Source organism: Aquarana catesbeiana, linkage group LG01, assembly GCF_042186555.1.
Source record: "Aquarana catesbeiana isolate 2022-GZ linkage group LG01, ASM4218655v1, whole genome shotgun sequence".
NCBI classification, from domain to species: Eukaryota; Metazoa; Chordata; class Amphibia; order Anura; family Ranidae; genus Aquarana; species Aquarana catesbeiana.
The window spans coordinates 259,735,695-259,879,873 of NC_133324.1; the positions used below are offsets into that span (position 1 = coordinate 259,735,695).

The 144,179-nt window shown below is 43.2% G+C and overlaps 1 long non-coding RNA gene across 1 annotated transcript; it reads right to left on the minus strand.

Annotated features, from left to right (window-relative positions):
- Positions 1 to 25,633: 25,633 nt before the first annotated feature.
- On the minus strand, positions 25,634 to 118,591 carry LOC141127804 (uncharacterized). The gene is made up of 3 exons (XR_012241595.1): positions 118,501 to 118,591; positions 26,314 to 26,461; positions 25,634 to 25,776 (listed from the first exon to the last, which is right to left on the minus strand). It is a non-coding gene; the product is annotated as an uncharacterized lncRNA (long non-coding RNA).
- Between the last annotated feature and the right edge of the window lie 25,588 nt (positions 118,592 to 144,179).

Sequence of the window (144,179 nt, forward strand, 5' to 3'; positions counted from 1 at the left end):
ACTATCACAGTCCCACTATAAGTACCTGATCACAGCCATTATTAGTATAAGAAAAAAAAATCAAGTATATGCACCCTCTACCAATAGGTAGGTGCTAGTAACAGGATTTTTACTAGGAGACTGTCAACACAGGCAAATTTAGGCAGGCTTATGTTGCAAGCTAGGCCTGTCTGTTTTGATCTGGGGGCTGGGAGGGGTTAGAGTAGCAGTAGGTGTGGCCACCTGTGCTCTAGTTCTGAGGCACCTCCCCTGATTCCAGGGAGAATGTTCTGGAAGAGGGGCAGGGCCTGGAACTGGAGTGGCAGGCAGCTCATGTGGGAGCCCTGACCAATCCCCAGCTGGTATTGGCAGGGGGAGGGCCTCTTATATAAGCTGAGGTAACATGGCACTGGGGGGAGTTGTCGACTGAGTGAAGTGGAGGATGGCATACTACACAGCTGCAGGAGGACACCCCCATCTGTGGGGGGTGCGCCGATCGCAGGAGGAGGCCCAGGGAGAGCTGTGAAGGAATTTTGCCATTACACAGTCATTGGCAATGTCTTTATCATTACATGGTCATTGGTAAAGAACTCCAGGAGCAGAGGGGCAGGTGAAGCCGGTCAAGTTCTCCATTAAGGACTCAGGGATGTGCCAGGAAGTCTGTGAGGGAACTTTGCTTTTACACGGTCATCAGCAAAGTCTTCATCATTACACGGTCAATGATGAGGAGTCCTGGATCAGAGGCGAGACTGTGGGGATATGTGCCAAGTTGATGTGACCTGAGGGCACAGGATTTGCAGCCTGGGCTGGCTGGGAACAGTAGTCCTTCATCTAACATGTGCTTTTAAACTACTAGGCCTCCAGGGCTAGCAGCGAGCAACCAGAGCCAGTTAAGAGGAACTATTCAGAGTGGGTCCTCCTAGCATACAGAAGAAGATGTGACATACTACTACTTTAGTAATTTCATGATAAGTTTGTGCAGGAGGAGAGACCCTTACACGGTCAAGAGTGATGTCCTCATTCTTTACACAGTAATAATGAGGAATTCCTGGAAGTAATGGTCTGCGGGAGTTGAGCAGAAGAGGAGCAATAGTCTGCATGGTGATGCAGGAGGAAGATCATAGCTACCAAATATGCATATATTTTCTTCAGGCTCAAATGTGTACTAAGGCTCCATGCACACTGGAGCTCATAAACGGCCCTTTTTTGGAGTTTGAGCGTTTTTTTTTAACAACCCATAAACTCCACTCTATGTTATCCTATGTGTCCATGCACACATGGACGTTTTTTAGCTTTTATCAGCAGTGGAGTTTATGGGCTGTTCTCTGAACGTCATAAAATCGAGTTCAAAGTGCTGTTTTTCTGACCACAAAAAAAGCTAAAAAAACACTAAACGCAGATAAACGCCCGTTAATTAGTGTTCAGCATTCTATTTTTCAATGCATTGTGGGAGTTTGGGAATGCATTATGGGATTTTTGGAGTGTCCTCTGTGTATTTTTATTAAAAAGGCCCATAAACGCTAACGCTAAAAAACATAAAAACATAAACGCGCATAAATGTAGTACAAAACGCTGTTAAAAGCGCGTTTTTCAGCCAGCGTTTTCTGCCAGCAATCTGGCGTCCATAAAAAGCTTTTTTGAGTTCCAGTATGCATGGAGCCTAAATATGATGGCAAAACAATCTGTTCTCTCTGCAGGTGATATATGGGAGTCTGCAGCAGCGGGGTGATTTGATGGATGTTTGTTACTAGTGGAAACTACACCACTACATATATACTGTATATACTTGTATATGTATATATATATATATATATATATATATATATATATATATATATCAATCATAGTTTGTAGACATAAATATTGTAAATATTGGTTATTGTGATTTTTTTATTTATTTGTAATATGTTTTATAACAGAAAGTAAAAAATATTGTTTGTTTATTTATTTATTTATTTGATTTTTTTGTTTATATAATAAAAACACAGTGGTGATCAAATACCACCAAAATAAAGCTCTATTTGTGTGAAAAAAATTATATAAATTTAATTTGGGTACAGCATTGCATGATTGTGCAATTACCAGTTAAAATTAGCACAGTGGTAGATAGCAAAAAATGGCCTGGTCATGAAAGGGGTAAAACGGTTAAAGCATTGATGACTTTTTTTCATATCCCCTCAAACTCACATTAAAAGGCCCTTCTTCCCACTATATGTTATTTTTCTTTCAAAACTATTTTAACATTTTGGTTGGTTGGTAAAGTAGTACAGCATAAATCCACAGACTGAAAACATAAATTACATTACCCATACACATCTTGTATGTACTAACAGAAAGGTAAAAGTACAATGACACATTAAAGAGGAGCTCCAGGCTCCATCAGAAAAAATTTAAAGTCAGCAGCTACAAATACTCTAGGTACTTACCAGGTACCTGATCCCCCTCCCCCAAAAGGTACCAAATGTGGCAGCGGAGGAAGAGAGGAAGGGCAAACAAGCAGAGTTTCCCCCTTTGGGTGGTGCTCCACTTTAAGGTTGCAGGTATAATGGCATTGCAGAAGCTCAGGAGAAACCGTCTATGGTAGTCATGCAACGCTGAGGCTTTTGCTTGTGGATTTTCGACATAAACATGGGTGGGACTGAACAGAGTAGGAGAATATATGTATAATGACTTACACAGAACAAGTTTGCATTTGGTAGAACAATCTTTTGTTCTCACAGGATGTCGAGGCCACCTTGGATTGCAATCCAGTATGGGTACAGACACTACCCATACTAGGCAGAACACCAGCAAGGATCCCTCATAGCCTAAGGCCCAGATACTGGTAAACCTCCTGACTGATGAAAAAAGCCCTTAGAGAGGCTGCCTTTGTAATTGAGCCTTTACTCAAAACTGGAGAGATGAAGGGAAGGGAAAACATTTAGGAAGGAAAGAAAGAGAGGGGGATTACAAAAAAGGGAGGAAGGGGGGTAGGATGAGGGTTTTATGGGGGGGGATAGGTGGATGGGGAAGGAAGAAGGTTATCCTCTCACCCCACCCCACATAAAGGGTCTTAAATTCTTCCAGGATATTATAGGGCCAGCTATCCAAAGAGATTGAACTTTTTAAAACTTGCTAGGAGAGTCCAAGAAGATAGCTAATATCTGTTAATTTTTCTAGGAACCTGTAATTCTTTGTAGAACTTCATTATAGTTCAGAGTAGGTGATTTCCATGCCCAAGTGATCTTTTTGTTTTGTAGCTACAAAAATTAAAGAAACAAGCTTGGGGCTAGAAAAGAACAGTCATGGGTTTAGGTAGCAGAACTTCCCTGGGATCTTTGTGTAGGTTCTGGTGTAGTATTGTTCTGATTAGGTGGTAAACCCATATCTACAGTCTCTGCACCCTTGGGCAGGACCATTAAATATGATACATATTGTGCCCCGATTGGCAAATTTCCCTAAAACATGTTGTGCTGTAATATAGGATGTTTTGAGCTATCTGTGTACATTGCATTGTATTTTTAATTTTGTTTTTGCATTGTTAAATGTCCTTCATGGCAGTGCCCAGCTGTTCATGCATCTTTTTTATTATACAGTTAGCCTATTAGCCTTAAAAACGGACAGAATTTAGTATCAAGATTCATCCCCATAGACTTCAGTGGGTCTTGCTGCTAAGTTTGGGTCTGGCAAATTGTAAGAAAGATTCAACAAACCCACCTGCGAATCTAACCAATGCAGATTTGCCCATCCCTAATTGTCACTTTACAAGCATTTATGAACAATATATCTTAACTGCTTCTGAACAGCTCCACGTACATTTATTGCGGCAGGGCGGCCCAGGTGTGCAATATCACTTACCTGTACGTGATTTTTTGCACGCGGTTTAGAGGACACAGCAGGAGCCAATCCGTATTTTGCTATTGTGGTATGGACCTTCATAGTTACATGGAGTTTTTGGGGAGTGGAAAAAACGATTATGGAAAAGCTCCTAGGATACATGATGTGGTTAATTTAGGAAAGGAGTAGAGCATGTTCACATTACAAAGTAAATTTTATCTTAGTTTAGTGAAACTTTTATTTTTATATTTCCTTGCACATGATTGGATATTGTTTCTAAATTAAATTCTCGCTAGTGGAAGTATACTTTTCAGTTCCTGAAAAAACAGACAAAATTCACTTAGTGAGTGGCCCTGTTGGCACCCTCCCATCTGACATCCTTCGATTAAAAAATCAGATGCAGCTGCTGTTCGGGTATTCTGACAGCTGCTGGTGACCGAATAAAATAGCTACAGCTAAAGATTCATCCATCCATGTGGCTGAATGAGAAAATCTGATAGTGTATGGCCAACTTAAAGAGGTTGTAAAGGTAAAAGTTTTTTCACCTTAATGCATCCTATGCATTAAGGTGAAAAAACATCCATCAATACCGCCCCCCCCAGCCCCCCCGTATTACTTAACTGACCCCTCGAAAGTCCCGCGCTCGCTCCCGACATCCTCTTCGCCAATCAGCGTGGTCATTGATTGGCTAGAGAGGATTGGCTCGCGCTGCTGTGAATCACATCCAATGACGCAGAGCGCCGGGGGTGGGGCAGAGTGATACAGTGAGCGGCTATAGCCACCGGCTGTATCACGGGAGCGCGCCCGTAAGCACTCAACAACATGCAAGGGGGCTCGCATGAAAGTGTTGAGTCCTTACAGGGGGGAGCCGAGACAGCCGCCGAGGGACTCCAGAAGACCAGGTTCGGGGCCACTCTGTGCAAAACGAGCTGCACAGTAGAGGTAAGTATAACATGTTTGTTATTTAATAAAAAAAAAAATAATAACTTTAGTGATCCTTTAAGGTTCACCTCATTCACTGAAGTACAGTAAATAGGTGAAAAACAGAAAATTTCCTATCAAATATTTATCATAATTTCTCTTTCCTGATGGACTCCATGGCAGCTTACGTTTGGGTAGCTTCGCCCTCACTCCTACACCATAGGACCCCACACACATAAATTTTAAGGCTGAGCCAGGGGCCGTGTTCTGTAAATAGCCAACGCATGACCATGGGTGGGTACCCATTTTGCAATGGAGTCCATCATGATAGGAAAAGTACAGTAAGTATCTGATGGGAAAGTTGCCATTTTCCTGAAAATATAAAAAAAAAATGGCAAAAATCAAGGGTGGGATACCAAAAAAGTAGAGTTTCAACAATAGCATTTAGGCAACAGAAACCTTACGAATAAAAATGAACAGTAGAATGAAGCTAGCTACACCCCACAGTGGGCCAGAATAGTCATAGTGGAAGACATGCCATCCCACAACAAACATTCCTGGCACTCTTTCACAGGGAGCCCACAAAGTCTACACACTCCTGGTTGAATGCATTGTTGCTGCTTCTGTAGGAACCAAGCCCTAGGCTCTATAAGCCTGTTGGCTAGCCAGAATAACCCATCAACTGATTATTCTGGATGACACTTCTGTCCTGCTGGTTCTGCTAGCGTGAGTGACAAAAAGATGTCTTTAAACTCTAAGTAAAGCTGTATCTTGTGAGCATACTTGAAGTATCCCAATATCTAGGGCATGGAACCAGTTATTCGTAGTGGTCCTGCATATGGGGGAAACAAATCTTTTGTTCTCACAGGATGTCGAAGCCACCTCGGATTGCAACCCAGTATGGGTATAGACACTACCCATACTAGGTAGGACACCAGCAAGGATCCCTCATTGGCCTAAGGCCCAGATACCGGAAAACCTCCTGACTGATGAAAAAAGCCCATATAGAGGCTGCCTTCATAATTGAGCTTTTACTCAAAACTGGAATGAAAATGATCCCCTCTGGAGCAACAAGCAGCCAAAGGCCCTGATTCTGGAAAACTTCCTGGCTTAGGATGTAGCCCTTATAGAGGCTGTTGTCATGGCTCAATCCTTACTCCAAATGGACTGAAAGTGATTCTCTTGGAGCCACCAGCCACCAAAGGACCCCTCCTATCCTAGCTCTTGGCACACTTCCTGCCTAATGTGATAGGCCGAAGAGGGGCTGTCTTCATGGCTTAATGTTCACCCAAGCTGGAGTGAAAGGAGATCTCATCTGGAGCTGGTAAGGAAGTCCAGAGCAAGTAGTAAATCCCACGTAGAGAGTCTTGACTCTCCCTCGAGTCTCCGATGCAGCCCCCCATCAAGGTATTGGATGAATAAGGGATAGTTCACCCATGAGACATTGAATATGACAGGGAGTGCAGAGATCTGCCCTCTAAGAGAGCTTAAGATTAGTTGAAGTCCAGAATGTACCTGACCTGGGGAATGTTGGGTCCTATGAGGAGAACAAAAAGGTACGTGGCTTCTGGCTCAGCCTCTAAATTTATGGGAGTGGGGTCTTATGAAGTAGAACTAAGGGTGGAGCTACCCAAATGTATGCTGCCATGGAGTCTGTTAAGAAATTTACTTTGCAAAGTGAACATGTTCTACTTCTTTAGAAAATTACCCTCAATGTTACCCATGATATTTTATGTTGTAATGAACCTCACTACATTTTATGAAATGTACTTCATTGTGGTACTAACAATTTACAGAAAAATTAGCTTTTGCCAGCTTTTCTGACTCACAGATTTGAATGCTTTGCATGTTAAAAAGCCATATGAAAAAACTGTGTTATGGAAAGTGTTATAGCAAGTTTTATCCAACATGTACAAACTCTTATCTTTCCTGCATTGCCAGAATTCCCTGCTGTGTATGATGTATAGCCAAATCAAAATGCATTGAAGAAAATACACATCAAATACACACTTTATTACCTACACCACATGATCTGAATGCCCTCAAGGTGGACACCCTCCGAGAGACCTTTTATTGTTATTTTTTGTAGTGATTTTTAAAGCGGAAGTAAACTCTCTGTTAAAAAAAAATGGTCCCCCTGCAGATTAATGTCATAATGTGCTAGTATGCACTGCATATTAGCACATTATCATGGACTTATCTGTAAAGCAGATCCCTCCAGTGATGCACTGTCACCGCTAACAGAGCTTTCATCTTCACCCTTGTCTTCCTTCTGGGTTCATGGCCTCCAGCCATTGGAATGGTTGAGCCACGAAGATGTCACTCCCACACATGCACACCAGAGTCACGATTCCGGCATAGCGTTCTGAATAGATGGCACCCTCAAGTGTGCTCTCCATTCAGACCGCAGTGCACATGCGCTCGTGATGTCACCGGCTGCTACAAATGTGAATATCTTCTAAACAGTGTATGTTTAGGAGATATTCATTGTATCTATGTATATGTGCACAGGGTGCAGCACGGTGCGCTGGCGCGCGGAGAGCACAGGGCCCGAGGTGGAGGAGAACAGTTTATTAAGAAAGTCTCAACAATGCATAATTAGGCCAGGTGGGTAGGCACAGCCTACTGGAGCCAAAGGCAAAACAGTAGCAGAGAAACGTTGTCTTTAACCGCTTGCCGACCAGCCTCTGTCATTATACTGTGGCAGGTCAGCACGTTCCCGCGAGCTGTCATAGCTGTACATCGGCCCTTTAAGCGGGGATAGCAGGTGTGCGTGCCCGCTGCACTGCGGGGGTGCTGATGCACGTGGCCGGCAGTCGCAATGACCGCCAGCCACGCGCGATCATGGGCATGAGAGCCAGAACAGGGACGTGTGTGTGTGTAAACACACACATCCCTGTTCTGTGAGGAGAGGAGAGATAGATCGTCTGCTCCTACTAGCTAGGAACAACAATCTGTCATCTCCTCTAGTCAGTTTCATCTCCCTACAGTTAGGACACACACAAGGGAACACAGTTAACCCCTTGATCGCCCCCCTAGTGTTAACCCCTTCCCTGCCAGTGACATTTACACAGTAATCAGTGCATTTTTATAGCACTGATCCTGTATAAATGTCAATGGTCCCAAAAAAGTGTCCAATCTGTCTGCCATAATGTCGCAGCCCCGATAAAATATGCAGATCACTGCAATTACTAGTAAAAAATAATAATAATAAAAATGCCATAAAAATGCCATAGATCTTTCCCATAGTTTGTAGACGCTATAACTTTTGCACAAACCAATCAATATACACTTATTGTGATTTATATTACCAAAAATATGTAGAAGAATACATATCGGCCTAAACTGAGGAAAAAATTTGCTTTTTTAAAAAAAAAAATTGGGGATATTTATTATAGCAAAAAGTACAAAATATTGGGGTTTTTTTTTCAATATTGTCGCTCTTTTTATGTTTATAGCGCAAAAAAATGCAGAGATAATCAAATTCCACTAAAAGAAAGCTCTATTTGTGAGAAAAAAGGACATCAATTTTGTTTGAATACAGCGTCGAACGACTGCGCAATTGTCAGTTAAAGCGACGCAGTGCTGTATCGCAAAAAATGGCCTGGTCATTAAGCAGCCAAATCTTCTGGGGCTGAAGTGGTTAAATGATGCCGGCAGCTTCTGCAGTGAGGAGCAGTAATGTGGCCTGGCTAATTTTCACCCAAATTCTCACCCAAATTGGAGACTTCCTAAGAGGAGCTCACATAGTCCCTGCACTTTCCCTATGCCTCTGAAACCTCTCTCTGCCTTTATGTACTGTCAATGGGGAACCTGTCCCTGCACTAACCACTCACACAATGCACGCCAAATCAGGGGACAAGGGCCTTGAATAAGCTATGTCCTATCCCAAGATGGCCACAGTGGTCACGAAAGGCACCAGTGTCCAATCAGACAGCTGTTCCTCTGGTGACCACAGGAAGTCATAGAGGCAACAAGTTCCTCACAACTTCCTTCCCCTTCTGCACTTCTGCTTCAAATCAAGTGCCACTTACAGAGGGGAGGACAGGCTGCACCTGCCAATAAACATGTGCGCCTTATTATAGGCTTATCTGTGGGTAAAGATGAAAAAGAGGACATTTCACTTTAATATTTCTTTGTGCAGCTCTTGTTAAAAAACACAAAATTTAGTAACAGCTATAGTATACAGTAACAATACCTTCTTACCATTTTTCATTTTGGTCTTTAGATGTATTACTTGGCATAAAAACTAACAATTCTCATCAAATCTTGGCTTACCATTACAGTTAATCACAGTGATCATGTGATCGGAAAGCAACCTCCTGGAGTTAACACACATGTAAGAATTTGCCTACGCATTTTGATGGTTAATTAACCACTTTAATAGCAGACACTTTCACCCCCTTCCTGTCCAGGCCAATATTCAGCTTTTGGTGCTGTCACACTTTCAATGACAATTGCGCGGTCATGCAGCACTGTACTCATATAAAATTTTTATATTTTTTTTTTTACACAAATAGAGCTTTCTTTTGGTGGTGTTTAACCTCCCTGGGGGTATGATGTCAGATTTTTGATGCTCAAAGCGGTACAATGTTTTGCATGGAAATTTGGCGTTTTATATTGCAGGCCTGTAATTCTTAGAAATAACACACTTAAATCTGTCCAAACAAGAGTCTAGTAGACATCACAGGTATGATAAGGTTTGAAACACGAAATCATAAATGATAATATAATAAATAACTATAAATAAGTATAACAAATAATAATATAATTATAATAATAAAAATGATTCAATAATGTAATCAAATCAAAAACACTGAAATTTGTTCAGTTGCAGAATTGTCACTGTCATTACTTTCAGTGTTTGATGACAGAGTTCCCCACGAATCACTATCGCTCAATTCTGCAAGTGATTCTAATTTATTATCACTGTTTTCTAGCTGGTCTAAAACCACTTTTGATGTAAAGGGACACTTTCTGGTTGCTATGGACAATCTCCAGTTTCCAGGCAGAAAGATCCGTATATATAATATAAAATTGCATGCAGGGCACTGGGCAGACCACTAGGGACAAAAGGGATGTGAAATAATTTGATACAGTTAAGATTACAGTGTAGTGTATGTATTGTGTGTTTTTAACTTTTTGAATTTGGCGCCGTTCTCTGTCCCCGTGCGTCACACCGCTCGCAGGGAACGGAGCTTGGCACTGTGATGAATCGAGTGGAAACACGGCTCACACACACAGCGGGGAGACATCGCAGGATCCTGGGAACAAGGAACTGTACCTGGATCCTGTGATGCGATCCCGAGTGTGGCTCAGGGTTACCGCTTTTGGTACTGGAAGTTCACCCCGAGCCACACTCGGGAATACCGCCAGGGGGGTTAATCACCACTGGGTTTTTCTTTTTTGCTAAATAAATGAAAAAAGACTGAACATTTTGAAAAAAAAAACTTGTTATTCTTAATTTCTGCTATAAAATGTTGCAAATAAATAATCGTTCTTTATAAATGTAGGCAAAACTGTATTCTGCTACATTTCTTTGGTGAAAATAACCCAAATCAATGTATATTATTTAATCCGTAGGAAAGTTATAGAGTTCACAAACGATGGTATTTACTGTACAGTATTTCACGAAAGTGAGTACACCCCTCACATTTTTGTAAATATTTTATTATATCTTTTTATGTGACAACACTGAAGAAATGACACTTTGCTACAATGTAAAGTAGTGATTGTACAGCTTGTATAACAGTGTAAATTTGCTGTCCCCTCAAAATAACTCAACACACAGCCATTAATGTCTAAACCGCTGGCAACAAAAGTGAGTACACCCCTATGTGAAAATGTCCAAATTGGGCCCAAAGTGTCATGATTTTGTGTGGCCACCATTATTTTCCAGCACTGCCTTGGGTATGGAGTTCACCAGAGCTTCACAGGTTGCCACTGGAGTCCTCTTCCACTCCTCCATGAAGACATCACAGAGCTGGTGGATGTTAGAGACCTTGTGCTCCTCCACCTTCCATTTGAGGATGCCCCACAGATGATCAATAGGGTTTAGGTCTGGAGACATGCTTGGCCAGTCCATCACCTTTACCCTCAGCTTCTTTAGCAAGGCAGTGGTCGTCTTGGAGGTGTGCTTGGGGTCGTTAATAGGTCGAAATACTGCCCTGCGGCCCTGTCTCTGAAGGTAAGGGATCATGCTCGGCTTCAGTATGTCACAGTACATGTTGGCATTCATGGTTCCCTCAATGAACTGTAGATCCCCAGTGGCGGCAGCAATCATGCAGCCCCAGACCATGACACTCCCACCACCATGCTTGACTGAAGGCAAGACACACTTGTCCCTGACTTGACCCTTTTTTGGGGAAAGTAGACAGTCTGAGGTATTTAGTAAGATGCATGGTGAGTTTTTTTAAGTTATAATATTTTGTCTCTTTTTTTGGAAAATTAAGAAATTCCAAACATTTTTTCTTCAGAGTTTTTTTTTACATACTGTCACCAGTGCTGTACAGCGTCGTCACATAATTGGTGTGGTGGTGATCAGGGACACTGACTGGTGACAGTATGTAAAAAAATGTTATAATTCTTTTTTGATTTTTAACACACTGTGACCAGATCGATATAGTGTTACCATAGTAACACTGTACTACTCTGGGGAAGTGATCAGGATTTTTTTTACACATTATGATTGCTTATACCAGTGAATTTCCCTGTGAATTTCATAAATGTTTACTGAATGAATTGGATTTATTCAGTGTTTACTATTGTGGTTAGCTGTGATTGGCCACAGCCAATCACATGATACAGATGGGCTGTGATCGGCCCTGTTTGTACCATGTGATCACTGTGACCAATCACAGAGAACAACACAATAGTACACAATGGATGGCATGAATGGAAGCCATCCATTGTGTACAATTGTCATGTGATCTGCTGTGATTGATCACAGCAATCACATGGTACCAGCAGTGGCCGGGACACCGATCAGTCATCTGCTGTGTCTGGTGGACACAGTGGGTGACAGATTGTGCCGCAGTGGCCCATGGGGGGGCGCATTCCGGGAGGACATCACATGACGTCCACCCAGAACGGTGAATGTCCTGCCCAGCTTTCATTTGACTATAGGCCGGCCAGGAACTGGTTAAAGATATTACACTTCTAGTTGTGTAGTGTGAAAATTCTATGATGTTTCTAGCTAACAAAAGATTTGTAATTCATTGCCACGTGATTGGTAAAACTGGTGTAGCACTGCCCCCTTGGGGACTGCTTAGATTTACCTGCTCATCTGCACCATCATGACCCTGGGTAAATTCCAACCCACCTGACACTCTGGGTTCAGACATCTTTGCACCACCTTAAGACCCCTTTCACACTGGGGCGTTTTTTAGGTGTTTTTCAGGCGCTTTAGCGTTAAAAAAAGTGCCTGTAAAGTGCCTGAAAGAAGCCTCATCTGCAATCCCAATGTGAAAGCCTGAGCCCTTTCACACTGCCAGCGCCCGATAAACGCTGGTAAAGCGCCGCTTAGGACCCTTTTCACACTGGGGCGTTTTTCAGGCGCTGGCAGTTTAAAAGGGCTCGGGCCATCGGCGCACCCAGCACGGTAGCAAAAACACGAAAGGGCTGCAAAGAAGCTGCTTGCAGGCTTTTTTGACGCCCTGCCAGCGCAGCGCCCCAGTGTGAAAACACTCGGGCTTTCACATTGGGATTGCAGATGAGGCTTCTTTCAGGCGCTTTTTTTAGCGCTAAAGAGCCTGAAAAACGCCCCATTGTGAAAGCACTCGGGTTTTCACATTGGGATTGCAGATGAGGCTTCTTTCAGGCGCTTTACAGGCGCTTTTTTTAACGCTAAAGCGATTGAAAAACACCTGAAAGCACCCCAGTGTGAAAGGGGTCTAAAGTAATAAATCAAACCACTCAATGAGTTTATATTCTATTAACGTTTACTGAATAACTCAAGGAAGATTTTGTTGCACAGGGAGGCACAGGGAGGTAATAGATCAACTGTAACTTTGGATAACAAGTCCTAGTTCAGAAGAAGAATTCCTCCGCAATAATACAAGTTAAGACAATATGGAGATAACAGTATCATGTATATATGTATGTACAATGTGGTACCACTTGAGCACAACCAGAAAAGGAAAAGCAAGAGTTAAGCATTAATTCTGGTAAGACTTCTAAAGGGGGAATCCCAGGCCGGCCTATTCAGCTTCTAATCCTAATGAGAGATCAATTTTGTAGTAATGACAGTAATGTCCCAGTTGCAGGCCTGATGGTCTTCACTAGCAGCCGGAGCTCTTTAACTATATTCAATAGGTTGCTGCAACAAGGTATTGATACTTCTTGGAAAAGGTTGATGCGACAGGTGTATATGTACGATGTTCAAATAGAGATGCAGTAAAGTGTTTCCCCGGGGTAAAGCTGTCTGTGCACAGTGTCCCAGTGAAGCAGCAAATAAAGGTTTGTAAAGGTGGCCAATTGCCCTCTCACCAATGTGATTCCTGTAGAGGCTCGCGACGATCATCCGATGATCAGCATACAGCGCGGGTTGTTGGACTATTAAGGTAATGCTGGATAGATGTCAGATGATCAGCAAGCAGGGATGGGCCCTTCTCGGAAGGGTTGGAATGTCGAACACCGTGTGGCAGGCCGCAATCTCACTCTCTTGATACGGAGACGTCCGTCACACCCCAGGCCCAGGAGGAAGAGAGCGTAGCGCGCACCTCTGGTCTCTTTTATGCTCTTCCCAGCATTCCCCCTGATGATAGCCAAGATCCCTGGGATATAAAGTCCAGGTGCGTAGTCATACAGAGTAATTGTAATTCTGAGGAACTACCAATCCCACAATCCCTTTGGGTCGATTCACAGATATGAGGTCAGCTAGTGATACTGGGCACTAGAGGGACAATACAGTACACAAAATGACAGGAATCGCTATACTTTGCAATTGTAGTCCACATTGCTACACTGGTAAATCCAGCCATACATGGATCGAAATTCATCTGTTTCAGCAGGGACCGCCTGAATTTTTGATTTATATATGGGCAGCCGATTGACTTCTATAAAACCGTCCTGTCTGATTTTCCCCGCTTGATCAGCGCTGCCAGCTATACCCAGCAGTACTAATCAGTGTATTATGACGGGTGGAAAGTCTCCACTGTTAAAATACAATAGCTAAGCAGGAAGAATTCCCCCATCCACACACTCAAATTGAGTTTTTTTTTTTTCCATTCTACCTGCTGGTTGAACAAAAATGAAATCCTCATCTATGGGCTACCTGACAAATCTTACTGTATTTCAACTGGATATTTTGCAATTTCCCTAGAGTCGCACTTTTAAGCTGAGCTAAAAGTCCTACCTTATAGGGGAGCTGCCTCCATACATCAAGGGGGTAAGTGCTCATTTAATCTAGGGGACAGGAAAAACATTTTTAACTACCTAATCACTCCACTCCACTGGCAAACGGCATCCCCTCCCTCAGTAGACTTGCTACAGCAATCAGTCTTGGCCATGTCAGAAGATTTTAGAATGCCGATTTGCAGCAGAGAAGAGGTTGCAGGGTTTGGTCTAGCAGCAGGAAGCCAGCGGGAGAAGAGGGTCAGGTAAGTAAACCTGCTGTACCTGGTCCCTCTAGACATAAACAAGCAGTTAACCCCTACACTACTACTACTGTACTGCAAATGAGGACTTCCCAGCGTTCAGCTTTAAACCCAGTACAGGGAAAATGTATACTCCATCAACAGAAACTATCACTAATAGTATAGGACAATGGGTGAGCAGTCATGGGGACAGCATTCTGTGTCTCCTCTCATAGCCATTAGCCAATATTGTTTGGTAAACAGCAATTTAAACCTGTTTGTCCCCCTAGTCCTATGTATAGGAAAGATCTTCAGATAAAAGCAGGCTTGTTACAGGATCAGATTGTTGTGACATGCTTGGACGTCGGAGAGCAGATGTTTGGTCTCTTTCTTCATGCAGGGTTTTCAATATTTTATTTGAAATACATGTATGGTTTGGAAAATATGTGAAATCCTACAGATACCAAATGTTTTCCAGTGTTTTAGACAGTATTTATTAACTCTGACAGCAGAGTGATAAATCACTCGTTGCTTTTAAATGGTGGGCATGTTGATTATCTGGTCTTGGTGCTTGCTTTGATCAGAAGTGACAAGCTTGTCAGCTCTTTGGCATGTTGCCTTGATTTCATTCTTCCCTCAGGGAAGATCAGCACCTGTTTGCATATGCAGGCTCTCTTACCTCTCTGCCCTCTAGCACATTACCTTCTTTTCTGCTGGCCAGAAAACAAGACTAGTGGTGCCTTAAATAAAAGACTTGCCTGTCTGTGGGCATCCTAAAAGAACCCGCCTCAAAGATGATTTCCAGGTATGGAATTGTTTACATTGATCCAGCTTCTACCTACACTATATTGTCAAAAGTATTGGGACACCTGCCTTTACATGCACATTAACTTTAATGGTATCCCAGTCTTAGTCCGTAGGGTTCAATATTAAATTGGCCCACCCTTTGCAGCTAGAACAGCTTCAACTCTTCTGGGAAGGCTGTCCACAAGGTTTAGGAGTATGTCTATGGGAATGTTTGACTATTCTTCCAGAAGCGCATTTGTGAGGTCAGGCACTGATGTGGACGAGAATTCCTGGCTTGCAGTCTCTGCTCTAATTCATCCCAAAGGTGTTTTATCGAGTTGAGGTCAGGACTCTGTGCAGGCCAGTCAAGTTCCTCCACCACAAACTCTCTCACCCATGCTTTGTGCACTGGTCCAAATCATTTGGTGGAGGGGGGTTTATGGCGTGGGGTTGTTTTTCAGGAGCTGGGCTCAGCTCCTTAGTTCCAGTGATTAGAACTCTTAAGGCATCAGAATACCAAGACATTTTGGGAGATTTCATGCTCCCAACTTTCTGGGAACAGTTTGGGGATGGCCCCTTCCTGTTTCAATATGACTGTGCATCAGTGCACAAAGCAAAGTCCATAAAGACATGGATGAGCGAGTTTGGGGTGGAGGAACTTGACTGGCCTGCACAGAGTCCCGATCTCAACTCGATAGAACACCTTTGGGATGAATTAGAGCAGAGACTGTGAGCCAGGCCTTCTCATCCAACATCAGTGCCTGACCTTACAAATGCACTTCTAGAAGAATGGTCAAACATTCCCATAGACACACTCCTAAACCTTGTGGACAGCCTTCTCAGAAGAGTTTAAGCTGTTATAGCTGCAAAGGGTGGGTCAGCTCAATATTGAACCCTACAGACTAAGACTGGGATACCATTAAAGTTCATGTGCGTGTAAAGGCAGGCATCCCAATACTTTTGACAACATAGTGTATGTACCTATGCATGTGCCATACCTGGTCGATCCACATGGAAGCTGGAAAGCAATGTAGTAGGCACTGTTACTATAGTGACTGGCTTTAGGGTCCCATGCCAAGCAGCTTCCCTACTGCTTAGTGAAGACAGGAGGTCACTCATTTGGCACGTGTGCTTTGCCTTTTCTCAATGGATGAAAAGCATTCTTTGATTGTAAGAAGTGGAGAGGCTGGACTGTGATTTCATAACTTTTACCTCATCCAATCAGAGTGCACTGATCATTGCGAAAATGCAAAGTGTTCTCTGAATGGCGCCTATGACAAGCAAGCAACTCATAGACATAAGGCTTGGCACAGGACCTAGAAGCCAGGGATAATCACTGTAGCACCAGTGCCTACTACAGTGATTTCCAGCTTCCATGGGGATCAGCGCATGCATAATTACATTGGTCCAAGCTTTACCAGTGTAACTGTGCAAAAATAGTGATACCTTAAAGAGGAATAAACCCTGGTGGGTTTTACTTCCTCTTTATCTCCCTGCAAAGGTAGCCCATTATGTGTCACTTACCTGAAACCGAAGCCTGCAATGTCTCCGTTGTCCCCACTAGCAGGGAGCGTCCATCTTCACCCCTCTTCCTTGCGGGACCATGAACTCCGGCTCTGTGACTGGTCGTGATGTCATTCCTGCGCATGCGAGCGGGAGCCGCCAGTCACGGCATGGCCCCTATTAGAAAGGGCATGATGTGCCCTTTCGTAGTCATTGGCGCTCGGCTTTTTAGTAAATATCTCCTAAACTGTGGAGGTTTAGGAGATATTTCAAGCACCTACAGGGTGTACAACCACTTTAAATTCAGTTTAAATAACATGGTGGTCAGATGAGAAATTGGGATCCAATGCACATCAGAACTTTGACAGCACAGTACTTCATTAACATGGATGGTTGGGTCATTCGAATATCTGTGTTGTTATTGTAATTGAAATTCAAGGTTCAGCATTGAGAGCTGATCAGCTGAGCCCAATCCAGTCAATAGGATATCTGCTATAACAGAAAACAGAACAGGCACCAATGTAATATAGGCTGTTCTAATTTAATGAGCAAGACTACAAATTACCTTGAAACTAGAATGGTGTATATGATATTTAGTACCATATGAAATGGAAGACCGAGGATAAAGAACTTTTAAATGGCTGAACTATTGTTAAAGTGGAGCTAAAGTCTACAAATTCCAATTTTAGATTGTAAGCTCTAAGAAGCAGAGCCCTCTAATTCCTCCTGTATTGAATTGTATTGTAACTGTACTGTTTGCCCTGGCGTTATAAAATGCTGTGCAAACTGTTGGTGCTGTATAAATCCTATATAATAACAATAATAATAATCCAAGCTACATAGCTGTGCTTACCTCACCCCAGTTGCAAACTGGCTTTGGGATTGGGGGGGATTGCTCCATTTGCTTTGTTTGTGCGAATGGAGGAAATAGTTTTACTAACCGTGTATGGTCCACTTTGCTCTTCTGCGTCTTGCTACACAAAAACACAAGCTAAAGTGATTGTCAACAGCTAGTTAACTTTATTGTGGACTATATAAAAAATAACAAGGCTCATGGTATGAAAGCTTCCTGTCTTGAATAAGCTTTGTATTGTGTGTTTAAGTATGCAAAAGAACAAGCGCAAAAGACGCTTTAAAGGTCCATAGAGCGTTTATGAAGCAAATCTACTGGCCCCCTTTGGCATGCATTCACACCTTTAACAATCATGCACACTTAGAATATTTTACAAGCTGTGTTGACGTGAAGGGGGAAAAAAATAGCATGAAGCGTCTTATGTAAACTCTTGTGAAGACAAATTATAATTTGAGGTATGTCTGGCCTGTCATCCTCAATGTGATGAATCCAGTGTAACCAGAAAAGTATTTTTCAGCTAAAACATTTATGTAAAGGCACAGTTACATTTTCCGTGTATGTGTTTTGTGACAAACCAAATTCCTGACAGCTGCTTCACACCATGTTTGTCAAAATGCACACATGTGAGCATATCGAGTGAGAGAGGTTAGAAAAGCAATCCAATAACTGCACATTAATGCCAGGAGCAGTTTGGTGAATTCACTGTACAAAGTTCAACAGTCAATCCAAGACAATGTGCAGGTATGTGTCATCTATCTATCTATCTATCTATCTATCTATCTATCTATCTATCTATCTATCTATCTATCTATCTATCTATCTATCTATCTATCTATCTATCTATCTATCTATCTATCTATCTATCTATCTATCTATCTATCTATCTATCTATTTCATTAAAGGTATGCATTACAAACCAAATTCAAATAATTGTTTTTGCTAAGAGGCATTACCGTATGAACAGTTCAAAAAGATAATATCTACTGTACATGGGATTGTAGGCTGCACATACCCCACCTTCTTTTCCCAAATCACAACCATAAAACATTGAATCTTTTTTTTTTTTTTTATATAAATACAGGACAAACCAATTGGCAGAAGAATGCTTGCAGAACGTATCGGTTTATTCAAATTACTCATGAACAATTGCTTATTAAATTCAAATGCACAATTTATTAAGGCTGGGTTCACACTACTGCGAATTGGATATGCGAATTGGATGTGGATTTTTCCACATCCAATTCGCTCAGCAAGAAATATGTGAGATATGTGAACCGGCTATTGAGCCAGTTCACATATCTCAGCAGCGGCTCCAGTGCAATTTGCACAGGAGCCCCGTGTCTCTTTTGGTCTGTTTCAGATCCAAATTCAGCCAAAAATTCGGGCTGAAATCGGACCTGAAACGGTAAGCGAGGACGCACCAGACTCCTGTTGTGAGCCGTTGTGTGCTCATATGTGAACTCAGCCTAAAGATACAGATCATTTAAATGCTTAGTCATAAGAACTCAAGCATATATTATTAACCTCCCTGGCGGTATAATTATTTCAGATTTTTGATGCTGAAAGTGGTACAATTCTTTTGCATGGAAATTTGGCGTTTTATATTGTAGGCCTGTAATTCTTAGGAATAAAGTCTGTCCAAACAAGAATCTAGTAGACATCCCGGGTATGATAAAGTTTGAAACACGAAATCATAAATTATAATATAATACATAACTATAAATAATTATAACAAATATTAATATAATAATAATAAAAATTATTCAATAATGTAATCAAATAAAAAAAACTAAAATTTGCTCAGTTACAGAATTGTCACTGTCATTACTTTTCAGTGTTTGATGACGGATCTCCCACAAATCACTATCACTCAATTCTGCGAGTGATTCTAATTTATTATCTCTGTTTTCTAGCTGGTCTAAAACCACTTTTGATGTAAAGGGACGGTTTTGGTTGCTATGAACAATTTCCAGTTTCCAGGCAGAAAGAACAGTATTTATAATATAAAACTGCATGCAGGACATTGGGCAGACCACTAGGGACAAAAGGGAGGTGAAATAAATTGATACAGTTATGTAATCTGTAAGATTACAGTGTACTGTATATGTATTGTGTGCTTTACTTTTTGAATTTGGGGCCGTTCTCCGTCCCCGTACGTCGCAACACTCGCAGGGAACGAAGCTCGGCTCTGTGATAGATCGAGCGGAGGACGAGCCGCTCACACTGCGGGGAGACATCGCAGGATCCTGAGGACAAAGTAAACTGTACCAGGATCCTGTGATACGATCCCGAGTGTGGCTCGGGGTCACCGCTTTTGGTACTGAAAATCCACCCCAAGCCAGACTCGGGATTACCATCAGGGAGGTTAATTTAACATAATAACAAAGCCCCCCCCCGATTCAAGGGTGCAATAACAATTCGATCGTGTGTGGGCTCCAGCAGACTTTTTTTCCCCAAAAGTTTGACGGACCTAGAAATGAAACATGTTTCAAATCTTTTCGACGGACTCGAGTCCGGTCGAAAAGTCAGCTCGTCTGTATGCTAGTTCGATGGACAAAAACCGACGCTAGGGCAGCTATTGGCTACAACTTCCTTGTTTTAGTCCGGTGTACGTCATCACGTACGAATCCTTCAGACTTTGGTTGATCGTGTGTAGGCAAGTCCGTTCATTCGTTCAAGTCCGTCGTAAAGTCCGTCGAAAAGTCCACAGGACAAAGTCTGCCGTAATGTCCACTCGTGTGTACGCGACAATACAGTCAGAACTTCTAAATAACTGAGACAGGGCACAGGGAAACAAATTAAGACAAGCACCTTTACCAAATTGATCTGTTTTGGATTTTAATAAATAAATATGGTGCCTTGAAAAAGTATTCATACCCCTTGAAATTTTCCACATTTTGGCATGTTACAACCAAGAACGTAAATGTATTTTATTGGGATTTTATGTGATAGACCAACACAAAGTGGTACATAATTGTGAAGTGGAAGGAACATGATAAATGGTTTTCAAAAATGTTTACAAATAAATATCTGAAAATTGTTCCATGCATTTGTATTCAGCCCCCCTGAGTCAATACTTTGTAGAACCACCTTTCACCGCAATTACAGCTGCAAGTCTTTTTGGCGATGTCTCTACCAGCTTTGCACATCTATAGAGTGACATTTTTGCCCAGTCTTTGCAAAATAGCTCAAGCTCTGTCAGATTGGATGGCGAGCATCTGTGAACAACAATTTTCAAGTCTTGCCACAGATTCTCAATTGAATTTAGGTCTGGACTTTGACTGAGCCATTTTAACAAATGAATATGCTTTGATCCAATTCATTGGATTGTAGCTCTGGCTGTTTGTTTAGGGTCGTTGTCCTGCTGGAAGGTGAACCTCCGCCCCAGACTCAAGTCTTTTTCAGGTTTTCTTTTAAGATTGCCCTGTATTTGGCTCCATCCATCTTTCCTTCAACTCTGACCAGCTTCCCTGTCCCTGCTGAAAAAAGCATCCTCTCAACATGATGCTGCCACCACAGTTTCACAGTGATTGTAACATGACAAAATGTGGAAAATTTCAAGAGGTATGAATACTTTTTCAAGGCACTGTAAAAAATGTTTTATTTTAAATAAACAAATTAACACCCAAGTCAGGAAAAGAGAACATAAGCCCTGACCCAACCTTTTTAGTCCTAGGTACCATTTCAGAAATGCACAAGGCACCAAAAAAGGCTAAAACAAAAGTTGTTTGAAAAAGTAGGGCTTCATACGGAGAAAGCCACACCAAAACAGTGACAGAACAAAGTTTCTTAAAGTAGCAATAGAAATCGTTTTTCTGTCATTATGAGCAAAATGAGACCTTTATAACCCTTAACAGCCTGTTTAACTAAGAAAAAAACTACAAAATGAAAAATTCATTACCCTAAAGAAAAGAGAAACTCCAGTCAGAATTTTCATTAAATGATTAGAAGAAACTTCCTGCTGATAAAAAATAAAATAGAAAACCAAACATGCCATTAAAAGAAACCAGTTTTTCCAATGCGGCCATATACCTGGTCCGTGTTTTAAAACCGTTTTCCACCTACTGTATTGTCAAATGATGGGCGGACAGGAGCATTCTCGTTCTGGGAGGATGTCATATGACGTCCTCTCACTCTCTCCGCGCTTGCGTGCCTGGGGAGGGGGGCGCACAGCAATCATTGGTTCTCTCTGTCCCTGGGACTCGGTGCATCACTGATTCTGGTAAAGAGCCGATGACGAGGCTCCTTACCCATGTGATCAGCTGAGTCCAATCACAGCTGATCATGTCATTCAAAGTACGACAGCACTGAAAGCTGAAAGTTGGCCTGGGCAGGAAAGGGGTAAAAGTGCTCAGTAGGCTAGGGGTAAAATCAATTCCCAAACATGATCTGGACATGAAAACCCATCCAGGTCTGCATTTGGAAGCAGGTTTCAGAAACTGGCCATCTGAAACCGAGATTAAGAAACTGTGAGATTATTATTTTGCCAGATAAAAATTGGGCTTTGAACCATGTTTTACATTTTAGACAAAGAAGAACAAAATAGCATAAAAGTTTAACCCTTTCATGACTAAGCCTATTTTTGAAATTTGGTGTTTACAAGTTAAAATCCGTATTTTTTGCTAGAAAATTACTTAGAACCCCCAAATATTATATATATTTTTTTAGCAGAGAATCTAGAGAATAAAATGGCGATTGCTGCAATATTTTATATCACACAGTATTTGTGCAGCAGTGTTTTAAACGCAAATTTTTGGGAAAAGGGACATTTTCATGAATTTTAAAAAATCCAAACAGTAAAGTTACCCCAATTTTTTTGTATAATGTGAAAGAGGATGTTATGCTGAGTAAATAGATACCAAACATGTCACGCTTTATAATTGCACGCACTCGTGGAATGGCGACAAACTACGGTACCTAAGAATTTCCATAGACGACGCTTTAATTTTTTTTTACGGTTACCAGGTTAGAGTTACAGAGGAGGTTTAGTGTTAGAATTATTGTTTTTGCTCTGACAATCACAGCGATACCTCACATTTTAAACACCGTTTACATATGCGGGCGCGATTTCCATATGCGTTTTCTTTGCTGCGCGAGCTCGCGGGGACGGGGCGCTTTAAAAAATGTTTTTTTTCTTATTTATTTTATTTAATTATATATTTATAAATTGTGTTAAAAAAAAAAATTTTGATGACTTTTATTGCTGTCACAAGGAATGTAAACATCCCTTGTGACAGTAATAGGTGGTGACAGGTACGCTTTATGGAGACCCCCGATCCCTCCTTTGCACTTCGAAGTATTCAGATCGCCGAAAACGGCGATTCTGAATACTGTGTATTTTTAAAAAATTGGCGCCATTGGCAGCCGAGTAAACGGGAAGTGACGTCATGACGTCGCTTCCGCGATTACAATTCGAAGGCTGGAACGACAGCCCACAGCCCACAGCTTCGTTCCAGCCCACCCCCAGCTGCCGGAGACAGCCGATTGGCCACTGGGCCTCCCGATCGAATGGGAAGCCCGGTAAGAGCGGCGGGAGGCGGCGGGAGGGGGGGATGTCCCCTCCCCCTCCTCCGGTATAACAGCCGAGCGGCTTTTAGCCTCATCGGTTATTATACTCAGATAGCCGATCGCCGGCTCTAAACAACGGTACCGGGATGATGCCTGCAGCTGCGGGCATCATCCCGGTATAACCCCAGAAAGCCGAGTACGCATATCTGCGTACACTCGCAGGGAAGGGGTAACCAAACTGGATTTTGAGTACAAGCAGTTAATAGCAAAAATTAATCATTTATTACAAGTTTGAATGATAATATGTTTAAAAACTGACCCCAGTTTTCGAAAGCCACAACTAACAGAAACAATTGGAGCAAAACAATGTTTTTTTCTTGGCAGTTTTCTTGGCAACACGAGTGGCTGCAAATCCTTTTAAACATGCTGAATCAGTAAATATTTCAAAATCAACAATAAAAATAAATTCATTCTGAAAAATTTACCTACCATTATACTCATCACAAAATTGGGACCAAATCAACAAATCCTCCTTAAGTTCACATGGGAAAAAGGGGGCTTAAAATCTGCAGTGGCTGGGGGCGTGGCCTGAAGACGCATGGAGTAGGACGCGGGTTAGCAGAGCTCTGTCATCGGTGCCTTTTGTCTGTTTATCCTGCTACCTATCCTGTGACCTTGAAATCAATGGGACAGCGCGGTTATACCGGCGGCAAAGTGATAGCGGCGCTTTACCGTCGACGCCACCCCCGCCCCAGTGTGAAAGGGCCCTTAGTGTTTTAGCGGGATTTTTTTTTAAGAAATTTTTTTTTTTTTTCAGTGGATCAAAAAGTTGAAAAACGCTTGTGAGCAGCAGCCTATGTGTGCATGGACACATAGCATAACATGATGGAGAGTTTCATGACTGTAGAAAAAAACGTCTACAGCCAAAAACAGCTGCTGTAAAAAATGTCAAAAAATGTCCAGTGTGCATGAGGCCTAAAAAGTACTTTTCAGTTGTACTTCTGGCATTGGCGGATGCAAATCTGCACTTCATATTTGTGGATGTGGGGGGCTACAGAAGTCAGGGGGATGCCCGAATATTCCAGGAGTCTGCACTGGGTCGTCGGCTGCGCGAAGGATGGCTAGGGATTCCTTCTTGTAGACCACTTCCGGGCACTACGGAGCCCAGTCTTCCACTGGTGATGATAGCCGAAGAAGCTTTTGGCTTAGCAGAACATCTTATGCGTCCATATAGTGGAATTGGGCTTACTTACCAGCAGAGAATTTATAACTATAGACCAGACGTGTTGTAGAGTGCGCCTTTGGAGTATGTACAGCAAAGTGGCGTGTACTTTCCGCCATTCAGCTTGATGTGAAGAACGCTATGAAAGTCGTCCTAGCATGCTGCGTGCTGCATAACTTTTTAATTGTGATCGAGAGAGTCTCCACAGAACCTGCACCCTGCACCCTCAAACCCAGGACATGATATGCAACTCATGGACTTGCGCAGCTCTGCTAGAATTATAAACATCCAAAATCAGTTTGCCAATTTTTTTTGTTTTCCCTGCTGCTAGTTTGGCCTGGCAAGACCAATATATTTAGTTTAGTTTTTCTTGATATTAGCCTTTTAGTTGCTTACCTTGAATGTTTTCACAGATTAAAAAAAATGCAGATTTTCTTTTTCATTTCAATAAAGTTAAGTAAATTTAAATAAAGTTCATTACATTACAATAAATTTCAGATCTTTTTGCTTCTTTTTTTTAATTTGGTAATGGAAAATAATACAACCAAACATGATTTTAACAAATTACTTCTTTAATATAGTGTAACTTTAAAAAAAAAAAAAAAAGGTCAAAACTGTTAGCCAATATAACAACTGACTATCAACTGGCCAATCTGAGGTCAATAAAATGGGTGACAACTTAAAAAAAAACACAAATTTAATAAAAATAAAATCATAATTGTTCATAAACAGGATATTCACTCTGTGATTCCTGGCATGGTGATTTGGAGGGATTAGTGGTGCCAAATCAATGTCCCTGGTGTTGAGGCGGGCAGAAAGGGAACCTTGACCAGTGTGAGGGCTGCTAGAAGACAGGCTTGGCACGTTGGTGGAGTGGTATACTGGTAGCCCAGGAGGAGCAGTGGAAGAGGGACCTGACACATTGGTGGAGTGGTACACTGGTGGCGCAGGAGGAGCAGTGGAAGAGGGACCAGGCACTATTTCAGAATAGGTTGAATAATATCTTTGAACAGAAGAAGCAGTGCTTGAGATGTTGCCAAAAAGAGAAACTATAATGGGTGGTGTTGGCATTCCACTCCTTTACGCCACCCTACAGGCCAACACATATGTGTACATGTTCTCCATGCACTGCTTCTCCCGTTCAGCATCAAAATCTGAAAGCAGCATGAATGGGCTGCAACAGAAAGTCACACAAGGATGACTGTGATCCATAAACACATCGCCTTTGGTTCTCTTATTCAAATCAGCAATCAGCTGTACAATGCTTTGTTTCGTTTGGTTGCTGTTGTTGTCTGGATCACTCTGCCGACGATTACCACATCCACGACCACCACTGGAAGAGCGTGCATTGCGAACTGTATTTTCCTATGAAGAAAAAAGCAGATAATTGATTTTTACAAAAGGGATAGATAGATGGATAGATATATAGATAGATATGATTATTAGATAATAATATGAAATATACCTCCTAATTTTCCTGATCCATACTCCCAACTTCTGACAGCGTGGTCAGTGTGCTAAGATTTGGGGAAACAGTCGCCTGTGCAACATTTCCTTCCTTCTGATCAGCCTCCTCATCTGCCTCTGTCTCAGCATTGCAGTTTGGTGTGGTTCTAATAAAGATAACAGAAATGTTATTAGTTATTTTTAAAAAATTTTAAAAATATTAATGTTCATTTTTTGGTAAAAAATTACATAATATTTTTTAAAATTTACAAAATAAAGCTCTAAAAAATGGAATAAATTGAAAATTGAATTTTTAAAAAAATGTTTACAATATTTATTATTTAAAAATATTTTTAAAATGTAATAACATTTTAATACACATTTTTAAAAAAATGTAATTAAAAAAAATGAATAATTCATTAATATTAGTTAAAAATATTTAAACATTCTAATTTTAAAAATTAAATTCTATTTTTATTTTTTAAAAATCCACAAAATTTAACACTAATTTTAACAAATATAAAAAATTAATATTTTCATTTTTTTTTAAATATTTGATTATTTTAAAAATAAATACAGTTATTAAAAAAAAAAATCTTATAAAAAAGTGTAATGTTTAACAAAAAAAAAGTTACATAAAAATATACTCAATACCAATGCTACATCACCCCCACTGGTCCCTCCCTGCAATAAAAATGACTTACGCGCTCGACTTCATGGAGTGTCTTAGGAAAAGAAGCTCTTCTGCTAAAGGGTGCGGCCTAATATTTGAAGGTGCTCCAAGCAGCTTATCTTTTACTTCCCTCCTTATTCGGTCAATTAGTGACTTCCATCGAGTCTGCAAAGCCACAACTGAAAAAAAAAGGGACTTTTTAAGCATTTTTGAAACTATATACAACATACACATAAAATCATTACATTCATGCACACATATGCACTTACTTCGAGCTTTCTTCATCCTATGGGTCATTTCATCCCAGTCCTCCATTAGACCCCTTTCACACCGAGGGCGTTTTGCAGGCACTATAGCGTTAAAAATAGCGCCTGCAATCCGCCCTCAAACAGCTGCTCCATTGTTTCCAGTGTGAAAGCCCGAGGGCTTTCACACCGGAGCGGTGCGCTGGCAGGACGTCAGGAAAAGTCCTGCCAGCAGCTTCTTTGGAGTGGTGAAGGAGCGCTGTGTTTACCGCTCCTCCACCGCTGCTCCCCATTGAAATTAATTGCAGGTTTGTCAGGATAGACAGACACTGACCAGTGATATTAACCACTTCCCTACCCGGCCATAGTAAAATGACGTCCACAGATGGGATCTCCCATCCTGGGTGGACATCATATGACGGCCTGGGCCTGCGCCCGCCTCGTTGCTCAGGACCCAGTGCGTGTGCCCGGCGGCCGCGATGTCCGCCGGGCACCCGCGATTGCCCGTTAACCGGGCCGGACCGTGGATCTGTGTGTGTAAACACACAGATCCACGTCCTGTCAGTTGAGAGGAGACGGATCTGTGTTCCCAGTACAGAGGAACACCGATCGGTCTCCTCCCCTTGTGCGTCCCCTCCCCCTACAGTTATAATCACTCCCCTAGGAAACATTTAACCCCTCCTCTCCCCCTAGTGGTAACCCCTTCCCTGCCTGTCACATTTATACAGTAATCAATGCAATTATATAGCATTGATTGCTGTATAAATGTGAATGGTCCCAAAAATGTGTCAAAAGTGTCCGATGTGTCCACCATAATGTCGCAGTCACGGAAAAAAATTTCGCTATTACTAGTAAAAAAAAATAAATAAATATTTTTTTTTTTTTAAATGCCATAAATCTATCTTGTATTTTGTAGACGCTATAACTTTTGCGCAAACCAATCAATATACGCTTATTGCGATTTTTTTTACCAAAAATATGTAGAAGAATACGTATCGGCCGAAACTGAGGAAAACATTTTTTTTTTTTAAATTGGGATATTTATTATAGCAAAAAAGTAAAAAATACTGTGTTTTTTTCAAAATTGTCGCTCTTCTTTTGTTTATAGCGCAAAAAATAAAAACCGCAGAGGTGATCAAATACCACCAAAAGAAAGCTCTATTTGTGGGGAAAAAAGGACGTCAATTTTGTTTGGGTACAACATTGCACGACCGGGCAATTGTCGTTTAAATTGCGACAGCGCTGAAAACTAAAAATTGGTCTGGGAAGGAAGGGGGTGAAAATGCCCTGTATTGATCCGGTTAAACTGGGTAAAAACATCCTCGTGGGAGAACATCCCCAATAGCGATAAAATGCTATATGGATGGGGGAATAAAGGGAATGCAACGATCGGAAGGGAAAGACCCTAATGCAGACATAGGCAAACTAAACGCGCAGAGGTGAGAAAACACATCTCTGAGCGTAAATACTTTGCATAATGTTAAAAATAAACATAAATATAAACATAAAACTAAATTAACGGTATAAACAGTAGGCTTAAAAACAATGCTCAGATGGATATACCTGATATACATAAAAACAATATAATACAAAGAACCAAATGTATAATGTTTCACATAAAAAAGTGGTCAGGTGCAGGGAAAGAGCCTTATTCAGTTATTGAAATGAAAAACCGCAAGGTATGTATCAAATAAATAGATAGGGGATCAGTTAAAAATCAAAAAAAAATTATAAAAAAATATAAAAATAGAAACCACATGAGATGTAAAGCAGATGTCAAGATATATGATGGCTAATACGGAACAAAATAAGAATAAAAAAATGTATAAAGAATGATAAAATTATTATTAAAAATATATTATTAAAAATCACTGAGGAAATAATTGAGGTCAAATTCAATATTTAAGCCCAGGGGCGAGAATGTATCTAAAGTAAAAATCCATTTGGATTCCATCTGGCTCAAGGTTCTCACCTTGTGTCCCCCCCGCCAGTGTCTAATGTATGGTTCAATGCCCCAGAACTTCAAATGAGTGGGATCTTTATTATGGCACAGCAAGAAGCAGTTGGATACGCTGTGCTTGTCATAACCTTTTAGAATATTTTGGCTCTTTAATTCGCACTTTAAGAGGTCTTTTGGTACGGCCAATATATTGGAGGCCGCAGCTACACTCCAGGGCATAAACTGCCCCTTCAGTGTTGCAGCAAATAAAGTTTTTTACCTCATAGGTATCCCCCGTACTTGTAGATGAAAATGTAAAAACCTTTTCATTTGGGCGTTTAGTTCTCAGGCATGAGAAGCATCTTTTGCACGGAAAAAATCAATTTCCCGTAAAAAAGGAAAAAGTCTTCTTAGGTGGGTCTATAACATTTTTCACCACTATATCTCGGATGGTGGGAGCCCTTTTATATATAAACCTAGGGTTCTCAGAAAGAGTATCCTGTAGCTGTCTGCCAGCAAGATGTGCCAGTGACGTCTAATAATCTTTTCAATTTTCTTATGTTGCACACTGAAATCTAACACTAACGGAACCCCCTCTGTTGAACGTTTATGTGTCACCTTCTCTCTGATTAGTTTTTTTCCGGTCCATCTCCGATACTTCTACTGTCTTAGTATTAATAAGTTGATGATTATAGCCTTTCGAGGTAAATCTCTCTCCCATCTTCTCAGCCTGTTCAAGAAAAGTCTCTAACTTGGTACAGTTTCTTTTAAGCCGCATAAGTTGGCCTTTTGGGATGTTGAAAAGCCAGTTTTTGTGGTGACAGCTTTCTATTGGCAGATAGCTATTCCTGTCGACATTCTTAAAGTGCATCTGTGTACTAAATATAGAGTTTTCCTGTCTAATCTCCAAGTCCAGGAAGTTTATTTTATTTTTACTAATGTCCCTAAAAATCATTGATCGCCGCCATTACTAGTAAATAATAAATTATTAATAAAAATGCCATAAAACTATCCCCTATTTTGTAGACGCTATAACTTTTGCGCAAACCAATCAATAAACGCTTATTGATTTATTGATGCGTTTTTTTTTCCAAAAATATGTAGAAGAATACGTATCGGCCTAAACTGAGGAAAAAAAAATGTTTTAATATATTTTTTGTTTATAGTGCAAAAAATAAAAAACGCAGAGGTGATCAAATACCACCAAAAGAAAGCTCTATTTGTGGGGAAAAAAAGGACATCAATTTTGTTTGGGAGCCACGTGGCACGACCTCACAATTGTCAGTTAAAGCGACGCAGTGCCGAATCACAAAAAGTGCCAAATGGTTCGGGGCTTAAGTGGTTAACAAGCGTCAGAAAACAGCCCATAAACTTCACTGCTGATTAAAGTTCAAAAACACCCATGTGTGCATGGACACATAGGATAACATAGAATGGAGTTTATTGGCTGTTAAAAAAAAACTCCCAAACTCCAAAAAATAAACGTTTATGAGCTCCATTGTGAATGAAGCCTAATAGTTTTTTAAATGATCGATGCTCCCCACTGAAACCACTGCCTGTGGAAGAGAATTCCACATTTTAACCACTCTTACAGTAAAGAACCCTCTACACAATTTAAGGTTAAACCTTTTTTCTTCTAATTTTAGTGAATGACCACGTCTTATTAAATTCCTTTTCACGGAAAAGCTTTATCCCTATTGTGGGATCACCAGTATGGTATTTGTACATTGAAATCATATCCCCTCTCAAGCGTCTCTTCTCCAGAGAGAATAAGTTCAATGCTTGTAACCTTTTCTCATAACTAAGGTCCTCTAGTCCCTTTATTAGTTTTGTTGCCCTTCTCTGGACTCTCTCCAGTTCCAGAACATCCTTCCCGAGGACTGGTGCCCAGAACTGGACAGATACTCCAGATGAGGCCGGACCAGAGTCTTGTAGAGTGGGGGAATTATCGTTTTATCTCTGGAGTTAATCCCCTTTTTAATGCATTCCAATATTCTGTTTGCTTTGCTTGAAGCAGCTTGGCTTTGCATGTCGTTGCTGAGCCTATCATCTACTAGGACCCCAGGTCCTTTTTCATCCTAGATTCCCCCAGAGGTTCTTCCCCCAGTGAGTAGATTGCATTCATAATTTTGTCACCCAAATGCATTCATTTACATTTCTACATTAAACCTCATTTGCCATGTAGTTGGCCACCCCATTCATTTGTTCAGATCTTCTTGCAAAGTTTCCACATCCTGCAGAGAAGTTATTGCCCTGCTTAGCTTAGTATCGTCCCCAAATATAGAGATTGAACTGTTTACCCCATCCTCCAGGTTGTTTATGAACAAATTAAATAGGATTGGTCCCAGCACAAAACCCTGGGGACCATTCAGAGTATTCCCCATTTATCGCCACCCTCTGAACTCGCCCCTGTAGGCAGTTTTCAATCCATGTACTCACCCTATGGTCCATGCCAAAAGACCTTACTTTGTACAGCAAACGTTTATGGGGAACTGTATCAAATGCTTTTGCAAAATCCAGATACACCACGTCTATGGGCCTTCCTTTATCTAGATGGCAACTCACCTCCTCATAGAATTTTAATAGATTGGTTTGGCAAAAACGGTTCTTCATGAATCCATACTGATTACTGCTCATGATACTGTTGTTATTACTTAAATCTTTTATATAGTCCCTTATCATTCCCTCCATGAGCTTGCACACTATTGATGTTAGGCTAACTGGTCTGTAATTGATGTATCTGGGCCCTTTTTTAAATATTGGTGCTACACTGGCTTTTCTCCAATCAGCTGGTACCATTCCAGTCAGTAGGGATGAGCCAGATGTTCGAGACGAACGTAAGTTCGACTTGAACATTGGGTGTTCGCTAAACACAGAACATTATGCGGTGTTCACGGCAAATTCGAAAGCCGCGGAACACCATTAAAATCTATGGAACACTAATATTTTTCGGGAGCAGTTATTTTAATAAGCCCCCTACCCGCAGACCCCCACAACCACCGGGAAAGCGTTGTGGGAATGAGGCCCTTGTCACCATCAACATGTCCAAAATAAAAATAAGATGGCCTAGGGGTCCCCCCAAAATCTATACCAGACCCTGGTCTGTGGGCGGGGGGCTTATCGGAATCTGGAAGCCCCCTTTAACAAGGGGACCCCCAGATTCCGGCCTACCCCCCCATGTGAATTGGTAACGGATACATTGTACCCCTACCATTTCACAAAAAAAGTGTCAAAAATAGTAAAAAATACAGGAGACACTTTGGGACAGGTCCTTTATTAAAAAGTAAAAAAATAAAAAGTCCCACGATGTAGAGGCTCCCGCTGAGTGATGCTTCTTCTCGATGACAGCTGTTATATAGCTGAGAGCAGGGCCACTCGGTGACGTAAACGGGCAACCCCGCCTTCCTCTGACGTCACGTGAGGTCCTGTCATGCTTTTTTTCTATTACAAGGGATGTTTACATTCATTGTAATAGGAATAAAAGTGACACACTCTTTTTTTTTAAAGAACAGTGTAAAAGTAAAAAAAAAAAGGTAAAATAAATAAGAAAAAAAAATATTGTTTTTTTAAACACGCCCCGTTCCGCCGAGCTCGCGTGCAGAAGCGAACGCATACGTGAAGAGCCCCCACATATGAAAACGGTGTTCAAACCACACATGTGAGGTATCGCCAAGATCGTTAGAGTGAGAGAAATAATTCTAGCCCTAGATCTCCTCTGTAACTTAAAACATGCAACCTGTAGAATTTTTTATTGGTCGCATATTGAGATTTTTAAGGGTAAAAGTTTGTTGCCATTCCATGAGCGGGCGCAACTTTAAAGCGTGACATGTTGGGTATCAATTTACTCAGCGTAACATCATCTTTCACAATATAAAAAAAATTGGGCTAACTTTAGTGTTGTCTTATTTTTTAATTAAAAAAAGTGAATTTTTTTTTTAAAAAGTGCGTTTGTAAGATCGCTGCGCAAATACGGTGTGACATAAAGTATTGCAACGACTGCCATTTTATTCTCTAGGGTGTTAGAAAACAATATATATAATGTTTGTAGGTTCTAAGTAATTTTCTAGCAAAAAAAACAGATCTTAAATCCTTAAGTAGTTAAGGACCCCCCCGGGTGCAAGCCATCTGGTCCCGGTGATTTATTAATGTTAAGTTTTTAAAGTCTATTTCTAATTCTGTCTTCTGTTAGCCATGAAGGTGCTTCTTGTGACATGTCATGAGGATAAACATTGCAGTTTTGGTTACTGAAGCCCCCCGATTCCCTCGTAAAGACTGAGCAGAAGAATACATTTAATACCTTCGCCATTTCTCCATCCTTAGTAACCAGATTTCCTTCATCATTCTTTATGGGACCAATATGATCTGACCTCCCTTTCTTACTATTTATGTATTTAAAGAATTTCTTGGGATTTTTTTTACTCTCTTCCGCTATGTGCCGTTCCTGTTCTATATTAGCTGCCCTGATTGCACCCTTACATTTCTTGTTGCATTCTTTGTAAAGTTGAAATGCTGATGATGATCCCTCAGCCTTGTATTATTTAAAATGTATTTCCCATTGGGATGCACTGGCTAATGCCCTTATTTAATATGCTCTCAAAGCAACCCATTTTTCCTCCGTGTTCTTTGCTCCTAAGATTTTATCCCAATTATTATCTTCTAGCAAGAATCGTAGTTTAGGGAAGTTGGCTCTTTTGAAATTCAGTCTCTTTATATTTCCCTTATGTTTCCTATTTGTGTGATTTATACTAAAATGAATTGACCTGTGATCGCTCTTTCCTAAATTGCCCCGTATTTCCACATCCGTGATCAGGTCTGCATTGTTGGTAATCAGAAGGTCTAGTAACGCTTTGTTTCTAGTTGGTGCATTTACCATCTGACCCATGAAATTGTCCTGCAAGACATTTAGGAACTGGCGAGCCTTAGATAAATGCGCAGTTCCTTCCACCTAGTCTATGTCTGGATAATTAAAATCCCCCATTATAATGACACTTCCCATTCTTGCCACTACTCCAAATTGTGACAGGAGGTCCGCCTCCGCCCCTCCTCCCTCAGGTTAGGGGGCCTATAGCATACTCCCAGTATTACTTTCCGCTTAGTTTCCGCTCTTTATGCCTCTACCCATAAGGATTCCACCTCCTCCCTTCCTCCCTTAGTGATGTCATCTCTCACATTCACTTGTACATCATTTTTGATATACAGGCATACCCCTCCCCCTTTTTTACCCTCTCTATCACTGCGATATAGGGAATACCCTTGAATGGTTGCCAGACAATTATGAGAGCTGTCGAACCAAGTCTCTGTAATTCCTACAAAATCTAAATCCTCATCACCACAGTCAAAAATGAATGTGAACCTGACTCCACTAACCATTAAAAAGTCGGATGAAATTCTACTGGTACATAGCCCAATTTAAATATGTTAAAATGTGCAAGTGTGTGTGTGTGTCTGGATGCACAAACAAATAAATGGTAGCATAACTGATACATAATACATAATTACTCATTCAGAAGGCTTCTACTGCCCCTATGCTGATGGTCTTCAGTTGCATGTTATGCTATGATTGTAGTTGCTCGCACTATACTCAGTAACCCTCCTCCCACTGCAACTTGTATACTATACAATGATCTAGTATTTTTCTGGTTTTGTAATAATGTATTTTTTTCCTTTTTTTCAATCTATAATGTCATAAAGCACCTGACTGAGTACACCACACTCAGCTCAGGTAAATGTTTCTTTCCTTTTTTTGGGGGCTAACTTGGTCTTACCAACAAAATAAGTAAAAGAGACGTGGCCAATGGTGAGGGCCAGTGTGTGAATACCTAGAGCATGTCGAATTGCAATTACCCAGTAGCTATTGTGTTGTAACTTGGAGAGAAATGAAGAGGCTTACATAGGAGTGGGATGGGACAGATGTTAGAGCACATTAATCTAACAGGGCCTTTCTGTGGCTATGACATTAGTGCTGTTTACCAAAAACTTTGGGCCTTTTCAGCTGAAAGAGCTTTGCAACAGAAGACAAAAAAAATGCTATTTTGTAGACCTCGAAGAACGAGTATAATTTGAGCTCTTGTAAACATGAACTTATATTGACCTCCAGCAGGTTCGATGACTTTTTTTTTTTAAATATAGAAGGCGGTGTTTCTCAGGATTAATTGTTAAAAGTTTCCCAATGATGCTTTGTACAGAAAGTGATTGTGCCTGCAAGGGGAAGTGTGGCTAGGGGTCATGACACTGTAACTAGAGCCAAGCATTTAGTAGATCACTATCAATCGCTGGATGAACTTTTCATGGCATCCATAAAATGTACATATATTCTAATATCCCAGATAGGTGCAATTTTTAATTATAGCTTAAAGTGATTGTAAGGGTTTGTTTTTATTTTATTTTAAAATAACAAACATGTCATACTTACCTCCACTGTGCAGCTCGTTTTGCACAGAGTGGCCCCGGACATTCCTCTTCTGGGGTCCCCCGGCGGCTCTCGCGGCTCCTCCCCACATCTGATAACCCCACAGAGAATCGCTTCCGAGGGGGTTATAGGGTTGCCACCTTTTCCTTGAGTGAAACCCGAACACTTTAGCGGTGCACAGCAATCTTTTTTATAGTATGAACTATACATATAATTTGAATTAAATAACATTTCTAATCAAATGAAGTTAATCACAAGAGTCCCCCTTTACATCAGAGTCCACAGAGTTCCCCTTTTACTTCTGAACTCACAGAGTTCCCTTACACTGTAAGGGGGGACTCTGCAGACTCTGATGTAAGAGAGAACTCTGGGGACTCTAACATAAGGGATGCTCTGGGAACCCTGATCTAAGGGGGAACATCGGGAACTCTGATGTACAGAGAGGACTCTGATGTAAGGGGGAACTCTGAGAACCCTGATTTACCTTAGTGTACTCACTCAGAGGCAGGAGAGAGAAGGGGGTAGACTTCAGTCACAGACAGGGATGGATGGTGAGCTCACTCACCCCTTTGTGATGTAGCTGAGGCTGTTGGAGTGTGGGTAGACACAAAGCGGTAGGGGCGGGAGGAAGAGGAGCAGATCAAGCCCTCTCTCCTCTCCCATCTGTGTGTGTGGGGGGGTTGTTAGTGCTGGCTTTGGGCAGTGTGAAAGAGAGTGTAACAGACATTCTCAGCTTACACAACTGCAACCCCATAGTCTGGTCTGAATAATATGTCCAGGTTTCAGAAGGTCTTAAACCCGAACCCATGATTCCGAACTGTCCGGGTGAATCCCGGACAGGTGGCAGCCCTAGGGGGTTACCTTGCGGGCGCACTCCTGAGTCCAGCATTCAGCGTCCATAGCTGCCGAATGTATGACTTAGCCCTGCCCCCGGCACCCGCGTCATTGGTTTTGATTGACAGCAGCGGAAGCCAATGGCTACGCTGCTATCAATCTATCCATTCAAGAGCCGAGAACCCCGGGCAGAGAGACAGCGCGTTCCCGGCGGGTCAAGTTTCAGGGCTCAGGTAAGTAAAGCGGGGGGCTGGGGGCTGGGGGCCGGTCACTGCCAGGTGTTTTTTCACCTTAATGCATAGGATGCATTAAGGTAAAAAAACACAAAGGTTTACAACCTCTTTAAGGTTTTGTATTTGTTGTTGAACTTTCAAACTGCAATCGTCAAATGCACTGTTATGTGTTTTCCAATTGCAAGCACAATTTGTGGACAAGGGAAAATACATTGGGGTTGATTTACTAAAGGTAGAGAGGCTGCTCACCTAGAAAATGTAACGTTCACTTATTAAATAAAGTGAACCTGTGTTCCCATTGATTATGCAATCATTGTGAGGGTAATTAGTAAAAAAGGATTTTTGCTATGTAATTTGGTATTCTAAGTAAACACAGTTTAACTTAAAGTGGAACTTCAGTTTCTCAGTCAACATTGACAATTTGTAATCTTTATGCTGCTAGCATTAGTAAATAGATAGGCCATTATATCATATTTACTTGTTTTAAACTTTTTTTTTTACAATTCTTCAGTTACTTCCTGGTTTCCATGCATAGGCAAATAAGGTTATAGATACTAGGAGTCTTCAGGAGGGGTTTCATTAGCTAAGCACACTTTCCTGCCTGCGTGCCTAAGCTAAAGACAGATGGATACCAGGAAGTAAATGCTACATTAATCATGTGCCCTTACTTAAGATGGTCATAGACAGAAACGCGAGGGGTGGTTTTCAAAGTTATTTCTCAGAAAAATAAAGCATGGAGACATAGATAGATGGGTAAGTTTACTTTGAATAATACAAATTATGCATTATTGATGTGTGGTGCTTAGATGCAGTGTCGTTCCACTTTAAGCTGGCTATACATGGATCAAAATTTCGATCCATGTGTGGCTGTTCCCATTTGAGAGGAGTTGATCACTAATCCACTCTTCCCAAGTGGGACCGTCTGTATATTTTTGCTTGATCAGTGCTTGCAGGCAATTAGTTGCAACACCAATCAGTGTACTGTGGCAGTGAAGCAGTTGCGCTGGCAGAACAATGCAATGCCTGTACGGCATTGGAAAAAGTCCCACATGCTGCATTTTTGGTGGGAATGGCATTTCCTTAAAACACGTATAAAAATATATAGCAGTCAGCACTGATTAAAAAAAACATTAATGCATGTATTTTCAAATGTATATTGTGAAATCAGGTCCTAAAGGGCCAGTAAAGGTGCCTATGGACAGGCTCAGTATGTCTCTGTATACATCAAGTGGCAGCCTGACGATGCATGAGGGGAACTTGATCCCAGCAGATATTCCTGATACACTGGGTTCTCAGTAAAGTTGCTACATTTCAGTTAGGCCGGCCATACACGGTTTGAATCTTGGCCGCTTCAGGAGAAACCGGTCGAGATTCACACTGTTTATGGGCACGCTAAATGTCCAAGTTGATCTATCGATCAACTTGGGTACAACCAGTCTGCTGGATTATTGCTAGCGGCTGCTATAGCCGCTAGCTGTAATCACTGTCTTCTCCCGGCAGGGACGGTTTCTAGTAGAAGACAACGGCCCAGTAGGAGGGATTCTCGCATCAACACTGTATTGGTGGGGGAATCAAGCTAACTTCTTTCCTGCAACCCATGGTTGCAGGAAAGGAATTCACTCTATGTATGGCCGTACTAAATTCTCCATTGTTCTTGGTTGATACAGCAGAGATAGTGATGTGTTGCATGTTACAGCCTATATCAGATCCACCAAACCTGTGCTGAACTTTGAATGTTCCTTCATGAGCTTAGAAACCACCATATGGACAAAATGCATTCACATAAATTGCAAAACATGAAAAAAATGCACCTATAATGCTATCAATACTTTTAAAAAACATATTTAAAAGGGCATAGGAAAAAATGGACCCTAAAATGTTGTCCTGTAGCTGCTCTCACAGAGTATGGCTTTGTAAAGCCAAAGAAAGCAATATTTGACGTTCTCTGCCAGCCAGAGTAACTGACTAAAGTATTTTGTATAGCAAACCTGCTCATTAGCATTGGAAGTAAAACTTGTCTAAGCAGTTCTCACACCTTTCAGAGGAACAAATGGAATATCTTAAGTGTATAGCCTGTTTAATGAGAACAGATACTAATACATACTGTACGATAGCATCCTTTCCCTTCAAATGATGGAAGCTGCAATAAAAGTGCCACAAGCAGGATTTTACAGGGAAAGTGTTGAGATAGAACTATAAGAGCTGCCATTGCTACATGACCATCTGCCATATTTAGTAAAATGAAGATTAGACTAGGGATGCTGATCTTGCACATCTCTGTAACACGTGTGACAAAATTCGTACCTCATTGGTAGTGCCAAACAGTGAGTTTACTCCACACCAGAAGTCAATTTCAGGACTTTATATACCCACTTTTATTTAAAACAAAGCAAAAAGCTCACACTTGAATAGTTTACCATGCAGGGAGTTTTCACTATCAACGCAACAAAACATAGAATTCAGCCTCATGGCTCTCTTTGCAGCTTCACTGCTCAGGCCTCCTGCCTTGGTCCTCCAGACCGTCAAACACACAACCTCAGTGCTCGTGTACAAAGCGCTGTGGCTTGAATGCTTCTCCTGCAGCTCCCAGCTGCTACATCCTCACATGCTCGGGCCCTTGTCTGTCCTGACCTGAACAGTATGGTGCGATGTGCACCTCACAGCTCCCATCACACACTGACCCTGTTGGCTCTGGCTCTAACATGAATGCAGCACACATCCGCATTATTAGTGTGCTTGAGTCCTGCAAAATCTGGCCTAGATCGCCATTTTAAGCACAGGCTCAACCTGCCACATACCCCCCCCTGTTCTGCACCTGTGAGGGAAACACACCCACTCTTCATACTAACACTTCTGCGCCTGCTACCACCCCCAGGGGTCCAAACCTGTCTGACCTTTCAAAAGGGGCACTCTACCCACATCTTTTTCCAGGTATACTTCCACAAGCATTTGTTCCTGACCCTTGGGGTCCCACTGATCTCTCTACCATCCCCAGGACTACTTTCCCGGAACTGAAGGGGGCCTAGTCCTATTGCATCTGTCAGGGGACCACTCCCCTCACTACCTGTATCAACTTTAACCAGCACCATCTGTTTTTCAGGTTCGCTAATACCTGTGTGGTTACCCTTGGCAACCAATTTTTCAGCAATCCAGAACTCATTATTGTTAATATCATCAGGAACTCTTGTCCCATTGTTTGCTAGGACAGTGTCTGAGGAGGGACCACATACAGGCAAGCAGTTATATACTTTCCTTGAGCTAATAATGGATATTGAAGTGAAAGCATACTACAGCTGCCCCTAAAAACTAATTTTATATAGTTAGCGCCAAGTTACATATGTATGTGCACAACTACAGACCTAGTTCATCACAGCAATGCTGAAGGACAGAGGTGAGTATGTATGTTTATTTCTTTGAAATCCCACACTTCTTCTTTAACATTTATCATATAACCTACCCTTATTGCTTTGACCCTAACATTTAACCAAATTCATAACCAGAGTCTTTAAACAATTGCCTCCCGCCCACCGTCAAATGACGGCAGAACGGTGTGGCTCTCGTTCTGGGACAACGTCATATGACGTGTTCCTGGGACAGGGGTCCCGCGACCGAAACCGAGAGACTCCGATCTCGGCCGTGGCTCTTTGCCCATGTGATCGGCTGTGTCCAATCACAGCCGATCACAAGTAAATAAGGACTTGCCGTTTATTGGCTCTCCTCATCTCACACTGCCAGAATGTGAGGTGAGGAGAGCCGATCAGTGGCATCTCCTCACAGGGAAGATGTGTAAAGCTTATAATACTAAACCTCAAAATGTGGAATTTTAAAGGCAATTGAAAAAAGATAATACATTGTTTAAAAAACATATATAGTTTTATTATAAATTGAACTGAATAAAAATTCCAAGAATGGAAGCAACAGATGTGTAAAGGTAATCAGGGCACCGATCATCAGTGCCCTGATTACAACACAGCCCCAGCAGTGTCCATTCATAATGCCACTATGTGCCCATCAGTGACACCAGTCTCTGCCTATCAGTGAGGCAAATTTGTGCACATTAGTTATGCCAATCAGTGCTGCCTTTCAGTGCCCATCAGTGCCTGCCCATCAGTGCTGCCCATCAGTTCCCATCAGTGCCGCCCATCAGCGCTGCCTATAAGTGCCCATCAGTGCCACCAGCTAGTACTGCATATTAGTGCCACCTATCAGTGCCCATAAGTGCTGCATATTAGTGCCTCCTCATCAGTGCCACCCCATCAGTGCCACCTCATCAGTGCCCATCAGTGCCTCCTCATCAGTGCCCATCAGTGCCTCCTCATCAGTGCCCATCAGTGCAGCCTATCAATGCCCATCAGTGTAGCCTCATCAGCGCACATCAGTGAAGGAGAAAAATTAATTGTCTGACAGACACTAAGAAAAACGTTTTTTTTCCCACACTTTTTGGTATTTTTTTAGCAAAAAAAAAAAAATTAAAAACCAGCGGTGATTAAATACCACCAAAAGAAAGCTCTATTTGTGAGAAGAAATGATAAAAAAATGAATTTGAGTATAGTGTTGCATGACCGCGCAATTGTCATTAAAAGTGCGACATCGCTGAAAGCTGAAAAATGGCCTGGGCAGAAATCGTCCAGTATTGAAGTAGTTTATGTAGTAATAAGTAGTATATGTCGTTTTTTGGATGTAAGGCATGGTTAAGACACCTGTCATTTTTTTTTTTTTTGCTCTGTATTTTTCTTCTCGGAGCTTTCTCCTTATTTCCTGTCCCAAAGAAACAGCAGTAAGTACGAGGTTACTGGACTGGAGGTTGGAGGAGGAGGAGAAGGGGGAGGGAGATTACCCATTTTGGGACCCCTGTCCCACATATGGTTGAACTGCGAGGAATATCTGGATACACATTATTGCAGTCCATGGGGAGGAATTAGGGTCATGATGTATGAAAATGCACTATTGTATGATTATTTAAAATCAATTTTGTTACTCTATTTAGATGGCAGTAATTCAAGTCTGTTAGCTCCTGATGAAGAGGACCATGTCCATGAAACGCGTTGAGCAGAAAGACTTGCTATAAATTACTGCAATGGTTTAAAATGACCGTTTTATAGTTGTATTTTATTATATGTTTACCATACTTCTTTATAAGAAATGAAATAAAATGTTACAAATTTCACTGAGACGTGCCTCAAAAGTCCCATATGTTACTACAGATACTTTTTTGATTTAGGGATGTGGCATGCAAATTGAACTATCTTTGATCGACTCAGTAAGTACGAGGAGCTTTCTAAAAAATGGGGGTTATTCCCTTTTAGATAGTGGTCATCTAACTCTGGGATCCTAGGAAAGCTGAGAATCTCAAAACTTGTGAGAAAATGCACCAGCATTTGCAGGAGTGCATTCTTGTGGGATATGAGATCTTCAGCTTTTTTAGAATCCTGTACGAAGACGCAGTGACATCAAAAGCTGATGTCTGGGATTAGTATTGGTGTAGTGACAAGTATAATTTAACATATGGAAATATTACCATTTAATTGAACAAATCCATCTCAACTTTATTCTTGGATTCATTTTAATAGGAAAGCACCTCTTTTCTATATTATTGTAGTTTTTATGACAGGTACTTATATAGTGTCGTTATTTTACACTTTTCTTTAACAAGCAGAAAGTTTTATTGATTATAAAACAGACAAATACAAACTGAGCAGCATGATAACTATACAGGAAACAAACAGGGAAAACATGAGTACAATCCACCATCATCTAATACAAAGTCGCTAGCGAAGGAGTTACATCTGAGAATGAATACAAAGGAGCCCCAAGCAAGCTAACATGGATAACCTACCGGCTGGCTTATCAAAAAAAGTCTAATAAGCAACTAATCAAAGAGTTTCCCTATGTTCATACCTATGCGTTTCTTAGTGCATTTTGCAGTTTGCAGAAACGCACTACAGTCCATTTAACATGGTTACCTACGGTACTAGTTCACATCTATGCGTGTTGCGGCTGGTGTGTTTTTGGAAAAGGTCGGGGACTTTTTTCCCGCGATTTACGGCTAATAGACTTCAATGGAGCTGCACCAGAAACGCAAGTGGTGCATTTTTTTATTTTACCACTGTATATAGCTGGTTGCTAAGCAGGGGACCAGGAAGCCGGCCACCGTGTCCTTAGCAACCGATGAGTCATCATCAGTCAGCGAGGATCCCCGCTGAAAGCTGAATGTAAAAAAAAATTTGCAGGCAAAAAAATCACACGTCACAAGGGGTGGGATCTCTGAGCGACGTCATTGGGTGGCCACGCCCCATGCCTATATAAAAGGCACCGAATGGGGAACATAACAACAGGGGAAGACAGCTTTGCGGCAAGACCAGCTTCTCTTTTGTTTTTAGCAGGTAACCGGCAGCGGCGAAGAAGAAGAAGACGGGGACACGAGGAGGGTGAGGAAGTGGAAGAAGAAGAAGAAGGCGGCGGTGGCGAGAAGGAGGAAGAAGACGATGATGAAACTGGGAGATGACAGCTCGGGGAGAAAATGGTGGTGGAAGAAGACGAGGGCACCGGGAGAGAAGACACCGGGAGAGACGACACCAGGAGAAACGGCGGCTCAGAGCTATTTTACTAATAAAAGAATTGTCAAAAACTGGCTCTTGGTTTTTTTTTACTTTTCACTGCTTTTTTGGTGAATGGCTAGGGGTACGATGTACCCGATACCCATTCACATAGGGTGGGGGACCGGGATCTGGGGATCCCCTTGTTAAAGGGGGCTTCCAGATTCTGATAAGCCCCCTGCCCGCAGACCCAGACAACCACCGGCTAGGGTTGTCGGGAAGAGGCCCTTATCCTCATCAACATGGGGGCAAGGTGCTTTGGGGTGAGGGGGCACAGAGCCCCCCCTGCCCCAAAGCACTCATCCCCCCCATGTTGAGGGCATGCAGCCTGGTATGGTTACAGGAGGGGGGCGCTCGCTTGTCTCCTCCCTTTCCTGACCTGCCGGGTGGCACACTCAGATAAGGGTCTGGTATGGATTTTGGCGGGGACCCCATGCCCTTTTTTTTATTTTAGCGTGGGGGGTCCTCTCCGAATCCATACTAGACCTGAGAGGCCTGGTATGGACCTGGAAGGGGGACCCCACACCATTTTTTTCATGAATTTTTTTGCCGGCAATTTTTTTTTTATATTCAGCTTTAAGTGGGGAATCCCACTGACAGATGATGACTCATCGGTTGCTAAGGACGCGCTGGCCGGCTTCCCAGCCTCCTCCTTAGCAACCGGCTTTATACAGTGTGTTTTACAGTGTGTTTAACCACTTCAATACCAGGCACTTTCTGCCCAGGACAATTTTCAGCTTTCAGCGCTGTCGCACTTTGAATGACAATTGCGCGATCATGCTACACTGTACTCAAACAAAAATTGTATTATTTTGTTCCCACAAATAGAGCTTTTTTTTGGTGGAATTTGATCACCTCTGCGGTTTTTATTTTTTGCTAAACAAACTAAAAAAGACCAAAATTTGTGAAAAAAAACGTTTTTCTTTGTTTGAGTTATAAAATGTTGTTTTCTCCTTCACTGACGGGCACTGATGAGGCGGCACTGATGGGCACTGATGAGGCTGCACTGATGGGCACTGATGAGTTGGCACTGATAAGGTGGCACTGATGAGGAGGCACTGATATGTAGAATCAATGGGCACTGATAGGTGGCACTGATATGCAGCACTGATGGGCACCGATAGGCGGCACTGATGGGCACTGATAGATGGCACTGATGGGCACTGACAGGCTGCTGTGATGGGCACTGACAGGCGGGTGTGATGGGCACTGACGGTCGGCACTGATTGGCACTGATAGATGGTACTGATTGGCACTGACAGGTGGCACTGATGGGCAGCACTGATGATGAGGTACTGACAGGTTTTACTGCTGGGCACTGATTGGCACTGTGATGGGCACTGACTGTCACTGTGGTGGGCACTGTCATCCGTTTTTTTTTATGGGGCACTAACTGGCAGCTTATGGGCATTTTTTAGCAGCTGTGGTGGCACATCTGATGGAGCTGTGCTGATAATCAATGTGCTGATTATCAGCACAGACCCTCCTGTTTACCGGCACTTCCTGGTTCTCGCGATTATCAACTGTTATTGGTCACAGCTCATTGCCAACGGGCATGTCATCCTGCTGGGCTTCATATGATGCCCAGTCAGGATAACTGAACCACTTCACGGCCGTCAATCTGAAAAAAAAACACAAAATGCATGAAAACTGCATGAAAAAAACACATAAAAAATGCTGGTTTATAAATGCAAAATGCACTGAAAAACACATTAAATGCAGCTGCATAGGTGTTAACCTAGACTTAAGTCAACGTGAAGGACTTTAAAATTATATAAGGTGGGGTCCCAGACAATCAGAGATTATGGGGCCACACAGTATACACACACACAGTATACAATCACACAGTATACACATACATGTGCACACAGTATACACAGACAGATGTAAAAAAAACACAGATTTATACATACTGTCCCTGGTTTTTCTGAGGCTGGCAACCCTAATGGGGCCCCCTAGTGGCCCAGGGCCCTCGGGCAGTGCCCGAGTGGCTTAATGGTCAGTCCGCCCCTGGTCTCAAACCTTTTGCAGACTCTAATGCCACGTACACACGAGCAGACTTTTCGACCGTGGGTGGGCTTCATCGGACCTGCAGCAGACTTTTTCGGTCGAAAATCTGACAGACTATAGATTTGGAACATGTTTCAAATCTTTACGTCGGAACTCCGCCGGACCCAGTTCCTATTGAAAAATCCGCTCGTCTGTATGCTAGTCCGACAGACGAAAACCGACAGTTGGGCAACTATTGGCTACTGACTATGAACTTCCTTATTTTAGTCCGGTCGTACGTCATCACGTACAAATCCATCGGACTCTGACCAGCTTCCCTGTCCCTGCTGAAGAAAAGCATCCCCACAACATGATGCTGTCACCACCATGTTTCATGGTGGGCATGGTGTGTTCAGGGTGATGTGCAGTTAGTTTTCCACCGCCATGCTGGACGCTCGCAGGTCACTCAGCTGTGTTAGAAAAGCGAATGACTATTCGCTTTCCTAACACTAAACCTCTTTCCACTAATCAGGTGCTCGGATCTGTTACCCGTCACTTGATTGGCTGAAACGAGAGGCGCTGTGATTGGATGCCAGGCTTCCAATCATAGCAGAGGATGGGAAGAGAGGAAGGAAGAAGACATCGAGGAGCTGTCCCACCGAGACAGGTAAGTGCAGACAGTGGGCCGGCGGGGGGCACAGTGGGAGCAATTGATGGGCACAGTGGCGGCAATTGATGGGCACAGTGGCTGCGTTTGATGGCACAGTGGCTGCGTTTGATGACAGTGGCGGCAATTGATGGGCATAGTGGCGGCAGTTGATGGGCACAGTGGCTGCGTTTGATGGCACAGTGGCTGCGTTTGATGGGCACAGTGGCGGCAATTGATTGGCACAGTGGCTGCGTTTGATGGCACAGTGGCAGCGTTTGATGGGCACAGTGGCTGCGTTTGATGGGCACAGTGGCTGTGTTTGATGGCACACCGGCTCCCGATCAGCGCTCTCAGCCAATGGCTGAGAGCGCTGACCGCAGTGTCCTGGCATGCAGGGGGGTTGCCTATTCCCCTGTCAGAACATGATAGCGCAGCAGTGGAGATCGCTGTACTAACATCGGATTGTTAGTCCGGAGCTCCAACCTGAGCCATCAGGGTTTTTTTCCTTCAAAGCACTATCAGATAGAGCTTTCTTTTGGTGGTATTTAATCACAACTGGGGCTTTTATTTTTTATTAAATAAACAAAATAATACCAAACATTTTGAAAAAAAAAACATTTTTATTAGTTTATGTTATAAAAATTTTGCAAATAAGTCATTTTTCTTTTTTGTGCTGATGAGGCTGCACTGATGGGCACTAAAAAGCTGCACTGATATCACCATGACAGCCAGGCACAGTGGCGACAATTGATGGGCACAGTGGCTGCGTTTGATGAGCACAGTGGCTGCGTTTGATGGCACAGTGGCTGCGTTTGATGGCACAATGGCTGCGTTTGATGACACAGTGCCTGCTTTTGATGGTACAGTGGTGGCAATTGATGGGCACAGTGGCTGCAATTGATGGTACGGTGAGGCTGCAATTGATGGGGTTTTTTTCAGAATTTTTCAGTTTGTTTGCGCCCCCCAAAAATTTTGAGCACCAGCTGCCACTGGTTAAAGTGAACCTGAGTCCAGACTATGAACATTAAACTATTTACATATTTTTAACGTGTAGTAAAATATAATAACAGCAAGCAATCCCTAACATCTCTAGCTACTGTTAAATTGAAGTTATTCAGTCTCAAAGATCCTCAAAGATCACAACAAAGACTAGGGCTCATTCACACCATATCAAAAGTTTTCTATGTGCCCTATGCACACTATAATGCTGTGATGAGATGTGGTGTTAAAAGTAAGAAAAAAAGTAAGCAATGCGCCCCTCACTGTGCTATACAGCATACACTAGTGCACATGTGCATTTTAGCGTGCAGGCTGGTGTGAGTGAAGCTCAAAATTGTACTTCAGTAATTTCTAACAACTTGAAACACCTACTGGTTGTTTACATTAGAAGATCTGCTTGCAGAAAAAGAAAAGATTTTTAGTGCTTCTGGCATGAATTTTGAAAGTTAATTTCTCTAAGGCCCCTTTTACACGGACGGATAGAATGGTGCTTTTAGCTGCGGATTTTCTAATTTTCTACCGCAGCTAAAAGCACACAATGCTTTCCTATGGCCCCATTCACACACTGTGTTTAGCTGCGAATTAGATACATGCGGTTCTGTGCGGATAGAAAAAATAGAATTGACTGCATCCAGGTGCGATTTAGCGCAGCTATCTGCACATAACCGCAGGTAATCGCAGTGCACTGTGTCAGCTGCGGATAACAGCGCCGAGCTGCTCATCAGGAAAGGAAAAATAATTTTTCCTTTCCCAATTAGCGACAAGCATGGGGATCCGACTCGGATCCCCGCCAATGCCCGGCACTGTTTGGTATGAATCTTGAGGGGGAACTCCACGCCAAATTTTAAATAAAAAAATGGCGTGGGTTCCCCCGCAGGGGCATACCAGGCCCTTCGGTCTGGTATGGATTTTAAGAGGAACCCCTACGCCGAAAAAACTGCGTGGAGTCCCCCCAAAATCCATACCAGACCCTTATCTGAGCACACAGCCCGGTCGGTCAGGAAAGGGGGTGGGGACGGGCGAGCGCCCCCCCTCCTGAGCTGTACCAGGCCGCATGCCCTCAACATGGGGGGTGGAGCTTTGGGGGAGGGGGGCGGCCCAGGGACTGTGATGGCATAAGGGGGCAGGGTCACCGCCTATATAAGTCAGAGCGGTGCGCCCAGAGTGCATTCCAGCCGGAGAGAGCGTCGTGTCAACATCAGAAGAAAAGAAGAGGGAAGAAGGCAGAAGGCAGCAGACCGGGCTCCTCCGCTGGCAAAAGAGCGGCAAAAGAGCAGAAGATAGCTAAGGAGCCTGGCAGAAGACCCGGAGAGCGCGAAGAAGAACCGGAGAGACCCCCGAAGTCGGAAGAAGACCCCCGAAGCCGGAAGAAGACCCTCGAAGCCGGAGGAAGACCCCCAAAGTCGGAAGAGGACCCCCGAAGCCGGAAGAAGACCCCCGGAGCTGTCTAATAAATTACTTTAAAAATCTGTGTAGTGTTTTTTTTTATTGACACTTTTTCCCTAGGTGAATGGGTAGGGGTACCATGTACCCCATACTCATTCACATAGGGTGGGGGGCCGGGATCTGGGGGCCCCCTTATTAAAGGGGGCTCCCGGATTCCGATAAGCCCTCCGCCCGCAGACCCCGACAACCAACGGCCAGGGTTGTCGGGAAGAGGTCCTTGTCCTCATCAACATGGGGACAAGGTGCTTTGGGGTGGGGGGGCTGCAGGGCGCCCCCCTCTCCCAAAGCTCCCACCCCACATGTTGAGGGCATGCGGCCTGGTACGGCTCAGGAGGGGGGGCGCTCGCCCGTCCCCACCCCCTTTCCTGACCGACCAGGCTGCGTGCTCGGATAAGGGTCTGGTATGGATGTTGGGGGGGACTCCACGCCGTTTTTTCAGCGTAGGGGTTCCTCTTAAAATCCATACCAAACCAAAGGGCCTGGTATGCCCCATGGAAATGGCAAACCGCAGACAAACGCAACCGCAGCTAATTGCACTGTGCAAATGCAGCTGATCGCAGTGCCTGGAGTCTTGAACTCCACAGGAAAAAAAACATGCTTTTAACCACTTGCCGACCGCCGCACGACTATATACGTTGGCAGAATGGCACGGGCAGGCAAAAGGACTTACAGGTACGTCCTTGCCTGCCCGCGGGTGGGGGGTCCGATCGGACCCCCCCCCGTGCCTGCGGCGGTCGGCAAATCTCCCCCGGCGATCGGTGGTGAGGGGGAGGCCATCCATTCGTGGCCCCCCCCTCGCGATCGCTCCCAGCCAATGGGATCATTTCCCTGCCTCTGTATTGTACACAGAGGCAGAGGAAATTATGTCATCTCTCCTCGGCTCGGTATTTTCCGTTCCGGGCCGAGGAGAGAAGACTGTAATGTGAGTGCACCAACACACTACACACACAGTAGAACATGCCAGGCACACAAAACACCCCGATCCCCCCCCGATCGCCCCCCGATCCCCCCCCAATCACCCCTCCCCCCTGTCACAAACTGACACCAAGCAGGTTTTTTTTTTTTTTTTTTTTTCTGATTACTGTATTGGTGTCAGTTTGTGACAGTTACAGTGTTAGGGCAGTGAGTGTTAGGCCCCCTTTAGGTCTAGGATACCCCCCTAACCCCCCCTAATAAAGTTTTAACCCCTTGATCACCCCCCGTCACCAGTGTCGCTAAGCGATCATTTTTCTGATCGCTGTATTAGTGTCGCTGGTGACGCTAGTTAGGGACGTAAATATTTAGGTTCGCCGTCAGCGTTTTATAGCGACAGGGACCCCCATATACTATCTAATAAATGTTTTAACCCCTTGATTGCCCCCTAGTTAACCCTTTCACCACTGATCACCGTATAACCGTTACGGGTGACGCTGGTTAGTTCGTTTATTTTTTATAGTGTCAGGGCACCCGCCGTTTATTACCGAATAAAGGTTTAGCCCCCTGATCGCCCGGCGGTGATATGCGTCGCCCCAGGCAGCGTCAAATTATCGCCAGTACCGCTAACACCCACGCACGCAGCATACGCCTCCCTCAGTGGTATAGTATCTGATCGGATCAATATCTGATCCGTTCAGATCTATACTAGCGTCCCCAGCAGTTTAGGGTTCCCAAAAACGCAGTGTTAGCGGGATCAGCCCAGATACCTGCTAGCACCAGCGTTTTGCCCCTCCGCCCGGCCCAGCCCAGCCCACCCAAGTGCAGTATCGATCGATCACTGTCACTTACAAAACACTAAACGCATAACTGCAGCGTTCGCAGAGTCAGGCCTGATCCCTGCGATCGCTAACAGTTTTTTTGGTAGCGTTTTGGTGAACTGGCAAGCACCAGCCCCAGGCAGCGTCAGGTTAGTGCCAGTAGCGCTAACACCCACGCACCGTACACCTCCCTTAGTGGTATAGTATCTGAACTGATCAATATCTGATCTGATCCGATCAGATCTATACTGGCGTCCCCAGCAGTTTAGGGTTCCCAAAAACGCAGTGTTAGTGGGATCAGCCCAGATACCTGCTAGCACCTGCGTTTTGCCCCTCCGCCCGGCCCAGCCCAGCCCACCCAAGTGCAGTATCGATCGATCACTGTCACTTACAAAACACTAAACGCATAACTGCAGCGTTCGCAGAGTCAGGCCTGATCCCTGCGATCGTTAACAGTTTTTTTGGTAGCGTTTTGGTGAACTGGCAAGCACCAGCGGCCTAGTACACCCCGGTCGTAGTCAAACCAGCACTGCAGTAACACTTGGTGACGTGGCGAGTCCCATAAGTGCAGTTCAAGCTGGTGAGGTGGCAAGCACAAATAGTGTCCCACTGCCACCAAAAAGACAAACACAGGCCCGTCGTGCCCATAATACCCTTCCTGCTGCATTCGCCAATCCTAATTGGGAACCTACCACTTCTGCAGCGCCCGTACTTCCCCCATTCACATCCCCAACCAAATGCAGTCGGCTGCATGAGAGGCATTTTTATGTCCTCCCGAGTACCCCTACCCAACGAACCCCCCAAAAAAGATGTTGTGTCTGCAGCAAACGCGGATATGGGCGTAACACCCGCTATTATTGTCCCTCCTGTCAATCCTGGTCTTTGCATTGGTGAATGTTTTGAACGCTACCATTCACTAGTTGAGTATTAGCGTAGGGTACAGCATTGCACAGACTAGGACACACTTTCACAGGGTCTCCCAAGATGCCATCGCATTTTGAGAGACCCGAACCTGGAACCGGTTACAGTTATAAAAGTTACAGTTACAAAAAAAGTGTAAAAAAAAAAAAAAAACACAAACAAAAATATAAAATAAAAAATAATAGTTGTCGTTTTATTGTTCTCTCTCTATTCTCTCTCTCTCTATTCTCTCTATTGTTCTGCTCTTTTTTACTGTATTCTATTCTGCAATGTTTTATTGTTATTATGTTTTATCATGTTTGCTTTTCAGGTATGCAATTTTTTATACTTTACCATTTACTGTGCTTTATTGTTAACCATTTTTTTGTCTTCAGGTACACCATTCACGACTTTGAGTGGTTATACCAGAATGATGCTTGCAGGTTTAGGTATCATCTTGGTATCATTCTTTTCAGCCAGTGGTCGGCTTTCATGTAAAAGCAATCCTAGCAGCTAATTAGCCTCTAGACTGCTTTTACAAGCAGTGGGAGAGAATGCCCCCCCCCCCCACCGTCTTCCGTGTTTTTCTCTGGCTCTCCTGTCTCAACAGGGAACCTGAGAATGCAGCCGGTGATTCAGCCAGCTGACCATAGAGCTGATCAGAGACCAGAGTGGCTCCAAACATCTCTATGGCCTAAGAAACCGTAAGCTACGAGCATTTTATGACTTAGATTTCGCCGGATGTAAATAGCGCCATTGGGAAATTGGGGAAGCATTTTATCACACCGATCTTGGTGTGGTCAGATGCTTTGAGGGCAGAGGAGAAATCTAGGGTCTAATAGACCCCAATTTTTTCAAAAAAGAGTACCTGTCACTACCTATTGCTATCATAGGGGATATTTACATTCCCTGAGATAACAATAAAAATGATTAAAAAAAAAAAAAAAAATGAAAGGAACAGTTTTAAAATAAGATAAAAAAGCAAAAAAATAATAAAGAAAAAAAAAAAAGCACCCCTGTCCCCCCTGCTCTCGCGCTAAGGCGAACGCAAGCGTCGGTCTGGCGTCAAATGTAAACAGCAATTGCACCATGCATGTGAGGTATCACCGCGACGGTCAGATCGAGGGCAGTAATTTTAGCAGTAGACCTCCTCTGTAAATCTAAAGTGGTAACCTGTAAAGGCTTTTAAAGGCTTTTAAAAATGTATTTATTTTGTTGCCACTGCACGTTTGTGCGCAATTGTAAAGCATGTCATGTTTGGTATCCATGTACTCGGCCTAAGATCATCTTTTTTATTTCATCAAACATTTGGGCAATATAGTGTGTTTTAGTGCATTAAAATGTAAAAAAGTGTGTTTTTTCCCCAAAAAATGCGTTTGAAAAATCGCTGCGCAAATACTGTGTGAAAAAAAAAAATTAAACACCCACCATTTTAATCTGTAGGGCATTTGCTTTAAAAAAATATATAATGTGTGGGGGTTCAAAGTAATTTTCTTGCAAAAAAAAATAATTTTTTCATGTAATCAAAAAGTGTCAGAAAGGGCTTTGTCTTCAAGTGGTTAGAAGAGTGGGTGATGTGTGACATAAGCTTCTAAATGTTGTGCATAAAATGCCAGGACAGTTCAAACCCCCCCCAAATGACCCCATTTTGGAAAGTAGACACCCCAAGCTATTTGCTGAGAGGCATGTCGAGTCCATGGAATATTTTATATTGTTACACAAGTTGCGGGAAAGAGACAAATTTTTTTTTTTTTTTTTTTTTTTGCACAAAGTTGTCACTAAATGATATATTGCTCAAACATGCCATGGGAATATGTGAAATTACACCCCAAAATACATTCTGTTGCTTCTCCTGAGTACGGGGATACCACATGTGTGAGACTTTTTGGGAGCCTAGCCGCGTATGGGACCCCGAAAACCAAGCACCGCCTTCAGGCTTTCTAAGGGCGTAAATTTTTGATTTCACTCTTCACTGCCTATCACAGTCTCGGAGGCCATGGAATGCCCAGGTGGCACAAAACCCCCCCAAATGACCCCATTTTGGAAAGTAGACACCCAAAGCTATTTGCTGAGCGGTATAGTGAGTATTTTGCAGACCTCACTTTTTGTCACAAAGTTTTGAAAATTAAAAAAAGAAAAAAAAAATTTTTTTTTTTGTCTTTCTTCATTTTCAAAAACAAATGAGAGCTGCAAAATACTCACCATGCCTCTCAGCAAATAGCTTGGGGTGTCTACTTTCCAAAATGGGGTAATTTGGGGGGGGTTTGTGCCACCTGGGCATTCCATGACCTCCGAAACTGTGATAGGCAGTGAAGAGTGAAATCAAAAATGTACACCCTTAGAAATCCTGAAGGCGGTGATTGGTTTTCGGGGTCCCGTACGCGGCTAGGCTCCTAAAAAGTCCCACACATGTGGTATCCCCGTACTCAAGAGAAGCAGCAGAATGTATTTTGGGGTGCAATTCCACATATGCCCATGACCTGTGTGAGCAATATATCATTTAGTGACAACTTTGTGCAAAAAATAAATAAATAAATAAATTGTCACTTTCCCGCAACTTGTGTCAAAATATAAAATATTCCATGGACTCAACATGCCTCTCAGCAAATAGCTTGGGGTGTCTACTTTCCAAAATGGGGTCATTTGGGGGGGGGGTTTGTGCCATCTGGGCATTTTATGGCCTTCAAAACTGTGATAGGTAGTGAGGAGTAAAATCAAAAATGTACGCCCTTAGAAATCCTGAAGGCAGTGATTGGTTTTCGGGGCCCCGTATGCGGCTAGGCTCCCAAAAAGTCCCACACATGTGGTATCCCCATACTCAGGAGAAGCAGCTAAATGTATTTTGGGGTGCAATTCCACATATGCCCATGGCCTGTGTGAGCAATATATCATTTAGTGACAACTTTTTGTAATTTTTTTTTTTTTTTGTCATTATTCAATCACTTGGGACAAAAAAAATGAATATTCAATGGGCTCAACATGCCTCTCAGCAATTTCCTTGGGGTGTCTACTTTCCAAAATGGGGTCATTTGTGGGGGTTTTGTACTGCCCTGCCATTTTAGCACCTCAGGAAACGACATAGGCAGTCATAAATTAAAGGCTGTGTAAATTCCAGAAAATGTACCCTAGTTTGTAGGCGCTATAACTTTTGCGCAAACCAATAAATATACACTTATTGACATTTTTTTTACCAAAGACATGTGGCCAAATACATTTTGGCCTAAATGTATGACTAAAATTGAGTTTATTGGATTTTTTTTAGAACAAAAAGTAGAAAATATCATTTTTTTTCAAAATTTTCGGTCTTTTTCAGTGTATAGCGCAAAAAATAAAAACGGCAGAGGTGATCAAATACCATCAAAAGAAAGCTCTATTTGTGGGAAGAAAAGGACGCAAATTTCGTTTGGTTACAGCATTGCATGACCGCGCAATTAGCAGTTAAAGCGACGCAGTGCCAAATTGTAAAAAGTGCTCTGGTCAGGAAGGGGGTAAATCCTTCCGGGGCTGAAGTGGTTAACTGTGGCAGAATAGCCTTCCGTGTGAAAGGCGCCTAAAATGCCTATAGATATAGCGGTGAATGAGGGTTTGTTTTAAAGGAGAAGGATAGCCAACACTCACTTGAGTGCAGCTCGTTCTGCATTCCTGTGACTCCTTTTAAGCAGATAGCAGGCTGAAGCACAGTCACAGAGTCGGTCCAAGCTCGAGCAAGATCGCAACAATGAAGTCGGGATCCGCAGACATGCCTGGACTGGTACCCAACTCAGCCTCTCAGCGAGCCGCTGAGAGCCCAAACTGGCCGCTCCCACCCCCTCCATAGCCCAGAGCTCCAGTAAAGGCAGGGGAGCAGAGCAGAGAGCGGGGACTGACAGTCGCCATCTCTCTGCTCAGGGAGCCCTGAGAACCGAGCGATTTGCGGTGCTTGATCGCTCGGTTCTCAATGTTAGAGCCGATGGGGGACATATGCAGCATCAGACCGATGATGCATCCACCTAGGTAAGTATGAATCTGCAAAAAAAAACATACTTCTCTTTTAAAGTGCTGTTACTGCTTTTTCAGAATATGTAAATGCTTTAGGGTGCAAGATTACTTTAAGCTGGCAAATGCAACAGTTGGTTTCTAATATGAAATATTGTACATTGAATATTTCAGTCTTACATTTACATTAAACTATTGGATACTTCTTACATGTTTACCTGTCTATTCTTAGCTGCTCTGCTGGTAAAACAGCTCAATAACTCAAGATCCAATTTACACAGACAACATAATGGGGTTGATTTACTAAAAGCGGAGAGTGCAAAATCTGGTGCAGCTGTGCATGGCAGCCAATCAGCTTCTAACTTCGGCTTGTTAACTTAAGCTTTGACAAAAAAAACTGGAAGCAGATTGGTTTCTATGCAGAGCTGCACCAGATTTTGCACTCCAACCACAATGAGTAAGAGGAAAGCCTCATCCTACCCCATACCTGATCTTTCCAGGGCCAAATTAAGTTGAAGTCAGAAAATTAGTCAGAAAGCAAAAAGCTTCTGTTAAGCAGTCATGCTGTGCACTAACTGTGAACTAGCTACAGAGAAAGAAATTGTATTTCAGCTTGAAATGCATTTTGATACCATCAAACCCATGGGTTTACTGCAGGAAAGCAAATCAGTTTGATTGGGCCTTTTATTAATTACAATGGATAGTTGGGCTATGCAGACATCCCAAGTCTCCCGCGAGGTGTGGGAATCTCCCGAGTTTCTGCTGCAGTTCCCAGACACCCGCAAGCACCTCCCAATATCCCAGGAATGATCAGTGCGGCGGGAAGGCCAGCTGTGAACAAACACCAACCTCCCTGTAAAGCTTTTTAGCCGACAGTCATTTCTCCTTCTCTCCCTCCCGTGGCTGTCAGATAAAAAGCTATACAGGGAGATCGGTGTTCACAGCTGTCCCTCCCGTCGTACAGATAATTCCCGGCTGTTCCCTCTGTCCTCCTCCAGCTGCTCCTCTGGTCCCCTGTTCTTCTCCAGCCCCCCTCCGTGTCCTCCTCTGCCCCCCATCTTCCTCCTCCACCCCCCTCGTCCCCCGCAGCCGGCTTCCCTCCTCTCTTCTCCCGCCAGCTGCGGGGAATGTGTCAGGATGGAGAGCAGAGGAAGGGACCAGTAAATCTGTCATTTACCGGCACCTTCCTTTTCTGAATTGGATGCAGTGAGCAGCGATCGCTCCTGTGTCCTGTGAAAACTGTGTGTTACTCTGCTTCAGTTTATGAATGGATAAGAGCCTTTGTCTCCTGATCATTCATCTTCAATGCTGAGAAAGAGACTGGGGAATCTGTGTCCTCAGTCCCTATCTCTTTCTCAAAGAGGAGATGTCAGGGGTCTGTTTAAACCCCTGATATCTCACAAAAGCCCACCAACAAGGCTGATAAAAAATAAATGAAATAAAAAATAAAATTGTAAAAAAAAAATAAAAAAACTACTGACACCACTCCCCCCTGCCCTACCACCACTGTCCACTGCCCCAACCCCTTCCCCCAAAAAGCACGTGAAAAAAACATTGTTATAAAAACAAATTAAATTGTAAAAAAATCAATACGTAAAAATAAAACACTACTGACACCGTCCACTACCACATACTCCCCACCCCCCACCCCCCACCCCCTTCCCCAGAATCACTGTGAAAAAATATTTTTTTAAATTTTGCATTTGGGGGTGGGGGCTGGGGATTGTGGGTGCAGAGTGCCACCTCCCTGAAATAAGTTTTTGCAGGTTGGAATGTCTGGGTTATGTTCATATGTGCAGATTTTAGATATGTTGTGGGTCCTGTTAGAAAAAGTCATGTAAGGCTTCATGTACACTGCACCTGCTAAACGGAAGTTTAGGAGCAGTCGGTATTTTTTTCAGCAGCCCCTGAACTCCTCCTCTATGTTATCTTATGTAAAATGTGCAATGGGCATAAAACATCCTGCACCGAAAACATTCAGTAGTGAACAGGGCCTTGACATTTTTACAAAGTATGAGCAGTTCACTGATTGATTTAACTTTTTGCCTGGAATTTTTCCTTAAATTATTTAGCTCTAGTACTTTTTTCTGCATGTGTGAACACTTTGCTACCGTAAATATCTGACTGTCCAGGGGTCATCATCAATACAGATGGTAAAATCAGACATTAAAGAGGACATTTTACTATTTTCGGTTCCATATGTTTCAGCAGCATCCAGTTTGATGAAACTAATCTGTATAGTTCCTAGTGAGTTCTAGTGACATTGAAACCTTTCATCTTCCGGCACTGATGTGTGATTTTTGTCAGATAAACACTGGAAAAACATGATTACATTTGAGCCAGGGTTGCCAGCTCCCTCTGAACTTCAGGAAAACTCGGGCAATCTTTAGGCCTCCTGCTTCCTCCTGGATGCAGCTTGAAAGGGACAGCAGAAGCAAAGACATGGTGACAAAGGAACGGAACCGTCACACTGAGAAGGAACTGGGAGCACACAGGCAGAGACATCAAAGACAGAGGATATACAGCTAGGAGAAAATACCATCAAATCCAATTACAGCTGCAGCTTCATTTCCTGGTCCACTCAGGCTGTAAACAGCAGTGGATACAGCATCAGACAGCCTGCGTTTGCAAATAATGATGCCCAAACACATAATAGATAAATTACATTAAAATGCATGTGTATGTATATAAGGATGATTGCTGACCGACCAAACTTGCCATACATGGTACAATCAAGTGAAAAGAAAATTGTACCATGTGTAAAGTAAAGATCCAGGTATTTTAAAAAATATCCATCTAAAAAAATCTATTTGTATATCTAGCTATCTATGAACAGGTGTCAATGAATCTACCAGCAATTCTTTGGGGTGTGGGAGGAAACCCATGAATCACAGGGAGAATATGCAAACTCCAAGCAAGTAGTGTCCTAGTTAGGATTGGAACTGAGGACCTCAGTGCTCCATGGCAGGACAGCATTGTTTAAAAGTTTGTTCACAACAGACATGTCACTATGAATTTTGCTGCATTTTTTTACATGCATGGACTGGAGAACATTTGCTGTTTTCAATTAGCGGTTGTTCTTGCCTTGTACAATAAAGTCTTCCAAGCTACATGATGGGTGCCCTGACTTGCATATTACTATGCAAGTCAATTGAAAAAAAGTAATGAAATGAACGTTGATGTACAGTGATGCAACATCAAAGTGAAACTAAAGGCATTTTTTTTTAATAAAAAAGAGGTTATATACTTACCTGCTAATACTGCACAGGAGGGTTGCTTATCAGTCAAACTCCTGTGGGTGTGGCTAACCAGCACTATGTTTTTTTCTATGGATGTACACAGCCCAGCTCAGGATGCCTGTTTAGCATCCGGATTGCTACAGGAAGCATCAAAGGAGTCTTTGATGCCTCCTGTAGCAATCCGGATGCTAAATAGGCACCTGTGTATGATCCTGAGCTGGGCTGTGTACATCCATAGAAAAACACAGCGCTGGTTAGCCACACCCACAGGAGTTTGACTGATTGCAACAGGAGCCTATGGCTCAGCTGCCCTCAGTTTCTCCCTTGAAAGCAAGAAATGAGGGGATGGATCAGGTGAGCATTTCGAGGAGTAGGACAGGTAGTGGGTGTTTTGTACCTCAATGCAGAGAACACATTAAGGTAAAAAAAAGTGTAGACTTTAGAACCACGTTAACACATGTATGTTTTTGGGGCAGGGGCAGCTAGCTGGGTTGTTTACAGAGTGCAGCACCCGACCTTGCATTCTTAGCAGGGCGGAACTGATAATCTAGCCACATGATAATTGCTTGTATGAGTGAATAGGAACATAGTAATTTGGTGTCGGTTGCCACTCACCATCACCACACCACAGTTTATCTAAAATTTTCCAGATTTATTGATTTGTTTATATGTATGGTCATAAATCAGAAGTTTGATACAGTGGCCCAACCAGTGCATTCATAGATAGAATTAAGTCTAGTACACACTGGTGGAATGTCTGGAGGCATCAGCCAGTTCAAAAGAAACCGGTCGACGTTCGGTCCGAGTGTATGGCAGCCAGTCCAGGCTGTTCAGCTTCTGTCATAGGGGTCATGACCAAAAAGGTCTCCCGACCGGCTCCCGATCAGCGGTCTCAGCCAATGGCTGAGAGCGCTGACCGGAGTGTCCTGGCGTGCGGGGGGGTTGCCTATTCCCCTGTCAGAACACGATAGCACAGCAGGGGAGATCGCTGTACTAACATTGGATTGTTAGTACAGTGGCTCCAACCTAAACCATCAGGGTTTTTTCCTTCAAAGCACTATCAGATAGAGCTTTCTTTTGGTGGTATTTAATCACCACTGGGGCTTTTATTTATTAATTATTATTTATTTTTTGTTTTTTGACCAAACATTTTGAAAAAAAAAAACATTTTTCTTAGTTTCTGTTATAAAAATTTTGCAAATAAGTAATTTTTCTTTTTCACTGATGTGTGCTGACGAGGCTGCACTGATGGGCACTGAAAAGCTGCACTGATATCACCATGACAGCCAGGCAATTAGTATTTTCAGCAGAAAAGGTCAACAATGAGCGCTTATAGTATGCTTCTCACAGTCCAGGTTTCCGTTACTAATTTGTATGCATATATAACCAGAATAAATGGTGCTTTTTATATCTGCCTGGGATTTAGTTTTAATATTTATGTTGGCTACAAGCAGACTGATTTTTCTCTTATCTAAAATCAATCTTTACATGTGTAGGTAAAAAAAAGACTATATTACAAATGAGAGATAAAAATCTGTAACATCAGTCAAATAAATCTCTCAGCAAGCTAAAAAATGTTTGATGTTGGAGAAACCGAGGCCACTGGAAAAGTGAGTCCCAGAAAGGTTTTTTTTTTTTTTTTTTCGTTTTAATTTTCCTACATTTCTCTTCCAATTAGAACCAACAGACAGTCCAAGCTTCTCTATATGAACTCGTAATTAAAGGAGAACTCCGGTCTCAGTTAAAACCACCACAGTATAATCTTATCAGGACGTGTCTATTTGGTGCTTCTGTTTCTTATCATGAGCTGCAGCAATATCTGTGCAATACGTGTAACAAATCCTGTCAAAGCACCTGAGAGCAACCTCTTTGGTTCAAAGGATGGGGATGGGGTAAGATTCAGGGTTGAATCACAGTGCATAGGGATAAGCATGCTTTTAAAAACCTGCTTAGCCGGCACTTCACCCTGTCTGCTTCTGCAATCCTGTTTGCAGGGTTTAAATCCATCAATCTCCTGTTGTTCTTCTTTTTTTAAACTTATATCAATAAGAGGAAAAAAAAGCAGGCCTATTTGCCTTTAGGCACACGGTCACATTTTGTGGGGCTGGCCTTTGCGCAGGAAGAACAGCCCAGTCATTAGAATGGGCTGCTGTACCTGTGGGAAAACACAGGGAAAAGGTCCTGCACCTTTTTAAAATTGCAGCTGCACATAAATGGCATGGTGCTTTTGCACCATGCAATTTCCTGCACCCGAAAACACATTACATTTTCAAATGCGTGGGGGTGCCATTAAGATTAAAGGGCATCCCTGCTTCTCTGCAAAAGAGCAGCACATTTTGGCTCCGGGTGCTTGCAGATGTGGGAACACATGCGTTTTACACACTGTCCTTCACCTGCAACCACCCACAACAGTTTGAACCTAGCCTTAAGCCGAATTCTAGTTTAGAGTCCCACCCAGTTTCCCCCACAGTAAATTTATAAAAAATACTTATCTTAAATCCAGGTGTCTTTTAGCAGGACACTTGATGGACAGGGTAGATCTTCTTCTTCAGTGTCAGTGTTAGGTGCTCTTCATAAGCTGCAAAAATTGTGACATAGAAACGCCATTCTATGCAACATTCCACTGTGAACTCAGGTTGTGTGATGATACAACCAAAGGGCATGAGTCATTGTCTGGGCCCACAGATAGTGTTTGAATGATGATGATGGGCATTATTCAACCTGGGCGTAGGGTGGTGACAAATGGTGGAGAAAGCAAAGGGCAGCACTTAAGCATAGAAAGGGTGAGAAGCACTTTTTTTTATATATATATAAAAAGGGGGTAGTTGGGGAGGAGCTTGAAAGTTGAAATTGGCCTTTAAAGAAAACTTGTGCTTTAGCTTTACAAGGCAATGCAACCTTACCCAACATATTAACCTTTCCTTCTATCCCACACCACTCTCTTTTGCTGCTGGGAGCAAAGAAAACCTCCACTACTTTTGGTTACTCCTTTCTCATGGCAGTGCTAGTGCTTGGTGACTACTCCAATGCTGTTATAATGGGTTTTAAATAAAGATATGTTTGTGGAGTTTCAGATCAGGATTTTGATAGGTATTTAGGTCTGTTGATATTTCAACTAAGCAGCACCAAGATCCAATGAGTCCAAGGAGGAGGTCAATAGATTGACAGTAGTAATTTTGGTAGAGTGAGGAGAGCGCCGGGAATATTGCTTAGGATCCAGTTCAATTTTTAATCGTCATGAGAGCAAAAACAATATCCAACACCTTTGGGGACTTAACTGACTGATCAGTTAAGCACCCGGAATGTTTTGGCTATCATTGTTACTACCATACATCAGGGGTTCTCTTTGTTCTACCCCACCTACTCCACTATGTGTAGGCTCCAACTGGAGTGAGCGCCAGATATAGGGCTGAGAGTCTAAGTCAATTTTTATTCATCATGAGAACAAAATTATTATCTAACATCTTTGGGGGACTTAACTGACTGACCAGTTAAGCCCATGGAATGTGTTGGCTATTGATTTTCCTACCATACATCTGGGGATATCTTTATTTTACTCCACTCTGTGTAGGCTCTGACTGGAGTGGCTTGGAGCATACACGTGACCCAAGAGGCCTGTATCATGTGCCACTCAGCCTCACTGATGGGATTGCTGGTCAGGAGGGAGCCCATTCCAGCTCCTAAGAGCTCAATATGAAGGATTGGTATGGGGGATGACTAAGCTCTGAGGAGCGGAGCGAAACAAGTTGGGGGCATGGCCTGGCCGGAAACCAGGCTGAGCTTGCCACTTACTATCATACCTTGGGATGACATGGATGTGCGGTCACAGGGACATCTTCCTTCATTGGCTCTTACATGGCAGCATTATAGTGAAACTGTTCCTTTGCCCTGTTTGGACATACCATTTTTTGTTTACCATAGCGATAAAACTGCTTTTGAACTCTGCTTATTATGACCTCTAGATCTACACTTGGTACATGTGGTACACATATTCTAAAGCTGGCCATACACTTGTATATATTGAAAATGAACATTCGTATGAAAATTCTCAGTACATTCGACAGCTTGATGAATGTAGTTCAAAACTGGGTATACACTAGTATAATTTCAAATGAAAATTCATATGAAAATCCTTAGGAAAATTTGTACAAAAATTCTCAGAACATGAATGCCGTTCAAAAGTAGTTTAAGATTTAATTTGCTCTTTTTTTTTTGTTTTGTTTGGGAATGAAAGGACTGAACAAAAAAACACATACAGATAATATTAGAAATGTGTTAATTCGAGAAAAAGTTTCCATCCCGCCCCTTTGAATTATCTCTTCACTGTGGTCTTAAACATTGATTTAACTATTTCTATTAGATTGTAAGCTCTTCTGAGCAGGGTCCTCTTAAACATCTTGTATTTTATTGTATTGTAACTGTATTGTCTCCTTTTATATTGTAAAGCGCTGCGTAAACTGTTGGCGCTATATAAATCCTTTATAATAATAATAATAATTTAACCTCACTAATGATTAGAAAATCGAATGAACGTTCTTAAGAAAATTTCAAATGAAATTCGAATCTTTCCAGATAAGACCAGTAACATATACTTTTAGCCTTCAGCGCAAAGCTCAGAGTCCTGCAGGATGCAGGGCTTGTAAATGGCATTCGCCAGAAATAGTCCTAAAGGGTCTGTAAACAGATGCTTTTCATAGTTAACTGTAATCCGGTCTAATTGTGTTTACAGACATGAATCCACTGCAGCAAATGCTTTGACGTTTAGATACCCTATTTAACATTTCTATTACTACAAAGGTAAAACAACCTGCAGTTTCAAGCAGTGCGAATGAACAGCAAGGACCTAGAGAATTTACTTCATTTACATACTTAAATGTTGCCTCTAGCTTGTAGCAAGTGCTTGTCTTTGAAATGCAGAATCCCTTTTGTCATAAGTAAACAAGCAATGCTCTTTTGTGAGAGAAGACAGGTCTAAGAGCCTCTGCCAGCTTGTAGCCTATGAATGTAATATGCAATGTCAGCAAATGCTTCATTCACTGCTCATATGTGTGGGTTGTCAGAGCTTGGGAACATAAGAACTCCTCCTCATTACATTATTACATCATATACTTCTCAGAACTTTGTTGTAGGAAGCATGACACTGAAAACAAATGTATGACCTTGTTTAAAGTTGGGGGGGTAGGACAATAAAAACACTCGGATGAGCCACAGTACTGCCTCCCACTAATACCCTCCCCCCCACACCCCCACTCCATTAATCTAACATGGCAGCTGGAGTTGTACACATGCTGCAACCACAAAGGCTTTTTTTGTGGCCACTGCAAAAATGATACCCTCTGGCGTGTTCACCTGCAGTACTATTTCAAGTGAATGGGGCCACACCACCAATACTCTGTAACCGTCTGCAATGATGTGGGCTTTACAGGGTTAAAACAGCAGATAATGAGGTGACGTATTGCCTCCCAGCCGACTGTCAAATGCCCTCTATTGAAAGAGCCCTAAATGAGCTTTAAGTAAAATGAATTAGTAAGGTTAAAGTGGAACTAAGGGAAAAAATACTTACCTTAGTTCCAACAGTCCGACACCTGCGAGGTCCCTCGCCGGCATCAACATCTTCATCCTGGCTTCCTCTGGGTGCCAGTCTTTGACCATCTTGATTGGCCAGCACGGGATGACATCACTCCTGTGCATGCGCAGGAGTGCAGCCATGCCAGCACACAGGTAGTGTGCCTGGAACGTACACTAAGCTGTGTATGCAGGTATGTGCATTTTATTGCAGAAGAGATATTGCATGTCTCTTCTGCAATTAAAGAGCCTGCCTGTTCGTAATATTTTTTTTCATCATTAGTTCCACTTTAAGTGAAGAACTGAACTACTGAAGCCTGAACATTTTAGTGTTAAAAGATATGTAAACCCTACAGTAAATTTCTCTTATTTGCTTCATTTTGGTCTGTTATATACCATTGAATGTATTTTATCATATCTGTCCAATAGGTCCAAAAAAAAGGTACTGTTCATTCAGCCAGCTGATAACTTCCTGTTCTCTTTGCCTCTGTTATCAGTTAGCATTGTTTCCTGTTATCTCAGGGTACTACAAAACCTCTTCTCCTACTATGGAGAAGAGAGGAAATTGTTATGTAGTTCTAACACACTCCCTGTCCTAAGGTGACAATGTTGCTCAGTGACTGTCACCCTAGGAAAGGAAGTGAGGTAAAGTATATGTTAAGCCAAAACTTTTCTCTTTGGTTTTAGATTGTTAGATAGTTGTAACCTCTGTAAATGTAACTTAAAGCGGGGTTCCACTCAAATTTTTAACTTAATCTTACCCCCTTCAGTTAATTGCATAGATGTTCAAATGCCGCACGAAAAATTTTTTTATCGCTGTAATTACCTTTATATTGTACTTTATTGTGGCACTTCCTGTCTCTCCTCCCATGGGAGTAGGCATGTTTATTGCCTTTCCCCGACGCCGCACTGTCTCCTGGGAGCTTAGTGTCGGGCTTCCCAAGATTCAGTGAGGAAACAATGATCATGCGTGTGAACAAGCTGTGAATGAACAGCATTCACCGCATCCCGGAAATCAATGCCCACAAGCAAGATGAAACAGCCAGCATCACATTTTTTAAGTTATTCTTCAGTACGAAAACAGACAGAGGCGGAAATATTACACCCAAACTGTGAGTATTATTTTGGGGTTAGCAAAGTGTCTCAATGACCTAAAAAAAAAAAAAAAAAAAAAGATTGGTCACCGGACTCCCGCTTTATGCTACCTACAGTATGTCCTGTTGGGGAGATTTCATTTAGCTTCCTGTCATAGGAACTGAAAAGAAATATCTATAAAGAAAGGGGTTCCTTTCCCAGACAGTTGTCTCCAGAACCGGTGTCCCTTTTAGATATGATCCCATCGCATGTTCTGGTAACATTTGTAACATTTTGGATTTCCCATCCGTTTTTGTTTTGGTGACAATGGTCAGCATGATAAATCAAGATGGTAAATCCGCTCAGTGGAGACACAGACAGCAAAAAAATCCTGACAGAGGGTCTAATCCTTTCCCACGCTATCTATAACAAAAAAAAGTTTTGGCTTTAATGACAGGATTACCAGGTTAAGATAAAGGAAAAAGTGTAATAAAACCTAATGCAGTCACCACATCCAAGAACCGGTGAACTGCAATACTATCAATTTTTGTCCTTGGGGTTAGCTGTGCCTTAAATTTTAACTTTTAACTTGATGGAGGAAAACTAATGGCAAGCTAGCAGAAAGTTAGGTTCCTCTTCTATAAAACGTCACTATAGACCAGACAATATCAAAAGACTATATAGACCATTAACGATTTGTACCTGGTTGTCACTTTAAAGACAGTTTCTAAAGTCAGCAACATTACTTAAACCACATACATTACAGTGTGTACATCATAAATGCTTTCAGTTGTTTTACAGACCATTCAAATTTAATATGGCACCTAAGCAACCCTTTACGATGCTACACATCTGTGGCCTTCAGAGAGGTTCCAGACTTCTGTAGTATAGTTTACAGAAATTATTACTTTAAAAGTGTAAGTCCAGGCAGATGTCAAAAACAGCGTTCAATGTAGAACATTCTGTTAATCAATTAAAAGTAATTGAATGTTTTTTATCAATAACTAATTTAAAGGATAACTGTTTAGAAAAGATACCATCATTATGGCCTCTGATGCGCTGTGACCCACTTGGCTCTAAAAGTTTCATCGCTGAGCTTTGCTTCTTCTGACTTATGTACACCACAATCTTCATTCATTCCTATGGAAGAGCCAAGGATTGTTGAGAGGAGTAGTAGAGCTCAGGGCTTGTTTGGAGCATGAATATACACTATATTGCCAAAAGTATTGGGATGCCTGCCTTTACACACACATGAACTTTAATAGCATCCCAGTCTTAGTCCGTAGGGTTCAATATTAAGTTGGCCCTCCCTTTGCAGCTACAACAGCTTCAACTCTTCTGGGAAGGCTGTCCACAAGGTTTAGGAGTGTGTCAATGGGAATGTTCTACCATTCTTCCAAAAGAGCATTTGTGAGGTCAGGCACTGATGTGCAGGCCAGTCAAGATCCTCCACCCCAAACTAGCTCATTCACACTATATTGCCAAAAGTATTGGGCCACCCCTCCAAATCATTTGGTGTAGGGGATATTATGATGTGGGGTTGTTTTTCAGGGGTTGGGCTTGGCCCATTAGTTCCTGTGAAGGGAATTCTTAAGGCGTCAGTATACCAAGACATTTTGAACAATTTCATGCTCCCAACTTTGTGGGAACAGTTTGGAGACGGCCCATTGCTGCTCACCAGTGCACAAAGCAAGGTCCATAAAGACATGAATGAACGAGTTTGGGGTGGAGGAACTTGACTGGCCTGCAGAGAGTCCTGACATCAACACCTTTGGAGTGAATTAGAGCGGAGACTGCAAGCCAGGCCTTCCCTTCAACATCAGTGCCTGACCTCACAAATTCGCTTCTGGAAGAATGGTCAAACATTCCCATTGACACACTCCTAAACCTTGTGGACAGCCTTCCCAGAAGAGTTGAAGCTGTTATAGCTGCAAAGGGTGGGCCAACTCAATATTGAACCCTACAGACTAATGCCCCGTACACACGGTCGGATTTTCCGATGGACATTGCCCGATCGGAGCGTGTTGTCGGAAATTCTGACCGTGTGTGGGCTCCATCGGACATTTTCCATCGGATTTTCCGACATACAAAGTTGGACAGCAGGAGATAAAATTTTCCGACAACAAAATCCGATCGCGTCAATTCCGACCGTGTGTGGCCTGTTCCGACGCACAAAGTGCCACGCATGCTCAGAAGAAATTCCGACATGGGACAGCTCGTTCTGATAAACTTAGCGTTCGCAATGGATACAGCACTTTCGTCACGCTGCAATGTTCAAAATGGTTTAATACAGCGCACTCTCTTCTTCTTTATAATGTGACAAGAATTAAGTCGTTTTGATGCTCATATTCACACACACTTATCACAAACTTCTTTCGTTACTATTTATCGGGATTCCCTCAATATATTTTGATTTCTCACATCTGACAACATAATTTTTTTTTTTTTTGTAGAATCTTTTTTTGTGTTTCTCTTTTTTAATTTTTTTTTTTTGGTGATTTTGATTTGTACTCCCGAAAATGTTTGTGTGTTTTTTGTGACAAGTTCCCACAACACCATTGATATGTTGTTCTATTTAATCTGTAGGAGATTGTTTGGTGTTGTTGTCCCTTGTTAATTTAACATTGTACTTTAGAAATGTACCTGAATCGTCACCAACAAACTGTCCTTTTTGGATGAAAACACACAAAGGAGAGAAGAATTTACCTAAAAAATTTTATTAAGGGCTCACAACTAAACAAAGAGGGAGGCAACGCTGGAAAAACTTCAGAAGTGGGCGAAGCCTTGGACCCCCAGGGCAGCCATCAATTATTTAAAAGCAAAATTGGTGGCCTGAGGAGTCCTTATCTAAGGGAGGGCAGTCTGGTCCAGAAGTCCCAGAGATCCGGAAAGCAGCAGATGACATCTGTGTCCCCAGGCTGTGGTCATACGAGAGACTGCAGCTTTTGTCAGACCAGACCGAACCCAGGGTCATCACTCTTTGGTCTTCCTTCCACGCTTCCTTCCAGCCTTTGGCTGTGGTGGTGGAGTTGTGGCAGCAGGAGGAGGAGGAGGAGGAGGATCGTTGATCTCAATGACATCCGTCTTGTGTGTCAGTTCCCCACTCTCCCCCTTACGTAGGACTTTATAAATCAGGTCCTCAGAGATCTTGCGTTGGCCCTCCTGCATGCCCAGCAATTTGGTGGCAGCCATGCAGGCAAAGGCCTCTTCAGGACTGGGAAAGGCTCTGAGGGACGCAGAAGCCTCCTGGATCAGCCTGTATGCTGAATCCTGCACAGGACTGGGAGTGGCCTTCCTGGCTCGTTTATGTGGCAGGCGGAGGGGAGGAACCTGAGACTCAGTCAGGCTGCAACTGGTCCCAGGCTTCTCTTGGCTGACACTTAGCCCTGCCTCCTCCTGGCTGCCACTAATCCCCGCCTCCTCCTGGCTGACACTAATAATCCCCGCCTCCTCCTGACTGCCACATTCCACAGCCTCCTCCTGGCTGAGGTCTTCCTGTGTATGAAAAAGGGACATAGTTTTAGTTTTTTTTTACATCAATCACACACAATTTTCACCTCCAGACTGCTGCAAATTCAATGTTAACAAATATAACAGACTATCCTTCTGAGCCCAGCATTTTGCATTCTTGTCCCAATTTTTGGTGCCCACTACTGTCTATTGATATGTAAAACACTTTTTTTAATCAGCAATTAATGATCAATAATAACATCTAGGAAACATCATTTATTTATTGCCCAGAAATCTGTAGAAGAATGCTATACCTGACTCCAGCTGGGCTCCTCCACTTCTTCCTGGCTGGAAGGCCCAGGTTGGACATCGGAAGCCTCAGCTGGGATGGAAGGAAGACTGGAAGGAAGAGTAGAGAGGGATTCCCTGACTTCAGTGTGGTCTGACAGAAATCGCAGTCTCTCGTAGTACCACAGCCTGGGGACATAAATGTCATCTGCTGCAGCTCCGGACCTCTGGGAATCTGTGACCTTCTTGCGCTCCCTAAGATAAGTGCTCCTCAGGCCACCAATTTTGGCTTTTAAATAAGGGATGGTTGCTGTGGGGACCACCGGCTTCACCAACTCCAGCAGTTTCTCCAGCGCTGCCTGCCTCTTCTGTTTGTGATTATAGTGGGGGTGTCTCACCTGCCACAGACAGGGCAGCTCCCTGTACTTGTCTATGAACAGGGGCAGGAAATTGTGGTCGTTGAACCCATCCATTTTCTCTGCAAGACACAACACAAGACAAACCCTAATGTCAGGCCAAACTCCCCTAATCTTGTTACAATATAGGCTTCCATTTTGAAGCAGTATAGGCCCAAGTTTAGATCCTACCTTCGTTAGCATGATCGGCGTCTCCGATGCTCCTTCCTCCGCTCACAGATCGTACGTAAGACGCGCGCGTTACGATTTATACACACTGCGCATGCGTATAACTCCGCCCACCCCTGACGTTCTTTCTATTCTATTCCCCGCCCCTTTTCGTCCGGCGCAGTGGAGGAAGAGCACATGGCGGAGAGACAGCAGGATCCTGATAATTGGAGCAACGAGGAGGAGGAGGAAAGGCCGGAGCCTGAAACGTCCCAATCCAGAAGGAGATTAAAGGACTCAAATATGTCCTTTGGGGAGATGTTGGAAATGGTGGACATCCTGAAGAAGGCCAACTATGATGGAAAGTATGGGCCTTACCCCAACCACAATGTCCGAAAGGCCAAGATCATGGCGAAAGTGGTCAGGAGTTTGCACCGGAAATTCAGGGCACGACGATCGAAAGATCAGCTCAGGAAGCGGTGGTCGGACCTGAAATTACGAGAACATGAGCAGTACAGAAAGATCCGGAGAGTGCTGCAAAAAAGTAAGTAGTTGTGCTGTGTTCCTATTGTTCTTGTGTTTATTACGTTTGTGCTGCTCCATGTGCTTTTAGGAACTGTTGTACAGTTTAAAATGGCAACTTTCATGTTCATGGGCACATTATTCGTTCAGATCACACATTTTATTTCGGACTATAAAATACCATTGTTTAGGCCATATGCATTTGGCCACCATTTTGAGGCCCTATACTTGTCTTCAAATAATTGGGTTGTGTAGATGGCTTGGTTACTAGAATGAAATGCAAACTAGATTCTGTGTAAGGAGAGGACACTCAGCAGCTGTTTTCACATCTGGACACTGGAGCACTAGTGTGGGACCCCAGAACACCTTTTTTATTAGGGGGGCCACACAGGTGCTCCAGTGTATACTATAGAGGGGGCTACATCTGTGAAGCTTGTACCAAACAGGTAAAGTATTGCAGCTTGACAAAGGACACTAAAAAAGCTACATCTTGGAACTCTGCTAAAATAGATCATTGTACCCCACTTCCAAGCAATGTTTCATCTTTCTAGTTCTGCCATCAAATATCTGTGTGCTAATTATGCCATTTTTGTTTTACATAGGGGAGAAAAGACTCGGAGGACACCCCTCATCTGAGGAGACCAGAGACCCCCCCCCTCTGGAAGAAGGGGAAATCCACCCAACACAAGATGAGCAGGAGGAAGAAGACGTGGTGGAAGTAGTCACCACAACACTTGAGTGTCTGCGACCACAGGCTCCGATAAGAGATGGATGGCGGCATTTTTTTTCGACCTAATTTATTTTGGGTTTTCTCTCTTTTTAGGTGATCGTGAGGTTGTGGATGAAGATCCTTTCACATCAGAAAGTGCCCAGATCGTGATCGGGGAGATCATGGGGTGTAATTTACAATTGGAAAACATCAAGCAAAACATCAATGATGTTATTCCAAAATATAAAAACATCATTGATGTTTTGGGGTGAGTTTAAAGCCCCTCCAAATCACTTTCTTCTTTTGTCTGCTACAATGTGTGAAATGTTTTTGTGATTTTTCCCAAAGCCAAATTTGGAGGATGCACACAATGTGTCAACATGTGCTATCTGCCATCACGGGAGATCAATGGACGCGTTTTGGGGGTGCAACCCCTTCGTCAATTATAAAGTCGCGTTGAGGAAGGGCTTTCTCCCCCAAAACACGTCCCTTGATCCCCTGTGATGGCAGGTCGCACATGTTGACATTGTGAAATTTGTGTGCATCTTCCAAATTTGGCTTTTCCAGGGGTGATTTCCCCCCATCTGAACGCAATATCAAACACAGTTCCTAAATACTCATGTCTGATATTGCCTTCAAGTTCTACCAAATGTGAACTTTGTAAGATCAAGATTTGTGTCTTTCTTGTGGGTTTTACACATGCCTGTTTTCTATAAAATGGACATTTTGATTTTGGATAATGACACCACAAAAATTGTTATACAACAAACATGTTGGTTTGTCAGAAAAACCTTTGGTAAATGCACATGTGATTGTGCAGGTATTAAAAAGATTGCTCATCAAGAATGTGTGGATTATTGTCTCAACACTACAACACTTTTGGGGTGATGTAATTGTTGTTTTATGAGAAAATGGGGGTAATTTCAGTTACAAGTGCAGTTTCAGTGCAGTTGCAAGTGCACTTGTAGTGAAAAGTGTCTTTGCATTTAGTAAATAACAGCCAACAGTGCTTTGTATAAGGTTACACAATCACGACATTTTCTGCACTCCACACATTTCTGTCAGGGTCAGCTAAAACAAACACAAGCAGTAAATGTCCACAAAGAAGAGCCTGGGGGGAGATGCCTGTCGAGAACTTGAGGTCCTGCAGGCTTCTCCCGGTCGCCAAATACCGCAGGGTAGCAACCAATCTCTGCTCCGGAGTGATGGCTTGCCTCATGCAGGTATCCTGCCTGCTGATATAGGAGGTCAGCGAAGCCAACAGACGGTGAAATACGGGGTCCGTCATCCTGAGAAAGTTCCTGAAATCATCAGGATTATTCTCACGGATCTCACGGAGCAAAGGCATATGAGAGAACTGGTCACGCTGAAGCAACCAATTCTTGGTCCATGAACTCCTCCCCACCCTGTTCATGGACTGGACTTGTGTCAAGGTCAGGACCCCAACACCAAGCCCCCGCACAGCACGAACTGTACGAGGAGTACGTATACGAAACATGGCTAGAAAACGGTCAGCTGCTCAGAACGAAGTAACAGAACGCACTGAAGAACAGCAAGGCCTGTGAAGAGCGACCTGAAAAACAGCAACGAGCAGGCAAGATCACACAGAAAACTCTGATACGAACTGACTGCACGCACTGAAGAGCAGATACAAACCCACAAGCACAAACTGAACGGCAGAAAACGATCTGAAAGCCACGAGTCTGAAAAAGCGCGAATCGTCTCTCACCAAACTTTTACTAACACGAGATTAGCAAAAGGAGCCCAAAGGGTGCCGCGCTTGGTTCTGAACCGGCCTTTTCTAGTCTCGTCGTACGTGGTGTACGTGACCGCGTGGTTGTCGATCGGAAATTCTGACAACTTTGTGCGACCGTGTGTAGGCAAAACAAGCGTGTAGGAGGACAATGACTTTCCTAAACTATGCTTGGAAAGTGCAATTAGACTGAGCAGTAGAGTGAGAGGGCTAATTGCAACATGATCATTGGAGCCATTTGAAGTATCGCAGCAGTAGCAGTCTTCCGTGCAGCACTACAGGCCTGAGGCCTGATACCCCTGCAGGGGTTCCGACATCTGGGCTAATTGCAACATGATCATTGGAGCCATTTGAAGTATCGCAGCAGTAGCAGTCTTCCGTGCAGCACTACAGGCCTGATACCCCTGCAGGGGTTCCGACATCTGGTGAGTGAGCAATCTGAGGGGGATCACAGAAGTCACCATCTTACCCTGTACACACCAAGTCACTTTGGGGAAAATACCAAGTCTGATTGCCGCATGAAATACATGAGACTATTACATATTTGTGCAACTGCTACAACATATGAACTATACGTGCACTGAGACATAGAGATACTGTTGCGATATTGTATATGGAATCCTTTTTCCCCATAGGAAATAATACAAGTGTATCCACGCATGTTTCATGCATTTTTGTCGCTATGAACAAGATGTCTTTATTTTGTACTAAGTGCTGAATGTGTGTTGTGATGGGTAAAACTACACAGTCCTATGAAGAGCATATGATATTTTAGCACATACAAAGTTTTTTCTGATTATCCCTGTATGCGATTATATACTGATCCACACTTATGTATTTTAGCTAATTGAGTGTGACTCTGCAGCATTTTTTGTTTTCCATTTAATTACGGCATCCTTTCACCCATATTGGTTTGAAATCTTGTGATATATATAAAATTACATTTATACAATGTTCCCTGTATAGGCTGAGCCAAACAGGTCTCTCGGGTAGCGCCGTTTTTCCCTATTTATCCCCTAAAAAACAAGTTTGAGCCAACATCCGTCGGAAAAAATCCTAGGATTTTGTTGTCGGAATGTCAACAAAGTCCGACCGTGTGTACGGGGCATAAGACTGGAATGCCATTAAAGTTCATGTACGTGTAAAGACAGGTGTCACAATACTTTTGGCAATGAAGTGTATCTATATACCGTAAGAAAATATCAGATCGTGTACTTTGGGTTAATACATGCCAACTATTTTTGTGCATTTTAATAAGCCAAGTAGGGTAAATGGTCAACCAGAGTTCTTCTAATAATAAGTGTTGTAGTTAAAGATGAACTCCATGAATTAAGTCACTATTTAAAATGTACAACAATGTGGACTTATCTCTTTTATTTACAATTTATATTTACAGCATAAAGTGCGGCTATCACTACACTTTATGGGGCTTAATACATTAAGCCACACACTTAATTCCTTACGTTGTAATGCTCAGTAAAACATGCATTTTTTTCATGTGCCACCACAACAAACACTAATTTGTAATATACAATGTTGTGCATTGGGGTGCCATTAAATTTGAAAGCCATCACAACACACCTTGGCAGAAAATTATAATGCATTGTAGCAAGATGTGGTAACTAAACTGCTGCAGATCTGATAAGACCAAATAAATGGCATTGGCCATAAATGGCACAGCATTCCATAAAAATGTATCCCATAGACTGATTTCATGCATCAGTGTGCTTTGCTGTAAGGCAACTCATTTATTTTAATGGCAATGTACTAACTTACCAGACCTGCAAAATTTTGCGTTGTGGTGTGCTGCTTAGGTGTGCTGTGATGTCATTTAAAATGAATAGCACCGCAATGCACAACACTGTGCATTACGAGTTAGTGTTCGTTGTTAAAGCAGGAAGTCAGTCTTTCAGATACATTATTAAAGTTCCGCCTAAAAAAAAATTATAAGTCTGCAGCTACAAATACTGCAGCGGCTGACTTTTAAAATAAGGACACTTACCTGTCCAGGGTGCCCATGATGTCCTCACCTGAAACTGACCCATCCCTCGGCTCCGGGTGAAGGTGCCAGAATCTTAAGTAAGGGAATCAGGAAGTGGCTTCACTCCTGGCTCCCTACTGCGTATGCGCAAGTCACAATGCACGTTCTGAGTAGTCCCTGCTGTCTTCTGGGACCTGTATGTCTCCCAGAGGACACTGGGGGGGTGGAGGAGGGGCCAGACATGGCGTAGATCTTTTGCCAAAAGTGGAAGCAAATACCTGTATTATGCCCCGTACACGCGGTCGACGGAAAATGTGTGATAGGACCCTGTTGTCGGAAATTCCGACCGTGTGTAGGCTCTATCACACATTTTCCATCGGAATTTCCGACACACAAAGTTTGAGAGCTTGCTATAAAATTTTCCGACAACAAAATCCGTTGTCGGAAATTCCGATCGTGTGTACACAAATCCGACGGACAAAGTGCCACGCATGCTCAGAATAAATTAAGAGACGAAAGCTATTGGCTACTGCCCCGTTTATAGTCCCGACGTACGCGTTTTACGTCACTGTGTTCAGAACGATCGGATTTTCCGACAACTTTGTGTGACCGTGTGTATGCAAGACAAGTTTGAACCAACATCCGTCGGAAAAAATCCATGGATTTTGTTGTCGGAATGTCCGATCAATGTCTGACCGTGTGTACAGGGCATTAGACAGGTATCTGCTTCCCCCTGAAAGGTGCCAAATGTGACACTGGGGTGGGGTGCGGAAGTTGGATTTTTGGGTGGAACTCCGCTTAATGGAAAACTGTGCCAGTGATGGCCAGTTTAAGGTACCTTTTTATTATTCATTACAGGTATTTATTTAGCGCTGACAAGTTACGCAGCATTTTACATACTGTATATTCACATCAATACCTGCCCTCAAGGAGTTTACAATCTGAGGTTTTATGGGTGTAGTTGCCTTTATAGTAAATATCAGAAACTGAAAAAAAAATCAAAGGATTCATGCTTAATAAAAACACAAATTGATTAATTTCATTTTATTTAGTTGAACTGAGACTTGCTGATTAAAGAATGAATAACTCAATCCTGTTAGGATAATCACATCTGTCATTTCCCACGCATACAGCTATCATGTGTGACCAGCTGTGCAGCTGACAGATTTTCCTGCTACAATAAGTTTTAGCCTCCGTGCATAGATTGTAATGTGCTTTTATCATATGGGACAGGCTGGATTTATATGTGACATATTGTGCACTTGCATATTGTTTACCACCGCAGGGAAATGACAACTTTATAGTATTAATTATTATGTTATCAAGCCAATAGCTCCACGACACAGAATATTCCATTGTGTAAAGCTAAATACAAACTGAATCACTAAATGAAATATTGTATTCACTAGCAGGTATGTTATCTGCGTCTAGTTTTCATTAAGCTTGTTCATATCCCAAGAACCTCTCAAAACCTTGGCTACTCCTAGATTCTCTGAATGCAAGTCAATGATATTGATTTTTAACATTCAGCATAAGCACTTATGGAGCTTGAATATGTCTATTGAACACATGCAACTTAATATTAACCTTTTCTCCACCATGTAACACATATATACAGCAGGAGGACAATCCACAATACATACAGTGGGGACAGAAAGTATTCAGAACCCCTTACATTTTTCACTCTTAGTTATATTGCAGCCATTTGCTAAAATCATTTAAGTTCATTTTTTTTCCTCATTAATGTACACACAGCACCCCATATTGACAGAAAAACACAGAATTGTTGACATTTTTGCAGATTTATTAAAAAAGAAAAACTGAAATATCACATGGTCCTAAGTATTCAGACCCTTTGCTGTGGCACTCATATATTTAACTCAGGTGCTGTCCATTTCTTCTGATCATCCTTGAGATGGTTCTACACCTTCATTTGAGTCCAACTGTGTTTGATTATACTGATTGGACTTGATTAGGAAAGCCACACACCTGTCTATATAAGACCTTACAGCTCACAAGTCAACCATCACTGCAGCCCTCCACCAGTCGGGGCTTTATGGCAGAGTGGCCCAACGGAAGCCTCTCCTCAGTGCAAGACACATGAAAGCCCTGAACGCAGCCAAGTACAGGGATATCCTGGACGAAAACCTTCTCCAGAGTGCTCAGGACCTTAGACTGGGCTGAAGGTTTACCTTCCAACAAGACAATGACCCCAAGCACACAGCTAAAATAACGAAGGAGTGGCTTCACAACAACTCCGTGACTGTTCTTGAATGGCCCAGCCAGAGCCCTGACTTAAACCCAATTGAGCATCTCTGGAGAGACCTAAAATGGCTGTCCACCAACGTTTACCATCCAACCTGACAGAACTGGAGAGGATCTGCAAGGAGGAATGGCAGAGAATCCCCAAATCCAAGTGTGAAAAACTTGTTGCATCTTTCCCAGAAAGACTCATGGCTGTATTAGATCAAATGGTGCTTCTACCAAATACTGAGCAAAGGGTCTGAATACTTAGGACCATGTGATATTTCAGTTTTTCTTTTTTAATAAACCTGCAAAAATGTCAACAATGTGTTTTTCTGTCAATATGGGGTGCTGTGTGTACATTAGTGAGGAAAAAAATGAACTAAAATGATTTTAGCAAATGGCTGCAATATAACAAAGAGTGAAAAATTTAAGGGGGTCTGAATACTTTCCGTCCCCACTGTATATATATAATGGCGGTCTGAGGTTGTATGCTGAGTGTGCTGCCAGCACATTGACTAAGCTGTCTCAGATGAAGGTGCCCACTGTTGGAACCAATCACAAAGGTCATGTGATCAGAAAGCTGGACCGTGTCCCAGCATTAACCACTTTAAGACCAGGCCTTTTTCTGACATTCATAGTTTACTAGTAAAAATCTGTATTTTTTGCTATAAAATTACTTAGAACACCCAAACATTATATATATATATATATATATATATATATATATATATATATATATATATATATATATATATATATTTTTTTTTTTTTTTTTTAGCAGAGACCCTAGAGAATAAAATGGCAGTCAGTCATTGCAATATTTTATTTCACACTGTATTTGTGCAGAATTTTTTTTTTGGAAAAAATACACAAAACAAAACAGTAAAGTTAGCCCAATTTTTTGTATAATGCGAAAGATGATGTTATGCAGAGTATAATAGATACCTAACTTGCTTTAAAATTGCGCACACTCGTGGAATGGCGACAAACTACGGGACTTAAAAATGTCCATAGGCAACGCTTTAAAAATAGTTTGACAGGTTACATGTTTAGAGTTACAGAGGAAGTCTTGCACCAGAATTACTGACTTAGCAGGACTTATGAGCAGGATATCATCAACAGGTGAGTCACTGTGGAGAGATAGGAGCTGGCAATTAGCCAACAGCAGCCAGCTTTGAGAAGGAAGGGCTGAGCCCAGCCCTGACACATAGAGCCGAGTGGGAGCTATATTGTCCTCACTCGGCTTCCTGCCTAGCCATCGGCCTCATCGGATCGGTTCCAAGCTTCCCAACAGCTCCGGTAAGCTTGGAATTGACCGGGAAGCGGCGGGGAGGTCTCCCACCACCTATAAAAGTGATCTCTCAGTGAATCCGCCGCTGGGACCACTTTTATCTGAAAGCTGGCCGCCTACATCTTATAAGATCCTATAAGATGGTAACATAAACTAACTACAAAGAACTGATGCCACCCTAAAAATACCTTGAATGGGCAATAGGACTGTGTGTTCTGAGCTCCCTCCAGCACCACCACCTTCTAGCAAGGTATACTCACCTATTTGCACTCACTCACTGCCTCCCCTCCATTCTTCTTCTTCTTTTTTTTTTTTTTTTAAAGGTATCTTTATTGTTTACAGAGAAACTGAGATGATACAAACTCAAATAAACAATGCTCTCCTGGAAATGGCGAGCAGCATAAGTTCAAAATGTCCATTTATTATACTTGTAACTGATGTAAGAGTATCGTGTATAGCTTGAAGACATAATAGAGAATACAGTACACAGAGGGTATAATGGTGAAAGGATAAGGGGGGCATAATCACAATAGTATCCATCAATCATAAATTACAAAAATAGGATATACAATGCAGGTAGCCAAGGTAAAGCAAAAATGTCTTGGTCTGGACATGTAACTTAACCATCAGAAGATGCTGTTTGCAGATTCTACCCAAGAGGACCAGATTTTGTGAAATTTTTTAGGGCGACCCCTGGCTCCATAAGTCAGATTATAAAGTGGGATTGCTTGATCAACTAAGGCTATCCACAAACTGAGTGTGGGAGAGGTCTGCGATTTCCATTGCAGTATTATAGATTTCTTGGCATAAGAATACACAAAGTGCAAAAAATGTTCATGTTACAAAGAAGGCTATCATCATCTATATAACCCAAGAGGCATCTCAATGGAATACAAATATTAGGCTGATGTGTAATCAAGCTAATGAAGGCCATAATCTCTGACCAAAAGGTACTAATAAGTGGGCACTCCCAAACCATATGAAAGAAAGTGCCATTCACCACCGAACACTTAGAGCAAGCAGCAGAGGGCAACCTACCAAGGCGGAAAAGAAGGTCTGCCTCCCCATTCTATTGGAGTCCTTACTTCATTGTTGTAACAGAGTGTGACTTCTGGGTATAAGGTAGCATATAACCCCCATGTGCTTAGGCCTAAGTGGGTTTATTCACCAGACCCAAACACTGTCACTTTGGGGAAGGGTGAGGGGCATTGATGTCATCCACCTGTGTAAATGCTGACACCATATCACATCAGAGCGTACTCTGGGTGTACCCCTGTCGTAGAGAGACAGCAAGGAAATATGGATCAGAGGGTATACTTTGCTGGGATGGGAGGGTCAGGCTATTAGGAGACACAGTCACTCTGCTCTGAATGGGCAGATTGTCTTTTAATATAAAGGGTTTGAAGCAATGTTTGCTATAGGTCAAAATAGTAGGACCTCACACATGCTCCAGTAGGTCCTTCTGAACTAGAGCTGAGTTTATAGGAGGCAAGTTCTTCCCCAAATTATGTGCATCCCTACATATACTTCATATGACATTTTCTATTATTTCTCCCACATTAAGGGTGCCCACCCATTAAACATACAATACCACCTCCACCCCCTTATTTAATTCTCTATTGCCAATCATGTTCCCCTCTTATTTTTTCTATGGAAGTGTAAGAGACTATAACCAATATATTCAGAGTCCTAACTATGGGCTGACACATGTGGGTCAAGATAACACAAACTCCTCAGATCATCTACTACATCTACTTGACAGTGAGCTGTGAGAGAAACTAATACAGTCTTCAAAAGTAAAACTTGCCCAGTGAGCTGATTAACTGTGTACACAATAAAGTTGACAGTAGGAAAACGTAAGCTACATATGCATCTATCAATGTCTCCCAGTGCCTGCCTTCACACTATGCATCCATCTGTTGCAGTCTGTGTTCATCCATCTGTCAATCTGTCAATGTCTGGACTTTTGTCTGTCAGTCAGTTGGTGACACAAAGTGACAAATGGCTGGAATTGATGATGATCTCATGTCTGTGGGTACATGCACATAGGAAAGAGAAAATACTGATAAAAAAGAGTATAAAATCTGTATCAAATGTTGTTGTTCCTTCCTGATACATCGGTGCCAATCTCTTCCACTTCATACCCATTCCCGCTCCAATGATATAAACAGAATTATCCTTATCAGTTTCGTCTAGTCTAGGAGCAGCTTTATTTTCCATATATTATAAGAAGCATTTTATATAGCAGTAAATGCTAGATATTGCACATTTATATGATCAGTGAACACTTATAACATTCCTAATATCTTTTTAATTGTCAGTAGATGGTACATAATCCCATACTTTGTGTGGAATTCATACATTGTGTGGCATTGGTTTATACACTATATTGTCAAAAGTATTGGGAGTTGCCTTTACACTCACATGAACTTTAATGGCATCCCAGTCTTAGTCCATAGGGTTCAATATTGAGTTGGCCCACCCTTTGCGGTTACAACAGCTTCAACTCTTCTAGGAAGACTGTCCACAAGGTTTAGGAGTGTGTTTATGGGAATGTTTGATTTGTGAGGTCAGGCACTGATGTTGGACGAGAAGGCCTGGCTCGCAGTCTCAGCTCTAATTCATCCCAAATGTGTTCTATCGGGTTGAGGTCAGGAATCTGTGCAGACCAGTCAAGTTCCTCCACCCCAAACTTGCTCATCCATGTTTTTATGGCCCTTGCTCTGTGCACTGTCCAAATCATTTGGAGGAGGGGGGGGGTTATGATGTGGGGTTGTTTTTCAGTGGTTGGGCTTTGCCCCTTAGTTCCAGTAGGAAACTCTTAAGGTGTCTGCATACCAAGACATCTTGGATAATTTCATGCTCCCAACTATGTGGGAACAGTTTGGGGATAGCCTCTTCCTGTTCCAACATGACTACGCACCTGTGCGCAATCAAGGTCCATAAAGACATGAATGAGCGAGTTTGGAGTGGAGAAACTTGACTGGCCTACACAGAGACCTGACTTAAACCTGATAGAACACCATGGAGATGAATTAGAGCGGAGACTGCGAGCCAGGCCTTCTCATCCACATCAGTGCCTGACCTCACAAATGTGCTTCTGGAAGAATGGTCAAACATTCCCATAGACACACTAAACCTTGTGGACATCCTTCCCAGAAGAGTTGAAGCTGTTATTGCTGCAAAGGGTGGGCCAACTCAATATTGAACCCTACGGACTAAGACTGGGGTACCATTAAAGTTCATGTGTGTGTAAAGGCAGATGTCCCAATACTTTTGGTAATATAATGTATATTGCACATCTATATGATTGGTGAACACCTATAAAAGTCCTAATATCTTTTTAATTGTCAGTAGGTGGTACATATTTCCATAATTTGTGTGAAATTTATACATTGTGTAGCATTTGTTTATATATTGAGTTATTAGTAATGAGCAGTAGAGCAGTAGAGGGTATATAATCTGATATACACCCACACAGACATAAGTTATTAGTATTGAGCACATTTTGCTTTGCGACAATTTAGCTAATTTTCAGGGCTCAATGAATAAAATGGAAACAATTATTGCAAGTTTCAATGGAATAGTGCCTTGAGGGTCCAGTATATCTTCACCTTCCCACCAACAGGATTGCAGCGATCAAACCTGGCTCTGAATATCAGTTTTTTTTCAACCTGGATACAGTGAGATAAGATAGCAGTATTGTGCACAATGATATCCGGAAGCTTTAACCTTTGCAACCGACTCCCTTTCACGACTGAGGCATATCAAAGAAACACAGAATTTCCAGTCAGCAGCAATTTAAATTGTTTTTCCTAAAGAGTATCAACTTGGCAAACAAAACACAAAAAACTAACTTGCATCCTTTAAAAATGAGCAATTGTTCAGATTACCGTTGACATTTCACTATAGAAAAAGTGAGGAAATTTCTCAGCATGAGTCTACTTCATGTTTAGTCTATTTCTGGCAAACACAAATATTAGAAATTTCTGTATGAGTCCAACTTCCCCAAGAAGACCTCACGGAAATGGTCAAAAATGATATATCCTGATAAACATCTCCTGATGTCTATAGGAAAAACACAACATTGTGTGATGTATAGATATATAATAATAACCCACAGTCACTGGCTATTTGCGTAAAGAAGAATTCCAGGTATAGATATTTTATAGATAGTTACATTGGTCCAATTTGGACCAATGTAACTATGCATAAACCATAGCTGGCTGATACACCAGTTGGAAATCACTGAAGTAGATACCATGTAATGTCACCACCCACCAAGCAGCCAAGCTCCTGTGTTCAAAATGCAGCAGAGTAGCTGCCTGAGGTAGGAAACAAGTGGAGATCACTGGAGTAATGATGTTTACTTCAGTGATTTCCATCTTCCAGGGGCATTGGGCAGGTAAAGTATTTGCATAGTTACATTGGAAACCCTGCATTGTGTTTGGAGGTTTGGTTACTATAGGAAACAGCTGTTGCTACGCAGGTACAGAACATTGGGTGCAGGCCAAAGGCCCTTTTCCTGTATTACTGTCTACCTGGCTGTTTTGTTTTTGGAGTCTGCTGATCTGCCTGCCTCCTGTCTTAGGGTGTCCTGTGCCCTAACCTTCTCTCCCGCATTTTTCTGTCGTGAGCAATAAACTCACTTTTGTTCATTCTAAAAGTGACGAGCGCTCATCTTTTCTGCAAATATCCACACTCACCATGCCTAAGAACTAGCACCCTGAGGTGAAATGTCAGCCCTCCCTGATGCCGGGGCTCAGGAGGGCCCTACACCATTATTTCCGAAGGCGGAAATACTTAGTTGGGAGAGCACATGAGAGATTTGGTGGTTGAAGTGCAATGAAAATATATTCAAGGTGCAGGTTAACGTCTATGGAGGAAACAGAGCAGCTAGACATTTTGGACTTCGTTACATGGACAAGGGCACTAAAAACAAACAGTTGAGTTGTGGTTTTACCACCCCCAACCACTGAGCCACAAGTTAACATGGCCAGTGGCAACTTGCACTTGCAGTGCAGCACAGTTTATACCACAGGTAGTGTGGTCGACAAATGCTACAAATTCCTTTGAATAAGGCCATGCCGCAGCTGCTCTGCAACTGAGTATAATCCACATGGTTGTGGTATGGTGCAGCAGCCTTCTAATGGATAATAGCTTTATCTGTGGGAAAAAAAACAGTGATTGGGGGAAATACTTCCATCCCTTGATTTCCAGAGAATGGTCATGCAGAGTTGACCATGCCACACCTCAGACCTCAGCCATAAAAATAGCAATGGGGAATATCTGTAGTATAGTTATGTTTTGTACAATTTCAATATAAAATTAAAATGCTATCTCCTTGGTCCCAAACTGATTAGTCCAATCTTATGATCCAAGCACCCCTGACAGACATTACAGGTAGGTCCTGGATCTGGTGGAAAATTACACTGCATATTGTCCAGGATCCACCCCAGCCACTGATTGTACATGGAAGGAGCAATATCATACTGATCGGGTCACTCCTGGGTTATTTACTGTGCATGTTCTTTAAAAGCAACAAACTCTAATTGGCACCCACCTTTATCCTATGTTGAGGTCCACTGTGTAAGGGATTATACAGTACAAGACTAACGTCAAGACAAATGTAGGTATAAATTCCATGTAGAAAAATGACTTTTCATGAATACATAATGGGATTAAATGTGTTTCATTAGATGAACCTGAAGTTTAACTCCACCCAATGGCAATGTAGGGTACAAATTATAATAAAAAGACATTCATTGTATCTTCAGGCTAAAAAGTAATCATGTGTCAATTTTAATTAAAATGGAGAATAAAGGAGCAGTGGCATATAAAGCAAGTGGAAAAATGATCTGGTGACTTGGGAAAAAAAAGAGAAAAAAACGTAAAATTTGATTTGGCCCAGATCTGTAGTTTGAAAACTTCAGTAACCCCCTCTCATTTTGCCCCTTTGAGTACTGACATGATCTGTACACCTTGATGATGTATGATCGGGTGCCAAACGGTCTCAGTATTTTATTTGCTTTGTACTTTCTAACTGCTTGTTCCTGTACAGTATAGCTATGTTGTATTGTTAAAAAATCTGTTTTATCTCAACTGTAAAAGAACTAAGGAGGATCACAGAGGAAATACTGTATTCATTACCACAGAAGGAGAATCTCTATCTGATGCGTGTAGGTATTTATAAAATTGAAGGTATAAAGCATTATACTCTTAAAAGCTTTTAACAGTGGATAAAACACTTTGAAACAAGGCACTGCACATTTATTAACAGGTCAGAAACCTTTGTTTGTACAAGAACACGAAAGCCACAGTTAAATCGCACAAGAATTCAACAGAATATTCGTAAACTGAAATCTGATCAGACAAGGCTAATGCACAGAGGAGCACAGCAGTAACTTGCCTTTTTTTGGAATCAGCCTAACCTGGCTATTGTATGTACATAGTTCTGGGCTACATATGTCCTGACATTTCCATGGATTTAAGATAAAACTATCATAATGATACTGCTTAGCAATTTACAACAGGGAGCGCTTGCTTTTCTAGGTCTAATTAAGCTAGTCATACACTGTATGAATTTCGGACGGTTTTAGATGAACCAACCTAAATTCACTTAATGGTTGACCCTGCCATCCCCCTAATACCTGAAAGGAGCTGGGCAGAAAGGTGGGAAATTAACAAAGACTACTTCCAATCAGATGAAACAGTGATTGCAGCTGATTGGATGCAGTCTATGTTCAGCCAAAAATGTTTCATATGGCTCCTTCAATTCTTTATTGAAAGGATTACAGGTGGGAGAGTGGCAGAAGGGCCACCCAAGGAGCGAATATCAGCTGGCTCATTGGGAACAGATTAACATTTGCATATATGACCATCTTAAAGCTTAAAGTAGCCCCCCCCCCCCAGCCCCCCGTAAAACTTACCTGAGCCCCATTGCGATCCAGCAATGTGCATGAGAGCCTCGGCTCTCCGGGGACTCTCCCTCCTCATTGGTTGAGGCAGCAGTACTGTCAATCACAGCCAGTGACCCATTAAGAAGAGAGAGGGGGCTGAGCCAAGCCACAGCTCTGTGTCTGAATAGACAGGTAGAGCAGCAGCTCTGCTCAGGTGCCCCCATAGCAAGCTGTTTGCTCTGGGGGCACAAGGGAGGGGCCAGAAGCGCCAGCAAGGGACCTGAGAAGAGGAGGATCTGGGCTGGTCTGTGCAAAACCACTGTAGAGAACAGGTAAGTATAACATGTTTGTTATTTTTTTTAAAGGAAAAACTTGCCTTTAATATCACAATAAGGAAACCAATGGACAATAGACATTGGTATGAAAAATCAAGTCAAGTCAAGCGTTTGTTCATCTAATTAAAATCATGGATTGATTATTCATATGAAAGAATAAAGAAATCAATCTGTGCAGTTGGAATTTTTGTTTTCTGCCAAACAAACAATCTTTTGCATGTCCATTTTTATGCTAAATAAACAGCCACTCAGTAAATATGTGCATTTCCTAAATCTGTAGGCATCATATTGCTAAATGTACATGTATATATTATAATATGATATATCATATTATCTTCTACAACTGTAAATGTATCTAGAGAACAAAAAATCTGTGCATCAGGAAAAGTTTCTATTGGCAAGTTTTTTGTACTTTAAGAGACTGGTATTTTGCCTACTCAGGCACATTGTTTCTGCACTTCTGCACTATTATTACTTTGAAAACAATTTATGGCAGCCCATGTTCACTCAAAAATATAATGTAATTGTAACTTTTTTCTAAGGTAACCAGTACCTACCCCTAATCTGCCTTCTAAAACATACACCGTTTGACAGGCCATGTTGACCAAATTGGTCTGACTGGTACGCACTGACCTACACTGATAAAGATGGAAATTCTGAGGTACCCTGACCTAAAGAGAGATGTACATTAGAAAGATAAACACAGATGGATGACCACATTAGTGTAGAGTAAATCCCACAGGTGTTATAAGGTGAGGCATATTACAAACACAAATCCAACACTAGAATAATAACTAGCATAGGCACAAGAGCCTACTGAAGATTACTCCTTATGATTAGGTCCTGCCCCAAAAGATGGACCACAGTGTTTTACCTAAAGTGGAATCCCAGGCTTTAACTAACTACACCTAAATAGGTTCCCACTCCCCTCCTAACTCTTATTTTAACTACACTGTATAAAGAAGATGCTTATTCTTACCTATTTTTAAGGTGCTCCAGTTCCCAGCATCACCAGCTTTAGGGGAAAGGAGGGACAGCTGACAACAGATGACAACAGATGTCCCATAGTAAGCCTAAGGGTGATGTCAACCCATTGTCAGCGCTCTCTCCTCTCCCCTGAAGCCATCTACTGGGGAAATTACGTAACCAGATTAGAGCACTCTGAGAATAGGTAGGTATAAGCATCTTTCTTCCACAGGGTAGCTAGTATAGGAGTTAGAAAGGGCTGTGAGCAGGTTTAAGCTTAGTTAAATCCCCAAATTCCACTTTAAACAGTTCACAGCACACACTTTCATTTTATAATAGTTATTTTTGACAATCCAATATAAGCTTAACATAAAACTCTTCTTGAACGTGTCATGATTGCTGCATGTCTGTTGGGCATCTCTTTCCACAACTTCCTGGATTCAGTGCATGCTTTACAGCTGCTCATCTGCTGTAGACTTTTACTTTTTAAGGACTACTTATACCATGGTACCTTGCTGCCTGCAAGCAGTGGTTCCTGTATTGATGCTGCCTCCCTAAACTCCTTCTCTTATCACATTTGAAGACAGGCTCTGTGAAAAGTGTGACATAGCAGTGCTTACTCACAGGGCATAGTGAAAGCATGTCACAGAATTAAAGGAAGTAACTGTGTTGGGATCTTCACAAAATAAATTTACACACTTCAAGATCATTCAAATTAATAGAGTCAGGCTATAAATAATTGAAACAGGTTGTGGAGAAGAAACTCCTGTCTTTGAAAGAAATGATTGACAGTACTGCATCTTGAACATTTAACAACATCAGTACGTCCAAAAGACAAGCTCTTGCAGGTTTTAAAAATCACAAAAAAGATGCGGCGCTAAGGACAAATATAGTGAATATGATACAATAACCAAAATATTAGTGCAAATTGAAAATTACATAATACAATGTCCCAAAACTAATGGGATAGATAGATAGAATCCAAGGCAAAACAAAGAGTCCGTGATAAATCAAGAAAGAGTGCAAAAAGGGGCCATAGCAGAGATGAGGGTGCAGTGGAGAGAATCTTCCGTAGTTCCTCACACCCGAGGTGAAATATCAAATATGCTCACCAGATCCCGTTGACCGCCATTACAGCGGTCAAAGACAGCACAGGGAATTTCGGGGCTCCCCACAACCTCAGCTCAATATTCCCGAAGAGCGACAGATGGTATCTCAGGATTCAAGAAGAGAAAGGAAAACCATCGCATAATATAGTCTGCACAGTCGTTTTATTAAAAGAATTGCACTTACAAATTCTCGTGGTAAAAACAGCATGTCACGTACGGCTGACAATCTGCGCCTCCGTCTGCTGCCTCCGCCTTCCTGGTTCGTGTAAGCCCTACACAGAGTACGGACGTGGTGACGTCATAGGCTCCTCCCTACGCGTTTCGTCACTAGCGGACGTCGTCTGGGGATTGGCCAAGCTCGAGCGTCACCGCGTGTGGGCATTAAATACACTATGGGCGCCATCTTAACTACTGGTAAGGTAATTTTGGCATTAAGGAACGGCCAGGCCGTGTTATATGCCGGCCAATAGTAATTAGGGAAGCGGAGGAAACACTTAAGGAAAAACGAAAGAAAAACGCCATCTTGTGGCCAAAAAGAATAACAGAGGAAAGACAAATTAAAAAGAGAAAAATAAATTCTCAAATGGCAGTAGCAAAACTCAGAAGGGGTGCAGCAGACAGGAGGCTAGATAAAACATTAGAAGAAACATATAAATTGTAATACATACTATAATCCAAAACCTCAATACATCAAATACTAGATATATAAAAGAGGCCGCATTGACAATATGAGAAACTAATCTCATAGAAATAAAACAGTAAAAACAATGTTTTTATTTAAAATAATCAAGAGTTGTTTAAAAAACAATTAATGTCCCAGTCAACGTTTAACCCATGTGGTACAAAAGATCTCATATGGAAGATCCACCTGGTCTCAAGCCTAGATAATGATCTGACTTTATTAGTCCCTCTCCAGTGTGGATTTAATTTATCAATTGCCATAAAAAGGGTCCCATCCGGTTTCTTATCATGATATTTGGCATAATGCCTAGATAGGTTGTGTTTTGGGTAACCCCGTTTAATATTGGCAATATGCTCCGATAGTCGCACATGTAACTCACGTTTGGTTCGACCAATGTACTGCTTGGAGCATGGGCACTGAATAAGATAGACAACAAATTTAGTGGTGCATGTAATAAAAGATTGGATATCATATATCCTATTCGTGACAGAGGATAGAAAAGTCTCACGTTTTCTACCAGTAAAGGAATTTATCTGACAGGTGTTACACTTGTGACAGGGATAGAAACCCTTCATAGTATGGAAAAAGGAGATAGTCCTTGGGGGATCTATCACATTTCTAGCGATACAGTGTCGCAAAGAGGGCGCACCCCTATATATCACTACAGGTTTATCTGGAATGACAGGTCCTAGAACCTTGTCATTCCTGAGTATATTCCAATGTTTTTGAAAAATTCTTTTAACAGAAAAATGTTGGTTGGAATAACCTGTAATCATAGACCAACCAAACCTATTATCATCTACGGGGCCATGGCCGACGTCCCTGTGCAACATGAGTGCCCTATCCATGCTGGCAACCTGAGAAATGGTGGCCTCAACTTCACCCTTAGAATAACCCTTTTCCAAAAATCGTTGTTTAAGCACCTGAGCTTGTTGATAATAATCAACAACCTCAGTGCAATTACGCCTAATCCGCTGGAATTGTCCCCGAGGGACAGCTCTCAACCAAGCTGGATGATGGCAGCTAGAAAGCGGAATATAGGCGTTTCTATCCGTCGTTTTGAAATAAGTATTAGTGACAAGGCGACCGTTCCTGATCAAGATATTAAGGTCAAGGAAATGGATTCCTATATCACTAATTTCAAACTGGAGTGAAATACCTCTATCATTCTGATTTAATGATGTAAGGAATTCTTCAAGTGAGGGCTGATCACCATCCCACACCAGCAAGACATCGTCTATGTACCTTTTCCATAAACGCAGTTGTGCCGGGGGATTCCTGTCAATAACCTCACTCTCCCACCTGGCCATAAATAAATTGGCCAGGCTGGGCGCAAATTTGGCGCCCATGGCCACACCACAAATCTGTAAATAAAAAACACCACCAAACCAAAAATAATTGTGACCTGCCGCAAATTTCAAAAGGGACAAAATGAAAAGTTTTTGAGACTGAGGCAGAAAAGATTCTTGGTTAAGATAATAACTGACGGCTTCTAATCCATGTTTGTGTGAGATATTGGTATACAGAGAAGCTACATCCGCCGTAGCCAGGATGTAGCTCTCCTTCCATTCTAGGTTTTCCAAAAGGTTAATGACCTGAGTAGTGTCTCTCAAATATGCCGGGGTAGCTGTCACTAGAGGTTGCAAAAAATTGTCCACGTATCTTCCTATCCTAGCCGTAACCGAATCAATGCCGCTGATGATCGGGCGGCCGGGAGGATTGGAAAGGTTTTTATGTATTTTAGGTAGAAAATACATGACTGGAATCCTTGGAGCTGAGGGAACCAGGTATGCCCTTTCTTTTTTATTTAGAATACCCCTTTCAAAACCTCCATCTATCAGGGTCTGGAGTTCCCTTTTGAATTTAATAGTAGGGTTAGCGGCCAAAGGCAAGTACGTGGCTCGATCAGAGAGGAGCCTATTCATTTCCTCTAAATACTGAACTTTATTGAGAATGACAACACCTCCCCCTTTGTCCGCTGGACGTATGACGATGTCATTTCTTTCACAGATTTTAGATAGATGGTGTTGGAAATCTCCTTGTTGGTTAGGGGGGCAATTGAATGCTAACAAATCCTTAATTACCATTTCTTTAAAAACCTGTATAGAGGGAGCAATGGGACCTGGGGGGTTGAATAGTGAGGCATTTGATAAGTTGGTGTGTCTAATAGGAGTCTCATTCGTCTGATTAAGTGAGCTGGACAGTGGGTCAGTTGTTCTATTCATAACGATGGAAGGTCTATTAACAAAAGATGAACCCTGGTTGTTAATCGGATTCAAAGCGAAATGTCTCTTGATGTTCAGTTTTCTTATGAACTTGTGAACATCAATGAACGTTTCAAATTTGTTCAATCTGTGGGGGGGGGCAAATTTTAAGCCCTGGCTTAAAACTCTTTGTTCACCCACAGAGAGTTGAACAGTACTTAAATTAAAAACCCCACTAACATTTATTGTCTTCTTCTCTTTGGCCCTGATCCTCCTCCCCCCTCTAAGGCCTCTCTTTCCTCGTGTCCTCTTTTTCCTCTGTAGTTGTTCCTGGGAAGGGACCGTTGATGGTTTTGACCTTCTCCTAAAAAATCCCGTGGGGAATTCTGGTAAGTATTCCTCCCAGGGTTAGAATAGTCATCATAGTAATTAGGGTGTCTGCTAATCACATGTTCATCACCCTCAAAGTTATCCTGATGATAGGAAAGAGGGGTAAACCTATTAGACAAAGGAATACCCCCACTCCTAGGGGTGTGAGCATGTGACATAGGTGCATAATCTCTAGGGTCCCTCTCAAAATCCCTGGATCTCTGGGGATGGCCTCTGGGTATATCCCTATATTCCCTCTCATTAGATTGTTGAAAATTCTTGTTTATGGGTTTAGAGGCATAATTCCCTCTATTATTTTCTCTCAAGGGGGGGCCACGTGAGGCCCCATATCTGGAGCCACCTTGTGAAATGGATTTTGCATTACCCTTGAAGGTTTTAGGTTTAGTACTAGAATGGCCCCTATTATTAGTTTGAGTCGCAGGGAGAGGTGCAACCCCACTAGGGAGATGGGCCTGGGCAGAGAGAGATGGGAGTTGGTGCTGAGTGTCCATTATCTCACTCTCAGTTGGTTCATCTATGGCAATCTGCCACTTGAAAACCATTTTATTGGAATAATCTGCTAAATCGCGATTATATTTTTTCTTCTTTTTGTTCCTCTGGTCAGAGTCTTCCTTTTCAAGAAACTGTCGCAGTTGATCAGATTTTGATTTATAAATTTCTTGATCCTTAAACTGCAACAGTTTGTCTCTGACCAGAGCAACCTCATCATTTAAATATTTCAGCTTATCTCGTTTCTTCCCCAGCAGAAAAACAAGGAATTTTACACCTGTGTCATTAAAATAAATGAACCAACCCTCCAAGTCCACTTCATCTTTCTGTGGGTTAACCTCCCATCTTAGGCTACGGGGTACCATTTTCTGAGAAATGTATTGCTCAAGATAAGCTACATCCCAACTGGTATGCAATTCTGATGTGAGAAGGTTTTTTAATCTAAGGAAGAGACCCCCCACCTCATCGGCCTGTTCGACCTCCCCATTGAAAACCCCTTCAGTGTTAATGGTATATTGAGATCTGAAATCAAAAATATCCATGAGGATCCTTTAGCTGCAACTTAAAAGTGAAACTCAATAAAAGTGCTAACAAAAACAAAAATAAAAGCTGCGCTTAAGGTGAACCAAAAATACAATGTGATGAAAACTAAGCAGCCTGCATCAAGATCTAGTCTCCAAATCCCACCATAAATAATAATACAAAAAAGATGCGGCGCTAAGGACAAATATAGTGAATATGATACAATAACCAAAATATTAGTGCAAATTGAAAATTACATAATACAATGTCCCAAAACTAATGGGATAGATAGATAGAATCCAAGGCAAAACAAAGAGTCCGTGATAAATCAAGAAAGAGTGCAAAAAGGGGCCATAGCAGAGATGAGGGTGCAGTGGAGAGAATCTTCCGTAGTTCCTCACACCCGAGGTGAAATATCAAATATGCTCACCAGATCCCGTTGACCGCCATTACAGCGGTCAAAGACAGCACAGGGAATTTCGGGGCTCCCCACAACCTCAGCTCAATATTCCCGAAGAGCGACAGATGGTATCTCAGGATTCAAGAAGAGAAAGGAAAACCATCGCATAATATAGTCTGCACAGTCGTTTTATTAAAAGAATTGCACTTACAAATTCTCGTGGTAAAAACAGCATGTCACGTACGGCTGACAATCTGCGCCTCCGTCTGCTGCCTCCGCCTTCCTGGTTCGTGTAAGCCCTACACAGAGTACGGACGTGGTGACGTCATAGGCTCCTCCCTACGCGTTTCGTCACTAGCGGACGTCGTCTGGGGATTGGCCAAGCTCGAGCGTCACCGCGTGTGGGCATTAAATACACTATGGGCGCCATCTTAACTACTGGTAAGGTAATTTTGGCATTAAGGAACGGCCAGGCCGTGTTATATGCCGGCCAATAGTAATTAGGGAAGCGGAGGAAACACTTAAGGAAAAACGAAAGAAAAACGCCATCTTGTGGCCAAAAAGAATAACAGAGGAAAGACAAATTAAAAAGAGAAAAATAAATTCTCAAATGGCAGTAGCAAAACTCAGAAGGGGTGCAGCAGACAGGAGGCTAGATAAAACATTAGAAGAAACATATAAATTGTAATACATACTATAATCCAAAACCTCAATACATCAAATACTAGATATATAAAAGAGGCCGCATTGACAATATGAGAAACTAATCTCATAGAAATAAAACAGTAAAAACAATGTTTTTATTTAAAATAATCAAGAGTTGTTTAAAAAACAATTAATGTCCCAGTCAACGTTTAACCCATGTGGTACAAAAGATCTCATATGGAAGATCCACCTGGTCTCAAGCCTAGATAATGATCTGACTTTATTAGTCCCTCTCCAGTGTGGATTTAATTTATCAATTGCCATAAAAAGGGTCCCATCCGGTTTCTTATCATGATATTTGGCATAATGCCTAGATAGGTTGTGTTTTGGGTAACCCCGTTTAATATTGGCAATATGCTCCGATAGTCGCACATGTAACTCACGTTTGGTTCGACCAATGTACTGCTTGGAGCATGGGCACTGAATAAGATAGACAACAAATTTAGTGGTGCATGTAATAAAAGATTGGATATCATATATCCTATTCGTGACAGAGGATAGAAAAGTCTCACGTTTTCTACCAGTAAAGGAATTTATCTGACAGGTGTTACACTTGTGACAGGGATAGAAACCCTTCATAGTATGGAAAAAGGAGATAGTCCTTGGGGGATCTATCACATTTCTAGCGATACAGTGTCGCAAAGAGGGCGCACCCCTATATATCACTACAGGTTTATCTGGAATGACAGGTCCTAGAACCTTGTCATTCCTGAGTATATTCCAATGTTTTTGAAAAATTCTTTTAACAGAAAAATGTTGGTTGGAATAACCTGTAATCATAGACCAACCAAACCTATTATCATCTACGGGGCCATGGCCGACGTCCCTGTGCAACATGAGTGCCCTATCCATGCTGGCAACCTGAGAAATGGTGGCCTCAACTTCACCCTTAGAATAACCCTTTTCCAAAAATCGTTGTTTAAGCACCTGAGCTTGTTGATAATAATCAACAACCTCAGTGCAATTACGCCTAATCCGCTGGAATTGTCCCCGAGGGACAGCTCTCAACCAAGCTGGATGATGGCAGCTAGAAAGCGGAATATAGGCGTTTCTATCCGTCGTTTTGAAATAAGTATTAGTGACAAGGCGACCGTTCCTGATCAAGATATTAAGGTCAAGGAAATGGATTCCTATATCACTAATTTCAAACTGGAGTGAAATACCTCTATCATTCTGATTTAATGATGTAAGGAATTCTTCAAGTGAGGGCTGATCACCATCCCACACCAGCAAGACATCGTCTATGTACCTTTTCCATAAACGCAGTTGTGCCGGGGGATTCCTGTCAATAACCTCACTCTCCCACCTGGCCATAAATAAATTGGCCAGGCTGGGCGCAAATTTGGCGCCCATGGCCACACCACAAATCTGTAAATAAAAAACACCACCAAACCAAAAATAATTGTGACCTGCCGCAAATTTCAAAAGGGACAAAATGAAAAGTTTTTGAGACTGAGGCAGAAAAGATTCTTGGTTAAGATAATAACTGACGGCTTCTAATCCATGTTTGTGTGAGATATTGGTATACAGAGAAGCTACATCCGCCGTAGCCAGGATGTAGCTCTCCTTCCATTCTAGGTTTTCCAAAAGGTTAATGACCTGAGTAGTGTCTCTCAAATATGCCGGGGTAGCTGTCACTAGAGGTTGCAAAAAATTGTCCACGTATCTTCCTATCCTAGCCGTAACCGAATCAATGCCGCTGATGATCGGGCGGCCGGGAGGATTGGAAAGGTTTTTATGTATTTTAGGTAGAAAATACATGACTGGAATCCTTGGAGCTGAGGGAACCAGGTATGCCCTTTCTTTTTTATTTAGAATACCCCTTTCAAAACCTCCATCTATCAGGGTCTGGAGTTCCCTTTTGAATTTAATAGTAGGGTTAGCGGCCAAAGGCAAGTACGTGGCTCGATCAGAGAGGAGCCTATTCATTTCCTCTAAATACTGAACTTTATTGAGAATGACAACACCTCCCCCTTTGTCCGCTGGACGTATGACGATGTCATTTCTTTCACAGATTTTAGATAGATGGTGTTGGAAATCTCCTTGTTGGTTAGGGGGGCAATTGAATGCTAACAAATCCTTAATTACCATTTCTTTAAAAACCTGTATAGAGGGAGCAATGGGACCTGGGGGGTTGAATAGTGAGGCATTTGATAAGTTGGTGTGTCTAATAGGAGTCTCATTCGTCTGATTAAGTGAGCTGGACAGTGGGTCAGTTGTTCTATTCATAACGATGGAAGGTCTATTAACAAAAGATGAACCCTGGTTGTTAATCGGATTCAAAGCGAAATGTCTCTTGATGTTCAGTTTTCTTATGAACTTGTGAACATCAATGAACGTTTCAAATTTGTTCAATCTGTGGGGGGGGGCAAATTTTAAGCCCTGGCTTAAAACTCTTTGTTCACCCACAGAGAGTTGAACAGTACTTAAATTAAAAACCCCACTAACATTTATTAGTTTTGGGACATTGTATTATGTAATTTTCAATTTGCACTAATATTTTGGTTATTGTATCATATTCACTATATTTGTCCTTAGCGCCGCATCTTTTTTGTATTATTATTTATGGTGGGATTTGGAGACTAGATCTTGATGCAGGCTGCTTAGTTTTCATCACATTGTATTTTTGGTTCACCTTAAGCGCAGCTTTTATTTTTGTTTTTGTTAGCACTTTTATTGAGTTTCACTTTTGAGTTTCACTTTTAAGTTGCAGCTAAAGGATCCTCATGGATATTTTTGATTTCAGATCTCAATATACCATTAACACTGAAGGGGTTTTCAATGGGGAGGTCGAACAGGCCGATGAGGTGGGGGGTCTCTTCCTTAGATTAAAAAACCTTCTCACATCAGAATTGCATACCAGTTGGGATGTAGCTTATCTTGAGCAATACATTTCTCAGAAAATGGTACCCCGTAGCCTAAGATGGGAGGTTAACCCACAGAAAGGTGAAGTGGACTTGGAGGGTTGGTTCATTTATTTTAATGACACAGGTGTAAAATTCCTTGTTTTTCTGCTGGGGAAGAAACGAGATAAGCTGAAATATTTAAATGATGAGGTTGCTCTGGTCAGAGACAAACTGTTGCAGTTTAAGGATCAAGAAATTTATAAATCAAAATCTGATCAACTGCGACAGTTTCTTGAAAAGGAAGACTCTGACCAGAGGAACAAAAAGAAGAAAAAATATAATCGCGATTTAGCAGATTATTCCAATAAAATGGTTTTCAAGTGGCAGATTGCCATAGATGAACCAACTGAGAGTGAGATAATGGACACTCAGCACCAACTCCCATCTCTCTCTGCCCAGGCCCATCTCCCTAGTGGGGTTGCACCTCTCCCTGCGACTCAAACTAATAATAGGGGCCATTCTAGTACTAAACCTAAAACCTTCAAGGGTAATGCAAAATCCATTTCACAAGGTGGCTCCAGATATGGGGCCTCACGTGGCCCCCCCTTGAGAGAAAATAATAGAGGGAATTATGCCTCTAAACCCATAAACAAGAATTTTCAACAATCTAATGAGAGGGAATATAGGGATATACCCAGAGGCCATCCCCAGAGATCCAGGGATTTTGAGAGGGACCCTAGAGATTATGCACCTATGTCACATGCTCACACCCCTAGGAGTGGGGGTATTCCTTTGTCTAATAGGTTTACCCCTCTTTCCTATCATCAGGATAACTTTGAGGGTGATGAACATGTGATTAGCAGACACCCTAATTACTATGATGACTATTCTAACCCTGGGAGGAATACTTACCAGAATTCCCCACGGGATTTTTTAGGAGAAGGTCAAAACCATCAACGGTCCCTTCCCAGGAACAACTACAGAGGAAAAAGAGGACACGAGGAAAGAGAGGCCTTAGAGGGGGGAGGAGGATCAGGGCCAAAGAGAAGAAGACAATAAATGTTAGTGGGGTTTTTAATTTAAGTACTGTTCAACTCTCTGTGGGTGAACAAAGAGTTTTAAGCCAGGGCTTAAAATTTGCCCCCCCCCACAGATTGAACAAATTTGAAACGTTCATTGATGTTCACAAGTTCATAAGAAAACTGAACATCAAGAGACATTTCGCTTTGAATCCGATTAACAACCAGGGTTCATCTTTTGTTAATAGACCTTCCATCGTTATGAATAGAACAACTGACCCACTGTCCAGCTCACTTAATCAGACGAATGAGACTCCTATTAGACACACCAACTTATCAAATGCCTCACTATTCAACCCCCCAGGTCCCATTGCTCCCTCTATACAGGTTTTTAAAGAAATGGTAATTAAGGATTTGTTAGCATTCAATTGCCCCCCTAACCAACAAGGAGATTTCCAACACCATCTATCTAAAATCTGTGAAAGAAATGACATCGTCATACGTCCAGCGGACAAAGGGGGAGGTGTTGTCATTCTCAATAAAGTTCAGTATTTAGAGGAAATGAATAGGCTCCTCTCTGATCGAGCCACGTACTTGCCTTTGGCCGCTAACCCTACTATTAAATTCAAAAGGGAACTCCAGACCCTGATAGATGGAGGTTTTGAAAGGGGTATTCTAAATAAAAAAGAAAGGGCATACCTGGTTCCCTCAGCTCCAAGGATTCCAGTCATGTATTTTCTACCTAAAATACATAAAAACCTTTCCAATCCTCCCGGCCGCCCGATCATCAGCGGCATTGATTCGGTTACGGCTAGGATAGGAAGATACGTGGACAATTTTTTGCAACCTCTAGTGACAGCTACCCCGGCATATTTGAGAGACACTACTCAGGTCATTAACCTTTTGGAAAACCTAGAATGGAAGGAGAGCTACATCCTGGCTACGGCGGATGTAGCTTCTCTGTATACCAATATCTCACACAAACATGGATTAGAAGCCGTCAGTTATTATCTTAACCAAGAATCTTTTCTGCCTCAGTCTCAAAAACTTTTCATTTTGTCCCTTTTGAAATTTGCGGCAGGTCACAATTATTTTTGGTTTGGTGGTGTTTTTTATTTACAGATTTGTGGTGTGGCCATGGGCGCCAAATTTGCGCCCAGCCTGGCCAATTTATTTATGGCCAGGTGGGAGAGTGAGGTTATTGACAGGAATCCCCCGGCACAACTGCGTTTATGGAAAAGGTACATAGACGATGTCTTGCTGGTGTGGGATGGTGATCAGCCCTCACTTGAAGAATTCCTTACATCATTAAATCAGAATGATAGAGGTATTTCACTCCAGTTTGAAATTAGTGATATAGGAATCCATTTCCTTGACCTTAATATCTTGATCAGGAACGGTCGCCTTGTCACTAATACTTATTTCAAAACGACGGATAGAAACGCCTATATTCCGCTTTCTAGCTGCCATCATCCAGCTTGGTTGAGAGCTGTCCCTCGGGGACAATTCCAGCGGATTAGGCGTAATTGCACTGAGGTTGTTGATTATTATCAACAAGCTCAGGTGCTTAAACAACGATTTTTGGAAAAGGGTTATTCTAAGGGTGAAGTTGAGGCCACCATTTCTCAGGTTGCCAGCATGGATAGGGCACTCATGTTGCACAGGGACGTCGGCCATGGCCCCGTAGATGATAATAGGTTTGGTTGGTCTATGATTACAGGTTATTCCAACCAACATTTTTCTGTTAAAAGAATTTTTCAAAAACATTGGAATATACTCAGGAATGACAAGGTTCTAGGACCTGTCATTCCAGATAAACCTGTAGTGATATATAGGGGTGCGCCCTCTTTGCGACACTGTATCGCTAGAAATGTGATAGATCCCCCAAGGACTATCTCCTTTTTCCATACTATGAAGGGTTTCTATCCCTGTCACAAGTGTAACACCTGTCAGATAAATTCCTTTACTGGTAGAAAACGTGAGACTTTTCTATCCTCTGTCACGAATAGGATATATGATATCCAATCTTTTATTACATGCACCACTAAATTTGTTGTCTATCTTATTCAGTGCCCATGCTCCAAGCAGTACATTGGTCGAACCAAACGTGAGTTACATGTGCGACTATCGGAGCATATTGCCAATATTAAACGGGGTTACCCAAAACACAACCTATCTAGGCATTATGCCAAATATCATGATAAGAAACCGGATGGGACCCTTTTTATGGCAATTGATAAATTAAATCCACACTGGAGAGGGACTAATAAAGTCAGATCATTATCTAGGCTTGAGACCAGGTGGATCTTCCATATGAGATCTTTTGTACCACATGGGTTAAACGTTGACTGGGACATTAATTGTTTTTTAAACAACTCTTGATTATTTTAAATAAAAACATTGTTTTTACTGTTTTATTTCTATGAGATTAGTTTCTCATATTGTCAATGCGGCCTCTTTTATATATCTAGTATTTGATGTATTGAGGTTTTGGATTATAGTATGTATTACAATTTATATGTTTCTTCTAATGTTTTATCTAGCCTCCTGTCTGCTGCACCCCTTCTGAGTTTTGCTACTGCCATTTGAGAATTTATTTTTCTCTTTTTAATTTGTCTTTCCTCTGTTATTCTTTTTGGCCACAAGATGGCGTTTTTCTTTCGTTTTTCCTTAAGTGTTTCCTCCGCTTCCCTAATTACTATTGGCCGGCATATAACACGGCCTGGCCGTTCCTTAATGCCAAAATTACCTTACCAGTAGTTAAGATGGCGCCCATAGTGTATTTAATGCCCACACGCGGTGACGCTCGAGCTTGGCCAATCCCCAGACGACGTCCGCTAGTGACGAAACGCGTAGGGAGGAGCCTATGACGTCACCACGTCCGTACTCTGTGTAGGGCTTACACGAACCAGGAAGGCGGAGGCAGCAGACGGAGGCGCAGATTGTCAGCCGTACGTGACATGCTGTTTTTACCACGAGAATTTGTAAGTGCAATTCTTTTAATAAAACGACTGTGCAGACTATATTATGCGATGGTTTTCCTTTCTCTTCTTGAATCCTGAGATACCATCTGTCGCTCTTCGGGAATATTGAGCTGAGGTTGTGGGGAGCCCCGAAATTCCCTGTGCTGTCTTTGACCGCTGTAATGGCGGTCAACGGGATCTGGTGAGCATATTTGATATTTCACCTCGGGTGTGAGGAACTACGGAAGATTCTCTCCACTGCACCCTCATCTCTGCTATGGCCCCTTTTTGCACTCTTTCTTGATTTATCACGGACTCTTTGTTTTGCCTTGGATTCTATCTATCTATCCCATTAGTTTTGGGACATTGTATTATGTAATTTTCAATTTGCACTAATATTTTGGTTATTGTATCATATTCACTATATTTGTCCTTAGCGCCGCATCTTTTTTGTATTATTATTTATGGTGGGATTTGGAGACTAGATCTTGATGCAGGCTGCTTAGTTTTCATCACATTGTATTTTTGGTTCACCTTAAGCGCAGCTTTTATTTTTGTTTTTGTTTAAAAATCACAAAGATATTGTTATTCGAGAGGCAGATAAGGGGGGCCCTATAGTGGTACTGAATGATAGTGATTACATAATTGAAGTCTTGCGGCTTAATGATTCTTCCATGTACCACCCCCTTAGATGTGATCCCACTCCATTTTTTAAGAGTAAACTCAAACACCTCTTGGACACAGGTGTGGAAATGGGAGGACTGAAAAAAAGGTTGCGGAGCACCTTTTAGTTGAACATTCAGTTGTCCCTGTGTTCCATCACCTCCCCAAGATACACAAACCTGAGAGACCTGTAAAAGGTCGTCCAATAGCAGAAGGTATTGGCTCACTCCTTGAGAGATTAGGTGAATGGGTAGACCAGTATCTGCAACCTTTAGTGACAAGACTGTCACTAAAAGACACAGCATCAAAAACATAAAAGACACAGCATCAATCTTAAAACACATAAATGAAGTACAATAGGCAGAGCATTTTTTGTGGTTTACTTTAGACATTAAGTCTCTCTATTCACTTGTCCAAATATAGCTTCTATTATCCCCAGCTCAAAGAATTCATCATCATGGCTGTCACTTTTTTATTACAACACAATTATTTCTTCTTTCATGATTCCTTCTATGTACAATGCTGTGGAGCCTCTATGGGAGCTAAATTTTCTCCATCATTAGCTAATTTATACATGGGATGGTGGGAAGAATGTTTTCTTTTTTCACATTTCAATCTTTATGCACCCCATATCTATTGGTATGGGCGTTACATAGACGACCTGATTTTAATCTGGGACCATACCGATTACTCTTTAATTTCTTTTGTCTCATACCTCAACAACAACAGCCTTAATCTTGAATTTTCTTATGTGAGCAATAAGACCACGATTGACTTTCTAGATGTAGCACCCTCCTGGGTCTACTGGGAGCAAAGAGGTACCTCCAGATACAGGGAGCGAGCTTATATTCACCCCAGGGCTGAGTCCATGGCTATAATGGGAAGTTGGAGCAGAATTTGGGCGCCAGTCACTTTAAGTATTTTTCAATGCTTTAATGAGAAGTAGTAGGAGAGAGGGTTAGGGGACGTTTCAGATACCCTTTTTGGCAGATCACGTACAGACTCCTTAAATCCAAAGGCGAAACAGCTTTCTTTCAGAAAATCATGGTTACTTGGATAGGTCTCTCACAGAGACTTAGCAGCCAGTAGAATGTCTGGACAAGCCTCTCTCACAGACGTAGCAGCCAGTAGAACTCCTGGATAAATCTCTCTCACAGACTTAGCAGCCAGGAGCTAGTTACCTTGTTTAGATTGTAGAACAGCTTGACAGTACCAGGACCTTTAAGCCAACCCTGCAATACTGTAAGGGTAATTTAGATATAGGTGCATCCTTCAAACGGGTCACCAGCCCCTCCTGAGGGACCAGCCTTTATCCTAGCTCTCTCCAGCAAGGTTCCTTCCCTGGATCTCCTCAGCCTAGCTCGGCTTCTTCCACACAGGCAAGACAGCTTAAGGACCACACACACAGGATTAGTAGGCCCCAGACAGGCTTCCTGGCCTACCTGCAGAACTTGCAGCAACACACCCTCGGGCCAGGAGGGCCCCGAGGTAACAAACTAACTAGAGCACATGGCCTCTGTCCAATAAATACCCCTTCCCAGCATGCACAGAAGCCAGGAACCTCCTACTGGGCTGTTTCCAGAAAAAGAATATTCATTACAGCTCAGCCTAGTTGTAATTCTCATACTGTCCTGTGGTACCAGTGACACCTGCTGACAACAGTGAGAAATGCACAACTCAGTCAAGTTTAGAACAGAACCAAATATACAATCAAATCTGAGCTGTTTACAGCTCAGCCAAACTAAATTTACACTATAGCCCCAATTTTAGGAACAGGGGTCTACACAGATATCACACAAGGATTAGCAAACATTATAGCAGAGCAGCATATAGTAATGAGAGAAGGTTGTCCAATGTATCAAAACGCTTCAAATTTATACATGAAGGTGACATGGATTCCTTCTCTTTCTCTGCAGTTCAAAAAAACAGAATGTCGGTACGTGAAGGAGACAAGCACAGAAGACTATTAGAACAGGAAGTTAAGTGGATTTTCCTGTTGGGGACATGCACCCCTACAGGCATGAACCACAAATGGGATGTGGATCTATTTATAAAATTACATCATCCTATCCCATCTTTAGTTTTATTGTTCACCTGCTTTAGATTTTGCCATTTTCTCTTAGTAGGTTCATTCTGTGCTTGTCTGCTGCCTTCTATTTTTTCCTACTGACATTTTTGACCAATCATTTGTGAATCTCCCCCCCCCCCTCCTTTTTTTTTTTTTTTTGATCCTGCTATAAATTTTTATTTTATTTTTTTGATCCTGCCATAATTTTATTTTATTTTTTCTTTTATTTTTTTCTGATCCTGCCATAAATCTTGACTTTACATTGTGTTACTACCACAAAGTATTTTACATGAATATTAGTCTACACTTTCACTTTCTTCTAAGGAATATTTTTTTCCCTTGGAATAATAAGGTCCTAACATCTCATGTAGCATTTTTACATACTTCTCTTTAGGCTCAACAATTTTTATATTGTCTTCCTTTTCTCTCCCCTTTCTCTTGCTGGCTGAAACCAGGTGTATTCACCAACCACTTGAATTATTGGTGGTATCAATTAAATATGCTAATTTTCTGTGACACTAACCTGATAGGCCAATTATGTAGAGGTGAAGCTTGTATATGTGTATGTGAGTATATATATGTTGCCATATCTGTTTCAAACCAGCCACAACTAAGGCTATTGCCGAAATGCATCAGCATTATTGTTTTATTGTCACACTAATGTACCAATAAATGACACTTCAAGGATTACAGTCTTGCCGGCTCTTCTTACTGTTGTTGCATTGGAGTGTGTTGGGATAAATCGAGCCTCGGCACCTGTGAGTAGACCTGGTGTATGGATTGGGTTGTCCCTGCAGAGAGCGCTGTTACCTTTTTCTTTTCCATGTAAATAAATAAATGTCTATACATTTTTGACCATTAATACGCTTTAAGTAACAATGTATTCCAGGGCTCCTGTACAGCTTAACTGCATTTTGTGGAACATTTTGCTTTATTTTTTCTATATTTTAGAGGGCCTGTAAGGGGGTTTGTTGTTGAGCAGATTATGCCCTGAAGGGTTACTGTCTGCAAAGAAAGACATATCATTTATACAAATGTGGCTGTTTATTTTACCCTTAATAACATGGTAATCTGCTTTCCTTAAAGTGGTACTAAAGGCTTAAGGTTTTTTATCTACTACATTCTCCGGAAAAAAAAACCTTCTGTGCCACAGGATCCCCTCCAGCTGTCAGAGAGGTTACCTGGTTGGGCGCCGGTGCGTGCTGGGGCGCGTTGGTGCGCACGTTCCTGTGCATGCTGGGGCGCGTATTCCTGGGAGCGGTGGTGTGTCTAGTCCGGCCGGCCATGGTGTACGGGGTGGCGTCCGGGTGCGCGCGCTAGCGCGCGTCCGCCTATGGGCGTTACTGCGGGCGTGCCTGGTGGTGCTGGCGTGTTCGGGGGCACGCTCGTGCGCGTGAGGGTGCGCGGGCGTCCGGGCGTATCGGCTAGCGCACGAGCGCGGCGTTTGCCCCCTTTCAGCCTATTTAGGTCTGCCTCTATCGCTGATCGGTGCTGCCTGATCAACAGCTCTGTGCCAAAGTTCCGTGATCCTATCTGTGTTTCCGTATCTCTGAAGTTCTGATCTGTTACAACCCGGCTTGCCTTTTGGACCTGCTTGACTGCTGCCTGAACCTGACCCTGGCTTGTTTGACCCCGCTTTTGCCTGCTCCTTTTGTACTTCTGCTGCCAGCCCGTTGCCGACCTCTGCCTGTGTGCAGGCCCGGATTTACTCCCTTTGCCGCCCCAAGGCCGGGTCCTTCAATGCCGCTTCCCCCCCCACACACACACACACACACACACACACACACACACACACCACCATTCTTGTCCTTTATCGATGACTGCTACAATAGATCAGTTAAAAACATATCTCCACACACGAGAACACTGAAAATAACTGACTTTAATTGTACAGACTAAAAATACTTCAGGGTAAGCGCGCGAAGGGTAAGGATTTTTTGCGGGCAATTTTTCAGGGCAATGGCTGGTGTTAGTGCTTCAATCATCCCCGGCACCATGGTTGTTATGGTGTCAGGATGAATGAAACACATTATTTCTATCATTACATTGTAATGTAAAATGAAATAGTTCAACTCACCATAATGCAGAACCATTGGGAGCCCTGAGCGTGTCACTTGCCACTATGCCTGCCACCAGATGGGGATGTCACTTGCCATGCTGCCTGCCACCAGATGGGGATGTCACTTGCCACGCTGCCACCAGATGGGGATGTCACTTGCCACGCTGCCTGCCACCAGATTGAGATGTCACTAGCCACGCTGCCTGCCACCAGATGGAGATGTCACTTGCCACGCTGCCTGCCACCAGATGGAGATGTCACTTGCCACCAGATGGAGATGTCACTAGCCACGCTGCCTGCCACCAGATGGAGATGTCACTTGCCACGCTGCTTGCCACCAGATGGGGATGTCACTTGCCACTATGTCTGCCACCAGATGGGGATGTCACTTGCCACACTGCCACCAGATGGAGATGTCACTAGCTACGCTGCCTGCCACCAGATTGAGATGTCACTTGCCACGCTGCCACCAGATGGAGATGTCACTTGCCACGCTGCCACCAGATGGAGATGTCACTTGCCACGCTGCCACCAGATGGAGATGTCACTTGCCACACTGCCACCAGATGGAGATGTCACTTGCCACGCTGCCACACTATGGAGATGTCACTTGCCACACTGCCACCCTATGGAGATGTCACTTGTCACGCTGCCTGGCTGCCACCAGATGGAGGAGGGTGGAACAGCGGTGCGGGCAATGAGAGATGTCATCTCTCTCCCCCACCGCCGCACCGCTGACATTACTCCTCGATCTTTTCAAAAAATGGCGCCGGGCAGCGTAATCACGCTACTGCGCATGCGCCGCCCAGCCGAGCACGTACGAGCTTTCCCGAGCCTGGCCGGCTTCGGAACGGCGCATGCACAGTAGTGTGCGGCTCGCGGCCATCATTTCTAAGGGCACCAGTGCCCTTAATCGACTCAACGGGCAGCCTGAAGGGGGGGGCGGCCGCGAAGTCACCGCAGGAGCGGCGCCGCCCCTGCACCACTGCTGCCCCGAGGCCTGGCCTCGGTGGCCTTGTGGCAAATCCGGCCCTGCCTGTGTGTGACCAGCCTAGTAAGCTCCTGCTCAGCATCAGTTCCAGTGTTCCTGAGTCCTACCTGCTACTTGTAAGTCCACCTTTCTCCAGGATCCACATACCAGGCCCTCATACCACTCCGTACTCGCGGGCTTCCTGTCTGCTCTATCAGGGGCCCCGAGTCGAATACGTAAGGGAGCCTACCCTCTGCCCAAGCGGACTCACCAGTCTGGTAAGTGTGGGACCTGACAGTATCAGGCAGCCATGACTGAGTCCGGGCAGGGGGCCTCCTCCATGGATGAACTTTGTAGGCACCTAGCGGGCCTCACCCAGGCGGTTAAAAGCCTACAAAAAGGCTATACAAGACTGGAAGGACAGGTCCAGGCCCTCTCAGCATCTCCTCAAGGAGCAACACCTACCGGCCCTGCCACAGCACCCTCTGTAGTAATGCTCCCCCCGGAGCCCAGGGTGCCTACACCCGAAAAGTTCTCTGGAGAACGTTGCAAGTTCCGGGCATTCCGCAACGCATGTGAACTTCATTTTGCCTTACAACCCCGTACATTTTCTCTGGAAGCCACTAAGGTGGGGTTCGTCATATCACTTCTGACCGGCGAGCCTCAGACCTGGGCCCACCGTCTTCTGGAGCAAAAATCCAGATCTCTGGATTCCTTGGATGACCTCTTCTCAGCGATGGCTATATGAGGACCCTCAACTAACGGCTACTGCAGAAGCCGCCTTGCACTCTCTACAGCAAGGTCGCAGAGCGGCCGAAGACTAAACTGTAGAGTTCAGACTTTGGAGCTCTGATACGGAGTGGAATGACGCTGCCTTGCGTCACCAATATCGGTTGGGGTTATCCGATCCCCTTAAAGATGAATTGGCACGTGTGAGGATACCTCAGACGCTGGATGAGCTTATAAACCTATCAATCCAGATTGACCGCCGTCTTAGAGAGAGACGTTCTTCAACTGGGATGTTGCCCAGGGTTCCTAGTGCCCTGAACCAAGTTTCTCCCGTCTCAGCTGTTCCGGCCCAGGAAGCTCCAGAACCCATGCAGCTAGGGCTGCTCCGTCCCTCTCTGACCTCAGAAGAAAATACACGCAGACGTGCGCTCAATCTGTGCCTATATTGCAGAGAACCAGGACATTTTGTGAGGGCCTGCCCCAACAAGAGACGTAAGTGCCTGCCGTCTTCTTCTTTGTGTGCACCTGTCTCACCCAGATCCGGTAATCATTTAAAACTTTCTGTTATGTTACAGCTATCTGGAAGGAACATCCCGGTACCGGTCATCATTGATTCGGGAGCATGCAGCGATTTCATTGACCGAACCTTCGTTGAGAACCATAATATTTCTATCCAACCCAAGGCCCAGGGACTGGCAGTATTCTTAGCAGACGGCTCCACCCTCAGCTCCGGGCCAGTTACTCAGGAGACCGTTCCTTTACTGGTCACTATTGGCCCGGAACATCAGGAACTCTTACGCCTGGATGTCATCTCCTCTCCTCTCTTTCCAATCATCCTGGGAATGCCTTGGCTACAAGCTCACAATCCCAGCATCGACTGGTCCACAGGCAAGATCCAGTTTCTGTCCAATTATTGCAAACAACACTGCTTATTGGGAACATCCACGACATCATCTCAGTGCCTCTGCTTAGACTCTGATGCCAAGCTTTACCAAACTCTTCCGGGATTTCCTGGATGTGTTCAGTAAGAAGGGGGCAGAGACTCTCCCGGTACACAGGCCCTACGACTGCCCAATAGAGCTCTTACCCGGAACTAAAGTTCCCTTCGGAAGGATTTTTCCCCTAATTGAGCAGGAGCTGGGCACCTTGAAAACCTATATCGACAAAAATCTAAAGAAAGGATTCATTCGTCCCTCCACATCTCCTGCAGGTGCGACCACTCTTTACGTCCCTGCATCGATTACCGGGAATTAAATAAAATTACTATAAAAAACAGATATCCGTTACCTTTAGTGCCTGAACTATTTCAAAGATTAGGATCTGCTACCATCTTCACCAAGCTGGATCTCCGCGGAGCCTACAATTTGATCCGCATAAGAGAGGGGGACGAGTGGAAGACGGCCTTTCGTACTCGATTTGGGCACTACAAGTACCTCGTCATGCCCTTTGGCCTGTGTAACGCGCCAGCCACCTTCCAGCACTTCGTCAACGATGTCTTCTGTGACTTTCTGAACCAGTACGTCATTGTCTATCTGGACGATATCCTGTTTTTTTCTGCTTCCCTGATTGACCACCGCAGACACGTACGAAACGTACTTACCCGGCTCAGACAACATGGGCTTTATGCCAAACTCGAAAAATGTGAGTTCGAACTCCAATCTATCCAGTTCCTAGGCCTGGTCATCTCTCCAGAGGGTATCAAGATGGATCCGCAAAAGGTATCCGCTATCCTGGATTGGCCTGACAAAAAAGGAGTACAGCGCTTTATTGGCTTTGCCAATTTTTATAGGAAGTTCATTAAAGGATTTTCTTCCATAATAACTCCCATTACTGAACTCATCAGACAAGGAACCCGGTTTTGCTGGACCCCTAAGGCACAGTTGGCCTTTGAAAAACTCAGGGCTTTGTTTACTTCAGCCACCATTCTTAAACATCCCAATCCAGCCTTACCCTTTGTATTAGAAGTGGATGCTTCCGAAATTGCGGTAGGAGCCGTGCTCTCACAAAGACAAGGCGCTAAAGCGCTTCTGTACCCTGTGGAGTTTTTTTCACGCAAACTTTCATCTTCTGAAAGAAACTACGACGTGGGAGATTGGGAACTTCTAGCCATTAAGGCGGCTTTGAAAGAATGGCGTTACCTTTTGGAGGGTGCTGCTCACCCCATTTTAGTCTACACAGACCATAAAAATTTGGAATATCTGAGAACGGCTAAGAGACTAAAACCCCGGCAAGCCAGATGGGCACTTTTTTTTTCTCGATTCCTATTCCACATCACCTACAGACCCGGATCCAAGAATGTCATATCTGACGCTCTCTCCTGCATGTTCCATGATTCAGAAAAAACCCTACCTCCAGACACCATCCTCCCCTCTGGGAATTTCCTGCTGTTGCAAGAAGATCTGGTCTCTCAGATTAGACGGGCCTCTATGGGAATGACACCACCTGCTGAAGCTTGTACCAAAGACGGGCTGTTCTGGTACGAAAACAAAATTGTGGTCCCTGAGGAGCTAAAAGTACGGGTGTTAAACTTGTGCCATGACCACAAGTTGGCCGGACACTTTGGCGCACGAAAAACAATCGATCTAGTACAACGTACCTTTTGGTGGCCTCACCTTGTTAAAGACTGCAAGGAATATGTTGAGTCTTGTAATACCTGTGCCAGAAGCAAAAATAGCCGGGCAAGGGCAGGGGTCTGCTAAAACCTTTACTGGTCCCAGAGAGGCCGTGGTCCATGATTTCAATGGACTTCATTGTTGAACTCCCCCCATCAGAAGGTAAATGGCCCACTTCCTCCCCATGAAGGGCACCCCCTCGGCTATGGAAACTGCTACCGTCTTTATCATAGAAATTATCAGACGACATGGAGTGCCAACCAACATAGTTTCTGGCCGAGGTGTCCAATTCACCTCCAGATTCTGGAAAGCCCTTTGCAGCTCCTTGGAGATTGAATTGGCATTCTCTTCGGCCTATCACCCTCAGTCAAATGGACAAACTGAAAGGACAAATCAGACCTTGGAGCAATATCTCCGCTGTTTCTCTGCATTCTTCCAGGACGACTGGGCCTCCCTGCTTCCCATCGCAGAGTTCTCCTACAATAACTCACTGCACTCAGCTACCAACCAATCACCATTCTATGCTAATTATGGCTTCCATCCATCCTTCTTGCCTGGGTCAATACCCGAGTGCTCCATCCCTGCAGTGTCCGAAACCTTGGACTTTTTTTCAACAAACAATAAATTACTGCAGAATACCATGGCCAAAGCTCAGGAAGATTACAAGAGGATGTTCGACAGGAAGAGGCGTGGAGAGCTTGTCCTGGAACCTGGCAACCCAGTCTGGTTATCCACCACTAACCTAAAGTTGGCCTGTCCGTCCAGAAAACTAGGCCCTAAATACTTGGGTCCCTTCTTGATTAAAAGGAAGATTAACAACATGGCCTATGAACTTGACCTACCTAATTCCCTGAAGATACATCCAGTCTTCCATGTGTCCCTTTTGAAGCCGGTCACTCCCAATTCCTTTGTTGGCCGCAGTATCGGTCCACCCAAGCCTATCCTAGTTAACGGTGAAGAAGAGTTTGAGGTGGAGGCAATTTTAGATTGCAGAAGAAGATGCAACCAAGTCCAATACCTCGTAAAGTGGAAGGGCTATGGGCCCGAAGACAACTCTTGGGAACCAGAAAGCAACTTGCACGCCAGGGAGCTTCTACAGTAATTCAAAGCTTCTCATGCCTCGAAGATGGCCCAGCTGGGCAGCCGGAGTCTGCCCTTGAGGAGGGGGCACTGTCAGAGAGGTTACCTGGTTGGGCGGCGGTGCGCGCCAGGGAGTGTTGGTGCGTGCGTTGGTGCACGCGTTCCTGTGCGTGCTGGGGCGCGTATTCCTGGGAGCGCTGGTGTGTCTAGTCCGGCCGGCCATGGTGTGCGGGGTGGCGTCTGGGCGCATTCGCGCTAGCGCGCGGCCGCCTATGGGTGTTACTGCGGGCGTGCCTGGTGGTGCTGGCGTGCGCGCCGGTGTTCGGGGGCGCGCTCCGGCACGTGCAGGTGTGCGGGCATCCGGGCGTATCGGCGCGCGCACGAGCGCGGCGTTTGGCGCCAATCAGCCTATTTAGGTCTGCCTCTATTACTGATCGGTGCTGCCTGATCAACAGCTCTGTGCCAAAGTTCCGTGATCCTCTCTGTGTCTCCGTATCTCTGAAGTTCTGATCTGTTACGACCCGGCTTGCCTTTTGGACCTCCTTGACTGCTGCCTGAACCTGACCCCGGCTTGTTTGACCCCGCTTTTGCCTGCTCCTTTTGTACTTCTGCTGCCAGCCCGTTGCCGAACTCTGCCTGTGTGTGACCAGCCTAGTAAGCTCCTGCTCAGCATCAGTTCCAGTGTTCCTGAGTCCTACCTGCTGCTTGTAAGTCCACCTTTCTCCAGGATCCACATACCAGGCCCTCATACCACTCCGTACTCGCGGGCTTCCTGTCTGCTCTATCAGGGGCCCCGAGTCGGATACGTAAGGGAGCCTACCCTCTGCCCAAGCGGACTCACCAGTCTGGTAAGTGTGGGACCTGACACCAGCCCATCCTTATACTTACCTGAGCCCAATCTTAATCCAGCGCTGTGCCCAAGAGCTCTCCACCTCCTTACAGACTGATAGCAGCAGGAGCCATTGGCTCAAATCAATCAAATCCTATGATGAGGGAGCAAGGGGCGAGGCCAAGCCACATTGTGTGTGTCTATAGACGCAGACAGCGCAGATCAGGATTGAGAATGTACAAGTGGCTTCCTATAGGGGCGCTCCCCAAAAAGGTGGAGACAGGAGCACCGGTGGGGAACCCCAGAAGAGGAGAATTGGGCCTGCTCATTGCACAGAGCAGGTAAGTGTAGAGCTCACCCCTGCAGGGGCCACTGAAAAGATGCCCAGGTTTCTTTTCCCAGTAATCGCCCCACAGACAAGCACACAGTTACTTTTTTGGCTCAGTGAGCAGTCTAGGGGTATGCTTTTCAGATGCTTTATTGCAGAACTTGAATTTGGATAGGTTTAGGGTAACTGTGGAATACTCCAGTCACTTTTAGTAGTGAAATTGAGGGCACTAAACTTCTTATTAGTAAGGTGATCAAGGGTCCTTGCTTGCAGCAAATATTTCACTGAGCTTTTCAGGAACACTTTAGTAGTGAATTCCCTTTAGATGGAACTGACTCTATTGCAAGATAATTTGTTTTACCAGACAGGATTTCTTTATTGGCAGAAACTATTGCAAGAGATTTAGCAGAGCAATAATATGAGCAAAGAATCCTGGTTTGCAGCAGATAGTGGACTGAGCTTTTCAGGACACCACACAATGTCCCCTTCGGACAAAACTGACTCCAGCTCAAGAGGCATGCATGAGCACACAGTCCCAAGGACCTCTCACACCAGCCTGTACTCATTAAAATCCTTGGATAATTGGTTGACTCCTCCCAATATCTTCCAGACACTTTTCCAGTGATACCAGACTAGACCTAGACGAAAAGTCAGCTTTAGCGAACTTTCAGAAGTATAGGCCCCCGGCTAACCTAGCTGGCACCTTGATAAACTGCAGACACATGGGAGTCTTGCCTAGAGGAAAAGCAGCCCCCTCCCCCAGGCTGTGATCTCAGGGCAAGACACTTCTGCTCCAAGTCTCAGAATATTTGTACACACTCCCAGCCACCATCTGGGCACCTCGCCCCAGGGATTGGCCAGATACTCTTGTTATGCATCCCAGGTGACTTTGAGGCAATCTAGAACCCATGTGCAGGCAGTTGGCCCCAAGATTACGTAAGTAGGTAAGATGGTGACACAGAACTTAGCTTGCAGAAGCCTTCAGTGAATAACAGCAAGACATAATAGATTAATTGGATGTGTGAGTATGTGTTCTGCAGATAACCCAGGAAACCAAGTAAGAGGTGAAAGAAAAGAATAACGCAAGTAGGTGAAGTTGCTCTTTTAAGCGATGCTCCACACACTTTTGGCACCTTGTGGAGGGGGGGGGGCAGGCACATGGTTTTGCCAGGTACCCACTTCCACTTTCTGCTGAGTTCACTGCAGCGAACTCAGCCGGAAGGTCAGCCGGAAGGTCAGCCCTCGGCGCAGCTGATTCGCAATTCACGTAAGCGCAGTAGGAAACTGGCTGTGAAGCCGCAAGGTGATGGCGCCAGCACCCGAGAGCTGATTCAAGAATCGGCTTGGGTAAGGACACCAAAGGATCCCTGGACAGGTAAGTGTCCTTATAGTAAAAGTCAGCAGCTACAGTATTTGTAGCTACTGACTTAACTTTTTGGTGGGGGGAGCTGGAGCTCTGCTTTAACGTCAGATATGTTATGAATATGTGGAAACTATCTGTACCATTTAGTGAATATTGAGAAGGATGCAATAAAACATGTTCAGCTCATACACTGCACAATCCATAGCTTTACTGATGGGATTCAACACAGAGATACAGAATTTGTTTCAACTTGTAGTTAAAGAGAAGCCCGAAGCGAAAAAAAGCGAAGGGCTTCATGACAAGGAAAACACGGGAATCAGGGAAAGAGAGGTTTACCTTAAAATAACGAGTGTTGTTAGGCACTTACCGATTGGTTCGTTTGTAGTGAGAGGAGGGGCTGCAGGGGGTCCCTAGATGGGTTCTTTGAGTTCCAGGCACTTGAAAGCAACCAACGTAGAAAAAACTTCCCGCCCTCCCGCCCTGCATTGGCACAGTTGACCTTAGTGGTCATACTGGCCTAGTGGTTGGGGTCTTTGGAGGAGTTTTCAATTTTGCTGTAATATATCATATTAGAGTCCCCTGTGGAATATCAGGTAATGGTGGGTCAACTGGGAAGTTCAACAGAAAGGTATCTGTGGAGAGTTGGGATTGTCCCTGATCCTGTGTGGTGCAGCTGGGGACCTTTCAAGTTGTTATGCGGATACAAAGTGGATGTCTGTTATTTTTGTGCCTCAAAAGATCAGCAACCTGATCGTTATGGTTATTGTTATTATTGCTTTTCTTTCTGTTTTAAGGAATGTTTTATATTTAGTTATTTGTTAAATAAAGGGCCGCTATGGCCAACAAATTTACTCCAAACTGGTGTTTTTTGGTTTATTATAGATAAGTTGGATTAAAAAAGTTTTGGATGCATAGCGGTCATTAAAACGAGGGCTGATGACATCTGTTGTGCTTTAGTCACGCCTCTCAGAATACGCGAAAAAGTGACTCAAAAAGAGCACCATTGTACAGGAAGCCCAAATTTAATTTATATTTAGTGCCTGTTATTTTTCAAACAAGTTTGGAGTAGTTCTATAAAATAATCTGCCTTACAACATACAAACCATTCATAAAACAATCTATAGAAATTATCTCAGACATCAAAGATATACTATACACAAGAATATACTATATGTGCGTGTTTCCTGTGAAGAGAAAAGCAAGCTCACTTCTTTCTTTAGCCTGCTGTTTGGAAGGATTTTTAAACTCTATCCAAGTAGAATAAAGAAAACTCCTTGCTGTGCTATACACAGCCAGAAGCACAGGCTAAGGTCATATGCTTAGCTACAATGCTTTTTGAAGAATAAGAGATAGGAAACATAAATAAACCTCATTTTAACAGCTTGAAATGAGGTGCCTTTTAAAACTTTGATTCATTATAGCTAATCTATATTACAGCCAGATACCAAAAACATGGAACAACACTGTATAAATACCATCATTAAAGATCGCATACACAAATGGTCAACCTGACATTCGGTGGACTTTTAAGGTAGCATCACCAGCCAAATGGTGGACAAGTATTAAACTGAGATAGCTGGCATTACTCGTCTCCATGAAAGAGGAGTTATATGCCTGGAGGAATACATAGTCGTATCCCCTGCACTGTGACATCAGAGTACCTTCATAGCATGTTCTCCCAGCATGACCTGCTGCTTCATCAATATCTGACTAGCCATGATGGTTACTAGATGATAAGGCTTTCTAGTCAATCAGGATCTCACCTGCTGGGGAGGTCATGTGAGCATGTCATGCATCAACAAGAGACATATACCTTGTGAAGTGCATTGCATCTATTTATTCAGAACAACAACTGATATATGAATGAGCATACAACACAGCTCCAGTTAAGACCATAAAGTATTTTTTTGCACAGCAGCATATCGCATATCAAAAAGAAAAGAAAGAAAGGAGGGCGCACCGACCTAGTGCATTACCACTGGTAGCGTTTATTAAAAAAGGTAAAATAGCAAATGAATACTCACAAACTAGCATGAATGACAGGCATGAACAATAGCTGCAGGTGAGCAGTGACAAACATCAGAAAGAAACCGGGACCGGACATCAGGTGGATGAGGCAATGGCTGACACGTTTCGGGGGAGAACCCCTTTCTTCAGAGCCTAAGTGGGTAGTGACTGCTCACAAGTGAGAGCTCCTCTATATATGTGTATGTGTGTAGCTATGCATCCCAATCAGCACCAGCACCAGCCCACAAAGGCCACGCCCACCTACACAGGAAGCACAACCCCCTAAGATGGTAAAGCCCTCCCTAGTGTCACTCAGTCACCATAGTGACACCATGGCGATTTTCTGCCGGAATCCCCGCACATCCATGGCTAAATTATACCAATCAAAATCAATAATTCAATGGATACGGTTAATGGAGGAACATAACCTAATGTACAGGTACAGTCTACATAGGTGGTCTAACAGGAGCACTATCCTGGCCATATCCTATGTGCAAGTGTAAACTACATAAGCTGACAACCAGAGGTGGTCAGGCAAAAGTGCTATCTGTACCACCTCTACGGATGCTGCATATTAGGGGATGCTGTGGGGATAGCACATACCAGTTAAAACATCGGGGGGCCTTTCAGTGCCATCTGTCGCCTTTCGCTGCCATCTGTCGCCGGTGGAAAGCACGCCCCCTCGATGTCTAGGAAGTGTGGGTGCGTTTGCGCTCCACCGGTGAATTCCGGCTGGCCCAGACGTCACCTCCGCCCACGCGTGCGTAGAAGACGCAGCCCGGAAGTGCGGGTGAATATGCGTTCCACACGCTACCTCCGACCGCTGTATCCCTAGCACTCGCTGAGAGCAGTGGTGTGTGGATGCGCACGCATCCACAATAGGCAGGCACGTCCAGGACAGTGTATATTACATGCGAATCACCCCCCTAGATGGACCCAATCTAAATGTAATGGAAAGATAGATAAACTGGAATGAGGGAGGGAACCCAAAAAAGGAAGGGGGGGGGCCAAAGTGGGGAGGCTGATGCTGGAAGGTAACAAGGACGCACAGAAGCCACAAGACACAACAGACAGAGAAGACCAGCCTCATAAAGTTGGTCATTAGAAAGTCCCCAGTATAGAATAGGTGGTGCAAATTAATAAGAAGGGTGTAATCATTGTAATCCATATAGATGTATTGGATTGGATTGTGGATAATGGATCTTTAACCAAACCCCATCCGGAGAATATATATATGTATATATGTACACGCCTTCTCAAGAGGATATGTACATATAGGAACCTAATCTACATACATACATAACTAAATCCACAAAGTTGTATATACATGAAATCACATACATACATCTGGAGGTATAGGCCTAGATACATAAAGCCATAAAAACTCTATATCAGTGTCAAAGGATTATAAATAAATTAAAAAATATTTTGAAAATCGAAATTAAAAATAGAATTAAAAATAAATATAAAAATAAGAATCATAGTGATTCTCATTAATAATTTATATCATAAAAAATCATTGTCAATAGAAAGGTGAACACAACACATGTGCACATATATGCACACGCATGTCGACCCACTATACATTTTTTTGGATATTTAGAAACTAGAGCAAATATCTATAGACCAATAAACCCTGGCGAAAAGTGGGGCACCTAAAATGGGTGCTAAATTACTAGCTGGGGACTTTCTAACGCCATGTACCCGCTGAATTCTGGTAAGTCGCAAGGGATATAAAGTAAACCAAATAAAATAACAAATAATACTGTTGCAAATACACATGAACGAATCATAAATAAAAAACGTCTACACTAAACATGCTCAAAGACTATCTATGTCCTAACGGGAAGACCCCAGCAAACCAGGTGGGGACCCTCCCAATCTAACTATAGATGTTCAATACCTCCCATGGCCATAGATGGTATGTGTGGTGGAAGTTCCTCCATAGGAGGGAGGAGGGGCCCAACATCACGAACAATAAGGGTGGTATTGAATTAATCAATGTTCCTAAATATCGTGAGGGACCTAGATGGATCTCCCAAGGGGGGAATAGAGGACTTACAGAGATTGCACATGTCATAAGACACTATGCAATTCAATTTCTTCATTCAGGCCTTTCGGGGCCCAAGTCCCCAAGGTGAAAATCCAATAAGCCTCTCTGGTACACAGTAACTGGTACTTTTTGCCACTGTCAAGATCATTGGGCATGGCTTCTAGCCCAAACAGTGGCAAAAAGTACCAGTTACTTTTTGCCACCTGCTCTGCCGCTGCATATCGCATTACAATGGTTACAGAGGTTAAAGGCATAAAACATGGGGAAATATATTGCAGAGGTGTGCTGCATATGTTTTTTTTTTTTCATTTTGTCTTGACATACAATTTAAGGGAATAAACTCACAAACAGAAGACAGAATGCAATAAAGTCCTGACCAAGATGAAGTTCTACATGAATTATAATTCCATTGTTTACCATATTTAGACTTCAATACGATATGACTTTGATATGCGATAAAAAAAAAAAACGAAAAAAACTCTCCTGCGCTCGGGTATCTAGAACCTCAATATGTGGTATGGCCGAAATGCTTCAGTGGTATCTGCCGTCTTGCAGCCCTCCTCAGAATAATGGGTATTCATGAACTACAAAAAGAAAAGAAAGAAAGGAGGGTGCACCGACCTAGTGCATTACCACTGGTAGCTTTTATTAAAAAAGGGTAAAATAGCAAATTAATACTCACAAACGAGCATGAATGATGTGTCAATGTGGCTTCAAGATTTTGGGCTCTCAGAACACTGAACAGTCACCAACAGCACTTATTCAGTCAGTGTTTGCAATTAGGAGTCAGCGGGACAGGCTCCTGATCATGTGACCCCTGTGATAGCATGATCAGAAAACCTTTTGCCTCCCAGTGCTTTCACCCACTTAAAGGGTAGCTGGGAGGAGACGGCAAGGTTTTAAAGGGGTTGTAAACCCTTGTGTTCTTTCACCTTAATGCATCCTATGCATTAAGGTAAGAAAACTTCTGACAGTGACCGGCCCCTCAGCTCCCCGTTTTACTCACCTGAGCCCGTTTGTTCCTTCGGCGGAGACATGCTGTACCTCTCTGCCCGGGGTTCTCTGCTCTTGATTGGATAGATTGATAGCAGCGCAGCCATTGGCTTCCACTGCTGTCAATCAAATTAATTGACGCGGGGGCGGGGCCGGGGCCCAGTCCTGCATTCTGCATCTATGGATGCAAATGCTGGACTCGGAAGCGCGCCCACAAGGATACCCCCCCGGGAGAGTGCTCTCCTAGGGCGTAATACAATGTTGGGAGTAGCTGATAGCCTTGCCGGGGGACCCCAGTAGAGGATGATCGGGGCCACTCTGTGCAAAACGAACTGCACAGTGGAGGTAAGTATGACATGTTTGTTATATTTAAAGTGATTATAAAGTATTTTTTTTGCAATAACAAACATGTTATACTTACCTGCTCTGTGCAGTGAATTTGCACAGGGCAGCGTGAATCCACCTCTTCTCGGGTCCCTCTTCGCTGCTCCAGGCCCCTCCCTCCTGTCGAGCACCCGAGCCGAGCTGCAGCTCCATGTGTCCATTCAGACACGAAGCTGCGGTTCGACCCTGCCCCCTCTCTCTCCTGATTGGCTAATTGACTTTCCTTGACAGCAGCGAAAGGCGAGTAGCTGCGTCTCAGCCAATCAGGAAGGAGAGTCCTGGACAGCCGAGGGACTCGTGAACATCGCTGGACAGAGATGGGGCTCCGGTAAGTATTAGGGGGGCCGATGGTGCTGCCTTTACAACCCCTGTAAGTACATGAAAAAAATCCTGACGATCTGCTATAAATGCACTCAGCTCCTGAGTCTCAATATGGGATGACAACACATAGCATTTTTGTGGAGTGCTGTCAGTCCTGTCCAGTTGTCTACTCAACCACTCCCACTGTCTGTTCTCTACAATATAAATACTCGTCATTCTGTATTCCAGAACAAGAACTAGGAAGACTCTTTGAGATAACACAGGGTGTGCACATGATACAGGACAGCTCTGAATTTCTACCAAAAGTAATGTTTCGTTTTTTTGCACCATCCCTCCAATCTTCTTTACCCTTATCCCAGCCAAACCACATTCTCTCCATTTACAGCATCTGTGGGGGTTTGGATCCCTAAGAAAATATTGCCGACTCTGACACACACCCTTCTAAACTAGATTGCCAGAACTGGTTGCTAGGGCCGCCCTGCCTGCCGTCTAGCAATCAGTGATATGACAGTCTCACTCAGAGTGAGGCCGAGCAGAGAGAGGCCTGCGCCTAGTGCTGCTGTGCACAGCTGTCTCCACCTACCCTCTTGCACTTGCAGTGCACTTGTTGTGCAAAGTGGATTTGCCTTTAATAAATAAGCTCCTTAGTGTTAATGAACTGCAACAGAGAAAAATCACATCTTCTGTTCTACCAGATAGTGATGTGTGGCGTGTCAACCTGTGTTTCACAGGAAAGAAAATCACACAATCTATAGCCTGCCTTATTCTGGCTGTGCGCTGACTTCATATACTGTACCACCCTCCTCCAACAGTAAACCACCATGAATAATCCTGCTTGGAAAAAACACAGCATCTCCTTTCTCAGGATGGTCACGTCAGACCCCATTCACAGAATTTTCAACCCATATAGCTGTCACAAATTATTTAGATAAACTCTTAGTGCCATCTACAAACTTCACTGCGCATTGACGCAAGTTATAAAAAAACTCTCCAAAGTCAGCCATACACCTGTGAACGAAAGAAACAGATTCCTCAGTCCTTGATAAGCAGCATGGAGAGACTAATCTTTCAATGCAGCTATTGTATTTTGACAGCTGGTGCAGCTCGCTGCCAAAATACCCAAACCCTGCCTGCATCTGATTGGATGCAGGTGCTGTTCGATCAACATTTTTCCGTCCAGCTCCTTCATTTTTTCATTCAAAGGATTTTGGGTGGAATGGACAGATGGACACCCACTGGTCAAATTAATTAGGAATTGGCCAAAATTCGCTCAGAATACTGGTAGTTGGCAGAGTCTCAAAAAGTGGTGCTGTCACCTAGCTGCCATTGGCCACCATGGAACACTAAAAATTGGGTCCTGTGGGAAGTGTACCTCAGGTTCACAACTGGGAAAACCTGCCCCTGACTGTGCAGTACTACTAAATAGGAAGCACGGCATGTAATGAGGTAATGTGGCTACTTGTTACCTATACATAGAAACAGCATTTTCAAAACTGTACACATTGATAAGGTTCTTTTGTGTAATGATCCCACTCAGATGCATATCTAAAATAGCATTAAATAGATTAGAGATTCCCTTTAAAGAATAAATCTTTAGAAACCTGTATCACGTCTCCAGGCTTTGCCATATCTTTCCAAGAGAGCAGACTGTCTCCCACACCTCAGCAGCCAGACTAAGAGATTTGCTCATCTGACATTCCCAGTCAAATATGGCCCCAGGGATAAGTTGTGTCATTTGAATCATTATGATGTGTAGGCAGAGAGCAGGGCCAATACTTCTGCCAGGCTTTGTCTGTGTTCCTCATTTTGTTATTTCAGTGATAGATACACACAATACAATACCAAACCCAAGCTCTCTATGCACTCATTTGCTTTCAGAAAGAAAAACGGGTACATGTATTTAAAGTCTCACTATGAGCTCCATTACCAATACATTGACTTACAGTGCAAACCCTACAGACTTTCATTTATGAACCTGCCAAAAATAATACCAACAACATGGGCTCTCCAAAGCAAGCAACAAAAATCCAACTATCATTTTTCTAGGGCAGGTTTGAAATTAAAAAGGTGGTTGTTATAGACAAGTGAGAGTTAAGAAACATATTTTAAGCAAATCAGTAAAAGCTGCTTCCAGCCAAAAATAATCAGTCATTTTAGGATCATCCGTTTTGCGGGTTCGTGTGATGCATTGCAGTTAATTCTGAATGGCATCCTGATACTCTTACCAAAGGAGGCGCATTAAAGTTCACTGCCAGATACATTTAAGTTCCCTGATGCCTTTTTTGGTGTAAAGCATGCTTGTTATACTCACTGTGGAACGTAAGGGGTTAATCCTCTGCCACTGTCCCCTAATCATTTCCTGATAACACAGAGTCTATGGAGTCAGGCTGCACATCCTCAGTTTGGTGTGTATTGCTAGAGAGTTTTTTTTTTTTTTCTTGGAAAGATGCATGTAATTAGCACAGGGCCAATCAGCACTGTCCAGACAGAGGGTCAGGGGTCTTGCCGTCTCATAGGACAGTCAGAAATCTGCTTCTACAAGCTTTAAACTGTGCTTGGCTAGACACTGATAGATGTCACAGGACTGCTATATACCGCTGATGAGAAAAGGTATTTAGCAGTATATATTTACAAAAATAATTGCATTTCCATGTTCGGTGTACTGTGGGAAACCAGATATAGTGAATGCAGGGTCCTGGGTTTAGTAACACTTTAATGCTGTCTTAACACAACACACATACAAGTAGTAGTAGCAACTGAAAATAATGTAAAATATCAGTTTATTGAGACCTTATGCAAGTTTGCTGATATTTAACACTATTTAAGGGCTCTCTCACACTGCTAGTAATGCTTATGACCAATGCTGTGACAAGGTCATCTAGTGCCCAGGGCAAAGATGCCAAATGGTGCCCCCCCCCCCCCAAATGTATGAGCACTATGTGTCAGCATAAAATCTCTCCCTCACCCCCCAAAAAATTGAGCACTAATCTGCACTCTTATCCCCAAAAATAAATTCCCTTTGCAAGCTAAAATTCTCCCCAAACAAAAACTCCCCCTCATCCAGTACAAATCCCCTCCCCTCCCTGCTAAAATGCCCAACCCAGCACAAATCTTTGCCCCCACTATCGCCCCTCATAGCACAAATCCTCTACCCTTCAAATTTCCCCTCTGAGCATAAATCCTTCCACCCCCACCCTCAAATCTCCCCTACTAGCACAAATCCCCCCAATCATCCCTACTAGCACAAATTCCCCTTCTTAACATAAATACCTCCCCTAGTACAAATCCCCCCTTCTAGCACAAATCCCCCCAAATTAACCTCCTGAAATAAATCATATGCCACTGCCGCCCCCAAATTTCTGCTTCCCAGTACAAATCCTCTCCACATCAATCAGACCTCCAACCCCCTCCTAGCACCAATCCTCTTCTCCCTACCCCCACTAGCACAAATACTCTCAACCTCAGCACAATTGTTTGTTACTCTGAAGCTGCTGTCACTAGTCCTGCCAGCTTGTAGGTAGGAACTCTTCAGGCAGTGCTCCCCCACTTCACATGACACCACTGTGCCCAAGGCAGCTGTCCTTTATGCCCACCCCTTGTCCTGGCGTTGCTTATGGCTCTCTAAGAATAGAACAATGGTAGCAGTATAGCAGCGGCTGACAGGTGTTCAGGAGGTGCTACTGCCGTCTCCTGATGCCATTTTTCTAATATTGAAGTCTTTTTTAGGTTAAACTGTTTTTCTCTGCAGTGTTGTCCTTTAAAAAATTTGGCCTTCACGGTCTTTTGGGGTTTTCGTTCTGTTTTTTTTTTAATATTTTTTTTTATATTGAGCTTTTTTTAAGTTTGGGGTGTTCAAAGTGGAATGTTTGCTTGTAACTGATCCTCTGTTCTTTAACCACATGCCGACCGGCTCATGCCGATATATACGTTGGCAGAATGGCGCGGCTGCGCAAAACAACGTATGGGTACATTGTTCCCTTTAAGAGCTGCCGGAGGTGCGCGTGCGGCACGGCAGGGGACCCGATGAGCGTGGCCGGCAGGCGGGATTGCGGGCACAAGAGCCAGCACTGGGATTTGTGTGTGTAAACGCACAAATCCCTGTTCTGTCAGGGGAGAGGAGACCTATGGTTTGTTCCTACTAAGTAGGAACAGCGATAGGTCTCCTCCCCCAGTCAGTCCTATCCCTATACAGTTAGAAACACTAACTAGGGAACACATTTAACCCCTTGATTGACCCCTAGAGTTAACCCCTTCCCTACCAATAACATTTACACAGTAATTAGTGCATATAGCTCTGATCGCTGTATAAATGTCAATGGTCCCAGAAATGTGTCAAAAGTGTCCGATCTGTCTGCCGCAATGTCGCAGTACTGCTAAAAATCACAGATCACCGCCATTACTAGTAAAAAAATAAAAATAATAAAAATGCCATAAAAATGCCATAAAAATGCTATAAATCTTTCCCATAGTTTGTAGACGTTATAACTTTTGTGCAAACCAATCAATATACGCTTATTGCGATTTCTTTTACCAAAAATATGTAGGAGAATATATATTGGCCTAAACTGATGAAGAAATTTGTTTTTTATAAACATTTATAAACATTTTTGGGGATATTTATTATAGCAAAAAGTAAAAAATATTGTTTTTTTTTTTAACCTCCGGTATGATTATTTCGGATTTTAGGTGCTGAAAGCGGTACAATTATTTTGCATGGAAATTTGGCGTTTTATATTGTAGGTCTGTAATTCTTAACAATAACACACTTAAATCTGTCCAAACAAGAGTCTAGTAGATATTCCGGGTATGATAAAGTTTGAAACACAAAAACATAAATTATAATATAATAAATAAAAAAAAATAATTAAAAAAAAAAAAATAATAATAATAATAAAATAAATTTCCTCACAATTCACTATCGCTCAATTCTGCAAGTGTTCTAATTTACTATCGCTGTTTTCTAGCTGGTCTAAAGCCACTTTTGATGTAAAGGGACACTTTTTGGTTGCTATGGAAAATCTCCAGTTTCCAGGCAGAAAGAACAGTATATATAACATAAAACTGCATGCAGGGCATAGGACAAAGCACTGGGGACAAAAGGGATGTGAAATAATTTCATACAGTACTGTAATCTGTATAATCAATTTTTTGAATTTGCCGCCAGGCTCCGCCCCCGTGCGTCGCGCCGCTCGCAGGGAACGTAGCCTGGCACAGAGAGGCTTCGGAGGAGGACGGAGCCCACAGACACAACGGGGGACATGGCAGGATCCCAGGGACAAGGTAAGTAAAGCCACACCAGGATCCTGCGATGTAATCCCGAGTGTGGCTCGGGGTTACCGCTAATGGTTCTGAATTTTAATCCCGGGCCACACTCGGGAAAACCGCCAGGGAGGCTATATTGTTGCTCTTTTTTTGTTTATAGCGCAAAAAATAAAAACTGCAGAGGTGATTAAATACCACCAAAAGAAAGCTCTATTTGTGGGAAAAAAGGACGAAAATTTAATTTGGGTACAGAGTCGCACGACTGCCCAATTTTCAGTTAAAGTGATGCAGTGCCAAATTGTAAAAGTGCTCTGGTCAGGAAGAGGGTAAAATCTTCCGGGGCTGAAGCGGTTAAACTGGGTTTTGTTAGCAAGACACCACTGCATCATTTGAAAGAAAAAAAATACAAGCAAAACTGTTTGCACATAAACTATCTCACATTATATTACTCACATACACCACAACCCCCATCCCTATTGCTAAAATAAAAGTTAGGTATACACCAGTTAGGTCTCTTATCCCTGATGGAAACTGTCCTGCCACTGGCAAGTTTTACACTGCTATATCATCTCTTAATACTTGTAGTTAAAGCCTGTCTGTTGTTTTGCTGCTGGCTTATTTTATACTGCCATATCATCTGCCGTTTCTAAATTCCTAATGAGAGCTTGATAGAAACTGGCCAGCAGCAGGATATTTTTACATACCGTGAAAACAGGGACAATCTCAGCACACTACTGGCCACACTACATCTGCTAGTGCATGCTTTTGTTTGAGAATGTCTGTAAAAAATGTATTGTCCTTTAACACCACGTACAGCTTTAAGGCATCCCCAAGCAGGATTTGTGTATTTTCGGTGTTCTTTCTTGAAGTTGCCCACTCACTGTATGGTATATTTTTGGCATTGGTACATGTCCCCCATGGCAGTGCTCAGCTTCCCATGCCTTTTTGTGACAGTAGTTTGCCTATTAGCCCTAAAAGTTGCCAGAATTTCTTAACAAGATTTCCTCCCCCCGTAGATTTTAAACAAAAAAATCCCTCAAAATTCATGGCAGTAAGGAGGCGATATGTAAGAATTTTTTTTTTGCCAGTGAGGATGAATGGTTCATATTGTTGATGTGATGTGTTGATGTGCTGTTTCCAAACATTGGTAAAGGAAACCTTCCTTTACAAATGCTGGATGAAATATGATTGTTTAAAAAAATCACTTGGAGAAGTTGCTAACAGGTGTAAAATGAAGTCATCTAGAGTAAGGTGACCAGATTCTTAAAATGAAATCCGGGGACATATTTATTTTTTTTTTAATTGGCAAATGGTAAACTATTTTATAAGCATATTTTCCTCAAATGATATATGCAGTGTATGTGGTATGTGTTTATGGAATGATTTTATGATATATACATTATTTCTCACATTTTGTCTATGAGATAAAAAAAAAAAATACTTAGAATTTTTTGGGCTATGACTACCAAATGTTAAGAAGATAAGATAGAAAAAATACTTTTCAATGCATTTATTGATATTATATATAATTATACAATTATATATTTCTGTATATACTGTATCTCCCTCTCTCTGTATACTGTATCTCCCTCTCTGTATATACTGTACCCCCCCTCTCTCTGTATACTGTATCTTCCTCTCTCTCTCTGTATATACTGTATCTCCCCTCTTGCTCTGTTTATACTGTATCTCCCCCCCTCTCTCTCTCTCTGTATATACTGTACCCTCTCTCTCTCTCTCTCGCGCTCTCTGTATACTGTATCTTCCTCTCTCTCTGTATATACTGTATCTCCCCTCTCACTCTGTATATACTGTACCCCCTCTCTCTCTGTATATACTGTACCCCCTCTCTCTCTGTATATACTGTATCCCCCTCTCTCTCTGTGTAAATGCTGTACCCCCTCTCTCTGTATATACTGTACCCCCTCTCTCTCTGTATATACTGTACCCCCTCTCTCTCTCTCTGTATATACTATACCCCCTCTCTATATATATATATACCACAACCCCCCTCTGTATATTGTAACCCCCCTCTGTATACTGTAACCCCCCCTCTGTATACTGTAATCCCCTCTCTGTAGACTGTAACACCCCTCCCTGTATACTGTAACCCCCCTCTATGTATACTGTAACCCCCCTCTCTGTATACTGTAATCCCCCTCTCTGTGTACTGTAACTCCCCCCTCTGTATACTGTAACCCCCCTCTCTGTGTATACTGTAACCCACCCTCTCTCTATACTGTAACCCCCCTCTCTGTATTCTGTAACTCCCCCCTCTGTGTATACTGTAACCCCCCCTCTCTCTGTATACTGTATCCCCCTCTATCTCTCAGGGGGAGAAAAGCAGTGACCGCAGCCCGGAGTTGGACCCGGTGGCCCCTGCCTGCAATCCGGGGACAAAACCGGGGACGGTCTTGGACCGGGGACCATGTCCGCACTCCAGGGACTGTCCCCAGAAACCAGCGACATCTGGTCACCATAATCTAGAGTTGTGCCTGCCTGTAGCAGCCTATAGTCCCCACCACTATGTCAGGATCTGGGGCTGTTCTTATAAGACAAAGGTCCACAATACATTTTTCAGTGGTGTGTAGTTTAGTGTATTTCAACCTTGGCACTACCTGCATGGAGTTTGCATGTTCTCCCTGTGCCTGTGTGGGTTTCCTCCCAAATTCCAAAGAAATGCTAAGGCTAGTATGTTAAATGGCTCCTGTCTAAAATTGTCGCCTAGTATGTGTGTGAATGTGAGTTAGGGACCTTAGATTGTAAACTACTTAAGGGCAGGGACTGATGTGAATGTACAATAGATGTATTGTAAAGTGCTGTGTAAATTGGCAGTGTTATATAAATACCTGAAATAAATTGGTAAACAGCATTGGAGCCTTCAGGCAGCTGCAACTATGTGCAGGCACATCTAGCTCTAGGGAAGTTTTGGCTATTTTACACTTGTGTAGTGCTCTACAGAGGATTAATGGTGGATTGCATTTAATAGTTATGTCTCCTCCTCACCACATGTTTTAACCCCTAAAAGCCCACACGCATTACATGTGGTTGCAGAGGGATTGCAACATGCCCCTTTTTATTTGAATGGGCCAGTACCGTCCGCCGAATGTGTATTGGTGGCTGCTACATGTGTATATCCCCTCCCCTACAGCTGTCTTTTGAGGGGTGGTAAAAATACAGCAGAAGTGTAAACTAGGTCAAAGGGTATTTATGTTTTCTGAAAAGATGGCCTACACAGGCCTAATTATACCACTGAATTAATAATACATTTAGTCTGAAATGTCATTTTAAACATTTTAAAAGCAACCCTTTGCAACACAACTGCAAATTCAGCATTCTAAATTCTAAATAAATACAAGACAAGTTAAATTCTAAATAAACTATGAACCTTGCTAGAAGGCATAAATTGGGATAAAATCTTAGGAACAAAGAATACGGAGGAGAGATGAGTTTGCTTTAAGAGCATATTAAATAAGGGAATTAGCCAATGCATCCCATTGGGTAATACATTTAAAAGCGCAAACAAAAGTCCTGGATGGCTTAACTCCAATGTAAAAATGCAAGGCTCAGGGATCATCATCAGCATTCAGACTTTATAAAGAATGCAACAAGAAATGTAAGGGTGCAAATAGGGCGGCAAAGATAGTACACAAAAGACACATAGCGGAGGAAAGCAGAAAAAATCCCAAGAAATTCTTTAAATATGTAAACAGTAAAAAAGGGAGGACAGACCATATTGGCCCCATAAAGAATGAGGAAGGACATCTGGTTACAAAGGATGGGGAGATTCTACTCCTCAGTCTTCACAATTGAGGGGCTTCAGTAACCAAAACTGCAGTGTTTATCCTCACGACACATCACTGGAAGCAGCTCCATGGTTAACATAATTAAAATTAGACTTGGGAAACTTAACATTAATAAACCACCGGGACCAGATGGCTTGCACCCGAGGGTACTTGGGAAACTCAGTCAAGTAATTGCCAGATCGTTGTTCCTAATTTTTACTGACAATCTACTGGCTGGAATGGTACAAGATGATTGGAAAAAAGCCAATGTAGCACTGATATTTAAAAGGGGCCCAAAATACATCCCAAAATACATCCCTGGGAATTACAGACCAGTTAGCCTAACATCAGTAGTATACAAGCTCTTGGAGGGGGTGATAAGGACTATATACAAGATTTTAGTAATGAGAACGGTATCATTAGCAGTAATCAGCATGGATTCATGAAGAATCGTTCTTGCCAAACCAATCTATTAACCTTCTATGAGGTGAGTTGCCATCTAGATAAAAGAGGGCCCGTAGACGTGGTGCATCTGGATTTCGCATTTGACACAATTCCCCATAAACCTTTACTGTACAAAATAAGGTCCATTGGCATGGACCATAGGGTGAATACATGGATTGAAACCTGGCTACAAGGGCGAGTTCAGAGGGTGGTGATAAATGGGGAGTACTCTGAATGGTCAGGGATGGGTAGTGGGGTACCCCAGGGTTCTGTGCTGGGACCAATCCTATTTAATTTGTTCATAAATGACCTGGGGGATGGGGTAAACAGTTCAATACAACAGTACAACAGTACAATCTCTGTATTTGCGGATGATACTAAGCTAAGCAGGGCAATAACTTCTGTGCAGGATCTGGAAACCTTGCAAAAAGATCTGAACAAATTAATGGGGTGGGCAACATGGCAAATGAGATTTAATGCAGAAAAATTTAAAATAATGCATTTGGGTGGCAAAAATCATAATGCAATCTGTACACTGGGGGGAGAACCTCTGGGGGAATCTAGGATGGAAAAGAACCTGGGGGTCCTAGTAGATGATAGGCTCAGCAATGGCATGCAATGCCAAGCTGCTGCTAACAAAGCAAACAGAATAATGGCATGCATTAAAAGGAGGATTAACTCCAGAGATAAAACGCTAATTCTCCTGCTCAGACTCTGGTCCGGCCTCGCCTAGATTATTTATTTATTTATTTCAGGTACTTATATAGCGCCGTCAATTTATGCAGCGCTTTACATATACATTGTACATTCACATCAGTCCCTACACTCAAGGAGCTTACAATCTAAGGTCCCTATCTCACATTCATACACACTAGGGACAATTTAGACAGGATCCAATTAACCTACCAGCATGTCTTTGGAGTGTGGGAGGAAACCGGAGTATCCGGAGGAAACCCACGCAGGCACAGGGAGAACATGCAAACTCCAAGCAGGTAGTGTCGTGGTTGGGATTCGAACCAGCGACCCTTCTTGCTGCTAGGTGAAAGTGCTACCTACTACACCACTGTGCCACCCGTTATGCAGTTCTGGACACAAGTCCTCAGGAAGGATGTACTGGAAATGGCGCGAGTACAAAGAAGGGCAACAAAGCTAATAAAGGATCTGGAGGATATTAGTTATGAAGAAAGGTTGCGAGCACTGAACTTATTCTCTCTGGAGAAGAGACACTTGAGAGGGGATATGATTTCAATTCACAAATACCGTACTGGTGACCCCACAATAGGGATAAAACTTTTTCATGGAAGGGAGTTTATCAAGACACATGGCCACTCATTAAAATTAGAAGAAAAAAGGTTTAACCTTAAACTACGTAGAGGGTTCTTTATTGTAAGAGCGGCAAGGATGTGGAATTCCCTTCCACAGGCGGTGGTATCAGCAGGGAGCATTGATAGTTTCAAAAAACTATTAGATAAGGACCTGAACGACCACAACATACAGGGATATACAATGTAATACTGACATATAATCACACACATAGGTTGGACTTGTGTCTTTTTTCAACCTCACCTACTATGTAACTATGTAAGTTACATTAGTGTATGTTTGTTTGTTAGACATGTTGGAACACATCTATTTGTGTGCTTAAATAAGAAGTACAGCCAAAGCTTGTTTGGCTTTACTTCTCCTATGGATCACAGGCGTGCAGACGTCACAGAGCCGGTCCAGGCTTGGGCAAGATCGCGACAATGAAGTCGGGATCCACCCACATATCTGGACCGGTACCCAGCTCAGCCTCTCAGCAAGCCACTGAGAGCCTGAGCTGGCCACTCCCACCCCCTCCACAGCCCAGCGCTCTATTAAGTGAGGAGGGTAACAGTCACCAGGTCTCTGCTCAGGGAGCCCTGAGAACCAAGCGATCAGCGGTGTTTGATCACTCAGTTCTCAGTGTTTTAGCTGGCGGGGGACAGATGCAGCATTGGACCGATGCTGCATCCACCTAGGTAAGTATGATTTGGGGGAAGAAAAAACTCCATACTTCTTTTTTAATTTTTTTTTTGACATGGAGATCCAATAGGCAACATTTTTTTCAGTAAACAAACTAATTACAGGGGATCTTTAAACAAAGGCTCAACTTCTCTTCTATGCAGGTTGAACAGCACGGCTTCTAGCTTTGCAGAAAATCCTATTATCTAAATGATTACCAGCCTCATGAAAGAGTTATTGCTTTTTATGTACTATATTTCCTTTGCTGTTTTGTTCTCTTTATATTTCCATTTATAAATGTTTAATGTGATGTTTTGTTAAGCTGGTCAACAAGTAGGCAGATACAGCATAAGGTATTCAGCTGTTTGTGATATTTTCTGCAATATGGTCAAAGCCCAGGTTATTATTGTTACTGTGAACAAGAATTGACTCCTTGGTTAAAGTAATAAAAAAGGTAAGAGAGGCATACAAATTAATTCTGCAACCATGTGAATCTTTTTATTCAATGGGCCTCATATATGTGCACAATATACTGTATACTAATTTGAGGGTTTTTTGCAAATGTTTCATACTTTTTTTCCACACAAAAGATAACATATGTGATATATTCATTAGAAAATACTACAGTACAACCTATGTATTGAATAATTCATTGGTTTCACCTGATAAGGAGGTCTTATATATGTGAAAATCAACATGTAGGCAGGTGCAGTCTACTTTCTTCGCTGTAGGTGGTGCTCATTCACAGCAGCATTCAAGTTGGAGAGGAAGTCAAGAGGAACATGGTTCCTCTATGGGTCCCTGGGGATGCTATCTGATTGCATGCTCCTGCCTCATGTGATTTTAGAAGACATCTTGGGTCAGGCAGAGCCTATTTAAGGCCCTGGCTCCCATGCTTGGCACACATTTGTGAGAGGGTAGAGTAGGGACATGTTCCTCATGTGTTAGGGACAGAACTAGTGACGGGGAAAGGTTCCTGATGAGGAGGCACAGCATAGGGTTCGCAGCTTCTCTGGACATCTTCCTGCTTGGGTATGAGACACACTCTGCCCCTCTTAACAGGCGCTGTCAGTTTGGCTGAAACCTGCTCTCTATACGCTGTTGGGATCTGTGACTGTTGGTTGTCTTCCCACCGGGTTTATTGTGAACTGTCTTTGCATTACTTCAATACAAGTTCTCCTCAGCACTCCCCAAGTAAATCAGGTGAAAAGTTATCACCCCTTCCCACCCAGCACTGGTGTCCCTTTAATAGGGTCTGTATGCCCAGGGGGTGTGAAGGATCGGCAATCATAGGATGGGTAATCAATGGGATTGGCTGTTATAGTGGTCACATGATCAGAAGCCAGTCCCGTTGATCGTTAGGGGGAATGAGAGCTGTGCATGTGTGTTATGTGGGCGTCAGCAAGTTAAAAGTATTAAAATAAGGTCTATTGACCAATACCCCACTAAATCTGACATGGGACTGAATTGTATACTACATATATCATCTATTTACACCTATGCTATTGTGTGGTAGCTGTCACAACTGACATGTTAATCTGTAATACCTTTTGTATATTGAACCTATTTTTCACTATTTCCTTGAAAAATTGTATTATACTATAATTCTCTAATGTGAAAATCACTAAACAAAATGAAAAGGGAAAATAATATTTATGTTATATCCCAGGAAAATATTGGAAGTATTTCATGCCTCAAGGCTTCACCGTGTTCTCTTTATTTAAAGTAGAACTAAAGGCAAATCTTTTTTTCATTTTGGCTATATTAAGGGAGGGTTATAACCCGTGACAGTCTTTTTCCATCTGTGTATATTGGGGAGATTTCCCTTCACCTCCTGACCAACTGAAAGATTTCCCCTCTACTCCTGTTCTTGGGCAAATTTGTGATTTTCTTTCACTTTCACTCTTGGTAAAAGCATTAAATAGGACAAATAAAGAGGGTGAATTTCTCCAATGGGGCACAGACAAGTGTTCTAATCCCTCTCCACTCTGTCCAAAATGAAACAAAAGGTGTTGCCTTTAGTTGTACTTTAAATGTTACCTTTTTCTAATTGTTGTTAAACTAAAAACACTCTTTCATTTTGTTGATTAGAAATCATCATGTTAAACCCAATGCTGTGGATATGACTTCCAGAGTATTCCAAACATTCTGGTTGGTGTATAAGGCTAGGTTCACACTATATGCGGGTGCGGGACTGTGTGTAATCGAACAACTTCCCCCACCCGCATAAAAAATGTGCTGCTATTAGCAGATGCGTAGAGGTGCCATTAATCCTCTATTGCCCACCCAGGCATTGGAAACCACATTGTGTTTTCCCATGCGTAGCACTATGTGGTTTCCCTGTGGCTGCGATTTTGGAAGAGGTGCAGGGATCTCCCTGCGTTTTCCATAGGTACAGCAGCCCATTTATTTGGGCTTCAAAAGGGAAACCAACATAGTGTGGGCCTAGCCTGAAGGGGATCCCAGTAATGCAGGAAATTGTACAACGATATCTACCTGAGCTTTGCACTTACCTGTGCAATATGTGCATGTGCAATAACATGTAGCAACCATTTGAAATGAACATGATGTTAACATGTATTGCTAACTTATGCATGCATTAAAAAAAAAGAAATAAAGGGGTTCTATGGTTGCAGCATACACTTTCATTTTATATTATATTATCAGCATTGTAATAGCAATAGTTATTTCTGACAATTCAGTACAGGCTCACTTGAAAAATCTCCTTTCATGTTGAAGTGCTGCCTGTCTGCTGGTCATCTCTTTCCACAACTTCCTGTATTCCCTGCAGGCCTTGCAGCTTTTACTCTGCTATTTACTTTCAATTACTAAGGACTACATAATCCATGGTACCTTGCTGCCTGCAAGCAGTGATTCCTGTACTGACTCTTCCTCTTGGCACCTCTGTAGTTCAGAAGGCAGGCTCCGTGAATTTGGTGACACAGTAGTGCCTGCTGACAGGACACAGTGAATATGTGTCATGGTAGTAAGTTTACAAACTCCAAGTTTTAGATTAGTTGGAGTAGGCTAGAAAGAATTGAAATACAATGTGGAAATGAATATATGATTTAAAAATTTGACTCAAGCAAGCAGCTAAAAAAATATATTGAAATTCACATCAATTTTTTATTCTGTTCAACTGACCTCATCACTCAGACAGCACAAGAAGATCCTTAACCACTTCAATACAGGGCATTTTGCCAAGAGGGGGGAATTTGGGACTTTAAATGAGGCGCAATGTTTGTGCCTCCATCCCGGGTTCAAGTACATAAAAAAAGGGGAATGTGGGATTTTAAATGAGGCAATTGACTTGTGGAGGTAGAGTATATAGTAATCATTTTTTATTTGTTACAATAGTAAAAAAGTATTTTCATATGTATACATGCACAATGGCATAAACATAATGGATACATATACATTAGCTTGGCAGCACATAAAAGATAGTAAATGTTGATAAATATAATATAAGGTGTTTCATATTAGCAGGCATTAGTACATCATATGCAAAAGAGCTGCTATAAGATAGGTACACATACACATTGATAATTGCATAGTACTCAATTAATCTTAGATGTATAAAAAGTATATATGGGCCAGTGAATGAGTAATGAGCCGGACTTGTCTGAGCACCCCATGGAAACAGGGCATTTTCACCCCCTTCCTGCCCAGGCCAATTTTCAGTTTTCAGCGCTGTAACATTTTGAATGACAATTGCGATCATGCAACACTGTACCCATTTTTTTCCCCAACAAATACCAGACATACCCCACTTTTAAGTACACTATGGGGTTTATTTAGTAAAGCTGGAAAGTGCAAAATCAGGCTCACTCCTGCATCTAAACCAATGAGCTTCCAGGTTTCATTGCCAAAGCTTAAAGCGGAGTTCCACACAAAAATGGTACTTCCGCTTTTCGGAACCCCCCCCCTCCGGTGTCACATTTGGCACCTTTCAGGGGGGAGGGGGGTCCAGATACCTGTCCAAGACAGGTATTTGCACCCACTTCCGGCATAGACTCCCATGGGAGTCTATGCCTCTTCCTGTCCCTCCGCGCTGTCTCCTGGGAAACACACAGCTCCCAGGAGACGATGCGCAGCGCGACTCGCGCATGCACAGTAGGGAGCCGGGAGGTGAAGCCGCAACGCTTCACTTCCTGATTCCCTCACCTAGGATGGCGGCGGCAGCTGCCGAGAACCGAGCGGGTTCTCGGCGTCGCCTGCCGACATCGCTGGACCCTGGGATAGGTAAGTGGCCATTTTTTAAAAGTCAGCAGCTGCAGTATTTGTAGCTGCTGGCTTTTAATATTTTTTTTTTTTTTGGCGGTTTAGGTGGACCCCCGCTTTAATTGAAGCTGGGGTTAGAAGCTCATTTGTTTTATGCAGCAGTGAGCCTGATTTTGCACTTTCCAGCTTTAGTAAATAAACCCCATTGTGTACTTAAAAGAGGGGTATGCCTGCAGAGCTTTCTTTTGGTGGTATTTTATCACCTCTGCGTTTTTTATTTTTTGCGCTATAAACAAAAGAAGAGCAACAAGTTTGAAAAAAACACAATATTTTTTACTTTTTGCTATAATAAATATCCCAATTAAAAAAAAAAAAATAATACCTCAGTTTAGGCCGATATGTATTCTTCTACATATTTTTTGGTAAAAAAAATTGCAATAAGTGTATATTGATTGGTTTGCGCACAAGTTATAGAGCCTACAAAATAGGGGATAGATTTATGGCATTTTAATTATTATTAATTTTTTTACTAGTAATGTACTAGTAATGGCGGCAATCTGCGATTTTTATCATGACTGGCATTGCGGCGGACATATCGTACACTTTTGACACTATTTTGGGACCATTCACATTTATACAGTGATCAGTGCTATAAAAATGCACTGATTACTGTATAAATGTCACTGGCAGGGAAGGAGTTAACACTAGGGGGTGATCAAGGGGAGTTAAATGTGTTCCCTAGGTGTGTTCTAACTGTAGGGGGGATGGGACTGACTAGGGGATGAGAGAGATCGGTGTTCCTATATGCTAGGAACACATGATCTGTCTCCTCTCCCCTGACAGGACATGGATCTGGGTGTTTACACAGTTACAGTATACAGAGAGGGGGGTTACAGTATACACAGAGAGGGGGAGTTATAGTATACAGAGGGGGGTTACAGTATACAGAGAGGGGGTTACAGTATACAGAGGGGGTTACAGTATACGGGGGGGTTACAGTATACAGAGAGGGGGGGGTTGCAGTATTTATAGAGAGAGAGGGGGTACAGTATATACAGCGACAGAGAGAGGGGGTATAGTGTATACAGAGAGAGAGGGGGGTACAGTATATACAGAGAGAGAGGGGGGTACAGTATATACAGAGAGAGTGGGGTACAGTATATACAGAGAGAGAGAGAGAGGGGGTACAGTATATACAGAGAGAGAGGGGTACAGTATATACAGAGAGAGGGGGGATACAGTATATACAAAGAGAGAGGGGGTACAGTATATACAGAGAGAGAGGGAGGTGCAGTATATACAGAGAGAGAGGGGTACAGTATATACAGAGAGAGGGGGGTACAGTATATACAGAGAGAGGGGGGGGTACAGTATATACAGAGAGAGAGAGAGAGAGGGGGTACAGTATATACAGAGAGAGGGGTACAGTATATACAGAGAGAGGGGATACAGTATATACAGAGAGAGGGGGTACAGTATATACAGAGAGAGGGGGTACAGTATATACAGAGAGAGAGGGGGGTACAGTATATACAGAGAGTGGGGGTATAGTATATACAGAGAGAGGGATACAGTATATACAGAGAGAGAGAGGGGTACAGTATATACAGAGAGGGGGGTACAGTATATACAGAGAGAGAGAGAGAGGGGGTACAGTATATACAGAGAGAGAGAGGGGGTACAGTATATACAGAGAGAGGGGGTACAGTATATACAGAGAGAGGGGGAACAGTATATACAGAGAGAGAGGGGGTACAGTATATACAAAGAGAGGGGGTACAGTATATACAAAGAGAGGGGGTACAGTATATACAGAAAGAGAGGGGGTACAGTATATACAAAGAGAGGGGGTACAGTATATACAGAGAGAGAGGGGGGGTACAGTATATACAGAGAGAGAGGGGGTACAGTATATACAGAGAGAGGGGGTAGAGTATATACACAGAGAGAGAGAGAGAGGGGATACAGTATATACAGAGAGAGAGGGGGGATACAGTATATACAGAGCGAGAGGAAGATACAGTATACAGAGAGAGGGCGTACAGTATATACAGAGAGAGAGGGAGATACAGTATATAGAGAAATATATAATTATATATAATATCAATAAATGCATTGAAAAGTATTTTTTTCTATCTTATCTTCTTAACATTTGGTAGTCATATCCCAAAAAATTCTAAGAAGTATTTTTTTTATTTTTTTTATCTCATGGACAAAATGTGAGAAATAACGTATATATCATACAATCATTCCATAAACACATACCACATACACTGCATATATCATTTTAGGAAAATATGCTTATAAAATAGTTTACCATTTGCCAATAAAAAGAATATGTCCCCGGATTTCATTTTAAAAATCTGGTCACCTTAATTTAAAGGGAAACATTTTTTTTTTTTAAAAATGCAGTAATAACGTATCAGTGTGAAAGGGCCCTAATAGTATGAACTAGGATTATGTTTACCGTTCTATCACCAGAGAGTCAAACATTTTTGGTGAGTGAGTTTTTGTTGGGAGAGGGATCACTGAGCACTACCTGGAGCACCTGTATTGTGTTCCTATTTGCTGTAATAAGAACTTTATTATATGAACTTCACATTGTGCATGTTGTATATATATATTTTTTTGCACTTAAGCACTTTCGCCTGATATGCACAAGTTTAATATTGGTTAGGGAATTTTGATGAATTGCTTGACTATAGAGCTGCTCAGTAGAATTTATTTACTTATTTATTTGCATTCTATTTTCTTTACACATATATATATATATTTGTAGTCAGAGTTAGAAAGTGATACTCCTAAGCACCGAGACCTGAGGTGTGCCTTGGCCTGACTGGTCAGTATGCCTGAAAAGAGGGCATACCCTGAATGTAAGAAAAAGTATTATGAGTAAGTATGAAGATTGGGGGAAACGGGTGGGTGGGAACCCAGAACCCCAACGAGTCCTGGCCTGACAGAGGAGGAGGCTTAAATAGCCCTCTCAGACTCCTCCCACAAATACAGGCTAGCCTCCGGCCAGCCTTTGTACTTGTAGTCAGAGTCTTCGAGTTAGAAAGTGATACTCCTAAGCACCGAGGCCTGAGGTGTGCCTTGGCCTGACTGGTCAGTATGCCTGAAAAGAGGGCAAAAAGACACAAATTTAGGTGAAGAAGGGAAAGGTAACAATCCATTAAGTGGAGTAGCGCGCGCCCGGATGGCAACAGTATATCTGATAAGTGTCCGTTATGACAGAAGAAACCCCCAACTCCTGACTTGGTGATGAGACAGAACCCCTTATAGAAACCTGCAAAGCTAACCAGAACCCAACGAAATGTCCCATGAACGATTGGACAGAGCCTGAAGCCTGAGACGACCCAGACATGAGAATGAACTGCTGTGAATGAGAGGATTCATGGGGGAAGGGGAGCCATGGCTGTCCCGAGGAGCCCCTGCAAAATGATAGCCTAGAAGATCACAACTTCAACCAGACCCTGGGAAGTGCTCCATGAAACCCTCCCCCCAAGCCCTGGCTTACCCATACTGGTATGTGAAAGAGCGAGGGTAAGTGCCAAAGGACAACTGGCAGGAGTTCAAAATGCTAAATACCTGAAGGATGTGATGGAGTAGGTGGACGAGGTCCAAGCCCTATGGCAAAAAGCACAGACAACATGGAGAAGCCATGCCAGACACCGAATAATGGTCCCACCTGATTTGAAAGGGTCGTGCTGCAGCTGAGTCTGAATCCTGAACCGAGGAAGGAGGGCCAGACTCCACACCGGGGAAATAAGTCCCATGGCCTGAAACAGTCATACCCAAAGTGACTGAAACCCCCCTACCTGAAACCGGCTGGGGAACGGAAAAGATGACTGGACTGACGTCCTTGAGCAGTCTTCCAGGCCACATCCTAGACAACATATCAGGCCCGAGAGTAGAATCCAGAATCATGACGACGTTTGCCCAAACCTACCACTTAAGAGGACCAACAAGGGGATGATGAATGCCAATGCAGCCCAACCTGAGAACATGAACAAGAGAAATGACAGGCAACAATACATGAGAACAGCAATCCCCCTCTGTGCCTACCCAAGTATGAGAACATGAGCAGAAATGTCAAGACCACTGCACGTGAATGAAGCTGATGACGGACCCCCCCCCCTTGTGTAAGTAGTGAATGAGCCAGAGTAACCTGCTGCGCAGAGACAGGTAATTAAGTGAAAACTCAGGGCTGGTGTACCCACAGACCGTGGTGGGTAATCGTACAGGTGTGGTGAATGAACGTGCATCGTATGACGTATGTTATACAGGCGAGAAGATTGTGGTCAACAATCATTAACAAACGAAACCTCAGCCCATATGGATCTGTAGACGTGACAGATCCTGACATGTGATCCCTAGCTAACTGACCCAGGTACAAACATGAACAAAGATACAATGAGACATGACAAACAACGAAGATAAAAAACAGCTACCGGAGTATGCCGTGAATGAACAACAACGCCCTTCTGAGAAACGCTGTGACAGGAATGCTGAGACTGAACACTGAGGTAGAAACGCTATGACAGAAATCTTGGGGCAGAAGCGCACTGACAGCAATGTTGACAGAAAACCCTACGACAGAAATGCTGAAAGCTGAGGCAGGAACGTGAGAACCGAAACCCTGGGCAGAGCGTAATGACAAATGCTGAGACTGAAATCCTGGGGCAGAAATGCAATGACAGAAATCCTGGGGTAAAAACTCTATGACAGAAATCCTGGGGCAAAAACTCTATGACAGAAATCCTGGGGCAAAAACTCTATGACAGAAATCCTGGGGCAAAAACTCTATGACAGAAATCCTGGGGCAAAAACTCTATGACAGAAATCCTGGGGCAAAAACTCTATGACAGAACGCTATGACAGAACGCTATGACAGAACAATATGACAGAACACTATGACAGAACACTATGACAGAAACGCAGAGGCAGAAAAGCAAAGACAGAAATCCTGGGGCAGAAACGCAGAGGCAGAAAAGCAAAGACAGAAATCCTGGGGCAAAAACTCTATGACAGAAATCCTGGGGCAAAAACTCTATGACAGAACGCTATGACAGAACACTATGACAGAACAATATGACAGAACACTATGACAGAAACGCAGAGGCAGAAAAGCAAAGACAGAAATCCTGGGGCAGAAACGCAGAGGCAGAAAAGCAAAGACAGAAATCCTGGGGCAGAAACGCAGAGGCAGAAATGCAATGACAGAAATCCTGGGGCAGAAATGCAGAGGCAGAAATGCAATGACAGAAATCCTGGGGCAAAAACTCTATGACAGAATTCCTGGGGCAAAAACTCTATGACAGAAATCCTGAGGCAAAAACTCTATGACAGAAATCCTGGGGCAAAAACTCTATGACAGAACGCTATGACAGAAGACTATGACAGAACACTATGACAGAAATGCTGAGGCAGAAAAGCAAAGACAGAAATCCTGGGGCAGAAACGCAGAGGCAGAAATGCCATGACAGAAATCCTGGGGCAGAAACGCAGAGGCATAAATGCCATGACAGAAATCCTGGGGCAGAAACGCTATGACAGAACGCTAAGGCAGAAATGTAATGACAGAAAACCTGGGGCAGAAACACCAAGACAGAAAAGCTGAGACTGAACACCAAGCCAGAAATGCTGGGGCAGCATGCCGCCATGACAGAAATCCGGGGCAGAAACGCTATAACAGAAATCCTGGGCAGAAACGCTGTGACAGAAACCCTGGGCAGAAACGCTATGACAGAAATCTTGGGCAGCAATGCTGTGACAGAAAACCTGGGGCAGAAACTCCTTGACAGAAATGCCGAGACTGTGCGCTGAGACAGAAATGCAAGGGTAGAACGCTATGACAGCAATGCTGGGGCAGAACGTTGTGACAGAAATGCTGGGGCCGAATGCTATGACAGAAATGCTGGGGCAGAACATTGTGACAGAAATGCTGGGGCCAAACGCTATGACAGAAATGCAGGGGCAGAACGCTGTGACAGAAATGCAGGGGCAGAACATTGTGACAGAAATGCTGGGGCCGAACGCTATGACAGAAATGCAGGGGCCGAACGCTATGACAGAAATGCAGGGGCCGAACGCTATGACAGAAATGCAGGGGCAGAACGCTATGACAGAGATGCAGGGGCAGAACGCTATGACAGAAATGCAGGGGCAGAACGCTATGACAGAAATGCAGGGGCAGAACGCTATGACAGAAATGCAGGGGCAGAACGCTATGACAGAAATGCAGGGGCCGAACGCTATGACAGAAATGCAGGGGCCGAACGCTATGACAGAAATGCAGGGGCCGAACGCTATGACCTAAATGATGGGGCAAAACGTGTGACCGAAATGCTGGGGAAGAACGTTGTGACAGAAATGCTGGGGAAGAACGTTGTGACAGAAATGCTGGGGAAGAACGTTGTGACAAAATGCTGGGGAAGAACGTTGTGACAGAAATGCTGGAGAAGAACACTGTGACAGAAATGCTGGGGCAGAACGCTGTGACAGAAATGCTGGGGCATAACGCTGTGACAGAAATGCTGGAGCAGAACGCTATGACAGAAATGCAGGGGCAGAACGCTATGACAGAAATGCAGGGGCAGAACATTGTGACAGAAATGCTGGGGCCGAATGCTATGACAGAAATGCTGAGGCAGAACATTGTGACAGAAATGCTGGGGCCGAACGCTATGACAGAAATGCAGGGGCAGAACGCTATGACAGAAATGCAGGGGCAGAACATTGTGACAGAAATGCTGGGGCCGAACGCTATGACAGAAATGCAGGGGCAGAACGCTGTGACAGAAATGCTGGGGCATAACGCTGTGACAGAAATGCTGGGGCAGAACGCTATGACAGAAATGCAGGGGCAGAACGCTATGACAGAAATGCAGGGGCAGAACGCTATGACAGAAATGCAGGGGCAGAACATTGTGACAGAAATGCAGGGGCAGAACGCTATGACAGAAATGCAGGGGCAGAACGCTATGACAGAAATGCAGGGGCAGAACGCTATGACAGAAATGCAGGGGCCGAACGCTATGACAGAAATGCAGGGGCAGAACGCTATGACAGAAATGCAGGGGCAGAACGCTATGACAGAAATGCAGGGGCCGAACGCTATGACAGAAATGCAGGGGCCGAACGCTATGACAGAAATGCAGGGCCGAACGCTATGACAAAAATGCAGGGGCCGAACGCTATGACAGAAATGCAGGGGCCAAACGCTATGACCAAAATGATGGGGCAGAACGTGTGACCGAAATGCTGGGGAAGAACGTTGTGACAGAAATTCTGGGGAAGAACGTTGTGACAGAAATGCTGGGGAAGAACGTTGTGACAGAAATGCTGGAGAAGAACACTGTGACAGAAATGCTGGGGCAGAACGCTGTGACAGAAATGCTGGGGCAGAACGCTGTGACAGAAATGCTGGGGCATAACGCTGTGACAGAAATGCTGGGGCAGAACGCTGTGACAAAAATCCTGGGGCAGAAACGCTAAGACAAAAACGCTGAGACAGAAATGCCGGGTTAGCACGCTTATGATGGAAATGCTGGGGCAGAACACTATGACAGGAATGCTAGGGCAGAACGCTAAGACAGAAATGCTGGACGTTACAACAGAAATGCTGAGGTATAAATGCTGACAGAAATGCATGGCTGAACATGACGACAAACGCTGGGGCAGAAACGCCATGACAGAAATGCAGGGCCAAACGTGACGACAGACATGCTGGGGCAGAAATGCCATGACAGAAATACTGGGGCAGAACACCCTGACAGAAATGCTGGGGGAGAATGCTGCAACAGAACTGCTGAGGCAGAAAAACGCTATGACAGGAACGCTATGATAGCAAATGCTGACACTAAAACGCCTAGCTAGAAACGCTGTGACGGAAACCTGAGGCTGAAGCGCTATGACAGAAATCCTGGGGCCGAAATGTCATGATGAAACACTTGTGACTGAAGCGGTGAATGCCCGGGAGGCGTGCGGGGATCTCCCCCCATGATGCCCCACGTGAGTACCGGTAAGGTGAGCAGGCGGGTGAGCACCCCCCCCATGAGAACCGGGAAGCGTGCGGGCAATTCCTCCGTGATGCACGGTGTGAGTTCCAGGGAGGTGAGGTGAACTGGCGGGTGAGTAGCAAGTGGGTGGGTGGATGAAAGATGGACGAACAGACGCCCCCCCGCTCCCCCCCAGAAGAAGCGGGCGGCCGGCCCCCCAGCGCTGGCAGGAAACACAGGGATGAGGAAGAAGTGAGCGGCGCCCCCCCCGACCATGCGGAATTGAGCCCAGCAAAGGTGGAGGATGGACAGACGACACACCCCCCCCAAACCCATGGGAACTGGGCGGGCGGCGCCCCGGCCAAACCGAGCCCTGGGGAAGTGGGTGAGTGAAAGATGGATGAACGGCCATGACGCGCCCCCCCCCCATGGGCACCGGGAGAAGCTCGGGCTGCATGATGGCCACATGGAGCTGTGAAGGATGGAAGGACGCCCCCCCCCCGCTCCCCCGGCATGAGCGCCGGGAGAAGGGGGCGGGCTGCACCACACGGAGCTGTGGAGGATGGAAGGACGCCCCCCCGCTCCCCCCGGCATGAGCGCTGGGAGAAGCGGGCGGGGGCGGGCTGCACGCGGAGCTGTGAAGGAGGATGGAAGGACGCCCCCCCTCCCCCGGCATGAGCGCCGGGAGAAGCGGGCGGGCGGAATGCACACGGAGCTGTGAAGGAGAATGGAAGGACGCCCCCCCGCTCCCCCGGCATGAGCGCCGGGAGAAGCGGTCGGGCTGCACGCTGGAAATCCGGGGCAGAAACGCTAATACAATGGGACGTGAAAAACAATGGCCACATGGAGCTGTGGGGGGATGGACGGCTCCCCCCCCCGGCATGAGCGCCGGGAACAACGGGCAGGCTGCACACAGACTACATGGGGCCGTGGGGAAAGTGGGTGGAGGATGGATGAACTGACCCCCCCCAGGAGAAGCGGGCGGGCGCCCCCCCCCCACGATGCTGGATGGAGCATGGGACTGTAAGGGGGACAGACTGGGCAGTGGTGGAACCCAGGGATGACAGTGGGGGAACCGACACCATGCTGCGGCTGACCGTCGCTCTGTGAAGAGGCCAGAAGTGACGTGCGTCAACCCAGAACGCCAACGAGCCCTGGCCTGACAGAGGAGGAGGCTTAAATAGCCCTCTCAGACTCCTCCCACAAATACAGGCTAGCCTCCAGTCAGCCTTTGTACATATATAAATGTTTGAGAATTTAGAATTTAGAGCAGCTGTACAATTTACTCAGTATTTACACATTTGTAAGAGTACACATATAACACGCACCCCAAGTTTAGGAGGGAATTTTAAGGAAAAAAACTTTTAGGAGGGAAGTTTAAGGAAAAAAACTTACATTTAAATTCCCATCAATGCAGCCTCATCAGTGTCCATCTGCAGCCTTGTCAGTGTCCTTCTGTGGCCTTGTCAGTGTCATCTGTAGCATTTTCCCTCATTGCAGCTTTGTCAGTGTCCATCTGTAGAATTGTCCCCCATTGCAGCCTTGTCCCCCATTGCAGCCTTGTCCCCCATTGTCCCCCTTACAGCCTTGTTAGTGTCCATCAGTAGTCTGCAGCCGATTGCAGCCTTGCCGTGTGTCGTTTGCAGACATCTGGCATTTTAAAAGTGGCGCCGCCATTCTCGGCCGCTCTTGGCCTCTCTCGGCGGCTTATGGCCATTCTCGGCTGCTCTCGGCCGCTCTTGGCAGCTTTTGGCCGTTCTCAGCGGCTTTCGGACACACTCGGCTTTCGGCGGCTCACGCGGGACTGCAAGAGCCGCCGAGAATGGGCGAAAGCCGCCGAGAATGGCCAAAAGCCACCGAGAATGGCCGAAAGCCGCCGAAAGCCGCCAAGAGCAGCCGAGAATGCCCGAAAGCCGTTGAGAGCGGCCGAAACCCGCCGAGAGCCACCAAAAGGCTCACAATTGGCGGGGGATCAGCGTATAACACACACCCATGATTTTCCCCTGATTTTAAGGGGAAAAAAGTGCGTGTTATACGCCGATAAATACAGTAATTGTAAAAGAAAAAAAAAAAATCTATTCCGTAGTACAATGTGCACCGCTAGTGTATGCAGTCACAATAAACTCTGTTGTCCAAATGGCAGTACTGTCTCTGATGATATTACACAAAGGGGTTGATTTACTAAAGGCAAATCCACTTTGCACTTCAAATGCACTTGGAAGTGCAGTCGCTTTAGATCTGAGGGGAAGATCTGAAATGAGGGGAAGCTCTGCTGATTTTATCATCCAATCATGTACAAGCAAAAATGCTGTTTTTTTATTTTCCTTGCATGTCCCCCTCAGATCTACAGCGACTGCACTCCCAAGTGCACTTGTAGTGCAAAGTGGATTTGCCTTTAGTAAATAAACCCCAAAGTGTTTGTTAGAAAGTAATACTTGTGTCTGCTCATATTTAGACAATTTATTGTGTGACTTACTGGAAAGGTTAAATGTTCTGGACCCCTTAACTAAAGGTCCAATAACTAGATAATCTGTCACACACAATATATAATATGTATTTTTATATCTACATAACCATTTGTTGTACTTCTATTGCTACTGAGCTCATAAATATTTTTTTAGACTATGTCTGATGTAGCAGTATCCCGTGAAGAGGATGTAGCAGTATAAAATAAGAAGCCAACAATGGTACCAACAAACTTAGAGCTATGAAGACGTACCAGCTTTCATTATTTTAGAGCAGCTTAAACAATGAAATATCATTGTTTTTTATATTGCTTATTTGACTTTTTTTAACACCCTATTCCTGTAAAATTGATCTGTTTAAAGAAAAGTTAAGAATGGGAGAAGGAAAGGGAAGAACAGAAGAAGCTTAGAAAAGTTAATTACCGAGAAGGCAATAAAGGAGCCCACAGTCTCTGTACTGCTGCCCTATTAACAAATGTTTTTTTCAGACTCTTGAGACCTATAACTAGTCATTTCCTCCAAATGACTTTCCCAAGCTCACACTTCTATAGATCTGGCTAAATGTACATATTTGAAACTTAATGATATTGCCCATCTATTGTAAATGTTGTTATCAGTTCTATCATAAAAAAATATATCTTGACTTTGTTCTTTAGATTTTGCAATGCCTAGACCCCTTTTTGCCTCTAGAATTTTAATAGTTAGCTAAAGATTTTAACATTCAACAAAACAATTTGTGCAGGACATCCTGAAAGCAGAGGCAGGAAACCTTTGATGATGAAACCTCTTGTTTGGAAAAATATTTATTTAGTATTACACCATGGGTCATCAAGACATGTTTTTCAGTGCAGTGTAAACTGAACTCTAGGTGATGTCTTTTCACAGTAAAATTGCAACATGCACAAAACTGAGTTCACAGAGAATCACTGATTTTAGGATTTTCACCACTGTTCTCCACATAACGCAGACTGCATTTATTACAGCAAACCAAACATTTAATTAACATATTAAATGCAGAGCATGAGAACTCCATCCAGGGTTACCAACCTCTCAAAGTGAAATTTACTGACATGACACCAAAAAATAACTGACAGAGCCAATTTTCCACTGACATGACAGA